We start from the raw sequence: 125,728 nt of genomic DNA on the forward strand, positions 1-125,728 counted from the left end.
AAGATGCCACTCTAAGAAGCGTTTTTCTCAGTCTGTTGAGATCTTGCTTCTAGGTGTATTCTCTGGTTCAAATAAGTTATCCCAGTAACAATTCAAAAAAAAATTTTTTTAATCATCTTTTTCTAAAAGAGAATTTTCAAATGCTCTTTCCCAGTATCCCTGGTGAGGAAGCAGGCACCATGTGATGATGTGACGGAGAGACCTCCAGCCTGGGCCTGCTGCAGGATGGGAGCCCTGTGGGGCTCAGTGAGTGGCCCCCGAGGCAGCCCTGGGTTGTGATGTGGGTGATGTTCCTGACACCTTGGCAGGCATCCAAGCCTGATCATCCACCCGCCTGCAGATTTTGTGGGACTGATAAATCCCTTCCTTGCAAAATAGCTGGAGTGACTTCTGTTCTTGACAACTGAAAACTCTAAATAATATTACAGTCATGTGAATCTAAAACTAAAAGGCCTTTCAAAGTGAGAGGCAACCAGGACTTACTGGGGTCAATAAGAATAGCTGTTCTGAACCCACTGATTTAGGCAGAAGCCCACATAGGGTTGGGATTAGGAAACAAAGGCAGTGGGTATTTTTGAGAAAGGGAAGGGGAACAATGACATCAATAGAAGGAAGGCATTTCTATTGGTGCAGGTAATAAAACATAGTGATATTAAGTCTGAACAGTATTGTTCCTTTTCAGTCCAGTTGTCATCAGTCTGGTAGTCAACTGCTTTCTTATCTTTGCAAATAGTTCTTTGGGACACAGTGTCGACTTAGGTCCAGACCAAAGGTTGTTTTGCCCTGTTTTTAACATTCCAAGGTTCGAGGTGTAAGATGTGCAAGGCAGTGCCTCTGGGTTGGTAGCAACGGCTCCATTTTAAAGTGGCTCTGTTTCTAATATTGTTTACAGCAAACAACTAATTATATGGATAAAAGTCCACCATACTCCTACACTTCAAACATTGTTTGCATCTAAATTAATACAGCTAAGTCATTTTGTTTCATTCTATTTTTAATTTATGCCTCATAAGCTTTAACTCATTAAGGGGACATTCTAAGAATCAGAGAGAAAACCTCATGATAGGAGGTATTTGATGAAAAGGGCGGCAGAAAGGTTTGTTATGGGGACAGCCATTGTAATACCTGTGGTTCCACCACCCTGCTAAACAACATTTTGATATATTTCCTTCCAGTCCTTTTCTAATTAATTATTTTGTTTTCTTCTTCTGAGTGGTTGAATTTTTTTTTTTACTACAATGAATAGTTTTATCCAAATAATTTATGTAGATACTTTAAAAATCTGAAACGTGTCAGTCCAGTTTCAACCAGAGAAGTAGAACTAGTAGGAGATATGTATTAATAGTTTTGTTGCAAGGAATTAGTTTACACAATTGTGAGACTGGCTTTGCAAGTCTGAAATCCATAGGTCAGGGGCTCAGGAAGGGTAAGCTGGAACTTTCCAGCACAAACTGAAGCTGCAGTCCACAGGCGGAATTTCTTCTCCTTCAGGGAAATCTCAGTTCTGCTCTTAAGGCCTTTCAGCTGATTGGAATCAGACCCACCCAGGTTGTCTGAGATGTCTCCTTTACTTAAGGTCAGCTGATTACAGCCTTGAATCATATCTACAAACTGCCTGCACAGCAACACCTAGATTAGTGTTTGATGGAATAACTGGGGATGATAGCCTAGCCAAACTGACATGCAAAACCGACCATCACAGCACTACCAAACTTATAAGGAAAAACAGCAGTCTGTCTGCTCCAAACCTCCACACTCTTGATGCCCCTTGCCAGAGGGGAATGGAAATCTCTCTTCAACACAATCAAGCATATCAGGTTCATTGGAACTCTGTTTCTGGAACCTTCCATCCATTCAAGTTCCCCATTCCATGCTGCTAATTTCTGAGCTTATGAACAGCTGTCATCCGGGGACCTCCCTTCACTGTCACCTTGGAAATTTCCCTTTTCTCGATCCGGTTTCCTGGATCCCATGTCTCCTATTTTCAGTATTTTCCTTAGAAAGAGTACGTGACAGGTAAAATGTTGAGACCTTACTTATCTGGCAATATCTTTATTCTGCCCTCATGCTTGATTGAGAGGTTATAGAATTCTAGATTGGAAATAATTTTCCATTTTTTAAAATAATGTTTGAAAGCATAGTTCCATTGTCTTCCATTTCCTGGAACTGCTGTTGAGAAGTCCAAAGCCGTTCTGATTCCCGAACCCCTGCGTTGTCCCCTCTCGTCACTCAGGACCTCCTACTGATTTTGTCTGCTTCAGATTTCACAATGCATCTTGCCACATCTGTCCTTGGGCTGGGTACTTGGTAAACTCTTTCAGTCTAGAGACTCATGTCCTCAGAATCCTGGACATTTACTTGTACAATTTATTTAATAATTTCTCCTGTCCATTTATCTTTTCTCTGTTTCTGAAACTCCTATTATTCATTTGTGAATTTCCTGGCTTTCTCTTTTATTTACTTTTTCTTCTCTTTCCCATGTTACGTTTGTCTTCTCATTCCACCTAATGAGAGATTCCCTACTTCAGCTTGTAATCCCTCTGTTGTAATTTTTATTTCCACTATCTGTTTTTCAATTTCCTAGGAACTTTCCCTATAGCTGCATGTAGACATAATATGGACATGGTAGCTTCTCTGAAGATACAAGTCATAGAGTTGTTTTCTAGTTGTTGTTGGTTTATTTTATTTATTTGTTTATTATTATTATTATTATTATTATTACTATTATTGCTTTCTTTTGCTCTCTGTATTGTCCCTGTTTCCTCTGAGTTCCTTTTTCTTTTGTTTTCGTCCCTGCCTTTCATGTTAGAAGTTTCCTCAAATGTCTACTAATTTGGGGCAGTCCATTAGGAGTCGTTCCTGGACTCCAAATTTAAGTCAGGACCCAAACATCTGGCCAGTTTGGAGCATGTAAGTGGAGCTTGTCCAGCTGTGGATCTGGGCCAGGGCCATCAGGGAGGAGTCTGACAGGTCCCGAGTGTCAGTGGCTATATGACTTCCAGTTAGACCGATCGTCTTCCCTAAGGAAGCATCTTCTACATTTTCAGTACAGGACCGCTCACTGCCTCACTGTGGCTTACGTTCCTGGGTCCAGAGCCTTCTTGGTGCCATGAATCCAGAGAGGAAAACTCACCACATTGATCCAGAAGCCCTCTGCGGGTTCTGTGCACACAGCTATGGTCATTGCGTTCACACAGTTTTGTGTGCTGCTGTGTTTTCACCCAAATTGTTGTAAGCATTTCCCATTTATTATTAAAAGCTCCTGAACTATCTCTTGGAAAACCTGTATCACATTCTGTGAGTGAGGTTATCTGTGCCTTAGTATTTTAAGTTCAAAACTCTGAGGTTCAGAGGTCAGCTTGGGTGGGTAGGTAGGGCTAGACCATGTAGGGTAGCAACCCTGGGGGGCAGGTGCATGTGTTTATTCCCACACCTGCGGCCTTGCACACCTGTGTTCCAGGCACTGGGCCAGGTGAAGGCAGAGAGAAGAGGTCCAAGACACATAGGCCTTGCCCTCAGGAAGGGCACCATGTGGGGGCAGGTGGTGAAAAGCCATGAGTCAGCGAGGCTAGAAGGATTCCAGCCTCCATGGAGAGGGAGGAAGTGGGTTTCTGGGCTGAGGCTTGCTGCTCCCCATGGTGGGAGTGGGAGAAGATGAGAATCCCCCCCAGAGGACAAAGGAAAAGCAGTTGGAGAAGGCAGGAGAGAACCAGGAGAGAGCCCAGAGGCCCGAGTTTCAGGGGAGAGGGCATGAGTTTGTCAAACCTAACTGAGGCATGTGGACATTTTTCATTCCTGTGCGTTTGTGTCCTGAATACCAAGCTGCTATTTGAAGGGCTAGATCAGGGCAGGCTTTGCCTCAGTTAAAAATTACTATGCACAGCCTGCTGGTTTCCCCTCGCCAAGGCAACAGGTGAAGGATCAACTCCATAGAACAAGTGAGAAGGGAATGGGAGGCAGTGAAATGGAGGCGTTTAGTCATAACTTGTATTCAAACCAACCAGTTATGGCTATGGCTCTGCCTCTTACCAGGTGGTAACCTTGAAAAATGTTCCCATTCTTCCCTGAAAGTGAATGTCCACCTCCGTCAAATGAGTTACCGACAGGGCTACCGGGAGTCAGAGAACACTGTCCTCCAAACCACCCCCCCCACCCCCACCCCCACACGCATGCACACACGCACGCGCACGCACACACACGCACACACAGGCCTTGTACTTGAAGTCATGGTGTGGACCTTCCCTTGGAGGGGCGCATGATGGGGGAAGGAACCTGGAGTGCCTGGACGGGGCAGACAGGTTGAGTCAGATGCCTTTTCCTTTCATTCTTATGGGAAAAATAAGGGAAGCTACGCAGGTAGAGGGCAGCAGAGGGGAAAGGGAGAGGCCAGGTAGGAAGAAAGCCTGAGCCCAGGTGCAAGAGAACACAACGGGTGGGGGCAAAGCCAGTGGGGACAGAAAGACAATCAGCTCCAGAGAAAGTCACTTCTGGGTGACACCATGTCAGGTAGTGATGAGCAGGGCTCGGGATGAGGGGGGGGACAAACAGACTGCAAGACAGAAAGTGAACCCCTAGGGCCCTGCCCTCCCCTCACTGCACCCCTCCAAGAGTGAATAATTCAGCCCCCAGGGAGCAGGACATGGCCTTGTCCAGCTGCCGGAAGCTCACCCCACAGGCCACCCTTACCCGTGTATCACCCTGGACTCCTGGCCCAAGGCTCCAGAATCATCCACAGCCTCTTGACAGCAAAGCAGACCAGCGTTTGGTGGAAAGAGGGATGTGTGCTCCCAGGCTGAGGTGTGCTTGTGGGAGGCCCAGTTTGGGGAGCCTGGGCCCACCTCCCGAGCACCTGGATTTGGGAACATAAGGAGATCCTGCTTCTCCACTGCTACACCTGGAGGAAGGGGCACAGTAAGGGAGGAAGAGCATACTGTGACACACCCTACAAATTGTAAAGTGATGACTGGACTAAGTGTCACAGGCTGGGAGAACTGGAAAGGCCCTTAGATAGCATTTCTTTGGTCTTCCATTAAATAGATAGGAAGACTGAGGTCCAGAAAGGAGTAGCAGCTGGCTCTGTGTGAGGCCACTGCAGACTTGCACAGAGTAGATGCTTCGCTGATGACAGAGGGGAAGGCCAGAGGAGGAAGTGGGGGTAATGAGAAGGCCTTCAGCCCCTAGCCCTTGAAGAACTTGAAGAAACAAAAGAATTTCACCTTGAACCCCAATCTTCGTCATCCCTCCCCAGCTGGCTCTGATCTGGGGCCATGATTCAGTATGGCTGACTCAGAAGGAGCCCTGGGTCCCTTGAACTGAGGTCTGCAGTCGGACCACTCTGAACTCACTCCAAGATCTTGACAAAATGGGTTCCCACGCATCCCAGGATGTGAACTCTTCCTTGCCAACACACTGGCTGTCTGATCTGCCTGCACAACCCCCCCCCCACACCACACCCAGACCCAACCCAGCTGTGCTCACTGCCCATACCCAACCCTCCCTGCACCCAGCACCTTTCCAGAAAACAGAATCCATCATAATAGTTTCAACAAACTACAGCCCACTTGGTAAAAATGTGTATATCAGAAAGCACACACATGCCATGTAAAACATGTCATGACAACAATCTACACTATACCTTATGTTTTAAGGTATATGACTCCATTTTTTTTTCCAAAATCTTACCTGCTGGCAAATAAAAGATGTATTTAAAACACACAAAGGCAAAAAAAAAAGTAGAAAGTAGAGTGACAGTTGCTTTAGGCTGAAGGGATGATATTTAAAGGGTATGGAGTTTCTTTTTGGGGGGCGATGAACGTGAAAATGTTCAAAAATTGATTGTAGTGCTCATTATACAACTCTGGGAATATACTGAAAACCATTGAATTGTACACTGCAAATGGGTAAATAGTGTGGTATGTGAATTATATCTCAATAAAGCTGCCCCACACACACACACATGCATGCACAAGCTAATGTCCTGTCGACCCTTCTGTTGTTTTTCTCAGCCAGTAGGTTACTCATGACAATGAAAGTTGTCCCTACACAGCCACTTGACCCAGGATTCCAATACAAATGTAGAGCAGCAGATTTTTAGAAAAAACAAAATAAAATAAATACTTGCACTTATCAAGAGTGGTTGCTATTCTCCTTAGGACAGTGGCTGCTGCCCGCCCCCAGGCATGGACTTTCTGATAAAGAGAGTTTGGAGGGAGGACGTTTTGCCTCACCGATGACCTCGAGCCCGGAATGACATCAGCCAGGGAAGGCCATGTCTCACAGGCAGCACTGAATCAAGGAGCTTCTACAAGGAAAAGCAGTGAACTTGTTTTCCTTCACAGAATCTCAGAACCAAGGTGACATTTATAAATTCCCGATTTAAAGCCAATCCCGTCGTTTTAAGTGGTCCACATTCCTCCCTGGAAGGAGCTCTGATTGGTGTGGCCTGGAAGACCTGTGGTCCTCTTTTTGGCAGCACTCCAGCTTTAGTCAGGCCTCCACACCTCCCGATCAGCCCATGTGTCTGGGGCATGGACCACCAGCTGTGGCCCAGGCAGGCGGTTATCGGCCCCATCCTACCCACTGGCCAGTCATTGGTTGAAGGATAGGTCTATGATTAGTCTGGGCCAACGAGAAGTGAGGAAGGGTTTGCTGAAGACTTCTGGGAGAGAAGCTTCTTCACTTTTCTGAAAGAACTTCTAGAAGCACATAGTTCTCCTTGGATGAGGCTGAATACGTTAGTTATCTATTGCTGCTTCACAAATTACCCCAAAACTTAGTGGCTTAAAACAGCAAATGTTGTTGCCTCACAGTTTCTGCAGGCCAGGAATCTAGGAGCAGCTTTGCATGGTGGCTGTAGCTCAGGATTTCTCATGAGGGGCAGCTGTCACCTGAGGTTTGGCCAAGACTGAAGATCAGCTTCCCAAGTCACCAGATTAAACCAGCCCTACTCCCAAACCTGCAGCCGCTGTTGTCAGGGGCCTCAGTCCTCAGGGGCCTCAGTCCTCCCTGGCTGTCGACTGGAGGCCTCATTCTCCCATCTCATGGGCCTCTCCCAGAACCGCTTGAATGTCCTTACAACATGGCAGCTGGCTTTCCCCCACACCAGTGAGCTGAGCGAGAGCAAGCAGAAAGCTGCATTCTGTTCTGTGCCCCTGGTCTCTGAAGTTACACACCGCCACTTCTGCTTTTTTCTATTTGTTAGTAGTTAGGCACTAAGTCCAGCCCACACTCAAGGAGAAGAAAATTTGGCTTCACTTTGTAAAGGCTCAAGGAATTCATTCATGGACATTTTAATCTGCACTGATGAAGCCTGCAGCCCCAGAGATTTCTGGCAGCCATCTTGTAATTACAAAGGGAAACCAGTTTTTATTATAGAAAGATGTAAAGAAACTCGGCCACTGGAAAGATGCTGGATTAAACCAGCCCGAAATCAGTTCTTCTGTGAGACTTTCCAGTAACATGAGCCAATGAATCCTCTTTAGAATTTCAGCCAGTTTAAGTCGGGATTTCTACTGCTTGGAATCAAATGTCTTCGGATCCCCTTGTAGGAATGAAGAAAACAGCAGTCACGTGGTCCAACATCATGGCACGTTTCAAGGACAACCCCACCTGTTCTGTGCACAGGGGATGGTGGGCTCTTACCTAAGGGACAATCAGCTGAGAAGTACCCTCGTTCTGAGGAAGAAACTCAGTTTAGAAGAAAGTCCGGGACACTCACACATCTGGCATTTTCTCATCTTTTTTCCCAGACAGAATGCTCATATGCTACATTTTTCAGATCAAAACCAAACCCCAGGAGACCCATTAGTGGGGGTCCCAGTAGTGAGACCAGGTCTGTGCACTTGGTCTTGATGGGTCCTACACCCTCTAAACTCCATAAGGTCGTTCCGGAGATGCCTCTCTTTGCCTTTGACCTCCAACTCAGACAGTTAAACACCTGTGTGAGGTGGGAAAACTAGACAATTTTAAGAGTGTGGCAAATATGTGATTGAGTTTTATATCCACTCCTCACCAGGTGGGGCCCCTGGCAGAGGTTTGGTTTCCTCATCTGCTCACAGAGAATTAGTACCCACCTCACCAGACTATTGCAGGAAGTAATAAAATCATACATGCATTTCTTATAAATATATATACATGCACAAATATATATCATGTAATTTTTTTCTCCCTTTCCCTATGTTCCTGTCAATGCCCAAACTGGAACTTTCACCTTCTTAAAAGTGATCAGAAGTTAGGGTCTGCTGTCACAAAGCCCTTTGCAATGGGACAGTGAATTCTCTGATGGGTGTGGCTGGACAAGTGAGCAGGCATGCTGAGCCGCTGAGCCTTTCTTGGGTCTCTTGGGAAGGCTGGCCAGTGCTGCAAAGCCCATGCGCGCTCTCCCTTGCCGGCCTCCTGTGCTCTGTAACTACCCTGCAGTTCTCAAGGTGAAGGTCATACATATCGGGATCTATCTAAAATGTGGCCTGTGATCGAGAAGGTGATACACTGACTGGGATCAGATTTGGATGGATAAACAAAAGATCCAAATCACCAGCCTACACATTCTCACTAAGGGAACCAGAACTGGGCAGGCCAGGGCTGGTGAGTCAGTTCCACAGAAAACCCAGGCTCCATCTTATATGTATTTCTTATTCATATTATACCGTGTTTCCCTGAAAATAAGACCGAGCCGGATAATCAGCTCTAATGCGTCTTTGGGAGCAAAAATTAATATAAGACCCGGTATTATATTATATTAGATTATATTTATTATATTATAAAGACCCAGTCTTATATTATAGTAAAATAAGACCGGGTCTTATACTGATTTTTGCTCCAAAAGACACATTACTGATGATTGTCTGGCTAGGTCTTATTTTCGGAGCAACACGGTATATACATATGTATATCAAGCATGCTAGCACTTGGCTTGCACACCCCCAACCATGTCCCCAAAATGCTGCTAAAGCCATAGCTGTGCTGCTGGCTGGAAGAAGGAAGAAGAGTTAAAGAAGATGAAAGGGGCCTCCCTGCTGACCCCGTTGAAGCAGCCTTACGCTAGGTCCCACACAACATAGAAGCATGATTGCACCTAGCTACATGGAGGCTGGGAAATGTAGTTTTTATTTGGTGGCAACATGCCCAACTAGCAGTCTTGGCCACAGTAAGTTAGGACAAGTAAGGAGAGAATGGGAAGGAAGCCTGGTTCTTCCATCGAAGAGTAAAGCTGAGAATCTCACCCTGTCCGACATCTGGGTCTATTGCTCAAATCACTGCAGAATTTGCAGCGGGTAGGGATTTGCCTGGAACCAAAGAAGCCCCCCAGCATCTGGCTCAGTGCCTGGCACAGAACAGATGACCACAGCTTCCATTTGGGGTCATTCTCTGTCTCAAATAAACCCCTCTTCTTTGAGAAAGACCCCAAAACACAGAGGTGGGTCCCGAGTAACTCTTCCCTCTGGCCACAGATGACACACAGTTCTATTTGAGTGTCAACTGACCCAGACTGGGACAAGTGCACTCCCGTCCAGAACTTTCTAAAGTTCATGTGAGGAAGAAGCAACAGTACTTCTCTGGTGGTCAGGCGGTGAGGGCAAGGCTGTGTCCTGTCTGCCCGGAAGGAGGAAGCCAATGGAGAGCCGGAAGCCGAAGGGGCTCAGAGACGAGCTCAGCACAGGTCACGGCTACGACCTTGTTTTTATTCCCAGAGCCCCAGAGGCCCAGCTACAACTCTGCTTTCTGGTAAACCCCGGTCTGCATCAGCCAATTCCAGCTGGGTTTCTGTCTCTTGCCATCAAGAACTGTGATTATTCCAGTTACCTGTCCCTCCCCAAAAGGGAAGAGCTTTCATTAGAGAATAGAATTCATCAGAATTCTTTCAGTAGCAAGTGGCAGAAATTCAGCTCAAATTAGCTTAAACAAAAATAAACACATAAATAAATAAAATTCATTGACATAAATTTGAAAAAAGTCAGGGCAGAAGCTGGTGAACTAATGGTGTTTCGAGGCCCGCGTGTTCTCTCTGCAACTCTTTCCCTGTCTCTTGATTCTTGTTTCTCCCACGTTGGCTGTGTCTTCCTGCAGCCACCTGCACATGGCAAGAAAGAAGCCAGGGCAGCTCCAGACTCAGTGGTGGCCTGCCACCACTCAGCCCTGCAGCCAAGGACTAGCAGCCCCTGTGATGGATGGGGCCTCCATCACAGGATGGGGGAAAGGCAGTCTCCAAATGCAGGGAGGTACTATGCAGACCACAGTCATAATAATACAGTCTTGCCTTGTGAAACAAGCAAAGGCTTTGGAGCCAGATGGACGTGGATTCAAGTTCTGGGTCATGCAATGCATCGTCATTGGCCTTGGGTGAGCTACTTGAGGCTTAATTTTTTCATCTTTAAAATGAGGGTATAATCATACCTGTTTTTCAGGATTGTGGCAAAGATTAAGTAAGATAATAAAGCACTTAGAAAATTCCTAACTTCACTTCATTTAATACCACTCTACCACCCTCTTGTGTATATACCACATATGAAAATTATGTGTTTCTTTTCCTGTTTCTTTTCATAGGCACAGCTAACTCCAGGCTGTGTTATACTGTCATTAAGTCTAACTGCAACGCCGTTCCTACCCTATTCCTTCCTCAGAGTGGGTTTCTTCTGTATTCTCATCTCATCTGACTCTTAAGAGTTTAAAGAATCTGGGTTGGGGGTTGGGAAGGACCCAGGGATGTTTGGAGAGAAACCAGCTCTGGAGACAAGCCTCAAGGTTGTGACATTTCTAATCGTAAGTAACAGAGTGTGATTCTTAAAACATTTTTATTATTATTAAATTAACACTAAGTTCCTTTTGCTATTCATTGTTCTTTTCTTTTCTTTCTTTTGGGAGGCGGTGGGAGGGCTGAGAGGGGTCATGTGGCCATTTAAAGGTCGGGAGACTTTCCTCCCTACCTATATCCAAGGTTTATAAAGACTGAGTGTTTGTATCCTGGAGGAAAGGGGACCCCGCTTTGGAAACTGTTTCTTGTAATGGATCCTGGGCTATTCCTTCTGGCCAGAGAGTGAAATGAAGGGAAATATGGGACAGAGTTGACAGAACTTTTGGGGAGGAAGTAAAACAGGGTGGGGGAGGGGAAAAGGTGGGACCTGGAAGCCAAGGGCCCCAAGCCTTCAGCAGAGGAGCGTTCCCAGTTTGGTGGCCCCTGCAAAAGGCAGCTCTGAGCGCTGGCTCCAGGCCCCAGCCATGAAGCCCTCCTATGAGAACTTACTTCACTGGGGCCAGACTTTCCCATGGGGTAAGAACAAGCCCCAGACCTCATCTTCACTCAGTTACCACGTGGGCCCCTTCCACCTTTGTCGAAGTAAGAAACACAGAGAAATTTTATAAGAGTTTGAGCCAAACTGATGACATATGCCAGGGAACATCTCAAATGCTCCAGAGAATGAGTTTTGCTGTTTCTTTTATGCATTTGGAATTAAGGAGGGAATGTAAGGACGATTACACGGAGGTGGGGAAAAGCAAAGTGGGGATTGGATTACAGGATGGTTATGTGTCCTATTGAGGGTGGTTTGATTCCGAGGGGTCTAAAAAGAGGTATTTCAAAGGTGTGTTAACCTAAATGCACAGAAACAGTGGACAGGACTTGTTTAAGGCAAAGATAAGCCTTTCACTGAAGAAGTTATATGCTTGGGGCGTGTCTACCCACCATGACCTGCCGAGTGAGGAATTTATGATCAGACCACCCTGGAGGTTACTTTCCATAGCCCCCTTTTCTTTGTCCTCAGTTTCCACCTTTCGGTCATAAATCAGTCTGAAGGATGCATTGATGACCAACCTTTTGGTTGGACAGAGTGGTCTTATAAGGCTCATTTTCAGGAAGTCTCAGTATTGACATCGTCTTGCTGAAACAGAGGGCCACTGGGGACGTGGCAATACTGTAACCATGGGGTCTGAGTTCAGTCCGAATTTTCCCAGAAAGGGAAGGGCAGGTAAATGGAAAGCAGTCAGGTCTTATGGCCTTCATTGCAAAAAAAAAAAAACCACTCTGGATCATTTCTATCCTGTGAACTATCATGACCTAAGTTTTGTCGTCTGTCTCATTTTTCTGTATTTGGCATGTAGAACATTTACATAATCCACAGAAAGCGTATTAATAGCTATCTTATACATCTTTAGTAACCATAAACAGTTAGACTATATAGAAAAACCCAAAGAATAACTATTTTTATGACCAATGTCATTAGCAGAGAGGTAAAGACAATCACACAATTGGTTTCTGAGCTAAACATTAATTCACAGGTATACAGGCCATGATGAGGCCTTGGGACAGCAGCTTCTTGTCCTTGAGGAGTCTTTGATGTCCATTGTAGACAGAAGCGAGTGTCAGAAACAGGGGTAGATGTCCATTTGTGATTAGGCGCCTGATAAAGTCTCTTCCAATGAGGTTGGAAAGGCTTTTATTTGATGTCCTTTCCAGTAAACAAAACTGAAGTCTTTGTCTCCTGGGAGTTCGCTGTGAAAGCAGTTACTTATTTGACATTTTCTCGAAGTGACTTTATCCAACCTTGGCCATAGTGTAAGACGTCTCCTGTCAATTACGTCAGCTCATAATTTCCTTCATCTAAGTTCAACTTAAATGCGCTGTGATGATGCCACGGAGCCGGGAAAACCAAGCGGCCACCCTGGTTTTCCCATAACCCCAACTGCTCGTTTAATTTACAACCATTGTTTACACACACATATCCCCCAGAAGTTTTTCATCACTAATTTTACAACGCTTCCCACGCAATTTAACATAAAAGACAGTCTTTTGAGGTGTTCTAGAGGCCCTTCTAGAATACCACCAAGTTATTCCTACATATATTGAGATTTTTAACCCCTAAAACTGCAATTTCTAGTGAAAGCTAAGAAGTAAGCCATTAGCATTCTTCAGCGTGGCAAATTTATGAAGACATTTATAACCTCTGGAAACATACTTCATCTACATCAAGGTCAATTATTAACATGGACTTATTTTTGTAAAAGCTAGGTAACCTAGAAACATGTCTGTTTTATTTAAACCAACAAAGTTGAGCTAGCTTTTATTTACTAAGGATTAAGCTTAGATCATGTGAACTTGAAAAGCATTTGAGTTCGTTTTTATATTTCTGAGAATTTTAGAATGCCCAAGACTTACAAGTGCTTTCCTTTAAATTAATTTTAATAATACCATCAAGAGGTAGAAAATTATCTTGCAATTACAACATATAGACATACACAGACAAATAGAGCACAGGTGGATCCAATTTTTGTTTAGAAGGAATTTACAATTTATATCTGTCCTTGACAAGTCAAGTTCCAAATGACCTTCCTCTTGTAATATAAGGACAGCCATTTTTAATACCTCAAAGAATTGGGTTGACACCTAAACTCGTAAGTTGATCCACTTATCTAAACACTTTATCTCTCTTTTTTTTCCTTGTAAATCCTTTTACGTAGTTTCATTTTAGCTTAGGAGAGATGGCCTTTTTAAGTTCTGAAACAGTCTCTAATAATTTTCTTTACATTCATTCTGCCTAATTTCATAGCCAGCTTTCTTAACTTTGAGGGCAAAAGATTAATTTAGAAGTATCAAAAGACCTTTATCTCAGCCATCTTCTTGCCTGAGTATTAATAGGAGGCTGTCATTACATGGGTCTTGTCAGCCTGGGAGACATGGTGTTCCATGATAATTTTGAGATCTGTGGAGTCTGAAAAAACTTCTAGAGAAAACCAGCCTTTACCTGCATGTCTGTAGATGAACCAAATGCCGTGGATGTCCCTATAGGACTGCTTCACGTCCTATAGGAAATTTTTCCTCAGTAATCCCACATTCTTAGTCACCTAAGAATATCTGAGCAAAGGCCAGCGAGAGCTTACCGGATACTGTTGGAACCTGGACACTTCTCAAGGCATGGGCCCCTCTCTCAAGCACCTTTCTCGGGGTAAACCCATTTCTGCCCTCCCTGGGGCTCCCACTGATTTCTCGGGGACTGGCTGCACTACCACTCTGGATGCCTCTCAATGCCCATCTCTGCTGCTGCACTTTGGGGGATCCGCCCAACTGTAGTCATCCCATTGATGATTCAGGTCACGGAAGCAAGTGTCCTTTCTCTTTTGGAACTAAAGAGAGTTCAGTCTCTCATTTAACCAGCAAACATTTTGTTCAGACTCTCCGTAAACAATCCAATTAAAAGCAGCAATGCAACCCCTTTTTGTTTTCCTTTTCCTGGGTTATCTGAACCCTAATCCACTTCAAGAATTTTCTAAGAACAGCTCGAATGGCCTGCTACATAAAGTGAGGAGGCCCAGAATTCTGAAAGAAAACTAATCCAAGTTCACCGATGTGAAGCAGGAAGCCAGTGGTGCACAATGGGCCCTTGTGTGTACCTAGCACGGGGTCTGAATCCACAGTGTGGTCCTGGGTGGGCCTCTTCAGAATCCTGCCAACTACACCAAGTAAATGGCAACGTAAGAAACAGAATTTTTATGAGTTTATTTCAGCCAAACTGATGACATATGCCATCTCAAATGTTCCGGAGGATAACAGGTTTGCAGCTTCTTTTGCGCATTTGAAATTAAGGAGGGAGCATAAGGACGATCACATGGAGGTGGGAGGAAGCAGGGCAGCGACTGGATTACAGGGTGGTTAAGATGATGTGCTCTCTTGAGGGTGGTTTCTCTTCTGAGGGGTCTAAAAAGAGGCATTTCAAAGGTATGTTAACATGTGAGATGCACAGAAACAATGGGCAGGGCTTGCTTAAGGCAAAAGATAAACCTAAAGAAATTATATGCCTCAGGCATGACTACCCAACATGACCTGCCCAGTTAGGAATTTATGTTCAGATCACCCTGTGAGGTTACTTTCCGTAGACCCCTTTTATCTTCCATACCCAAGTCCAGAAAAGCCCCTGAACCCCAACTTGAGGGGTGACTGAGTAGCCCAGAGCACTCCCCATCACCACCACTGTCCCCACCTGTCCCTTGAGACCCATCTGTGTCCCATCTCCCACCCCATCCCAGCAGCCTCAGTGACTCCTGCTTCCTGCCTCACCCTGAGACAACGGGCTGCTTTAGGACCTCTGTAAGCCCTGGCAATTATATTTTTGACAGCTTTACCCCACATCAGTGCAAACATACTAAAATATTAAAAATCTGCTGTAAAATTTTTGAAAGGATATTTATAATTTTGCTCTTGAAACCATTGGGCTAGGGGTACTGATTTAACTTACAATGAGGAATTCTTGTAAAATGAGAAAAACCTAGCCCACACATTCTTTCAAATGTAATGAAATTTTTATGAATACTAAATTTAACAATTAATGAGGTTGATATAATGTTACAGTTGACATTTTATTAAGAATTTATTGATTCGGTTCTGCAGTATTCTTATTTTAGAGCCAGTAATTCTTTTTTCAGTTGTCAAATGTTGATATGGGTCCCTATGGAGGCCCTCCAGCCACGGGCTTCTCCAGTGGGCAGCACATAAGTAACCTGGGCCAACAGGTCTTCCCTACCCTCCTCACAAAACATACAAGTCTGACAATTAAGTTCATGAACTTGTAGCAACAATGTTGCTAACCTTTTTTTAATATCAGAGGGATTATTCATTATGAATTTGCACCAACTGGACACACAGTTAACCAAGTTTACTATTTGGAAGTGCTGAAAAGGCTGCGTGAAAAAGTTAGACGACCTGAACTTTTTGCCAACAATTCATGGCTCTTGCATCACGACAATGCACCAGCTCACACACCTCACTCTGTGAGGGAGTTTTTAGCCAGTAAACAAATAACTGTATTGGAACACCCTCCCTACTCACCTGATCTGGCCGCCAATGACTTCTTTCTTTACCTGAAGATAAAGGAAATATTGAAAGGAAGACATTTTGATGACATTCAGGACATCAAGGGTAATAAGATGACATCTCTGATGGCCATTCCAGAAAGAGTTCCAAAATTGCTTTGAAGGGTGGACTAGGCGCTGGCATCGGTGCATAGTTTCCCAAGGGGAGTACTTGGAAGGTGACCGTAGTGATATTCAGCAATGAGGTACATAGCACTTTTTCTAGGTTGAGTTCGCAAAGTTAATTGTCTGACCTTGTATACCTCTGTACAGACACAAACACAGCAAAAACATCACTGTGGCTGGACTGTGGAGGCAGAGTCTAACTCCAGATGAGGAAGACGGTGGGGCCACTTAAAAGCAGGGATGGAAGCAATGTCATATGTCATCTCATCTCATGTCGTGTCCGAAAGGGCTTCCTTACTACAAGCAGTGGCTGGAGCTGCTAGGGGCACAGAGGCTGATACAAGCCAGCTTCCGAGGTTGGCATGGGCACTTCTTTCCTCTTGGGCAAGGTGGGTACTGGGGGCAGTAGGGGAAAAGACCACTTGCCCTGCTTTTCACAGTCAGCCACAGAGCATCTTCCTGAACCTATGGGGGGGGGGGGAGGGTACAACCTCTATCTTCCAGGCAGGTGGACCTCAGGGCTAGAGGGCTGTGAGAGGCTTCTCTGTGGCACCAGGGCATGAGGAGGAGAGGAGGACGTGGAATGGGTGACACAGAGACACAGACAGACATACCGTCAGACAGAAGAGTGGGGTGGTGGTGCTAAGAGAAGAGGAAGGGGGTAGGGAAAGCAAGTCGCTGAAAAGCAGCTGGAGTGAGGGCAGGAGAAAGGCGGGGAGAGAGCCAGTTTGTGTTCCAGTACATAGGGGAAGGGAAACTAGATTTCCCAGGGTTGTGGTGGCCCTTGGACAGCAGCAGCAGCTGGGTGTCAGGCCAGCCTGGGGTGGGGGTGGCGGGGACTAGCAGGGGCACTAGTTCCTCTGAGAGTCCTTGTGGTGGCACTTCAGCCTTCTGGAGGCAGCGGCAGGGGGTCTGGAGGGGCATCTGTGCTTGGCAGCAACCCCCACTCCCACCCGCATTACCCCAGCCTCCCTTGGAATCAGAGGGAGCGAGCGGGCTAGGCAGAGAACCGCCACTTCGTCCTTGCTCCGATCTGTCTGAGGTACCAGGTATCCACTGCATCCAGCTGTCTGCCTAGCCCAGAGCCTCAGCCAGAGCATGTGCCACTAGGTGGAGCCAAAGCCCACGGCAACAGCGTCAGGCTGGGTCTCCCCCGCTGCCTGGGGTTTAAGAGAATGGGAGGCAGCGTACGGGGTGAAGAGGGGCCCAGTCTGGCCCTACCGAGACGCCCGGGAAGGGGATGGGACAGTCAGCCTCAGCCCAGTGTGGACTTACTTGGCCTACAAGGTCTATTCTGTCTGCCCTAGCGGAAAGGCTAAATGGCCCCAGAGCGGACCCCAGCAGCCGAAAACCCCCATTTATCAGATGAGGAGCCTGAGGCCCTGCGAGGGGGTGAAGGGGAGCCAGGACAGGGCTGAGGCCAGAGCCCGCACCACGGCTCCTTCTCCTCACCACTCAAGGAACCCAGGCCTTGCCCAAGAGGGCGCATGTGAAGAAGAAGGTGCCGCCTCTAGAAAGGGTGATCCCGGGAGCGGACACTGCCGGGGTACACGCTTGGCCCCCGGTCCTACGACCCGCACAGCGACGGGGCTGACGTCCCCTCCTGCACCAGCAGAAGGGGCGCAGGGCGGGGTGGAGGTCGGAACTTGGGCAGAACAGCGCAGATGACCGCAATCCTAAAGCGTCCTCACGCCGCGGCTGCAGGTGGAGGTGGGCCCAGAAGCTCGGCATTGGACGTGAGGGTTGCTGGGGTTCTCGGATTGGCTAAGGCAGAGAGGGCGGGACCAAGAGCGGGGCTGAGAGCCGTGAAAACCTGGAAAAAGGAAGTATGGGGAGGAGGCGCAGACTTCGCGCGTCCCTTGGAAGCCAGGGCCTGAGCTAGAGGACCGGACATCTGGGGTAAGTATCAGCCCTTTTGTCCTAGGCACAGGTGAGCGGCGACAGATGAAGCCCCAAGCTCCCTCAGGTAGCCTTATCACTGCCAGAACTCAGTTTCCCCAGTCCGAGGGCCCGGTACAATGTGAATCCAGGACCCTGGCCTGCCCCGCCCGCTGTTCTCTTTGACCTCCCAGCAGAGGAACCAGGTAGGCTGTCCAGACTTTCTCCAGTCCTGCCCACCCCTTCTCACCAGTAGCCATACCCCCCTCTACCTTGATCTTTCCTTTCTCAAAACTCTCTTGCAGAGTCCACGTTGCATCACACTTAGCTTTGCACAGCCAGTGTTCAGCACAAAGCCCCCACCCAGTACTGCCTCAGTAGACCCCCCTCACCCTTCTGTGTGGTTGTCCTTTCACTTCTCATTGTCTGTAAAGGGGAAGGCAGGGCCACATGGCCACCTGGATGCTACCAGTGCAGCACTCATTCCACAGCCATGTATGGAGCACCTAACCTACTACGTGCCTGTCATTCAGGGTGTCAGGCGGGGTCTCTGGTCCCGCCCCCCACATAAGAACGCAGGACACAGTGAGGCCAAATAGGTACACCCATGGAGCCATAGGTAGGGGAATCACACCACTATAGTCTCGCTGGCGGCTGGGGTGGAGACACAGGAAGCAGGAGCCACACTGTCCGCAACCCTCCGTCCTAACTGCAATCTGCGCTTGCCAGCCACCATCTTCTTGCTAGAGTAGCCACAGCAGTTATACTAATGGCCAATGTCTCACTGGTTACAGCTGACAGCCAACTAGCCACAGCTGATGGCCATCCAATCACAGTTGATGGCCATTTACTACCTGAGCCAGCACCTTTCCACGTGAGGCCGAGAGCCTGGAAACTGCTCTCCTGGCTCTGTCCCCACACTCCACCCTTACTGGGTCTCGCCTCACAATCTACGCGACAAGCGTCTTCCGCGAGGGGCCCTGTGCGAGGAGCCTGGAAGTGAATGCAATATCCTGGACACAGCCAGTCTCTCTGAGCACAGCCAGGGTTTCTCTGGGCACAGCCAGACTTCTTGGGCTTCTTAGGGTACCACCGGTTTCCCCGGGCACAGCCAGGGCCTCTCAGGGCACTGCCACTCTCTCTGGGCACAGCCACTCTCTCTGGGCACAGCCAGACTTCCTGGACTCAGCCAGGGCTCTCAGGGCACTGCCACTCTCTCTGGGCACAGCCAGACTTCCTGGGTACAGCCAGGGCTCTCAGGGCACTGCCCCTCTCTCTGGGCCTCTCAGGGTACCCTGCTGGAACAACAGCAGCTCACAGTCGAGGTGTTTACATATTCTCGATGGCGGCCGGTCAAGGCACAAAAGTAAATGTCCCCCAGTTCCACCACATGGTGGTATGTTCCCAAGCAAACAGTCAAGCGGTCCATTAAATTAGGGGTGGAAGGCAATGCCCCATAGTCCATAGTCGTTTGCCAGGGCTCTCCTGGGGGTGAGGGACAACTTTGACCTCACCCTCATCTCCCATGGAGGACTCAGCAAGCCTTTCCTCCTGGGACTACAAGTCCTGCATCCGGGCTGCCTCAGCAAGCACTTCCCAGCCCACAGGGCCGTAAGGACCTTCGCTTTCTCTGGCCTCTGCTGGTTGGGGAACTGTCCACGTCTTCCCACCCCTCCACAGGGTCCAGCTCTCCGGCAGCTGCTCCTCCTGGTCTTCCTGAGACTGTGTTCATACACACAAACTACTCTACTGCCCTTCGGAGAGCTTTGGCCGGCACCGTACCCTGCTCGCTGCGCCATGTGTCAGGCAGGGTGTCAGGCAGGGTCTCAGCTCCCGCTCCCCACATAAGAACATAGGACATGGTGAGGCCAAAAAGGAACACCCACGGAGCCATAGATAGGGGAGTCATACCACTATAGTCTCGCTGGCGGCTGGGTTGGAGACACAGGAGGCAGGAACCTCATGATCCGCAATCCACACTCCACCGCTTGCAGGCTCAGCCACCATCTTCTTGCTAGCCCCCATTTTCTGTTAGCGTAGCCACTGCAGTTATATTTAGTGGCCAATGGCTCACTGGTTACAGCTGACGGCCAACTAGCCACAACTGATGGCCATCCAATCACAGTTGATGGCCATTTACTACCTGAGCCAGCACCTTTCTACATGAGGCCGAGAGCCTGGAAACTGCACTCCTGGCTCTGTCCCCACAGTGCCAGACCCAATAATGGGCATCAGCGACAGAGCTGGAAGCAAAACAGGCAACAGTCTCTGCTGTTACCAGTTTTAACACTAAATGGTAGGACAAAGGGAGAAAGACAGAAGTTGAGGAAACTGGCAAGTTATCCCCACGCTGGGAATGTGGATGGGCAATGTTTGGCTTAAACAGTAGGGTAAAGAGGTTTGCAGAAATTTGTTGGGGTTAAAGGTCATTACACCTGTAAAAACTGAAAATGGTCAATTATCATGAATGTCAAGAAAAATTGCCCCCTTGTTGCCTTTCCACTATAGCAGGGTGTTGCTTCAAGAAAACCAATATGCAAATGCCAACCCACAAGTGAGTTGTTTGGGCAGAAGAGAGCAAAATTAGTTGTTTGACTCTATCCAAAAATCAGCCCTAAGTTTTCCTTAAATGGCAAACTTCCTTTAAAACCTGAAGAAAGAAATTACCTTTGTGGACACAAGGTAACTGTGTGTCCTCAGGACACTGCAGCCAGGGTCCACTAGAGGGAAGCAGAGAGATGCTAGAAGAGCCTTGGTTAGTTCCCACCCGCCCCAGAGGGTGTGAGGAGCCCAGTAAAAACAATAGCAATAATAGTTCATATTTATTGAGTGATTACTCTAGGCCAGGAATCCTTCTAAGTGCTTTATTAAAAATTACCTAATTTGATCCTCCCACCAACCCTATGAGGTGGATACAATTGTGTATCCCCATTCCACAGGTGAGGAAACAGAGAGGTTGAGTAACTTGCCTAAGGTCACACAGCTAGTATAAAATAAATCCCGGATATGAATCCTGGAGTAGAGCTGTAGAGTCTGCATGGCTCACTGTATGCAATTCTGCTTCCTGTGAAGAAGGCAAGAAGGACAGAGAATGGAGGAGGCAGCTGAGGTCCCCACAGACATAACCCTGGTGGGCTCTCCAAGGCCAGTTCTGAAAGCAGGTAATCAAGGACCTTGGGTCATCTGTCAGGTAAGGTCAGAAAATCTGAGCTTCCTGCACATACACCCCACATACCTAGTAGGGATATGGCCATGGGCGAGTGGCACCCCATCACCACCTGCAACTGGACCCAGCCCTCTGGTGCCCCTGGGTGCCCACTGCCATGGTGTATCCTTCCAACCATTGTGGCCTTTCTGGCTTAAAAGTGTGGATTGGCTTCAACCACCCTCTCCCTTGACCACTAGGCAGCCCCCCAGCATCCGCCTCCTCACTGGGGCTAGTCAGGAGCAGCTACTGCTGCTGAGAGGTTGGGGTCCAATGAGGACCAAGAGGACATTGGTGGGGAATGTCCAGGGAAACTTTGAAAGGAGGTTCCGATCAGAGCCCAGTCTTGTCTTGGTTTTCTCTGGCACTCTGCAGGCACTCTGCCGATGGCACTGGGGACGAGGAGGACTTGCTGGGTGACTCTGAACAAGCGAGGGCCTCCCCTGCCCACAGTGCGTCTTCTGTAGATTAAGAGGTTGGAAACCAGGCATTCTTAACTCGGCACTGAAATTGTGTGCATGTGTGTGTTTCACTGTATGCAGTGTATGTGCGTGTCACTGTATGCAGTGAGTGTGTGTCACTGTATGCAGTGCATGTGTCCCACTGTGTGCAGAGTATGTCTCACTGTATGCAGCGCGTCTCACTGTATGCAGTGCGTGTGTCTCACTGCGCACAGTGCGTGTATGTCTCACTGTATGCAGTGTGCCTCTCACTGTGTGCAGTGTGTCTCTGTGTGCAGTGTGTCTCACTGTATGCAGTGTGCCGCTCACTGCATGCAGTGAGTGTGTCCCACTGTGTGCATTGTGTCTGCATACAGTGAGACACACTGTATACAATGAGACACACTGTGTGCAGCGACAGGCACACTGCATACAGTGAGACACACACACATACACTGCATACCCACTAGCACCTCTCTTCTAGTTGTGACAATAAAAACCTGTCTCAGGACTTTGCCAGTTTTACCCCTGGTTGTGAACCATTGTAAACGAGCTGCAGGAACCCCCTGCACTAGGGGAACTGAAAGTTCACCAGTGTGCCCCTCTGTAGAATGAAGGGAGAGCAAGGTTGCCTTCTGCATGGTGACTGTCCTCCCTCTCCTTCCTTAGCCCTGAACTTCTGGGATTGTGTAGGATCTGCTACCCACGAGAGGGAAGAACTTGAAAGGGCCATTTTTCACCCAAAGATCTATGAGGGGGGCCTTTAGGCACCCTTTCTGAAGCCAGCCAAGGCCAATGGCCTTTCTTCCCACCCACCTACTGTGGCCAGGCTGTGGAAGGTGCATGAAGGTAGCACACTGCCATGGGAGAGGAAATGGCAGGGCCTCCTGGGCCCAGCTCCCTGTGCTCCCTGCCAAGGCCGCCTACATCTGCCGACTCTCTGGGGCCCCTCAGCTCTGGACTAGGAAAGATGGCTCCCCTCCACCCCAGTGCCCGCAGACAGGCCCCAGCCATCGGCCTTACCTATGCCCCACTGAGAACTGGGAAGAGCGGGCAGGGACCTGACCAGCACTGATGGCAGATAACCCCACTCCCCAAGGCAATGCCTACATTTAGTGGTATGCTGAAAAGTGTTTAGCAACCAGCTCTCCGGGATGCAGTAAGGAGCCCTGATTTGTGGCATTTGCCCATTTCTGTGGTGTCAGTATTCCTACCATGGCAAGTTTAAGCCACCAGTGTGATGTCCATGAACGCTGAGTTGGTTCACACCATTATACGAGGGCATGACAATTAAGATCGCGAACTCATTCTAGAAAAAGTGCTACATACCTCATTGCTGAATATCACTATGGTCACCTTTGAAGTACTCCCCTTGGGAAGCTGTGCACCCATGCCAGCACCTAGTCCACCCCTCAAAGCAATTTTGGAACTCTTTTTCTGGAATGGCCATCAGAGCTGTCGTATTACCCTTGATGTCCTGAATGTCATCAAAATATCTTCCTTTCAGTATTTCCTTTAGCTTTGGGTAAAGAAAGAAGCCATTGGGGGCCAGACCAGGTGAGTAGGGAGGGTGTTCCAATACAGTTATTTGTTTACTGGCTAAAAACTCCCTCACAGACGGTGCCCTGTGAGCTGGTGCATTGTCGTGATGCAAGAGCCATGAATTGTTGGCGAAAAGTTCAGCTCATCTAACTTTCTCACGCAGCCTTTTCAGCACTTCCAAATAGTAAACTTGGTTAACTTGTTTGTCCAGTTGGTACAAATTCATAATGAATAATCCCTCTGATATCAAAAGAGGTTAGCAACATTGTTGCAACAAGTTCTTGAACTTCATTGTCAGACCAGTTCCCATAAATATAAATAACCTTATGAACATAGGTAACAGTAAAATAATTAGGAAGTGATGAGTTTTTAGTGTGCATTTCCTTTTTTAACAAAATGTAGTTAATTGTAAATTTATGTAATTTAATTGTTAACGATGGCTGCACTTAACACGAAGTTCACAGAATTCCTGCACATTTAACCACCTGTCCTGCATGTCCGTACAAGCCAGCTCCGGCCCCCCCTGGGAATTGAATGTGGTCCATGACCTCAGGACTACACTCTCTGAGGCCCATGCAGAGTGGGGTCATCTGTAGGGGACAGAAGGACAACACTGGGGCCATGGAGACCCTGAGGAGACCCTGACCTACCCAGAGGTTCCAGGAAGGCTTCCTGGAGGAGGTGGTATTACACAGACTGAGGGAAGAATAAAAGTATCCCAGAGAGCAGGTAGGGAGTGTGCAAGGCTGAAGGGAGTGCTGGGGAAAGACCATGAGAGGAGAAAGCACGTGGCGTGGACCAAAAACCAGACTGAGTCGCTCAGACTCTGTGGCTGAGGGGAAGGCTGGGTTCCAGTGCAGGTTACGCTGTCGATGCCTCTGTCTCTTGGGACAAGTGCTCTCCCTTCTGCAGGTATCTCCCTTCTGTCACATCGGGGCCTTGAACCAAACGGTCTCCAGGCCTGTTGGAGTTCCCGCCACCAGGTGTCTGTGGAGGGTCTTATGAGTCTAGTAGAGCCCACAGCAGACCTCCACATCTTCACCTCTCTTCCCCTCCGCCTTTCACCCAGTTCCCCCAGGTGATCCCTGAAACTCCTGGTTTGGCAGTAGAAAGTAGCTGTAATTACAGTCATTTATAGAACAGTGTGCTATCTCTCCTAATTACCAAGCCATGCAATTCCAATTACATGTCTAAGGAAACATCTTAGGAACCCCTCCCCAGAGCCAGCCTGTAAACTGCAGCCCCCAGGCCAAGCAGAATGTTGTGTGTTGGGGGAGGGGGAGCTGGCTGGGGCTGCTGGGCCTCCCAGCTCGCAGGAGAACAGCCAGGCAGGAGACCCTTGTTCTGAGACCTGCCCTGGAGAGGGCACAGGGTGAAGGGAGGCAGGGGAAGTGCCCCAAGAAGAGAGGCTTGCGCCCTGGGGAGGGGCTCTCTCTGGGGAGGCCGTGGGCCTCTATTTACATAGCAGGTGTGCTGGGCAGCCAAGGAAGGGGGCTGTTTAATGTTTAGGAAGTAATGCTGCCCCCCCACCTGACCCACACTAGATGCAGGTTCTCTGGCCTATCACCACTCACTGCAAAAATCCCCTCAGCCACAGCGCCTCCCCCACAGAGGGGCCACCCAGCCTGTCTCACACCTCCTGGGACACGAGCTTAGGACCCCAAGAAAAAGCCTATATTACCTTTGGAGGCTCCATTTATGACAAAGTTCTTCCTCAACCCAAGAGAAGCCTCCCTCTATGTAATCCCTACCCACAGGTCTCATCTCACCCTCTGGGGCTACTGTTCCCTCTGTCCTGGGGGCGCCAGTGGGGGGACCCTGCTGCTCACTGCTTGTCATGCAGGAGACCCTGCTCGCTGCGCCATTTGTCGTGCGGGGCGTCCGGAGGGGTCTCTGCTCCTCCTGCTCCCCATTGTGGGGCAGCCTGTGGGGTCTCTGCTCCCGCTCCCCATACAAGAACGCAGGATATGGTGAGGCCAAAAAGGAACACCCACGGAGCCATAGGCAGGGGAGTCATACCACTATGGTCTCACTGGAGGCTGGGTTCACTGGACGTGCGACCTGCTGTCCCTTTTGTCTGCAACCCACCGACGACTCTCTGTCACTCTCCTCCCCTCTCCTCCGTAGCGGCAGCAGTTATATTAGCGGCTAATTGGCTAACTGGCTACAGCTGACGGCCAATCAGCCACAGCTGACGGCCATCTACTACCCGAGCCAGCACTCCTCCACGTGAGGCCGAGAGCCTGTAAACTACTTTCCGGGGCTCTGTCCCCACACTGCTCCTCTCCCGGGCAGGCGTCAGGCCCCCGTACCGTGTCTGTTTCCTCAGCCCCCACAGTGTCTGAGAGGCCCCTGAGTGGCAGCTCCCAAGGCCTCTCCCTGCACAGGGGAGCCTGGCTCCAGCCCCCACATCCATTCTAGTCCCAGTAGGTAAAGGAGCTGTCCTCTTATCTCACAAGACTGCAGGCCTGTCACCACAGGGGACCAGGACTGAGCAAGCAAGGTCTGACCTGAATTCCAGGTCAGATGGGCTTGGCCAGGCACTGGTTTGGCCCACGAGTGCCACTTGTGTTGGCATGGCCCTGCAGGCAGGGGTCTGGGTGGCCTCAGGGACCAGCAGCTGAGGCCTCCCCAAGTTCCCACCCCTCCTCTGACACAGACCCACCACCTGCAAAGCTCTTTCGCAAATATGTTATTAGCTTGTTTAATCCTCCTAACAGCTGTGAGAGTTGGGTATCATTATCTATTTCACTACGGGCAAACTGAATGTTATGGTCCCATTACATAGCCATCAGGAGCCTGCTCAGAAGGGTTAGTGCCTGGGTGGGAAGAAGGATGAGGGCTGCTCCTTAAACCAGCTGGGCCAACCAGGACCAGAGCAGAATGGGGACCAAGTGTGGAGCTCCTGAAAGTGGGAGGAAGGTCAAAGAGAGGAAGAGGGAGTGTGGGCGTGCTTTTAGTGAGGACTTCCAGAGCTGGGGCTGCCAAACACCCAGGAGAGAGAGGTTACGAGGGGCCAGGAGAACAGGGATGGGCCGAGAGTTAGACGGAGAGAGGACTGCAAAGCTGAAGTCTGGGGGCGCCTCCCTGAGTCACCCTGCTCACTGTGCAGACGGGGAAACAGACCCATGCAGGGATAGAAACTTTCCCAAAGTCACTCCGCCCACCAGAGGCCAAGCTGGAACATGTTCTAGGGCTCGATGTCCACTGTCAGTATGTCCTGATGGGCAAGGAGGCCAGGCTGAGGCTGGGTCCCAGGGCACACTGGACTGACCAGTGGAGACCAGATGAAACTTCTAGCCCCTCTGGGTGGCCATCAGGGAGCAGTGCTGCCAAGGAGGGTAAGTTCCCCACTTTACGACTCCCTGAGCGTGCATCCCAAGGTCCAGGGATAGGTGCCAGGTGCGTGTGTGTGTGTGTGTGTGGGGGGGGTTACTGAAGGTGTGGGGAAGGGAGGGAAGAGGGTTTCCAGGGGCGGAAGGAGCACACAGGACTCCTGGGCCCTGTCCTGATGCCAGTTCCCTCTTCCCTCAGGGTCCAGTTTCCCCACCTGAGCACTGGAGGAAATAAGCCCTTACCCCATCCTTACATGCCCACCAGCTTAGAGGACATTTTGGAAATGTCCATCCAACCTCTGCTGGCTAGAAAAGAGATTGCATCCTAGGCTACAGCCCTGCACAGAAACTCCCTGGATGTCTTCACACTGAGTGTCCCTGATGGATTGGGATGGTCCTTTTGCCTAAGAGGATGGTCAGGCTGCGTGGGTGAGAGGGGCTGGATGTCTCCTGTTACCTTGCACCTCCCTTAGGTGAGAGGGGAGAGAATTTTCCCCAGGACTGCCAAGGGAGGGGCGTGGGGACATGAGCCCCTCCAAGCCCCAGGAAACATCCCAGTACAAGGAAGCTGGCCTCCGGAGGTGGGGGCTCCATGTCACCCCCAGAGCCCTAAGAGCCTGCCCACTGGTGAGGTTTCCTGCAACCAGTCTTCTAGAATCTGGTCCCAGTGGGTGTCCTTGCTCTGACTGGGAACTCACTGTCTCCACAGGCCTCCCTTCAAAGTCCCAGAAGGCCAACTTCTAGAGGCAGAAGTCCCAGGGCAAGATGCAGTGCAAGATCTGGGGCATTGAGGATATTGGGGGCCCCAGGCCAGAAAGACCCCCCAGCCCTGTCTCTCCCAATATTGGAAATGCCCAGTAGAGCAGGGCCCTCATGCAGGTGTGCTGTGTTCTGCTGTGGTAAGTCCTATCCTCCCTAGTCCTTAGCATGCGGCCTGAATGTACCCCCTGGGGGCCGAACCAGATGGTCTCCCAGGGGCCCCTTTCTTCACGCTCCTTGGGTTCCCATCGATGTCAGCATAAACCAAAGTCCAGGCACCGTCTTTGGGACAGTCTCCTGTAAGGGCCAGTTGTCCCAATTAACCCTTCAGTTCTCACAACTGCCTGGCTCTTTGTGCCGGAGAGCAGATGGGGGCAGAGGGCTGGGGAGTCAGAGCAGGCCCCCTGGGGACAAAGGGACAAGGAGATGGAGACACACGGTAGAACGGTAGAACGGCATCCTGAAGGGTTTGGGGCTTGTGCTGATGACTCACAGGAACCAACAGAGGGGGCATTTCCTCCCAGAAGTGAAACTAGACAGGGAAGCGAGGGAGCGAGGAATATTCCATCCTGTGCGTCCGTCCTCCCAGGTGTGTTTCCAGGTCAGCATTTCTGAGTCAGCATGGCCCCTCTCACTGCCTCCCTCTGACGTCTGAGTGTGGCTGTGTTCCAGTGCTCTCGGTCTTACAGTCTGAGTCCCCACCCTGTCCCATCCCCAGCACCACGCTGGTAAGGCTTCTTCTAGTGGCGTGTCTCCTCCCCCTGCTGGGGCTTTCATCCTGTGAAGGTAAAGCAGGCCTCCTGGGGCCGTCTCTGCTCCAGCCACCCCAGCCCTTCCTCAGTGCTGCCTCAGCCCCTTCTACCCGCCTGCTCACCACCGTTGCTGCGCCTCTGTTCCCTCTGCCTGGAATTCCCCTCTCACCTCCTTCTTGGCCTAGGCCTACTCATCAAGGTTCCAACCCACATCACCTCCTCCAGGAGGCCTTCCCTGACCTCCCAATTAAGTCAAATCCCCCATTACATGTGCCCCTGGCACCATGCATGCCCTTGTCAGAGTTGTATGCATTTTGTGGGTTTATTTGCATGCTTAGTCAAGAGTGCCTGCCTCCCCCACTAGACTGGAACAGGATCTAATTTGCCCACCATTGTCTCCAAAGCATATGGCATAGTACCTGGCACATAGTTAAGTGCACAATACACATGCACTGAAGGAAAGGATTCCCCAGCCAACTGGATGTCCCACTGTGAGTCTGCAGCCCCGCTCCTCCTGGCCCTGAACCCCGCCCCACCAGGCCCCGCTCCTCTCAGTGAGCCTCCTCCCTGTGAGTCGTCTTCTCTGCAGTCTCTGGAGCCTGCTAATGGCTGGGCTCTGCTGGGAAGTGCGCAGCCTGCCCCCACACTGCAAGGTCAAGGTCAGACTCAAGACGGCTATAAATGCCCTAGCAGGTGCCAGGGATTGCCTCAGTGGTACCAAGTGCTCTGACCTAGTGACTCAGAGGAAGCCAGGCCCCCAGAAACCAGTGCCAGACAGGAGGTGCCCTCCCTGAGTTGGTATCTGACTACTGTTTCACTCGGAGCTGGTGGTCCTCAGGGGCTGTCCAGGCTCCATCTGGAACCAGAGGCCCAGAGAGGATCAGGGCCCAGCCCACATTCACACAGCAAGATTGCCAGAGAGCCACCCCAAGAATCCAGGGAACGGGCTTCAGTTTAGGGTTCTCCCTGCGCTATAATAAGCGTGGCTATTTTTAGGAAGCTGATTAGCAAGTCAAATATGATTCCTGCTAATAATACCACCTTTATGCTTTTTAGTCTCTTCATCACCTTATTTGATCCTGCAACAGCCAGGTGGCCAAGCCGTGATGTAGGAGGTGCTGTCACTCAAGGGTGTGATCCAGAGAGAGGAAGTGACTCGTCTCCAGCACACCCCAGCTCAGCAACGCTCCAGAGGGACAATGTCCCAGAGGCTCCCCTCCCCGGGGCCTGGCTCCCAGCCCGTCACTCAGGTGGTGTGCTTTCCTCAAAGGCCCCCCACCCCACCAAGCTGAAGTCAGCCTCTGGCCCCTCATGCCCCCGACAGCCCCAAGCCTGCCGCTTGCAGCCCCTGAGCCCCAGGCGGCCTTGAGGCCTGGTATCTGCCGGTGTTTTCCCCTGCAAGTCTCCAGCACGTGCCAGGGCAGTTCTGGACACGGAGGCCTGGCCGCTTAGCTGTGTAGCCTGGGCGGCCCCTCCACTCGGGACCCAAGTTAGAATGGAAGGTAGCTTCATCCCAGGAGAGGCTTGGGCCAGGTCCAGCCTCCACCCTGCAGCCCCATCTCCTGCCCCCTGCCCCCTCCCTGGAGAAGCTTCTGGGATATCTGGTGGCACCAACAGAGCCAGACAGACACAAACATGAGGTCAGATCCTCGATTGCTTCCTGAGCTCTTCCCAGAGGAGGGAGTTACTTCCCATTAGGAAGCAGCTGGGCTGTTGTGTCAGGGACAGGGGCAGGGCGGGGCAGGGTATGACAGAGCTCCTGGTGCTCAGTGGGCGACTGAGGCACAGGCCTGAGTGCTGGGGCAGCATGAGCCCTTCACTTCTCAAAAGGACCTGCACCAAGCCCCACAGGCCCAGCGCCTGCCAAGGAGGGTGGTAGGGTAAGACCAGGGGGTACCTGGGCCACTTCCCAGGAGTCTGAACTCACAAAGACCTGTGCTGGGTCCTCCCCTCAGACCCTGGCTGGGGAGCTGGGAGGGCTTCTCAGAAAGGGGCCTGGGGGTGGTGCTCAAGGGCAGTGAGGAGGGAGAACAGCATTGCGTAGGCACAGCACGTGCAAGGGTGTTGGGGGAGGAGCTCCGCAGCTCCCTGCAGATCAGGGCCCTGGCCTGTCCCACCTCAGCTGGGTAGGCTGATCCACAGGGAGGAGCCGGGGCTGGTGGCCTGAATGGGCCTCCACATGTGCTAAGTGCCCTGGGCACTGCCTCCCATTCCAGCGCCTCTTCACTGACAGCCAGGTCAGGCGACTGCTCCCTGTTGGGCCATGGGGGGTGGGGGCAGCTTGCCAGGATGGAGGCAAGGGCTGTCCAATGAGGAAGGAGTAGGAGAGGCCACCCAGGGGGGTCCGCTTCCCAGAGGGTGACAGGTGCTCTGCCTCCTTTTACCTGGCAGGACGAGGTGGGCACCCCCTCACTGTGTCCCAGACCTGGTCCCCACCAACAGGGAGCCCCCACCCCAGACAAATCTGTGATGGCTGAAGGACAGTGGCCACACCTGGCAGAAGCAGCAGTGTTGCTGACACAGCAAGAAGGAGGCCATTGGTGAACAGAGAGGAGGTAGAAGCATCGCAGGAGCCGGTCCTGAGGGGGCGCCTGCACCACGGCTTGTGGCTGAGGGAGGAAGCCGGTCCTCTTGTCTTGGGTGTTCAGTCCGGCGCGTTCCTGATCACATAGTGGTACAGGCCCCATCAGCCTTCCCTGGAAACCCCTGTCAGCCCCCACCCCAGGGCCCAGGGCCCTCCTGTCTCGATGGAAACGGTCTCTGAATTTCCTCTCAAACCTGACAGCAGAGTCTGCTAACCATCCCCACCTCCCTTGGCCCTCCCCACCCCTAGGGTGGTAACAAGGGCACCCAGAAATGAGGAGGGCTTGTAGACGCCGATGGCCTTGCGGCAGATGTTCTGCCCCCACGAGGGAGGCACCCAGTAGCAGGGCAGGTGCAGGAACCGTGCCGTTGGCCTGTCACACAGCATCAGCACCCCGTGAGGGTTGGGAGCCTGAGGGTTAGGAAGCTGTAGCTTTTCAACCGAGTGAACGAGAAACATTGGCTAAACTAGAGTTGGTGCCCCACTTTCCTGGCACAAGCTCGGGCGGGCTGGCCACGGCCCATCCACAGAGTCAGACTAGGCAGTGTAATATCAGGGTCCCAGAGAGGGGTGGGCAGGTGGCAGCAGGCTCCCCTCCCCCATCCTGCATGAGGAAAGTGGGGTGCTGGGTAGGAAGGGAGGGGCTGGTGCTGTAGAGGAGGAGAGGGAGAGCTAACTAACTCCTCAGACTGTGAGCTCAGCAAGGCATGTCGCCTGTGTCACCAGCACCCAGTAGGGCTCAAGTGCCAGGATAGCAGGGTGGGGACATTCACCCTGGAACCAGGTCTTGGCAGTACCCCAAGGGCAGCATGGAACTTAGACCCAGGGAAGAAGGGCCCCTGCCCTGGGCCCCGCACTCTGGGGCAACCCTCTCTGGCCTCATCCCCTCCCACAGAGGGGCTAAAAGTTCATGAGCCAAGGCGACATGCCCACCCAGGCCCGTGCTTCTCCTCCAAATGCAGAACCCCAGAATTCCCTGCCCATAGGCCCAGAACCCAGTTCCTCAGTCGGCCTGGGCCTGTGGCTGGTGTGCACACCCCAGGCTACGGGGTGGCCAAGGGCAGCTGTTGCAAGGATGTGGATGAACCACGGACGATGGCCTAGGATGGCCACATACATTTCCCAAGGTTGGGGCTGGGGAAGGGGACACGTTCCAGCACCAGAATCCAGGAGGCCAAGAGTTCTAAATGCAACTGGCCTTCCAGGTTTTGTGAATGTGTATTTGTCAAAGTAAGAGGCTAGAACATATTCTATTTAGCAGTTTACTAGCTTGATCTATAACTTAAATATTTAGACATGTGCTACAAGGATCGGACAATTAAGATCGCGAACTCATCCTAGAGAAAGTGCTACATACCTCATTGGTGAATATCACTACGGTCACCTTCGAAGTACTCCCCTTGGGAAGCTATGCACCGACGCCAGCACCTCGTCCACCCTTCATAGCAATTTTGGAACCCTTTTTCTGGAATGGCCATCAGAGCTGTCATCATATTACCCTTGGTGTCCTGAATGTCATCAATGCCTTCCTTTCAATATTTCCTTGATCTTCGGGTAAAGAAAGTCATTGGGGGCCAGATCAGGTGAGTAGGGAGGGTGTTGCAATACAGTTATTTGTTTACTGGTTAAAAACTTCCTCACAGACAGTGTCCTGTGAGCTGGTACATTGCTGTGATGCAAGAGCCATGAATTGGCGAAACATTCAGGTTGTTTATGTCTAACTTTTTCACGCAGCCTTTTCAGCACTTCCAAATAGTAAACTTGGTTAACTGTTTGTCCAGTTGGTACAAATTCATAATGAATAATCCCTCTGATATCAAGAAAGGTTAGCAACATCGTTGCAACAAGTTCGGGAACTGAATTGTCACACCTCGCATGTGGGCCTCCATTTGTACTTCTACTGAGCCTCACAAATGTTAGGGGTGAGCCTCTCAGAAGCACCTGATACAGGGCCCCAACCCACAAGTGCTTTCTCATCTTTGCTCTGAAGTTTGTGGCTTCCTCCATGAGGCCCTGGAAGGGACATGAACCCCAAAACACCCAGACTGGACCATCAACTCCCTGAATCAGGGGACAAGTCCTAAAACTTCAGTCCCAAATTCCTTTCGGAGCTGGCAGTCCTGACACCAAACAGCTGATAGTGGGGGTGGTCCCGAGAGGTTGGGGACCTGAGGGAAAAGAAGTAATATTTTCTGAGCACCTCCTGTGAGCCAGGCTCTAAAAGTCTCCCCTGGTCCTCAGGAACCCTCTGGGGACAGTGTTATTGCTAGCACCCCTGATTTGCAGGTGAATTTATAGGACCTGCCCGAGATCACACAGGTGGCTTTGAAGCCTCATCTCTGAGCCCAGAGCCTGTGCTCTTTGCACTTGAGCAGTCAGAAAGAAGTGTGGGGCATTTGCGGCGGGCTGGGGACGAGCAGGGAGCAGGACTCGGCGGGTCACAGCTGGGGTGCCAGGTCCAGCCACCATGCGTGGACCCCATGCTCCGGCTGCCAGCCTTCTCGGTGGGGTGCCCTAGGGGCTGGGAAGCGACTGCAGACGAGTGTCCCCTGGGAGCCTCTCAGGCCCTGAGTGCCTGTCCCCACAGATGGAGGAGCTGTCACATCTGTGAGCGCTGAGACGTGCAGGAGAGGAAGAGCGCAGCGAGCCCCGTGGGGCGTTGGCAGCCCTGTGCCCCAGCCGATGCTGTCACTGAGCCGCCCCACAGCCAACTCACATCAGAGGTCTCACCGGACTCGCCACACAGGCTCGTGCTGCGTGAGTCACTGCGCTCCCTACAGCCACCGCTTTCCTACTTGTTCAGTGGGGACAACAGTGTCCTCTCCGTGAGGCTTTGTGAGGGTCACACCAGGTGCGGAATGACCAGTCTGGGCCTGGCACTTGCTCACACCTTGTGTGGGGGTCAGGGGAGAGGGAGAGCTATCAACACAAGTTAGTTCCTGAATTTAACAAAGGCAGTTTCTATTCAGGAAAGAAGAAGTTAGGTGGATTCCTGAGAAACTAGACCAGAGGGGAAGGTCCACCCCCACGCGAGTATCTAGCTCGAATGATTCAGTAGGTGAGGTCCACATATACCCAGAAAGGGAAGGAGTGACCAGACTCGAGCTATCAAAGCCAGCACCTGTCCCCTGAATTCTGGTCCCCGCCCCGGCCCCACCTCTGCCTCCACTCCAGACATCCGTTCCCCCGTGGACCTTGGCCCAGGCCCTGGAGAGGGCACTGAGCAGCTGGAGGCCCCAAGCAGGGCCATCGTGGGTCGGCTCAGGCACAGCCAGCTGAGCAGCGCCGAGAGCTCCTGCGTGGTCAGCTGGTCCCAGATAACACAGGCTTCCTGCCGCCCTTCTGCCCTGCCCACCCTCCTCCCACCTCTGTGTCTGCAGGGCTGCCCCTCCTGGAAGCCATTCTGTTTGGGGGCTTTCCGAGGGCACTGGGGTTTAGGCCTGAAGTCAGGGCCAGGGTGGGAGAGGGGCCCGCACCCTCATGTTTGGGAAATTTTTTCAAAAGACACCCCTGCCCTCGTGGATTTTCTTTATGGTCTTACCACAGTGGAAACAACCGTTATGTTATCTGTAAAAGATAACTTCTGTCCACTTCTGCCTTCGCCCCTCCCTTCACTCTGGCCTTGTTCCCCTCCAGTAGCCCCCTTTCCCTCCTCAGGACTCGAGCCAGAGTGGGGCAGGCGGAGGTCACCTCAGCCTGGTCCCAGAGAGGTTCCGGGGAACTTGGTGACGTTCATCCTGTCTCACCTGCGTCCCAACCTCCTGCTGCTGCCTCATAGCGTCAGAGCCACTGCTGCTGTCACCCTTCCCATCCTAAAGGAAGCCTCCCAGCAGCCCCTCACCCCCACCTCCAGCCTCTGCCCAGCAGCTCTTGAAAGCATCGCCTCCACTCACTGCCTCCATCACCGCCCACCTCCCCCTAACTTCTGAGATCTGACTACCGCCCAACACTCCACCAAGCTCTCTGTTGTTACTTCTCCTTTGGGGCACATGTGACGCAGCTCCTCAGCATTGTGCCTAGTGACCACTCACGCTCTCTTCCTAAAACGTGCCCTCTAGGCTCCCAATGCTCAGACCCAGGCTTCCACCCTCCTCCCTGACTGCCCCTCCCACTGGCCCTTCTTGGTTCTCGCTCCTCCTCCCGATGCCACCTTCAAATGAACCCCCACCCAGAGCTCTGTCCTGGGTCTTTTCCTCTGGCTGCCATCTTCCCAAGGAGACACACCTCTCCCACCGCCAGCTTTCCCTCGCCCTGCGTCCTCACGGCTCCAGCCCTCTGGTTCCTCTCCTGAGCTGCAGACCAGAGAGTCTTTGTGCCTTCTGGACACCACCTCCAAGGTGACCCTTGGGCACTTAGTTTGTCACCTTCCAAAAAACTGCCCTCCCTTTTCTTTCCCTCATCGTGGGCCCAGATGCTGAAACTAAGCACCACCTTTCACTCCCTCCCTCCTGATCTCACCAGTCTCAAGGAATTAAATGCCTTCTATGCTGTCAACACCCAAACATGCACCTTGCCACCCCTCTCTTCAGCTGGCTGCTCTTCCCTTAACATCTCACAAACACCTCAGATGCTCCAGCTCCTGCTCTTCGGCCTGAATGCCCTTCCCAAGTACCTGCAAGGGTCACCCCTCACCTTCCGGTCTTCACTCAGTCACCTTCCTGCTGAAGCTTACCCTGACCACCCCATTAGAAACTTCAGAGGCTCCATGACCAGGACCCCCAGTCATTCTTACCTTTAGTTTGTTTCTACAGTTCTAACAGGCTAGGTAATTTACATATCTATTGTGTTTATTATTTATTGTCTGTCTCCACCAGCTAGAATAGAAGCTCCTGAAGAGCAGAGATTTTTATCTGTCTTGGTGACTGAGGTGAGCCCAGTTCCTGGAACAGTGTGTGGCATCCAGCAGGCACTCAGTGATTTTGCTACCTGAGTGAATGAATGAATGAATGAATGAATGGATCTTGGGCTCCTCTCCTGTATAGCAGCCACTCCCCACTCCCCACCAGGGCTTGTTTCCACCTCCTTAAGAGCTGTCACTTCCACACCGGAGTCCTTCCTCATCCTTGGAAGCCACTGCTTTCCCTTCGGGCCCACATTACTTCTTGTCTGGGTTGTTGTAACAGCCCCCTGTTATCCCCTTGCCTCCAGCTGGCCTCTCTAGGATACCCGCCTCCAGCCACCACTCTGAGAGGCAGGAGAGCAAAAGTGATTGAGGTGTGGGTTCAGATGCATTTTCTCTGGCTCCTCCATTTACCAGCTGTGTGACTGTACTGGTTCCCTAACCTCTCTGTTTTCCATTCCCTCATTTGTAAATTCGGGATGATGAAAGCACCTCCCTCACGGGGTTTGGAGTTGTTGAGAGCTTTAATGAGACAACACACATAAAGCGTAGTATACATGTGGCTATGGCTTTACAGTTGCCAGATCCTGTGACGACACAAAGTGGATCAACGCCTGCTAAACACTGTCATTTGGTCCCAGTAGTTTTCAGTTTCTTCTTTGAGCCCAGGGCCCCTCCCGAGCTGGTCTCTATCTTACTCACCTGGCCTGTTCCTTCATTCCAGTCACTTAACTCCCCCGGGTACTGAGCACGGCACGCTGCTCTGACCTGGCCTGGGCATGAGCCACACTCTGCTTTTTGTGACTTGTTGTCAAGCTTTTTGACTTGACAAAAACCCCAGAGCTTTTTTGCACATTCATACATAGAAAGCTTCCACATTCTTTTTTACTGCTGTGGTGTAGCATTCCATACGGGGATATACCATAGACTAAGCCAGTCCCGTGTGGATGAGTACAGAGGGTGTTTCCAGTCTTGCTGTCACAGCAGTGTCACTGTAGGGCAGACACCCAGCAGTGGGGTGACCGGGTCAATGGTGTGTGCTGCTTCCCTCGGCCTAGCCAACCAGGTGTGCACCCCAGCAGTCAGGATCTGGACGCAGGGCTGGGTGACTCCAAATCCACGCCCCACCTGCCTCCCTCAGAAGTGGGGCCCGCGCCTGTGGAGGGGCCAGGGGAAGCCCTAAGGAGCCAGCCCAGGTTCCACCACTGCACAACGTCTCATGAGGGCTGCCTCCCACCAGCCCTTACAGAGGCAGAGCTGGGTCAGCTGCCATCAGCCACTGGCGGGGGTGGGGAGCTGCCTATGCCAGCTTGTGCAGGAGGCACAGATGTTCGGGGCTCAGGGGAGTCCCAGCTCCCCACCCCACGGCAGGCTTCAGGGAAGTTCTTGCTCCTTGCCTGAGCCCTCAGAGTGCTTTGTGAGCCGCTCTGCCTTCCCTGCCCTCCTTTGCCCACACATCCTCTGCTCTCCAGTCAGGCATACGGAAACACTCACAGTTCCCCTACCTCTGTGCCTCTGACCATGCAGTTTCTCTTGCCACCTTCTTCGCTCAGCTAACTCCTACAAAGACAGAATGCAAGAACCACTTTGGCCAGCTAAGGCAGTACCTGCTGTACCAACAGTACCTCATTGGTTTTAATGCCACCCTCCCTGGCTTCATCCCAAAGGTATGAACGATGTCCTGATGTCTGTCCTCACAGTGGCACAGGCCTGGCTGGCTGGGACAGCACAGTGGCTTATACTTGGGCAACTAAGCTGTCCCGGGGAGTTTCAGCCATACTGAGCCCCTGGTGTTGCCAAAATCCCCCACCCTCCACTGCCACAACACCAGGGCAGCCCCAAGGAAAAGCCAGTCCCTCAGACGCCCTTTGCTAAAGATCTAAAACTTGCGCCCCAAAGCCCCACGGGAGCTCCGTGATGGGGAAGTGAGGACTGTGGGAGACCATGGTGGCAGGAGGCATTCTGAGGACTCCGTCCTGGGCTTCCCCCATGAAACACCCTCTGTACCTATCCACACTCCAGTTTGACTCGCATTTCTTCCCAGCAGCTGCTGGGACAGGCCTGGGGGCTGCGAGGGAACAAGATCAGAAATAACGTCAGCCTGAGTGAGCTGAGCCCTGAGATGAGGAGATGAGGAGATGGGATGGGAGACATGGGAGACAGGAGGGCAGGGGTGGGCTTGAGAGATGTGTGGCTCCCAGGGCCATCGACCTGCCAGGGCCCCTAGAAGGAGCCTCCTGGGCAAGGGTGGGCAAGGGGAGAGACCAGGGCAGGCCTGAGGTCTCTCTGCCAGTGTCCAGAGCCCCTGAAGGATATACCCCAATCCTGGTGAGAACCAAAGACATGGAAGCAGCCCCAGACACCTCCCCCACAGGGCCACAAAAGCCCCTGAGGAGCCCAAAGGTGGTCCAAGGCCTTGAATTGGGACCATCTTTGGTAAATCTCTGGGCTCACGCCCCATGGTGAGATAAGTATCCCTCCAGGCTCAGCAGGGCCTGGGGCTGCCAGCCACGCCCCTGAGCACCCAGGTCAGTTTGCTCTGTCCTCTCTGCACCTCCACTGGTGCCAGCACCACTGTCTTTTCCAGTGCCCTGAGCACACTGGTCACAGGTAGACCAGGGCCCCTCTACTGTCCAGGAGGCCATGGCTGCATCGCATCCTGTCCCCACACACCAAAGCACCTGATATGGCCGGGGACTTACCCTGGGGCCCTGTGAATCACTGAGAGTGTGAGTAAGGGGGTGAGCACAAGTGGGATAAACTATGAGTACATTGAACAAACATTCCCCAAGCCTCCTTTTGTGGCCAGTCACCATTCGCTGGAAGCTCCAAGCTCTGAGAAATGAAAACAGGAAAGGCCATCGACATCGCTGGCCAGCCAGGCTCTTAGCTCACCCCCATCCACTGAGGATGGGCCCTGCCTCTTCCCTCGGACTGTGGGACCTGGCGGGAACAGCAGTGCAGGCTGAGGGAGTGGCTCATTGACTGGTATTGGGCTCATCTCCCCACACCCACCCCCTAAAGATCAAGATGGGTTTGACTATGAGTCGTCCCACCTTCACCAAACCGACTCCTAACCCCGGGTCTCAGGGGGCAAGTGAGGCAGAACTGAAACTGGAAGAAGAGAAATTGGTCAGCAGCCCCAGTTACCGCTACTGCTCACCCCTCCCCCACATATACCCTGCCCAGAGCCCCTTCCCCTCAGCATGGGAAGATCTTTGACGCTTGTCTTCCTGTTACCTGGACCCCCCTTTTAGCCTCCTGCTACCTCCCATTCATACTACCCCAGCCTCATGCGACCCCAGGCCTCACCCCATCACAATTAAAAGGACCCCAGGCTGGGGTCTGGAAATCAGGGCTCCAGCCTCCTAGAGTGACCTTTGGCAAAGCATTCCCCCTCTGAGCCTCAGTTTCCTCATCTGGCCTGGCTGCTGGCATGTGATCTGGAGATGAGGACGCAACACAAAGGAACAGGCTCTAATGGGTGGATTTCAGGCAAGGATGGGACTTTTCAGACGGCAACATTTAGCACCTTGACGCCCCCTCCCAGGGACATAGGTGCTGAGAAGGGGCAAGGGCAGGGACTGGGACCACAGCATAAATGGTGCCTCCTCTGAAAGCTGCCTTGCATTCCTGTCGGGTAGAACCCCCGTCAGCCATCCTTCCCTCCACTCATCACCAGCTGCCACTGTTGCCTGTCTGCGTCCCCTGACCCTGCCAGAGCAGCCTGAGTTTTAGTCTTAGCCCCAAGCACAGGCCTTGAACCAAGTAGGTACTCAACACAATGTGTGGTGAAAGAATAAAGGCTCAGAAAATAACAAGTGTTGGTGAAGAGGTGGAGGAATTGGAACCACATGCTCACTGGTGGAAATGTCAAACAATATGACCACTGTGGAAAGCAGTGTGGTAGTTCCTCCAGAATTAAATGTAAAATTTATTTGATTCCACAATTCCACTCCCAGGTAGGTAGATACCCAAAAGAATTGAAAAAACATGTCCACACAAAAATATGTGCACCATGTTTATACAGCATTATTCACAGGAGCCAAAACGTGAAAATAGCCCCAGTGTCCATGAACAGTGAGTGGGGAAACAAAATATGGCGTGTCCACATAATGGAGTATTATTCTGCAATAAACCTGGAAGAACTGACAGGCTCCAACATGGATGAACCTTGGAAACATTACGGTAAGTGAAAGAAAAGCAGACACAAAAGCCACTCATATTCAACGTTCAGAATGGGCAAATCCGTGGAGAAGAAAGTAAATTTGTGGGGGCAGAGGGAAGACAGCGTAACCACGAACAGGTACGGAGTTTCTTCTGGGGATAGAATGTTCTGTAATTAGATAGCGGTGACTGTACATATACTGAATAGCACTGGACTGTATACTTTAAAATGGTGATTTTTATCTCAATAAAGAAAGAAAAACTACCTCCCTCCTGGGAAGAGTTGGAAGGCCAAACCCGTCTTGCTGGTTGGTTTGCTTATTTTTCTGTTTTTCTGAAAACACCACCCTACACGGGCCATACTTTGTCCTGGGGAGGCCCCAGCCCTGCCTCCAGAGTCAGCCTGTAAGGAATATGTGGGAGGGGAGGGGCCCCCAAGGAAACCCAGTGGGCCTTGGAGAGGGGTGAAGCTTCCCTTTATATCCCCAGCTTCAGGGCAGGTGCCCCCATGACCAGGGGACTATCCCCTCCTTCAGTTTCTCCATCAGCAGTGTGTCTCACAGAGCCTGGGAACTGGGGTGCTCTCCCAAGCATTCTAGCAGTATATGGACCAACAGTTGGGAAACTCTTCCTTTGTTCCGACTCCAGTATCTGGCCTGGAGACAGTAGTGGGCTGAAGTTTCCACTGAATCAGCCTGATTCAGCCTTACTCAGCTTCAGGCCCCCATGGGGGTCCTCACCCCTAGGTGCTCGCTTCGTGGTGATGGGGCAGGATGTGGGCTCCCTCCAGCCCACAAAGCAGCTGCTCCCTGAGACAGTTCTGCAGGCGGCCCTCCCCAGGCTGGGCCTCTTGGAATGGGTGATCCCATCATCTTCCTCTGAGGTCTGAGCATGAGGCCCAAGTGGATGGTGTGTGAGGAGCCCCAGGCCCAACCGTTTTCATTTTGCCAGAGTCACCCTGCCATCTGCTCACCTCTGCTATGTACATATATCCCCCCCGCTGTAAACCATGAACCCAGCAAAGAAGAGGAGCTAACAGAGAAGCGCAAAATGAGTGAGTGTGATCAGATGCAACAGCCCCACACGCCCGTTTCTTGAGGACAGAGATTAGATGTATTTTTTTTACTGCAACATTTTGGTAAACTGATTCGGCCCACTGGGCTTCAGTTTTTTTAACTATAAAAGGAAAAGTACCAACCCCATAGGGCTGGTGAGGAAATTAACCAAAATAATCCATGTCAAACGCCTAGAACAGTCCCGCCTGCAGGGGAAACACGCAGTACAGGCTCCCTGTCACTGCTCAGGGCCTGGTCCGCACGGTCCTGCCCACTGAAGCAGAGCCAGGCTGATCAATGCCCCCTCCTCTGGCAAAGAAGGTGGAGATAAGTGACACCTTCCAGACAGAGCTCGGCTCCTGCTGGGTCAGCCTCAGTCCCTGGAGGGGCTTTAGCTTCTGCCCCAGCCGTGAGAGGTGCCCCTTTCCCAGGTGCCCAGCCCTGGCTCCTTTTGCCCATCTCAAGCCTCCTCCATGCAGAACCTACACTTAATAGGTGCTCAGTGAACAGCCTGATCTGGACAGAGAGCTAAGGGTGGGCTCTGGGACCACCGAGCCCAGATGTCAGGGCAGGGCAGATCCTTGGTGACTTGACTCCAGGGCTTCCCGCCTGCACAACCCCACCCCCCTGCCCCAGTGGGAATTACTGACCCTGGGAAACCAGGAAGGTTGGGCATTCCAGGAAATCCAAGCACCTGATGGGGCCTCATCCGGCCCATTGTCCTGAAAGGACAGAAACAGGCCTCTGTCACCATGACCTCCCCCAGGGACATAGAGCCCCCAGCTCTCTGTGGGTGGGGTACATGTTCAGTCAGACTTCCTCCCTGCAGCCACCTCACCCTGGGGCTTCCTGTGGTCTAGTTGTCCTCTGTCCCAGCTCCCAGGTGAGTCATAGGGCATTTCAGCAGGACCACAGGGAAGGGGCAGCAGATGGGACAGGGCTGGAGACCCTCGGCCAGTGCGTTACTAACTCCACGTCCTTCCACATGCTCATTTCTCTGCTCACCTCCAGGGAGTTTTTTCTCTCTCTCTGTAGGTCATGTTGGCCCAGTGACCTCACTGGATTTCCCAGAGATCAGGGTGGGTCCCAGCTAGGTCTTCAAGTTCCCAGTGCCCGAGAGGCAGGGACAGCCTAGACATCAGCTGTGGGTTTGCCCTGAGTCTGTGCACGCAGGACAAGAGAGTTTCGTGGCCCCTCTTCTCTGAGTATGTGGACAGGACTCGAGGATGGGTGCACGTGTCTACAGATATGCATGTCTGCATGTGTGTACGTGTGAGAAGGTCATGTGTGTGGTCCCATGTGCCTGCATGCCATGTGTACACATGCTTATTCTATGGAAATGAACGCAAGAGAACAATTCACCAACAGAATCAAGAGGGACATGGACAGACAGGGAGACCAACAGAGAAGGAATGAGACTGCGACACAGAGAGAACCCCGCAATTCCATCTTCCCTGGTGCGGGCTGCCAGGGCGTAGGGCTGTCCCGTCATTCCACATGTTTCTACTCATGCTTGTGGTGAGTCTCTAGAGGAGGTGAGTAAGCAGCAGGTGCAGCTCAGAAGACGAAAGTGTGACTTCCGCTGCCCCCACTTCTGCAGCTGGGACCCTGCTCAGCTCAGAGTAGGAAAACCATCACGGAGCAACAGTGTCACCTGCACACTCACTCTTGCCACCAGGAAGGCCCTCCACAGCCTGGGCCCCTAAACCTCATTCTTTGCTCCGACCAGGATGTGCCCCCAACAGTGATCGCCCAACCTCTGGGTGAGGGGATGGGTCCCAGCTGGGCTGGGATTTAGAGGTTCTGGACCCACCTCTGCCAGAAGCTCTGTGTTGCCTTGAGGACTTTCTCTCTCTGGGCCTCAGTGGGGAGCCCTGCCTGCCTGCCTGCCCTGCCCCTCCACCCCCACACAACTCTGATGAGCAGACAGGAAGCCCCGAAGTTCAGATGTGCAAGCAGGGCTTCCCACAGGCCAGAGCTATGGGAGGCCAAACCGGGACCCCTGGCCCTGAGAGCTCCCCCTGGGCTCTACACATGGTGTGGATAGAATGGCCACAGCCTGACAGTTGGGGCAGATCTGAGTGGGGCAGCCCCTCCCTGTGAGGCAGCACAGGGACGTGTGGAGGGCCCCTGTGTGGGGTGGGAGCCAGCAGACCGGCTGCCTTCAGCCTGTGCCTGGCCCTACCACTCCATCTTGTTCAACCAGCCTTCCAAACTGCTCACCCTCTCCCACGTGCTGTGGTCTGTCACAACCCGTGGTTTGGCATGTGCTGGCTCCACTGCCTGGAACTCCTTCACCCTCCCTCCCTGTCTGGCTAGCATCACGCCAAGAATGGGGTAGTGGAAAGAAAATGGAGTTTGCGGGTCCAGGGGATCCGGGCCCAGTCTGCTTGGGAAAGCAGGGCAGTAAGCTGACCCTCAGCAGGCCTGACAGCAGGAGAGCTGAGCTCAGGGTCCCCAGGGACCAGGAGGGGACAGAGGGCTTGGAGTCGGCGGTCAGTGGCGGGGGCGGACCATGCAGACAGTCTGGGCTGCGGAGGAGCTGGCGGCACAGGGCCCGGCTTGGCGAGGGCAGCTGTGGAGGAGGCTGGCGCTGCAGACTATTTTAGGCTCCTGCTGGATGGGAGAGACAGGAATGCTGTGGGCTACAGCCCTTGCGCACTGAGGAAAAACGAAGGTGGCCTTGGTTCCCTCTGGAGCTCAAGGTGTCCAGAGCCTCCTCGTTTGTCACTAGGCACCAGGGGCTGGGGCGAGGATGTGAACGGGAAGCAGCCCCAGTTCCGTCAGTTATGCAAAGGCCCATGAGGGCATTTCCATCTCATTTGCACACTGCCCTGCTTCCTCAACAGGAGGAACAGAAAGTTCCCTTTCAGAGGACCCTCAGGGAAGCAGTGCGTTCACCTGAGTCCACCTGCAGCTGCCCTTCCTGGGTATCGGGAGAGCCCCAAGAGGGTGACACCACCTCGAAAACCAGCAAGCACCGTGGGGGAATCTTAGCACCGTGCAGGGGCTACCGCTTAGGCTCAGGGTAGCAAATACGGTCCAGTTGACCCGTTGGTGGGGACTCCCTGGAGAGCAGTGTTGATGAGGATTTATCCATTCATTCCACAAATAATTACTGAGTCCCGACTCTGTGCCAGGCACTATTTAGGTTCATTTTGCTCAGCCTGAAAAAGCTGTCTGTCTGACTTCTGAGACTTTAACCAGGTAAGGTCCAGTGTTCCGGCCTTGGCCCCCCTTCCAGAAAGTCTCCTCACCAACAGGGCGAGTGCCTCCTGGGTGTGGTCCTGTGTTCTTTCCTTCCCCCCCTGGGAATGTGGGCTTTGTTTTTGTTTTTCTCCCAAGGCCTCTTCCTCCCAAAGTTAACCAATAACAACATGAAAGTGTTTCCTGAGCCTCAAGTTAGCCTTCCCAGCCCCATTCCACCAGACCACATCCGCAGACCTCCTGGCTGGGATGACCCAGCCCAGATTCTCCACTTGTTTTTCCAGACAATGAGGCTGAAAGCGGGTTCTGCAGGCAGCCGGAAGTGTCTGGGGATGGCGGGAGGGGTGAGTTTGGAGTGAGGCCGGCAGGGATGGGGTGTGAGATGAACTGGATTTCAGACGCCATCATTCTTATTGTCATCATCGCTGCCATCACCCACCTGCTGCTCAAAACTCTTCAATGGCTCCCTAGAACCTACAGGATAAAAAGATGTAGGGCCTCAGTTCCCAGGAGCTGGCACAGACAGACGTGTTCAAATTGCACTTCCAGATACTCTCCCCTCTTTCATCGTATTCATTCATTCAACGAGAATGTGTTGCAGGCACTGTTCTCTGTGCTGGACCTGCAGCTGTGACCAAACTGAAGAGCATCTCTGCCGTTCTCCAGCTCACACTGCCCCAGCCGGCCGAGCCCCAGCACCCCTCCCGGCCTTGGCACTGCTGTTCCCTCTGCTATGCTCAGTGAATTCCCCACCTGGGGATTTCTACCCACCCTGCAAAGCCCACCAAAGCTTTCCCTGACTTACCCTGAGGTACCCTCGCACCTAGGATCCCCACACAGATGGTCGCCATCCAGCCCCACACCTGCCCCCCACCAGGCTGTGAGGGTCTTGAGGGCAAGGGCCATGCTTGCCCTTGCCGGAACCCCAGGGCCTGAATCCAAGTGCCTCAGCCCTAAAGCTCCATCTGCCTCCAGCTCAGGACTGAGCCAGAGAGACATAGGGGGTGGGTGGCAGCGTCCAGGACCCCTTTGAAGACTCGAGGTCATCTGGAACCTTCCGTGGGATCATCCTACTCCTGGCATTCCAGGGGAAAGACTCACAGGAGCAATGGCGCAGTGTTTCCAGCAAAGGTGGGTGGAGGAGTGAGGGGGACAAGACAGAGAAGTTGGGGTGTGCAGCGCTGTCATTGCTGGGTCAGGACATCAGGTCTACATGTGGAGGGAGCTGTTGGAAGGTTTCACACAGTAGGGGAGAGAGAGAAGGCAGTGGCTTTCCCCAGGGAAGCTAGGATGGCAGGACATGGGCCTAGCCGAGGTAAACCTCACCGGCCGTTTCGATTTGTGAGGGGCAGGGAGACCTAAAGGAGGCCCCCAGTCCCTGACGACTTGCCCAGGAGAGCTGAGCTTTAGTTTTTCACAGTCTTGCTCCTTTTCCACACTCACTCCTCCCTGGGGAGGATGCATAAGCCAGAGGGCAGAAGGCTGGGCCTGGCCCCTGGCCCCAGCCTGGCCTCCAAGAAACCGGTGTTGGTGCCGTATTGTCTAGATCTCCATGTCCCCAGGGCCCAGCCTAAAGGTCCTGCACCCAACACTGCCCAAAGCCTGCTGTGCTGCTTGTCCATCAGGGGAAAGCCAGAGGGAGAGACGCTTGTGCCTGGCCTGCTCTCCTCACCAGCTCATGTACATGGATTTACATGGGCTCATTTCATGCCTCCACGCACACGGCTTCTTGCCCATCTGCCCCTCTCGTGCCTCCATAGAGACAAAGGAGTGTGTACCATCCCTCAAGTCCTCTGCTGTAGGGCCATGGGGCACCAAGAGCATCCTCTCAGGAAAGAGGGGGCCTGCTGGGGTCCAGAGAAGGCAGGGACCTCATAGGAGGTAGCCCAGCAATCTATGTGGGCCAAGGGCTTGAGCCCACATTTTCTCCACTAACTGCTCTTAGAACTCACTTCTTCTGCCCCTTCTCTTTTGAGGGGCTGGCTGCAGAGGGTGGGGGGAGCCCGGGAAGCCCTGTGCTGCTGCTCTGCTACTTGGCTATGAGCTGGGAAAACAGACAAGTGTGGCCAAGACATGGACTCTGAGCTCCTTCCAAGACAAAGCCAGTTGGTCTTAGAACCCAGAACAGTGTGCAAGTGGGGCCCACCCAGAAGCCCTGGTCTAGCGCCTTCCTCTTTCACATACATGAGGAGAACAAGGCTTAGCAAAGGTGAGGTCTGCCCAGGATGATGAAAGGTGGTGGTGGCCCAGAGGCTCTGCCCCCAGCCCAGAGCTCTGTCCCCAAAACTCCCAGAGTCCTGGCCTGGCACCTGCTGCCACCGTAGTCACCCTAGGAAGGCTGGATGTGGGAAAGAACCAGGCAGAATCTTCAGCATGGGGCTGGCCCAGGGGAATGCAGTGGGTGGGGGCTGCTCCCGCATTCTGGGATCTGCCAGAGCTGCTCAGGAGCTGGGCTCAGACTCAGAGAGGGGGGCTGTCCCAAGTTCCACTCTCCAGCAGTCACTGCTGAGGAAAATCTCCCAGCAAACCTCAAAAGGCATGGGTCCCTGCTGCGAGAAGGGGAGAAGGGCAGGCAAGAAGGGAAGGGGAAGGGGAGAAGATGGGGGGAGGTTTCTGGGGACATCTGGGTTCCTCTCCACATCTCCCCACTGGCCCCACCCTTTATCTCTAGTCCTGCCCACCCATCTCCCCGGAACAGCCTCTAACTGCCCTCCCCACCTCCCACCCCAGCTTCAGGGGTCCCTTTTCACACATCCTTCTGGGTTCTAAAATCTATTTGCTTTATATTTGAGAGAATGCAAGAGTTTCTAAGGCACACATCCCACCCCAGACCTGTCACAGCCTTGGGGTTGAAAGGCCAAACTCCAGGCTAGCACACAAACCCTGCCGCTGTCCTCTGTCCTGCCTGCTGGGACCCGCCTGGGGTACGGCACCCCCTCCCACGGCCCTCTAGACTCCTGTACACACTTCTATCACCACAGGTCTATCCCATGGGGTCTTATTTGATTAGCTCTCCCCACAGAATGGGCCCCTTGAAGGCAGGGAGGCATAAGGCTGTTCCTAGCATGGCCACACCAGGCCAAGCCTCCAGGGAAGTATGGGAGGTGGAGGCTGGGAAGGGGAAGGCCAGCCGGAGGTGAGGAGAGGAGGTGAGGAGAGGAGGTGGAGTGCAAGAGCTGTCTGGGCTCCCGGGTCAATGTCTGGGCAGGCAGCTATGGGTTCAGACCCCACTCCTGCCTCACGAGCAGGGAGCCCAGCTGAGCATGTCTTCCTCTCTAAGGCTCTAAGGACAGGGCCAGTGAGAGGATGTGTGATACTCACACGGGCAGGAAGTAGAATCATAAAGAGGAGCCCGCACCCTCATCCCCTGATCAGAATGGCTTTGAAGGGAAGGAACAGGCACAGGTAAATAAATAGCTTGTTTATTAGTAATATATTACATCATTAAAGTGCATTGAGAAGAGATGCAGGGGCCAAAGCTGGAAGGCCGTTGGCTCCAGGCCCTGCCCTGGGCTGGCCAGACATGCCAGAGAAGGCCCAGCTTTCTGCTGAAATCCATGGACAGGGTTGGGGCAGAGCCACCCACCTGGAGAGCTTGGCCCAGGCAGTCCCCACTGGAATTCACAGTTTAGCATAAGTTATAACATGTCCTGAGCTGAAGGTGGGAGGCTAGGAGCATGGAAGCACAGCCCCTGGGGAAGGGGGCTGGAGGAGGGGAGAGCACCCCCATCCCCCAACCCTCAATGCCAAGGGCAGAGTCCTGGAACCTCCCCCTGAGGACCCAACTCCTTCTAAATGAATGTGTGAAACTAGGGCTCAGTTTTCTCCTTCATTTTCCCCTGTCTCCCTCACCCCACCCCCTCCCATTACCACCCCCCCACACACACAGGGGGCTTGGACAATGTCCCCCTCAGCCTGAGCTCCCGGGGCAGAGCCAGCTCATGCCATCTCCTTGAACTCATGCCACCATGTCCCTGGACTCTTATCCCATCCCCGGGAGCCTCAGACTGGGACCCCCTACAACCCATGTCTTCCCAGCGCCTCCCACCCCACCCCACCCCACCCCACCCCCAGCATGTAGTTTTGGTATTTTCATACAGATGCAGTCGGAAATAGCTATACATGAAATAAGCCTAACATAAAAATAGAGCTTTTTCCGTCCTCCCGTCCGGAAAGCAAACATCCTTCAATAAACATGCAAGGGGGCTGCCTTAGTGGGTCCCAGGGCTGGTGAGGGGCCCGCAGACGGCAGCCCTGGGCCTCCAGGAACACCAGCCAGCCCCAGCCATGGCAGGAGGGAGGGTGAGGGGCAATCTGGATACAGAGAACCCAGAAAAGACTCAGACCTGAGCCTGAAGGTCCGGAAACGGTGCCAGCTCTCCTTTCCCACCCCACTTGGGCCCACAGGCTCTTGGCCTGCATTTAGTCAAGTTTGAGGAGGCATTTTTTAAAAATAAGTCTACAGACGATAGTCTTGGGTCATTGATGCCCGTTTCACAGTCGATGCCTTCATTCTCCAGCCTCCGCTGCCCTCGCCCCACCCGGGCCCAACAGCTGCCTGCTCCTGGCCACCTCCGGGCCTGGTGTCCCCCATGGGGCTGTGCAGTCCCGCTGGGGGCAGCAGCGGGCACAGAACTCCCGGGCCGGCGGCTCTGAGGGGGACTTTCCCAGTGGCCTGGGGCTGCAGAGCCCGCAGCATGCCCAGCCCCAGGGGCCCTAATGGACCAGCAGGCCCAGAGTGAGTGTGGGCAGGACCCCCAGCCAGAGGGAGGCCGCGTGGGCGTGGCCGTGGCTGTGGCCCAGCAGGTGCTCGGCCTTGGCCTCGTCCTCGGACAGCAGCTGCCAGTGCTGAGCCTTGCGGAGGTAGGAGCCCTCCTGGGCCTCGCAGTAGTAGTGGCCGTAGTGGCCGTCTGTGAGGTTCTCGATGAACAGGATGCAGTTGGGGCTCTGGTGGCCGGGCTCACACCTCTGCTCCACCTTCTGCCCGTGGCGCCACCAGTAGGTGGCGTGGCGGGACTCCATGGGGCAGCTCAGGTAGTAGCGAGAGTTCCGGGCCAGGGAGACCTTCTGCACAGGGGCCTCCTCTGGTGGGGATGGAAAGGCAACCGTGAGGGGGGCCTCGGGCTCCCAGGCAGGCTGTGTCCGCCCCCACTCACCAGGCCTCCAAGGCCAGGGCTTCCAGTGAACATGGGGAAATGAGGGCCCAGCCTCCTTACTCTCTCCTGCCTCCCCCACCCTACCCCCCTCACAACCACCCGCACACCAAGGGGCTCCCTCCACAGGACCGTCCTGCCCCATCGGCCTGGGGCCCTAGGACCAGACCATATTTCCCCCAGATAGGGCGATGGGGGCATGGCTGTACAACCCTCATCGAACTAGGGCCTCGGGCAGGGCCAGACCCCGTACCTGGCTTTGGGCTGGGACACTGTTTGTGTGGATCGGTTAGGTTAATGGACTGCAGCACTTGCCTAGAGTTGGGAGGACAGAAGCTAAGTACACCAGATGAAAGACCCAGCCCTTCCCTGCCCTCATCCCCCTCCCAGCATCCACCAGAGCGGCCCAGCACCCAGCACCCAGCACCGATGCCTCCTGCAGCCCGTCCACACCACCCCAATTCCTGTGTCCACCTTCTCCCAGGGACAAGGGACCCTGGCAACAACATACCTTGGGGAGCTGTAGATGGAAACACAGTGGCCCTGGTCCCAGCCACAGTAGGGATCTCGGGCCATAAGGCAGCCGTGGCAGCCCCCAACATAGACGTCACACAGATCCAGGGGCACCTGGCTCAACTCCCACTGGGAGCTCACATACAGTTTCCGCTGGACGGAGAGAAGAACTAGGTCAGGCAGGGCCCCCACCCCCAACACTACGTTCTAGCCCCCAGGCCCTGGCCACTGCCTAGAGGCTCTAAAAAGGACAGGCAAATCACATGCAAAGGAGGCCTGTCCTCAGCTGGCCATCACTGGGTAGCGCCATAGGGCAGGGGTGGGGTGGGGAGGCTCACCCGCTCAGTGTCCAGTGACAGGGCTTGGATGGTGGCCGCACGGCGGAAGGGTTGGATCTCTATGATGTTGAAAATGAGGCTGCGTTCCACGTCCCTTGACTCTACCACCTTGTGGATGGTGCCCCTGTCTGTGGATGGTAGGCAGAGGGTTAGCGGGCAGGATCCCACCTTGGAGCCAGGCAGCCTCCCTTGAGGCTGGACCAACCAGGGAGGACATGGGTCGGGGAGGGCTGGGAAGTCCTGGTTCAGGCGAGGGACACAGGACTGGGAGAGGTGGGGCAAGGAGAGGGTGCCTGGGAGGGACGTGGGCACCGGAGGGCAGCCAGGAAGTTTCCAGACTGGCCCAGGGATCCACGCGGCTCCGCGGAAGCTGGATTGTGAAGCACGGAAGGAGCAGGGCCCAAATGCTGCACCAAACCCACTCCTCCTTCAGTCCTCCACAGCCCCGCTTGTGGGTGGGGTCTCCCCCACTTCGTAGATAAGGAAATGAGGCTCAGAAAGGCTAAGCAACCTGCCCAAGGTCACACAGTTGGTGATTGCCACCCAGAGCTATCAGAAGCCCACCCCTCCCTCAGCTTCTTCCATAACCCCCCTGGCTCCAGGACTCTGCAGGAATATGCTTTCTTTAAATAAACTTATTTTGTAGTAATTTCAGATTTACAGAAAAATGCAAAGACAGCACAGAGAGTTCCCGTACATCCTTCACCCAGTTTCCCCTAATGGTACCATCTTATGTAACTGGCACATTTGTCACAACTGAGCAGACTTTATTGGGATTGCATGGGTTTTTCCACTAGTGTCCGTTGTCTGATCCAAGATCCAACCCAGGACTCCACATTGCAATTAGTCTCTGGGGATTTTTAATTTTTTATAAAATGTTAGATCTGAAAAGAACCTTAGATTCCACACAGGGATTCCCAAAGTCACACATGAGGTTGCCTGCTTCCAAGGTCAATGCTCCCTCCATTCACACCTACTGGGAACTGACGGGCACCCTGGCCCTGTCTTCCAACCCCACCTCACCCACTGTCCCAGTTGCTATAACAGCTTACCTCCCTTTCCCTTCTCCCCAGTTCCCCAGAGTACCACTTGCCCCAAAAACCCAGTCAGATGATGGTCTGGTCGCCTGCCTAGGACGTTGCCTTTGATTCCATGACAGCCCCCCAGGCTCTGGGACGGGCTGCTGCTTCTCTGGCCTGACAAGCTGCCTGCCCATCACTGCCCTTCACCTCCTTCCATACAGTCTGCTGACGGCCTCCCACAGCTTATCTCAGCTGTGAGAGCCTCCATTCTCTGCAGGGGCTCAGAAAGCTCTGTTTCTTATCTGGCCCCAATTCTTCCTGCTGCAGGCTCCCAAATGGTATCTCTCCAAAGGCCCCCAGGGAGAAGAGACAACTGCCCTCATTCAAATGTGCTCGCCTCCAAGGTCTGCAGGAAGGGGGCCCACGGTGCCCTGTCCTAACTCCTGCTCCCAGTTCCCCTTCATGTGGGCCCCCTCTCCTGCATCCCAGTGCCCTGCTGTCCCCTGGCTGACTGCAACAGCTAGGCCAGCCACTGCTGGGGCAGAGCAAGGACAGGGGCCCATGGGTGTGGCCAGGATGAATAGAGGATGAAGGGGTACGGCTTTGGGATCCAGAAACCAGGCCCTGCTCTGTGGGAACCGATGAGGCCGCAGTGGCCCTGAGATAACCTCAAGGTGCAGCAATAGCAGGAAGCCCCATGGCGGAAGGGTGGGTACCTGAGGCCCAGGCTGCGTGACCCCAGGGGTGCTAGGCATCTAAGGGAGACACTGCCCTTTCCGATGGCACCACTGCCCGATGTCAAGAAAAACCTATGTCTCGCCCACACTGGCCTCCACACCTGCTCCCAGGAACCCCATTTTGCCCATAGCTGGCACCACAAAACTGCCACAAACCCAGTTCAGGGCTGGCTCCTCCATGGCCAGTGGCTTCCTGGAATGCAGGGGAATCTCCCAGGGCATTCCGCCAGCTTCTGGGGCCAGCAAGAACCTGCTCCCCCAGAGGAGTCCCCTCCAGGGAAGAGGAGGTGCCCTTAGTCCTCTGCAAGACTGCAAAATCTCTGTTGTCTGGAAGTCAGCAATTTAGTCATCGGACTAAATTCTTTGCATCCCATGTCAAACGTTCCCTCTCACCGGCATAATCCCGCAGGCAGGGAGAGGGTCCGGTTCCTCATCCACAGGCTCCCCAGTGCCAGATCCTCCTGACTCACACATCTCTTCCTACCCCTTCATCAGTCAGACGCCTGGACCAAAGCTGCACCTGGCTTTGCTCAGACTTACCACATTTCTGCCTCAGTCCTGGGACCTGCTCCTCTCCATCCTAGGATGCCTTCCCCTCCTCCCTCTGCCCCCACCTCCTCCAGAAAGCCCTCCCTGCCTGACTCTTCTACAACTACACAAACTAACCTCAGACAGCTCTTAGTCACTCAATTCTTCCTTCCAGGGATAATATCCAACCAGATGTTAATTACATTCTTCTTCTTCATACATTTCATATCCGTTTTTACAAAGCAGGCCAAGGGGGTCACGGGGTAGCGCCTCACCTGTGGTTAGGTAAAGCACGTGGAAAGTCTCCCCGTGGCTGGAGTTCATGCGATGGACAACTACTTTCTGGTAGTGGGACTTCGAGTGAAACAGGGGTGTCTTCTGAGGTCCCGTGGGCTCCACCCTCTGCGCCACCTCAGGGTGACTGTCGGCCACCTGGAAGGTCTCCGTGGGTATCGGCTGCCGGTCTGGGAGGCACTGGCAAGGAGAGCAGGCCCAGATCAGTGGGTAGCTAGGAAGTAGGGTGAGGGGAAGGCTAGGGCGTGGGCTCACCTTGCCAGGCCGAGGGTTGGGAAGGCCTGTGTGGTAGCCCTTGAGTGAAGAAGTACGGAAGACCTTGTCAATGTCGCCGAGGGAATACACACAGACAGCTGAGTAGTTCCTGGGGGTCACAGAAACCACTTCAGTGGGGGGCCCAGGACCCACCCACCTCCACTCCCCCAGGCCAGCCCAGCACCACACACGGCACAACCACCGCCTTCCAACAAGCTCCCCGGCCTGTGAGCTCCATGAAGGCAGGGGCTATCCTGGGGGCCAAGCCCAGTGCCTAAAATAAGAGTTGTCAGATACCACTGAGGGCAAGGAAGTTTGACCTCATTTCTTCCTGCTGCAATCTGCAGCCTGCGCTCTGTCACGGGATCACTGAGTTCGGAGGCCAGCCCTGGGCAGGAGGACCACCCACGTGCATCCCTGTGGCAATTCTCCCGCTCCTCTGGGCACAGCTGCAGGATGCTGGTGCCCCAGGAGGCCAGACCCGTCCCCTCTCCAGCCCAGCTGGACTCACCCACACAGGACCACAGAGCAGGGTCTTGGCTTCCTCACCCTGTCCCCCTCCTCTCCGCACACACCCCCAGTACTTTCACCTGCCTTGTTTTCAATCAGTGAGAGTGATTAGAGGTGTGAATTATCAGGCGCAGGCAGTGCCTGAGCCAGTGTGACAACACTCCACACCCAGTGTCCCAGAGGCCTCGGGGGCACTTTTCCCAAGCCCAGCACCCACTCTGGGCACAAAGCTGGTGGACACACAGGCATGGGCACTGCTATGAGCGCGCACGTAGTACATGCACGCACAGCTGTGTGCACAGACTCCCAGACACACCAGCATACACATCCCCCCCGAGCACGACTGTCCCCCGCCCAGGCCCAGCCACAGCCCTGACCCTTGAGCCTGGAGCCCCTGCTCATGCCACATCAGCCATCCCCTCAGCAGGACACAAGCCGCCAATCCCTACTGGATACGTAAGTAATGGCAGCCCCAGCCCAGGACGAGGGTCGCTCACCAGGGGTTGGAGAAAACGCCATAGACCCTCGTGTCCCTCCACCGGCCATTGGGGTCGGGGAGCAGGAAGACGTCCTGCAGCCTGTTGAAGTTCCTGTTGGTGGTGGGGTCACTGCACACCAGCATGGCCTTCAGGAAGGTGTTCCACTTGGAGACGGACAGCGAACTCTCACCACCCTGGTCCCCCTGGAAGGGTGGGGAGCAGAGGAGGCCCCTCAGCACCCACAGGCACCTGCTGCCAGGAATGCCACCACCCAGGCTTCAGAAGAGGAAAGGAAGCTCTGAAAGGAGCGGGTCCTGTGAGGGGCCCAGGCAGGGGCATCCTGTGACTGAGGCCGGGCTCCCTCCAGAAGGCCTGGGGCGAAGGGTCGGGACCCGCAGGCGGTCCTCACAGAGCACGTGGGCCGACACACATGTGCCCGCTCATGCTCACACATGCATACTCAACACGCACACACCCTGGCACCGCCACGGCGGTGAAACGCACAGGCCAACACTTTCATACTCACAAACACCCAGACACACTCTCCCATGATAACACACACACGTGCACGCACCCAAACACCATCCCATTCGCAGATGCACGCTCACTCCTGTGCACACACTGACTCCCACAGTCCTACACCCAGTTCACGCGCACGTCTCACACACGTGGCACACAGGCCTGCACGCCTCACCCTGCACAGCTGGGCCACGCAGGGCCGCACACACAGGCCCGCACGCCTCACCCTGCACAGCTGGGCCACACGGGACACGTTGAGAGGCGCCTCGGGATTCTTGTCGGGGTTGTCCTCCCGGAAGAAGTAGTAGATCTTGTCATCGTAGCCCTGGTCCTGGTGCACAATGGTGGCCTTAATGAACTGCGGGTCTGGCAGGGGCACATTGAAATTGGGATGAGGCTGGGGAGCCTACTCAGGGTGAACCCCCAAGTCTGCACAAACAAACCCAGGGCAAATCAAACCTGTAATAAACTCAGAAGGTCAGGCCTAACACCCCAAGGGACCTGTGACTGCACCCCCACCCACACCTGTGCTGCTCTCCCCCTACAAAGATGTCATGGCCCCAGGAGCAATGACTTCATGCCTGGGACTGGTGGAAGGTCTCTGGGGACCTTTATGTCCCTGTTGCCTAATTGGCAGAGCCCTAATGAGGAGGGAGGCGGTGTAGCGCCCATGGCTCCAGGGGACCCCACTCTGGGTCTGGGGCTTCCTCGGTTTGGTTCCCAGAGTGTGTTGGGCCCATCCTGCCTCTGCTGTTCCCCTGCTCCCTGCCAGGCCAACCTTCTCAGCTCTGGCTGCTCAGGCCTGTCCCCGTCTCCCACTTTCCTGACTGGCCGATGCCCCCAGCAGCCCTTGGAGCCTCTCAGGGACCATGAGGCTGCCGCTGCTGCCCTGGGCACCCACAGCCTCCGGCCCGACCCCACCCAGCTGGAGCCTGACTCACTCTGCATGACGGTGTCACTGGTGTACAGCTCGATCTCACCCTGGATGCGGCGGAAACGAGGGATCTTCCCGTTGTATTCCTGCTTCCGGATTGTGGAGTACACCTCTTCCCCTGGGCACAGTGGGAGGGGCCTGGGTAAGGCAGATAGCTCCTGGAAGCCCCTCCCTGGGCCTGGGCTGCTGGCCATGGAGCTGAACCCCCTCCGCCAGCCCAGGGCAGCAGCCCCCGGCGGCCCTTCCTGCCCCAGCTATAGCCCTACCATCAAACAGAACCAGGGAGTTCTCATCCGGGCTGAAGGGGGCATAGCCTCTCCTCTCACCAAGCGACTCCACAGTGCCATTCACCTGTGGGACAGCAAGAGGGTCAGATAGCCTCCCATGGGTGCCAACTTCCCAGCCAGGGGCCACATCCCCCAGCCTTTGAGATCCCCCCACCTCCATCCCACCTGGGGGTGCAGAAGCCCACCCAGACCGGGCACACGGGAGGGGCCTTCTCACCAGGGTCCAGCAGCTGGGGCGCCGGGCATTGGTGCCGCAGATCAGCAGGCCCTGGCCCTGCTTCTCCAGGAGCGTGATGTAGTTCTCACAGTCCTGCCCAGAAGGGGAAGAAGGCCTCAGGAGGCTGAGCATGGAGGCAGCCTCCAAGGAGAGCCCAGAAGGGGTGCTGCTGATCCAACCCCCCAGGAACAGAAGGACTGTGTCTCCCCTCAGACTGGGAACCCCAAGGCAGGGCCACGCCTCCTTCCTCAGACTCTCAGGTACTCCCATCCCTTTTCCAAGGAGCCCAGCCTCCCCTCTGCAATCCCTCTCCCCACTCACCCGCTTGTCCACACAGGACCCCTTTGTGGAGCCAATATTCACCTGGGGGGAAGGAGGGAAGGGGAAGCATTAGTCCACTCTGCTGGCGGCCAGATGCCCCATACGTGCTTTCTATGCAACCTCAGGACAACCTCATTTTATATTATACGTGAGTGACTAGGGCTCTGAGAGGGTGAGTGATTCACCCAAGATCACACAGGCTGCTCTGCTACCCAGACCAAGCGCAGAGCTCAGGGCCCAGCCTGGAGATCTCAGAAGACCGGGGCCATGGGGCTCTAGAGCCCAGCTTCCTGAGCGGACCGCCCCCGTCAGCACTACCCACCTGGCCATCTGGATGATCTTTAGGGAGCCCCCCCCAGGGACCATTTACGGGATACAATGAGGGGTGGATCAGTTTAGGAAAGATGCCAGCACCCTCCCCCAGGTTCCCTGAGTTCCCTCACCACGGCCAGAGGGGAGACAAGGAGAGATATAGAGGGAAGGGGGGTGCACCCCAGGCTCACCGTCTGCACAGAGGTGTTCTGGCCCTCGCGGAAGCTGAACAGATAGACCTTGCCACGTCCACCCACCCAGACAAAATCGCTGCCTGGCTCATGGAAAAGCACAGTGTGAGGCTCTGCCAAGCCAAAGTCCACCTGGTCCTTTCCTGTGCGACCTGAGGAGGCAATTGGCAGAAACTTGAAGCTGGGTCCTGGGCACGAAGATTGTGCCCCCACTCTCAGGCACACCCGTACCTGCCTGGCAACCAGAGCTGGGGCCTGGGCTGGGGCCAGCGCCAGGACTCAGAGCTGTGGACAGAAGTGAAGGGTCCCCTGGTAGAGTACAGCAAACAGCTGTCCGCGCCTCAAAGCCATGTCCCCTGCCCTACAGTATGTGTCACCTCAGGGTGGGGGCATGATTTAGGGACCCCAGAGGAGAACAGCACCCCCCCAGCACACACACACACATACACACACACACGGCTGTTCTAAAGGGCTGGGCTCACGCAGGAGGGACCAGGGTCTACGGCCCTGCTCTGTCAGGCTCTTTGCTGCCCAGGACAGAGCAAGCGGCCACCTCCATCCCCTGCAGGTAGCAAGCCCTCTAAGCACCCCACTTAGAGTCCAGGTTCTTAGGAACTACTTTGCTCAGGACCCCATCGTCTCCTTCAGGAAGCCCCCTCCCGCCCCTCCTGGCCCACCCCAGCTCCTCAGTGAGCAGGTCAGCTTAAATCAGAGCTGGAAAGTAATCTACAGGGCCACTCTCTCCCATTTCACAGATGGGAGAACAAAGGTCCAGAGAGGGGGCAGTACAAGGTCACACAGTCAGCAGCAGGCCCTGAACCAGAGCCCAAGCTCCTGCCCGCAACTGGACTCCTGCCTGGCCCACTCTGGTCAGTTCCATGGAGGTGCCAGCTTGCACCCCCCACCAGCAACTCCAGGACACAGGCTCTTCACAGAGCACAGTCTGGGCCTTGAAACAGAAAGGCTGACCCGGACAATTTTGCCCAAAAAGGAAACTGTCTGCAGCCACCGCCTCCAGAGAGAAGATACCTCATCTCCGGTGACATTGCTGAGCTTGTCCTGGTGGCAGAACTCAATTACAGGCACGGCCAGTCTGTGGCTGTGCCCCCAGCAATCACCCACAGCAGCTCCATCTTCCTCCCTCTGACCAGCCTGGGCCGCACCCAGGAACTCAGCCTGACCTCTGTTTACTCAGCTGCAGCAAACTCAGGGCCAACCAGCTTAGCAGTGACACCCAGGCAGGACACACTCCAGCCCAGACAGAAAAGAACTGCCATTTCCTCAGTCTGCCCCAAATCCCTCTTGCTGCCATTTGAGCCATTCCTACTGATTCTGCATTTAGCAGGGCAAGGAGCACGACACACTGTGCAACCCGCACCTTCTTTCCCTTTCCTTAAGATAATCCCTGAATGGCCAAGTCACCCCGGAAGTGGGGTATCACAGTCTTCACCTCAGCTGTGGCCTTCTTCACTGCAGAGGAAGAAACTGAGGGCCCCTGGGGGACATGCCAGCCCAAGGTCACACTAAGAGGCAGGACAGACTGCCTCGTCCAGAGTGAGTACTGGTTCTCAGGAGCGTTCAGGGAGCCGCCAGCACGGTGAGCCCCAGAATAAGTGCTGAGCTCATTGCCCGGTTTACCTGGCTCTCCTCGGGTACTCCACGAGCAGCCCAAGTACTCTCCCTGCACCCCGAGGCTCACCGCCCTTCACCCCCAGCTGTGCAGGGCAGGGGCCCAGCTCTGTGCTGGGTGCTGGCGGTAGGGGTGATGGTCAAGGCTGCGGCCCCAGTTCCCCCTCCTTTCCAGCTGGGGTAAAATTAGAGTGCTGGGGTCAGCAGGCTGAAGACACAGGCCTTCTTGACTCAGCTCCCACAGCTCCCCTTTCACCTACAGCCCGGGCTCCAGGCAGCAGTACCAGCCCCCTCCCACTCCGTCAGGCAGCCGGGGGCCAGGAAAAGCTGTGCACCTGGAGATGCTGGCTGGGCAAGGGATCTGAACCCTCCCCCGAGGCCAAAGGGCAGGAGCCCCAGCCCTCAGGCATACTGGCCACCTCCACTGGTCACCTCACCAGCACGCCAGCAAGAGGCCACCACCAGTGCAGAGTCCCTGGGAAGGAGCCCAGAGGGGGCTGACGGAGCCCCTGTCTAGGAGTCGCAGTCCTGCCTGGGGAGTCAAGCCTACGGGAGAGGCAGTGGCCTGGCCTGAGAACAAGGTGTGAGGGGGACACCATCCTACCCCCGAATCCAGTCAGCAGGGTGCGACAGCCACATGGAAGGAAGCCTCCACAACGCTCAGTACAACTGCATCGGGGCAGCCCCAGGGCTGCTCACAAGTAATTTCTGAGGGGGCAGGGAGGGTGGGGCTGCTACACCAAGGCCAGGACAGTCCTACACAGAACTGCAAGCCTGAGGCCCACGCCCCTCAAATCCTGGCTGCAGGTGCCTGGGTGCGGGGGAGGCAGGGATGCTGGCCCCATTTTGCAGAAGAACAAATAGGAGCCAGCATTGCCTCCCCTGACCCCCAGGTCCTGCTCCTCGGGGCTGTGCGCCTGGTGGTGTGGATGAGGGGTAGCAGCAGCCCAGCCCCAGGACCTGGCCTTGGCCCATTCCCCACCCCAGCCCCAGCCCTGCTCCCACAGCCTCAAAGAGCCTGATTGTGCAGGGAAGTGTCTGAGCGGCAGCTCGATGAATACATGAAAGGAAGCTTTGTTCAGGTCAGCAGGAGTGGGGGGCTGGGGGCTCTGGGGCAGGACGGCTGCCTGGGGCATCACCAAGCCTCAGGGCCAGAATCTGTGGCCCCAAAACAGAAAGAGCCAGGCCAGGAGGGGGTGACCGTCACGGCTCTGCCCATGCAGGGGCTGAGCAAGGCCAGAGGCTGCCCCTAAAAAGGCCCTGCCAAGGGAGCAAGTGCGACATCCCTAAATGCGTGTTTTTGCTTCCTTATGAGTCCAAAGAGATGGGGGAGACAGATCAAAGCTAGATAGGTCAGGAACAGGCAGCCAGAGAATTCCAGGTAGGGCAAAGAGCCCCAGCAAAGGTGGGAAAGCTAACTGTGTGCTGGGACAGAGCCCTAACTACAGGTCGGGAAGGTAGGCTGAGGCCCTGTATGAGGGGGAGGGGAGGTGCTGCCACCCAAGGATCCACTGTCCTGCTGCCCATCCTCTGCAGTGCTGCCCCTCCTCCCTAGGAGCAGGGCCAGCACCCGCACCTCCCTGCTCCCTGCCTGCCCAGCCCCCTCTGCTCCCATCCTGGATTTCTAAAAGGAGCACCGTCTGGCACCGTGTCTCCCCCTCACTCCCCAGCCTGACGCATTAGTGGCTGACTAAGTGGTAGCTAAAAGCTCCCAGAATAACCAGGGGTTCAGGCAGCGGAGGGGGCTAGGGGCACACGGGCAGGCATGGCCCCAGAGGCGGCCTGGCACGAGACCGCTCCCCCCAGCCCCATGGAATTCTGAGCCAATCCTCGCTCCTTCTGGACCAAGGAAGAGCACACTCAGGCTGCCCAGAACCCCGCAGGCCTCCATGGCCCTCTGAGGCGCCGCCCTCCTCACAGCATCAGGCCCAGCTCTGCTGGGATGAGGGTCAGGAACATGGCGGTGTGGGAGGGTCACCCTCAGGCACAGCCCCCCAGTTGGGCTCCACGGGACTCGGATCCTGTTGGAACCAACCAAAGCTGATTCCTTTCGTGCCCCTCACCCTCCCACCACTGTCCAGAGGACAAGTGCCCAAGGCCAGTCTGGACTTCCACAGGGAGGTTCTCCAAAGCAGGCCGCCTGGTAGGACTCCGGTCCTCCTCATAGTCTCTGGATGCTGTCTCTGTCGGGTCACTGCTGTCCCCACATTCTCATTGCTTATGAAAGAGGGCAGCCCAAGGGGAGGGTGGAGTGGGCTGGAATTGGTGGGTGGGTTGTTGTTGTCCCCGAAGGGAGCAACAAAGGACTGGCCCCCGTGGCCTGGTCAGGGCAGGGACAGGCTTCCAACCTGACCCACTGACCCAACAGGCCTTGAATGCTAACCCCTAGGAGTCCTTTGACAGTGGGCATTGAGGCGGGCTCTGAGAATGGCAGGCATCTGGATAGCCAGCATTCCCAGCAGGGAACGCCTGAGTCAGGCGGTCAGAGAGGCCGGGCACAGGCAGGCGCCTTCTCCCACAGCAGCACCCCACCCTGAACCACCAGGCCCACCTCACACGCTCGCCTACCACACAGCTGGCAGACTGAAGAGGGAAGGCCCATGTGGGGTCCAGGAATCAGTAGCCTCTCTACCCTTTGGAACCCACACCCACGGGTCAAGGTGGAAGGGAGGGGATCTGAACAGTCATTGAACTACGGGGGCATGGCGGCCAAAGAGGCTGTGCCCCTAGCCCAAGGCACACAGCAAAGGAGACGGGGGCAGGGCCAGGCCACAGCTCAAGGTTTCTGGTACCCAAGCACCCAGCTCCAGCCCTCTGGGACCACAGCCTACACTTCTTTGAGGGCCTCTAGGTTTGTAAAATGTTGTATATCACCTCTCCACTTCCCTGTGTCACCTGCTCTCTACCCTCCCGCTCCCTACTAGGTGATAAGTCACTAACCTGATAACTGATGGGAATCACCTACCCACCTACCTTCCGGGTGGGGCCCTCATCTGCAAGGGTCTCACATCCAAAGGACTGACTAATGGTACAACTCAACGCTGTGTCAAAGGGAAACCTTTCCACTGGGGTGGAGGCAAAGGAACAAATGCATCAATACAGGCTCAACGATGTGAGAAGCCACGACTCATACCCAGAAGCCCAGTTTCCAGGTGGCACCGGCCTGTACTAAGGAGGGGCTGCTGGGGTGCCAATGACATGCGGCAGGACAGGGTTCCAGGTAGCTGCCTGGCAGGGGCAGAGCCACGCGCTGGGCACATGGTGGGCCCTTGATACAGTACTTAGCTCAAGGGGAGTGAGAGGTCTGCCTCTCTTTATCACTCAGGGAACAGGCAGCTGTGTGCTGGGCTGAGGGGCGTTTGCTCCCGCCCACCAAGGTCAGCTGTGGGTGGGGAGCATAGCTCACGAGTAGCCTCAGCCCTGACTCCAAGAAGCCTTGTGCTTCGTTTGGCAGCTGGGCAGCTGGCTGGTTAGCTGTGACCGTGACCACGGGCTGCGCCTTCCGGAGCTGTTTCCTACTCTGTGGATTGGAGGGGCTGGTACTTGCTAAGGTGTAGGTTTTATGACCCACCGGTACTTGCTAAGGTGTAGGTTTTATGACCCACCATCGTTCTAGGAACAAATCACAAAACCATCAGGGTTAAGGTCATGAGTCATTGTTAGAAAGGGATTGGGAGTGCCAGCCAAGTCAGGGATGGCTTTTTGGAGGTGGAAGCAGCAGAAGAAGCCACATCCTCATCTGCCTCCATGAACTCACCCAACAAATCTCCTAACCACCCTGTAAAGAAGGCAGGACAAGGGTCTGCACCCCCATTATATAGACAGGAAAACTAAGGCCCTTCCAAGCCAACAAGGGTTGTGTGCTCTCTGCACTGAGCCACTGTGCTCAAAGGCCCAGAAGGCTTGGCTGGTGGGGAGACCAGCAAAGGCTCGGAGGAAAGGGGCAGCTGGAGAGCAAGCTGTGGGGAACTGAACCACGCCAGGGCTCAGGGAGGGAAGGCTGGCACAGAGGCCCAGCTGGCGCAGACAGGAGGCTCTAGGCCCAGGGAAGGCAGGAAACCCAGGATGAACACCATGGCAGGTCCACCTTCCACCCATTCCTCAACCCAGCAGGTTCTAAAACCCCCAGAGTGAGGCCAAGGTCGGCTGGTGGTTCCTTGAAAGGACAGGATGGACAGAGATGGCAGGCCTGCCTTGGGCCCAGAGCCAGGGTAGAGGTGGGGGAGAGGACAGAAGACGCCAGACCACCCCAGGTGCAGGGAGAGAGGCAGGATGGGAAGACTGGTGAGGAACAGAAGGTTCCGCAGCTCAGCCTTAGCCTGGGCTGCGGGGGCGGGGGGAGGGCAGTACAAGGGCAGCACGGGAGCTGGCAGGGGCCGGGCTGCCAGGGCTGCATCTCAGCAGAAGTCAGAGCTGCCGAGGGCGAGGAGGACAACGCCGACACTGGCACCCTACCCCCTACTGGTTCCATGGCACTTGCCGTATGCCGGGCACGATTCTCAGTGATTTGTGGGTATATTAACTCACTTAATCATCACTGCACTCTTGTGAGGTGGGGTCTCTCATTGTCCTCACTTTACAGATGAGGGCAGCGAGATGCAGAGAAGGGGAGTTACTTGCCCAGGACCACACAGCTTTGAAGGGGTGGAGTGAAGGCTGACAGGCAGGTTAGGTTCTCTGGAATCTGCTTGTAATGCTCCATAGATGGACCCTTAGAAGCTTCCAGGCCGCCCCTCCCACACAATTACAGCCTGAGCCCTGACCTCTATCCATGATGCCCTAAGGAGTGTGTGTGAGGAAGCGTGGGTGTGCAGGCCCCACGCGGGGCGCGGCGCAGCCCTGAGTACCAAGCAGCATGACTAACCAGGAAGAGAAGTCTTACGAGGTCTGCCCAGAAATAGAACCGCTCTGTGGTCTGGGGCAGGCCGCAGTGACGGACGGGCAGGAGATGCTGAAAGCCCTTCTTTAACATCCACCCCACAAGGTTCCTACCCAGCCAGCACTGGACCAAAACATTCAGACATTGACCTCCTGGATGTGGGGGAAAGGGAACCCTCGCGCACTGTTGGTGGGATTGCAAACTGGTGCAGCCACTATGGAAAACATTATGGAGGTTCCTCAAAACATTAAAAATAGAACTACCATGTGACCGAGCAATCCCACTTCTAGGTATTTATCCGAAAAAACCCAAATCACTAATTCAAAAAGATATATGCACCCCTATGTTTATTGCAGCACTATTTACAACAATAAAGCTATGGAAGCAACCTAAGCATTCACTGATAGCCAAATGGATAAAGAAGAGGTGGTACATATATACAATGGATTACTCTGCCATAAAAAAAAAAGAAATCTTACCATTTGCAAAAACATGGATGGACCTAGAGGGTATTATCCTAAGTGAAATAAGTCAGACAGAGAAAGATAAATACCATACAATTTCATTTTTATGTGGAATCTAAAAAACAAAAGAAATGAACAAATACAACAGAAAGAAACTCCAACGAACAAACTAATGGTTGTCAGATGGTAGGGAGGTTGGGGGGATGGGAAGGGTGAAAAAGGTGAAGGGATTAAGAAGTACAAACTGGCAGTTACAAAACAGTCGCGGGGATGTGAAGTACAGCACAGGAAGTACAGTCAGTAATATGGTGCTAACAATGTGCGGTGTAGGTGGGCACTACACTTCTCGGGGGGATCGCTTCGTACATTATATAAATGTCTACGCTGTACACCTGAAACTAATATAATATTGAATGTCAACTATAATTGAAAACATTTTAAAATTTAAAAAATTAAAAAAACACACACAACACTTGCCTCCATCCCTGGCTTGTCAGCTCAAGACCCCACTGTGGCTCCCAACTGCCCGTGCCGGCAGAGCCCCGCTCCTCTAGCTGGCAGTCGAGGCCCACGCACATCTGCTCACCCCTGCCGCGCTCCTTCCAGTCTCCACACCTGTGCTCGTGTCCTTCCTTCCCCTCATTGCCCTCTCCGCTTCTGTCTGTGCTTGTGGTCTTACCTGTCCAGCTCTAGTCTCAGTCCTCCTGGCTCCAGGAAGTTCTAGACCACTCTACCCCTCACTGCTCCATGCCCCCTCTGACCTTGTGCTTGCTACACCACCTGGCATACACTATCTTCTTTCAGTTCACAATGTCTTGTGTGGAGACCTGAAGGTGAGGTCGGGTCTCTTCTCACGCCATGGTCCCAGGCCAAGCCGAGGACAGGGCTGGGCAAGCGACGGCCGATGAGATAGCAGGGAGGGGCAAGCCAAACCCCCCTGTCCAATGAGGAGTCACCTTAGGACAGGGTGCTGAGCTCATCATGTGACCTCCTTTCCTCACCCAGGCCCAACAGACAAACAAGAGCAGCTGTCTGTGCCACCTGCCCCCACCCTACTCTCGGGCGCCCGGCCCCAGCCTGGCTCTTCACCCTCTCCCTGGAGATCTCCCCAGTTGGATGACCCCACACTGACCTTTCCTCCTCTTATCCCATCACAGTGCTTGGCTGTACCTACTGGTCCTTCCTCACCTCCCCAGGTGCCTCTCTAGTCCTAGGCGGCAGGTCCACCTCTCTGGACACCTGCGTGCTCCTCGGGGGCGGTGCCGGCACAGAGGCGGGGCTAGCTGCCTCCTGTGAGGGCTGCCCTGGGGGTGCTAGAAGCAGGTGGCACAGGAGGCACACGGGATCAGCCTAATCCCAGACTGCCACGAGGGTTAAACCCAGATTAGCCCAAGCCATGGACAGATCAACCTGCCCCCGAGACCCCGAGGCCCAGCTGCCCTGAGGAAAAAGCTAGAAGAGAAGTGTGGAGCTGGCCCAAATCTAAGGTCCTAAAGGGAGGAAGGTCATGGCCAGCGAGGCTCCTGGGAATAGACAGGTCGAGGCAGGAAGAGTCTGGGCTCAGCTGAGCTGTCCAAGGAGGATAGGGGCAGAGCATGACGACAGACACTGGAGGGAGGGCAGGCACTGAGGCCAGGAGCAGGCTCGGGCAGACACAGCTCCGGCCCCGCTGTGCCTGTCTTACTGGGAGACCGGGGGCCAGTCCTTGTTTCCCCATCTGTGGCACTTGTGGTTGGACCAGCTGATCTCTGACATTTTTTTTCTGATGTCCTAAACTCTGTCCCATCAGGCTATGTGGGTTGAAGTTATCCAAGAAGTTTCCTGGAGGAAGTGCGACCGCACTGGCAGAAAAGAGGCTGAATGGGAAGCAGGGAGGAATGGCGAGCAGAGTAGGACAACGGCCCTGAAAAGGGGAACATGGGGAGCTGGCGAGTGGTGAGGGAAGCAGTGTGGGTGACAAGGTGGAAGGGGGAGCCAGCCCACCTTATCTGGGGAAAGCAGTCCACCTCATGTCTCTGTCGCAGCATGTCCTAGGAGGAACGCTCAACATGGTGACGCAGAGGGATAGGGGTGTCACAGAGACCAGGGCACAGTCCTGGAGACAAAGCAGGGCCAGAGCCAAGGGTGGGGGAGTAAAGGGCTTGGAGGCTGACGGTTGGGGGTGCGGGTGGTGGGAAGGTCGGATCTCCTGGTCCCTCAGGGCCTGGGCTGGCTAGGAAAGGGGGCCACTCAGATTCTCTGAGCGGGGCACCAACAAGGGGACACAGTCCTCTATGCTCTAGGAAGACCCCTTCCTCCTCCACCCTGAAAGAGAGGAGGCTTCCGAGGCAGCCAGGCCATGCCCAAAAAAGGAAACTAAGAGGGGAAGTTTTCTAGCCCCAGAGCTGCCAACCAGAGCAGGGAAGTGGGTCAGTCGCCTGTGACATAGCCAGAGGCCCTGCAGTGGCTAAAATGAGTGACATGAGGTTAGGGGGAAACAGGAAGTCAGCTGGGGATCCAGCTATCTACCTGAGGGCCCGCACTCCCACCACTGCTCCCTGCAGGCGGCTGGACCCAGGGAAAGTGGGCGGAGCCTCTGCTTCCATCTGCCCATTAAGGGCAGGGGCCTCCTCCTAGGAAGCCCAGCTCTCCCTCCTCCTCCCAGTCTGGAGAGTGATCTGCCCCCACGAAGGAGGTGAAGGTTCCTGGAAGGGGAACCTGGTCAGAGGAAGGCTTCTGCCCGCCTCCCTCCAGCAGGGCCCGCTGGAGCTGTGGGAGCTCCACTCTCGCATAGAATCTCTGAGGAACAGGCTTCCTCACCTGGAGAACCCCCACGGTCAGGAGTCAGGCGCTGCTGCAAGCCCTGGTCTCCCAGACCCAGCTCTAGCTTCCCATCAGGGAGCTGGGACACTGGCCTTCTCTGACAGCCATGATCCTTCCTCCCAATGCTGGGTTGGTTGTGGAAGGTCAGGTAGGTGGCTGAGTTCAAATGTCTCCTCCTACAAGAAACCTTCCTGGAACCTGGAGGCTAAGGCTGACTCAATGCCTCCCTCTTGGGGTTCCCCACTCACTGCCGCCGCCTCCTCTCCCTGGTCCTAATTGCACGTTTTTGGGTCTGAAATCCTGTCAAATCAGGTGCTTCTTCCTGTTCCCTCCTCTCCCTCCTGCTGCTCTTGCCATCCTGGCTTACCACCTCTTCCAGGAAGCCCTTCCTGACTGGGTTAAGAATCTGCTCAATGCCCCCAGCTGCCCTCTCTTATAGGATCTGCCACATCTCACTGTAACAGCAGGTTGACCTGCTGGTATCCCCATCTACACTGAAAAGTCTACGGACTTGTCTAGTGTCTCATCCCTGGACCCCCAAGCACAGCCCCAGGACCAGTACAAGGTTGGCCCCAGCAAATGTCAAAAATGCTGAATTACTATGTCCACTCATAAGGCCACAAACTAATAAGCCACTTCCTCCTGCTGATTCTCAGCCTTCGGCTCATGAAAGACCAAGATAGAAAAGAACACGAAACTCAAAGATTTCCCCTAACTTCCCAGGTCTCCAGTTTCTCCTCACAGCTAAGATTTGAATGGTCCCCCACACCCGCTGCCAATGCCAGAGAGGTAGCAATCCCAGTGGATTCGTACTGTGATAAGTATAAACGCCTCCCTCCAGCCCATTTAGACATTTGAGGAAACTAAGGCTCAAAAAAAGGAAGCCCTTGTCCAGATCACACAGAAACTCAGGCCAGCGCTGGGACCAGAAACAGGCTCCCAGCCTGCCATCTTTCCGCCAGACCATGGCCATCCTGGGTCCGTGCCAGCACCCACCCAGCCCAGCCAGCTCTCAGAACCTTCACTGTCCAGGACAGAGGGGCCAGGAGCTTGGCAAGAAGCTGCCGGTGACGTCACCGAGCATCTCTCTCATCCCTCCCAGCTGAGGACACCCCCCTCTCCTCCTGGGAATTGCCGCCCCTGTTCTGCGAGGGGGTTCACCTTGAAGGTGAGGAGCACATCCAAGTCCCCATGGGGCAAGGATTCCACTGGAAATGCTGATGCTGAGGGAGCCCCAGCAGTGACCTCATCCCCTGGAGGAGGTGACAACACCCCGGCCTTGGGGAGCAGCTCCATAAGGGCTCCCCCAGCAGCCTCCAAGTCAACAATAACATCCGGGTATCTAATTGGACCAGGGAGAAGAGGAACAGGCTGGGCAGGTGGAGACTAAAGACAGGGCTGTTTCTCATGGGGACAGGCTGACTCACCTCTGACCTTGGGGGTCAGGACGTCCCTGAGCTTCTCTATCTCCTCCAACCAAGGATGGAATGGGAACTGTGCACAGCTTCCAGGCGTGCCAACCTCCTGCTTCACCAGTAACCCACTCCTCTCCCACCCCTGCTTGCGGGGGGTCAGGCCGTTACATCCTTGACTGGCCCATGTGTCAGTGACAGCCCTCAGAGGACAATCTCCAGAGCCCTTCAAGCTCTGGCAAGCTCTGATAGCCAGAGACAGGTGCGGACCTCAAGGGCACCCAGCAGGTCAGTGCTGGCACATCCTTCTACGCTCACAGCTGCTCTGGGCCAGGACTCAACAGGCTGGAGAAGCCTCAACCTCCCCAGACAAGCGCAGGCTGGGATCTTCCCAGGACTCCCTGATCTAATGTTTCCCTAGGGCGTAGGGATCCCAGAAGCAGAAAACAAGTGACGAAGAAGAACCTTCCATACCTATTTCAGTGCCCACACCTGTCTTAGCTTAAAACTAAAAGCCCGACCTGGGCCTCATTAGAGAAGTGATTCCAGAAGTACCCCTATCCTTGATCTAGTTGTTCCTGAAGGCTACCTGCACTGCCCCCACCCACTGGTGACAGGGACCTAGGCCTATACTAACTACAGCAAGGCCAGGAGGGTGGTCCCCTCACCCCACTCTTGGGTTTGCCCTGCCAAGCCCATTCCTACCCGATTGCCATGTGTCACCCCACAGGAAATACAAGGCAGCTGTCAGCCAGGCATACCATCACCAGCTGGTGGTCCTGGGGGACAGGCGGATGGCAGGGGCTGTCTAGCCCAGGGAGTGTCTGGCACTAGTGAAGAAGACTACAGACTGCCCTTGGACAAGACAGGCGAGCGGCTGGTGGACCCCAGCAGGAGTCATTAGTCTTCCAAGCAGAGGGCACAGCCAGCATGGAGGCAGGAGTAAACTGCATGCAGATGAAAGAGAGGTGGAGCTGGGCCACGAGCTTTGAAAAGTGGGTACAAGAACGGCAAGCAGCTTTAAACAGCCTCAGCGTGGAGACTAAGTGCCAGGGAGGTACACATTAAGTGCTAGAAATGGGTGTGCACTGAGCAGGTCGGGGAGGGGTCTTGGGAAGACTTGTGGGGCGGGGGCAAGCAGAACCAAATGCAAGGGGTCTGGTGCAGGGGGAGACTCTAGAACACTCAGATATGGCCATTTGTCCTCTTCAGAGGTCCCAATGCTGTGCTGTCCAGGACAGCCAAGGGAGGGGTGGAGGCAAGGCAAACACGCTGTGAAGGTGGAAGCCTGGGCCGGAGGCATGCACCAGTAGGCCCTCCACTCCCACCAGGAACGCCAGGGGCTGGGGAACAGAGTCGGCTCCCAAGTCCTCCTTCAAGGCCAAGAAACTGCCGAAATCCTTCTCCCCTCCCTCACCCAGTACCAGCACTGGTCCTCTGCCAGAACTGAGTCCTGTCTGCACTGTGAGCTCACATACTGCCCAGTGACCTTGGGAGAGTCACATTCCATCCAGTGCAGCTGCAGTTCGGGGGCCACTGGTTTTGTGTGGGTTCTCTCTCTCTCTCCCTCTCCCTCTCTGCTAAGAATACCTGCCCCAGATATGCTCAGGCTCTGACAATCCCTGCAAACCGCCTCAGGCATCAAAGGGCTCCTGCAGGGACAGACAAGTCCCCCCAACCCCCACTGCGAGTCCACCACCACCACCACCACAGGGGGCTGCAGCACCGCCAAATTTTGGGAAAGAAACCAGTCGTCCTGGGGGCGGCAAGCATTTGTGTGCAACGTAGGGGAGGAGAGCTGAGTCCCTCGCCGAAGAAAGCCTCAAACCCCACCTTGCCGGCTTTCTGACCCATTGTACAGGGATTTAAACTGAGGTGACCCTGGGGGAGACTTCGGTCCTTCACAGATGCACATCGGCCTAAAAGCTGCACCCCCGCCCCAGATCCCCCGGCCACAGAGGGGGGGGCGTCCCAACCGCCGCGCCCCACCCAACGGGCACTGCCCCCCACGCTGGCGCCGATTCCTGGTGAAAACTGCCACGTGCGGACGGGGGGAGGGGGCAGCGGCCGGTACCGGCATTGCAGAGGCAGCGCCCAGGTGCCCCAAGCCTCCGCACCGTACCAAGTCCCAGCTCGCCACAGGGTGCCCACCCCCTTACCCGGCCCGTGCTCTGGGCTGGGGCGGGGGCGGGGGCAGGCAGCGGGGTCTTTGTTCCCGCAGCCCGAGCGCAGCAGCGGCGGCAAGAGGTCCGCGCCCCCCTCTCCGGCCCAGGCTGCGCCCCGAGCTACAACGGAGCCCACAGCTCAGGAAGGGGGTTGTGGGTAGGGGTCCCGGCCGGAGACAGGGTCCTGTACGGAGGAACCTGGCGCCGGAGGACCGAGAGCGCCTCTGGGTGGAGAGAGGGGCCCGCTCCTTTCCCTGCACCCCGGCTCTGCGGATCCCGGCTGCGGGCGGACTTGAAGCGACTTAGCCGGGGCTCCGGCCGCGCCGCTCGCTCCCCGCAGCGTTCCAGCCGCTCCGGCGTGCCAGGGTGCACGCTCACACTCACCCAGACCCGCACGCGTCTTGCAAGGACAGCCGGGGACCCCCAGAGCCGCTCGCACGCACTCCCTCCGGTGCCTCACACTCCGCACCCGCTCCGCGCGGCGTCAGATCCCGCGCCCCGCCAGCTGCGCGGCGCCACCTACCTTTCCAGACAGTGGAGATGCGAGGTCCGTTCCTCGGGTGGCCTTGGGTGGTGGCGGCCACCCCGAGCAGCAGCAGTAGCAGCCGCAGCAGGAGCCCAGAACGAGCCAGCGGGCTGGGGACGCGGGCGCGCGGGATGCCGAGGGCGGCGCATCCAGGCGGAGGCGGTGTCATCCCGCAGCCCCGGAGCGACAGCAGCGAGCAGCAGAGACTGAGCCAGCACCGACCGCGGGGTTGATACCAGCACGAAGAGGCGGAGTCAAACGCCTGACCCCACCCCGCCCCTCCCCCGCCCCTCGCAGCCTCTCGCCTCCTGGCTGCCCAAGGGGGGCGCAGTGCCCGCCGCAAGGGGAACCTTCGCCATCCCCTCCCGGGCAATTCCACGGGGGAACCCGGGCGGACAGGCACAAGGCCGCCTGGTGGTCTTCTGTCATCCGCGGCGGTCCCGGTCCCCTCTCAGAGCCTCAGACCCACTCCACCCAGCCCATGAGGGTTGGCCTAGGAGTCCGGGAGGACCCCTCAGAGGGTGCCTACAAGTCTACCGTTAAGCAACCTCACTAATGGCCAGCTCAGTGGTTTGGACCATGGAGGCTGTGGTTCTCCGAGGACAGGCTGGCCTGAGTGGTGACCACTCCCAGCTTATAAGCAAGAGCAAGATGTTTTCTCTCAAGGGAGAGGTGGGGCAGAGGGTAGGCTGTGGGGCGCACTGGGAGCCCCGTCATTGCTCTGCTGTGGGAACACTGATAATTTTTCATCTTGGCCTGGCTCCCTCCCCTCCCTTCTCTCTTCTCCCCCTTCCCCAGCCTTCTGGGCTGCCTCCCCCCAGCCAGCTGGTGTGTGCTCAGAAAATCCAAACTCATTTCCACGTGAGTGGAGGGGGATATAATTAAGAAGGCCCCTTCCCCAAGCAGAAAGAGGGATGCCTCCTGCGTGCCCAGGACTCACTGTGCCGAGGCCGGGTCAGACCAGCTTTAGGAGGTCTCTGCCCACCAGGTGCACAGGGCTGAGCTCCTGCAGGCAACCTGGTGACCCTGTGTGACCCCGTGTGGGATCTAGGTCCAGTCCCTCTGGTCACCTGAGCAGCCAGGCAGCTCTCCCATCAGCTCTGCCCGAGGGCCAGCCCCTCCGCCGTGGCTTGTGCCTAAGGGAGCTGTGGATGGGAAATCCACTTATCTGGTGCTTATGGGATGCCTCCCCCGAGGTGGACTGCACTGAGACGGGGGAGGAGGTGGCAGAGATGCACGTGGGCATCCAGAACCCACACACCTCGGTGGACTTGATTCACACACTGCAGACACCAGCTAAGATAGGGGGCCGTCTGCCTGGCCCTCCACCCTGATCCACAGCCAGAAAGATATTGTTACCAGGAAGTTTTGCTTTATCATTCCAAGTTTTGTTTCCAGCTACCCTCTCCTTCTTGCCTATGAGTCCCAAGATACCCCAACAGGCCCAAAGGTGAAATCAAGATGCCTCCAGAGACAGTGCAGGACTAGGCTCCTGGCAGACACTGTGGGGCTGGAGCTCCATGGTGTCCAGAGGTACACTGCCCCAAAACAGGAGGCTACGGACAGCCCAAGAGCCCCTCCCAGGCCTGCACCCACACCGTGGCCCTGAAACCAGCAGCATGTCCTGACCCAGGCTAGCCTCCAAGATTGACAGTTTCCAGCGCAGGGCCTCCTCTGCTGAACTGTAGTGTCTGCCCTCTGCAAAGGTAAGCACATTAAGAAATCGCCTGCCCTGGCCTTTAAGAATTGAGAATTCAGAATTAATGATAATACTGTCTGTGTGTACAGCAACTCATAGCACAGAACCCACTTCTGCCTCCATTCCCTCCCTCAGTGAGAGCATAACCCCATATTAGAGACGGACACTGAGGCCCAGGGAGGAAGCGGGATCTGCTCTTGGTCAGCTGGTGGAGCCAAGCTGGGAGCGTGTGTTTTCTGACTCCGATGGTAACAGCTAACGCTGAGGTTACTATGTGCTGTGCACGTTTCATAGCTTCATTTTCACTTAGTTCACCCGCACAATCTTAAGAGGGAGGTGCTACTATTTGGCTCCTTTTGCAAATAAGAAAACCAAGGTACAGAGAGGGAATGTGATGTCCCCAAGGTCACAGCTCATTAGAGAAGGGCTGGGATTAAAGCTCAGGCAGTGTCTCTGGGGCCTACACTTTACCTTCTACATCACAATGCTCTCAATGCAATGCACCCTTTTGCTGTTGCCTCCTGTAGGCTGGTGTCTGGATCAGAATGATCCCCGGAAAGACTCCGACAGGGCCCAGGTTACCAGGTGTTGGGCAGGAGGACAGGCCAGGGGCTAGGCTCAGCAACAGGGTAGCATGTGGAAACCGGGGCAGATGCCAGGGGTGAGGGGCTAGTGCTAAAGACCATCGCACCTCATGTCCCAGGGTGGGCCTCTGGCTGGACTCCTCCAGGCCCAGCTCAGCACCTGCTTCACCACCAACAGGCACCCCCGAGCCAGCCAATCTAGGGGCAAAGGGCCAGGGCCAGATGGCAGCCCACACTCCTAGCTTGCTACAGGCAGCCAGGAGAGGTAAGGACCAGGCGCACGATTTGGGCAGTTGCTTCACAGAGAGAGAGACAGCTAGACTATGAGCACAGGGGGAGTGGTACCCCTCTATGGAGTGGGCAGAGCACAGGACCAGTGTTTGGGTGTGGACTCCCTGGCTGAGGCGGCACAGGGAGATCAAATAAGAACGGTGTCGGTGGTGACAGGACACTGCCTCATTGGAGGACAGGGCACAATCCCCACTCACAGACAATGACAGGAAGTGGACCAGTAGAGGAAGCAACAGATGTAGACGCTCACAGGTCTGAGGGGAACACACAATCCTGTCCGCCCCTTCCCCACAACTCCACATATGGGGGAGTGCAGCAAGGAGATGAGAGAAATGATGTGGGGGCTCCTATGGAGAAAAATACCTTGAGAGGCTCTTCCCTGTAGGGCAGCTAAGGCACAGCCAAATGCAAGGCGCCTTGGAGAATCTGAGAAATGGACACACACAGCCCCGAGGCAGCAGCAGAGGCCCTGGGAGCCCTCCCCAGCCTTCCAAGCAAAGGCTTCCAGGGCCCTCTTCAGAGACTTCCTCCACTCCCCAAGCCCCTCTGACTCCTGCTCAGCCCTGATTCCATGGCTGCACTTGGTCTTCAAAGGAGTGACCCACCCCTAACAAGAGGCCTGTGGGAGGGGGAAGGATGGAGGTAAGGAGCCCAAGCCCACACAGCCCTTCCTGCTACATCCATCCCTGCTGTGAGGCCCCAGAGCTTAGTGGCCACCAAGGCCTTCTGGCTACTGCCAACAGCAACTAACACTGCCCCCCCGCCACTGCAGTGGCAGAGACCGGGAGTTCCGGAGACTAGTGAAGCGGGTGGGTGTGGCTGCAGAGCTCTGGGAGGGCACAGCCCTGTCTAAGGGCAGCTGCTACTCAGCTCCAGCCCACGAGGGCCATGAAAAGTATACCCAGTGTGACAGGCAGTTGACTTTTCAAGAGAAGCTGAAAATTGAGCTTTTGTTGAAATTCCCAGTTTTAAAATACAGGCAAATAACCAAAAGTAAGCTGCCTGTGGGTGTACGGGCCACATCTGGGAGTCCCACCTCACCACGTGCTCACTGGACTGTCTCACAGGCACACGCATGGCCACTGCGCCCTTCGCTACCACTGCACTTGGATGTCACGTCAGGGCACAGGCACACAGAGGAAACCCTGTGGACAAAGAAGGGGCCACAGACTGAAGCTGACGAGCTCAGGGAAGCCAGCATGACAGGCCCTACAAACTCAGAGACCGAACGTAACCACACAGGATGGTCTGAACATAAAATTCCTAAAAGTGAGTCATGGCCGATAGTCACATCCTTGGCCGGCAGCTTCCTTGACAAAGGTCAATCTTCACCTTATATGAGCCTGTCTGTTGTCTTTTCACATCTAAGATAATATACCTTTGAAATGTCAGTTGTCCCCTTTTCCCAGACCCGTCAGAGTACAACCTCCCACTACACCGGAGCCCCAGACTGCAGAACCCCTCATTGTTATCTTGTTCCCCAATACCACCTCTATGTGCTGTAAATGTTATTAACTATCCTGTACCCACCAATGTAAAAGAAGTATGTGTCTCCATTTGACTTTTTATCCAATCCCAGAGATTTCTCCGCTTTGCTTTCTCCCACCTCCTTAATCTACCACCCATGGATTTCATGTAACCCTCCTCCTTTGATTTTAATGTATAAAATAAACTGCAAAACTGCCATTCCCCAGAGCGTTTTCTTAAATCAGTTGATTTTGCTTCCCAGCAATTGTCGTCAGTTTGGCTCAAATGCATAAAAACTCTCGACAGGTTTGGACGTTTCTTACGTTGACACCTCCTTGGCCTGCACAGCCCTGGTACTGCACTTCACCCTTCATGCAGTGCACTGCCCACCCCTAAACCTCTGAGGAGGTTCCCCTCAAGTGCCTGCCCTCGCCATCTATCCACACCTGCCTCTTCCTTCTAGGCCAGCTCCGAGTCACCACCAACCCTAAACAGAAAACTTCTCAGAATTTCTACCCCCCTCTTAGCCCTGAGGTCAACACTTCCCAGCAGCACCCCATTCCTGCATCTCTCTGCTGTCTGCCCTGGTCATTCTAGATGTATTATTTCATTGGCCCTACCCTAAAATTGCTAAGATTGGAGCTTGGCCAGCCAAGGTGGGAGACAAAAAGTAAAAATCCACAGGAGGATATTCAGTGATAGACAGAAGATTGGCAGAGAAGAGACAGCCCTTTTCACCTTCCATCAGGGCACTTAGCTCACCTAAAAACAAGACAGGTCCACCCATGGCTTCCAGGGGCAGTCCAGCATCCTCAGCCCCAAAACTCGGCCCACCTGGCACTGAGCTCGTGGCAGAAGCGCCACCTGGTGGCCACTCCATGCAGCGCAGCGTCTTAGCAGAGTGTAGCTGTACCATATAGGCATATATACTCCCAAGCCGTTCTGTAGACACTTCTCCCTCTGCACCCCCACCCCACCCCCAAATCCATCTCTGAGCCTTCATTCTCAGTGCCCAAGGCCTGAGGCAGAACAGGATCTTGTGGGACTCACGTGGAACCCATCTAGACTAACCAAGTCTCCTGACTAGTTATGGCTGGGAGGCCAGAAATGCAGTCCCAGCTTGGCGGCTGACCCAAGTGAAGCAAGGCCCTGCCCCAGCCCGGGCCTCCACTTTGTGTTTACAAATTGAGAAAGAGGAGCTAAAACAGTCCTTCCGATCTATCTCCTCTACCTAGACCAGAAACAGACAAAGCTTTCTCCTTCTATCTCCTGCATTTCCTTGTTTGGAGGTTGAAATAAATATGCTTTTAAAACTATCTCCGCAAAACAGAAGGTGTCCCAGGGCTCTCCAGCGCTGATGTAATCCTTGGGCCTGCTGGGGCCGGAGTGAGAAATGCATGCAGTCTCCCACAAATATCTTTCTTTCATGGATAGTGATACAAGAAGCCCAATTCTTGATATTAGAAGTCTCAGAGGTCATTCAGTCCAACCTGGGAGCCTGTTACAACAGCTTTATGGCGGTCATGCAGCCTCTGCTTACATACTCCCACTGACAATGAGCTCTCCCCATGGGAGCCTTACCCATCTTGTTTAGCACTGACACAAAGCCTCCCCCCACCAGAGGAAGACCTCACCCCCACCCCCACACACACACCCCACTGTCCCGGTGGTCCTCCAAGGCCACAGACCATATCTAATCCCGCTTCCTGGAATGGAGCCCTTCATGGATTTCATGCCCTTCTAAATGTACTTTTTCAGGGTAAATAACCCGTTTCAACTAGGGCCCTCATGGGGCTTTGCTTGGTCTCACTACTCCTGGTTGATTCCTAGGACCTCAGTCAGTCACTTAACAAACTTCTACTGAGGCCCTCCAAGGTGCCAGGCATTCGGCTTTGCAGCCACCTCCTTCCAGGCCTGGTGCCAGCTCAGAATGTAACACCCAGAGGAGAGGCTGAGCAGTAAAGGGCTGGAATGACAGGCCTTGCTCCTAATGACAACCCCTCAGATGCACTGCCTCACTGAGCTGAGATGCCAGGCTGTTAAATCCTGATCTCTTAGCCCAGGGTCATCCTTGGGCCAACTGCCACCCATCAGTAGTGGCTTTCTGGGATGCTGGTTGAGAAAGATGGTGAGTTTGAATCTGAGCCCAGGAGAAGAAATGAGACCCCATCCGGCATGAGAGCAACTGGTTTTCTGATCCCACCACAGGACCTTTGATTGTCCGTTCCTGGCCCTCGTTAGGGCGGCCTCATTGTCAGGATCCTGTTGGTCTTCTAGAACATTCACCAGTCCAACTCTGACTGCCCTGGCATCTTTGGTGTAAAAATGATCAATATCCACTTATGTAAGTTGAGGGAAATTTCAAACAGGACCCAACTGAGGCTCCAAGAGGTCAGGCTGTGTATGGAAGTGATCTAAACTTCAGTCACATGTAGCAGCCTGATTCCCCACCAAGACCCAAGCTGCCACTTCCAAGCAGGATGAGTGGAGAGCAGACCCTCCAGGCCCTGAATGGCTCCCAGGCCTGCCTGCCAGCCCCAGGCCCCAGGTGGGGGCCCCGATGGGACTGTGCTGATACAATCCCCACCCCCACCCCCCAAGTCCTGGAAAGGTCAGTTTCCCGGCAGTCACATCCTGTTAACGGGCAGCACTCACTGTAAATGGAAATAATAGTATCTACTTCTCAGGATCCACGGAGATGGCGTATGTGAGCACCTGGCTTGAGTGGCACAGAGAGGGTGCCTGATAAATGAGCACTGCATACCGACCGCACTGCTGCTAGCCACTTTGCCAAGGTAGAGCAGGGCAGTGCCTGGGACTCTGCAAAAGGCATTTCAAGCACAGAGAAGCTCAATCCTGTTACGAGGAACAGCAGAGCCACAGGAGCCAGATAAGGCTGGGCCCTGGGAAGCAAGGGGCACAGTCAAGCTGACCTAACCCCAGCCCAGGGCTAGAAGGGGCTTGGAGAGGCTGGATAAGCAGAGGGAGGCCTAAATAACACCCCCCACGCCCCAACACCCTCACCAAACATTTACTGCCAAGGCCTGTGGCAGGGGCACGAAGAGGCCACCTCAGAGCAGAGCTCTGAGAGCTTGGTGTGGGGCCCAGGCCAGACGAGGCTGAGGCAAGCAGCAGAACCCGGGCCCATGTGCCTAACAAGCTGTGCCAGCCCAGCCAAATTTGAGTTATATCAAGAGAAGGGATCTGTTCAGAAAACTCACCAGTCTCTACATATTTGCATATTCTATTTCGGGGTCTCTTCCTTTTTCCCCCTTAGCTTCCTAGGCAAGTTCTCGTGATCAATTTCAACCTCACCTCTGCTTAACCACGAAAGCTCCCTCAGTCCCCTCTCTTCCAGCTACCATCTCCCTCCAACCGCCCTCTCACCAGCGAGCTTCTCCAGTTCTCAGCACTCCCTGCCCCCACCTATTCAGGCCTCAACCCCTACAGTTGGGCTCTGGTTCCACAGTAGCATCTCTCCAAGGTCACCATGGCTCAAGTCAGCAAGTCCAAGGTCAAACCTTCTATTACTAGGTTTCTCTGTGGCATCTCACACCACTGACCATGTCCTCTGTCCAGTTCCTTCCACTCCGTCAGCTTAGATGACTCCTGCTCTTGCCTTCCCGGAGGCAGCAGATCCCACCCCCTTTCGTTTTCCATGTCCATCACTCACCATTTCCTATAAAGCCTAACTCCTTAGTGGGCGTCCCTTTTCCTTTCCCTTTCCCTGAAAAGTTGAACTCCCTTCCCATATGACATGGGCCCAGTCTTCAATATAAAACTTCCTGATTGTTATCTCCAGCCTAGAAACATCCAACTGTCTACAAGGCATCCCCGCATGGCTGTCCATAGCACTTCAAGCTGAATGTGTCCAAAACTGGTGCTGCATTCCAAATTCCAAGCCGTCCCTTGCTCTTGCTGCACCATCTACCCACTCACATCTTGCCTGCCTCCTCCCTTTCCCTCTCCCCCCATATCTAGTCTGTATTTCACATCTCACATCCCACCCTCCTCCCGGCTCCCCTGCTGCAGCTCCAGCCCAGGGTCCAACCATGTCCCATCTGGAGGCAGCGAGCATCCTAGCTGGCCTCCCTGCCTCACCTCCCACAGATCCAGCCTCCACACAGCTGTCAGATTGTCTCACACATGCGTCTGGGCCCCCACTGCCAAGCCTAAAGCCATCACGGGGTGCTCTTTGCCCTCAAAGCCCAAGCTCCTCAGCCTGATCAGACCCTGTACCCCTCACCCCCATGCACACTCAGAAGCCATGGGCAGCAATGGGAAGGGGACCGGCTTTGGCCTAAGACGGACCTGAGTTTCTAAGGCCTACTTGTTCATGCCTAACCATGAGACTGCGGACAGATGATTTCATCTCTCCACCTCAGCATCCCCATCTGATAAATGGAGCTAATAGTACACAGCTTTCCCCAGATGTGACATCGCTGATCCCCGGTCTCTCTCCTCCCACACGGCCAGGTCAGCCCACCATCAGTCCCAGGGGATCATAGCTTCTTCACTGGTCCCCGTCCCTCAGGCTTGGCCCACTCATCTATTCACACAGCAGCCAGTGACCTTTCTGAAGTGAAACCCTGACTCTCTCCCTCACTTAAATTCTCCTGTGGCTCCCCATTGTCCTCAGGATAAGTCCAAACTCTCCATGGCTTCTAATGATCCAGCCTCTGTCTACCTGGCGCCCAGCCTGACCCCAGGGCTGTCTGCACACCCAGCCCAGCCAGCACATACACCTTCCTGCCCAATCCCTGCTGACGCTTTAGGCCTCAGCTTAGACACCACTTTCTCCAAGCTCTCCCTCACACACACACACACACACACACCCCAACCCGTTAGCCCCGCTCCGTCTGAGCCCCACGCCCACTGGGTGTGCCTGGCCGGTCTCAGCAGGGAGCATACACATCGGTTTGTCTGCCTGAACAATGACATGGTTCTGTGAGAGCAGGGACCCGACATGTTTACCTGGCACAGAGCATAGGCTCAATGTTTGTTGAGAGAGTGAAGGAGACAATGGTGAGGAAGGAGTCCTTGGCCCCTGGAAAGCCCCAGGCTCAGTGGGGCACGTAGCAGACTCAACATATATTATTTACAACCTGGTCACAGGAAGCAAAGTCAACTTGCTAAGACCCTGGAGGAAAGAGCTGACAAAGAAGGGAAAGGGAAATCGTAGGAACGGCTCAATTCTGGGAAGCAGTGTAACTGTTATTTGGGGGTCAGTTCCAGGGACAGGGCAGGGTTACCCAAATGTTCCAAGTGCAATGGGGTGGGAGAGCTCAGGAGCCCGTCTTTGAAGGCAGTCCCTGGGGCCGGGTGGGAGTTGCCCCGGAATGGAAACCGGCTCTAGGCCGGCGGTACCATGGGCACAAGATCTGTGTCAGCCCACTGACCAAGGCAGCTCCGGGAAGATGGAACCGGCCTGTTCCCACCACCACCGAGCCAGGGACTCAGGCTTCAAAGACAGGGCTTCCGGTCCTTGCCCCAACCATACGGAGGCAGCTGGGCTGCAGGGAGCTGCCGAGGCCTGGCCCCGAGAAGCCTGGTGGGTTCAGTCTGAGTCTTCTCAGCCAGTGCAAACACCTCTCGACGTTAATTCTGGGATTGACAGGGAAATGTGGAGACTTCTCATTTTCTGGAGGAAGGAAAGAACACTGTGCGGTTCAGGCCATTTCTGGAATAGTGGTTCCTCCTGAGCATCTCCCTTTAGGAGTATCACTGATACGCTGGAGGTCATCCAGAGAGAAGCCCAGGGTGTGCTGGGGACCAAAACCAGACAACAGGTCCAGGGGCAAGCACCTCACACTCACCTCCTTAACTGAAGCTGTGCTAGTGGGACAAAGGGAGCCGGCTTGCTCTGTGTGCTCCCTCGGCCAGCAAGGGGCTGGCCAACAAAGGGCAGAGTGGCAGTCCTCAGAAGTGGCCAACCTTTGGTCCCAGTTGACAAGCAGAGGCCAAATGACCATGACTGCAGATGCTGGAATGGAACATCTGCCCAAAACACAGCACAGGGCAGACCTCTGAGCACCTCTCTACTGAAACCATCTGAAGGGAAGGATTTTTCTCCTGACAGAATATTCAAGGCACAGGAAACCCACTTGCTCAACTTGGACACGTCTGCACCGCGGCAGGGAGCGCCGTGCCAAGGCGAACGAGAGCTCGGGCAGATGGAGGAGCAGCTTGGGGTTGCTGCCCTCTCTTCAATATGAAAGCTGAGCCCTGTTCCTGTTGGTGTTGTTTAGGATTGTTATTTAACTGCTCTTGTATTTTACGCCTTCAGGACAGAGACGAGGGCCGTGCCTCCTGGCACAGCTCTGAGGCTTCAGTTCTGGTATCTAAATGACGGAATAAGCTTCCAAGAACGCAGGTGAGACTGGGCTGGGGGAGGGACGAGGAGCCTTTTGGAAGCCTTCGGGGAGGGAACATGTGGAAGGGAAGTACCCCTACCTGCTCCTCTGAAAGTCCATCTGAAGCCGCTTCTGGCCATAATTGGGACCCAGCAGTCTTGCTCCAGCTTTGGGCATGTCCTGAGGATGCCACACCCCAAAGCACCAAGGGCTCTGGGGACTATCACTGGAAACTTCTCCCGCAAGAGAACGTGTGTCTAAAATTCTCCCCCCAGGCCCAGAAGCACACCCAGCTGTGCTCTGAGGTCACAGCACCAAGCAAGACCCACACACCATGCTCGCCCCATTGCCTCCACCACGCGGGTCAGCCAGAAAAGCCAAGCACTGAACCAAGCGACGTCGACCAATCAGGTGTATTGGGAGAGGAGATGGGGCGCCTTCGGGCGCCTCCTGGGGCAGCCGCCTTGGCAGTCTGCTGGGCTTTCGGGAGCAGCAGGGAGTTCATGGGGCTCCCCCGGCAAAGATGAGCTCCAGGGCCGCTTGGATGTCCCCCCCAGTGGCCTGCAGGGCCCGCAGGCTCAGCTCATCGTCCTGAATGCCCATGTCACGCAGCTGCTGCAGCTGGGGCTGCCACTGGCTCTGCAGAAAGACAGGACCAGGCAGAAGCTGTTAGTTGAGATCCTACCAAGACTCGCTTAGCTCTGTCCTTTCCGGGGAGAAAAAAAGGCGGGTTCCTACAGCAAAGCCACAGATGTGAAGCTCCACAGAACACAGGGCTTCCAGGAAGACTACAAGAAGGCGGGAGATTTAGAGACCACATTAAAAGTTTATCCAATAAAAACAGGAAATTTTTAACATAAGGATAAAAAAGAAAGCACATATTACTCAACGTCTAAAGTTCAAAACATTAAGTTACTTTCTTTCTCCTGCTATATGTACAGACATACAGACACAAAAGGGGCGAGAGGGATAAATTTTCATGTTAGTTTTGTTTTTTAGCATAAGAAATAGTGGAAAGTCTTCCCTTCATCCACTCTCATCTTCACCCCAGATAACCGACTTCATTCCGAGGAGACACACACGTACTCCTATCTTTACCTTTTCCTTATTCCCGTCTATAGCCACCCCTCTCTTCTTTTTTCAGCATGCTCAGTGCATCCTGGAGATCTAGCTATGCCAGGACATAAAGACATTTTTAATAACCACGTAATATTCCAACAAGGGGAAGTCCTCAAATGTACCATAACTGGGCTATTTTCAATCTTTAGCTGTTGGAACAACGCTGCAGGAACTGACTGTACAAATGTCACTTTCTTCACACATATACATCTCCAGGATAAATTCCGAGAAGTGGGACTGAGGAATTACATGGCTTAGGGGCCATCTGTACTTCCTTTCCATGAATAGTCTGTTCATGGCCTGTGATCATATTTCTATGGCGTTGTTGGTCCTAAGTTACTAGAACCTCTACATCAGGGAAGTTTTTCCCGTGGTCTGATATGTTACAGATTTTTTCCCAGTTTGTTGTTAGCATGCAGACTTTGCCTGATTTTTTCTGTTTGGTTTAGTTTGGTTTGGTAAGCATAAATTTTCACTTTTATGAACTCAAAATGCATTGCTCGTTATATAATGGCTCCTGGATTTTGACTTTCAGTTATAAAAGGCTTTCTCAACTGGCAGGGTTTAAAGAACTTAACCCACATTTTCTCTTAGAACATTCAAAGCTTCATTAATACCTCTACCTCAGGAAGGAGGTAAGTGCACAACTTAGGGAGTCATGTGTTCACACTGTGGGAGGGGAAGGCGGTGGGAAGGAGGCAAATGCACAGAGACAAGCGGAAAGGGTGAGGCTGGGGAGGGCTGGAAAAACCACACGAACCAATTGGGACTCAGTTTGCAGGCCAGGTGGAGCGAGGGAAAGCTCCTGAGCGGCACAGCAGGGGGAACAGGCAGGCTCCTAGCTAGGGACATAGAGGAGCGGAAAAGACAAGCCGCCCACGGGTCCTGCTCCCGTCCCCTCACTGTCCACCTGGGCCACATACGGTACACAGAGCCACACGGCCTGACCCCCATCTTTCCCACGCACTGGCTTACTGACCCTGAACAAGCTCCAGAAACAACTGCCCCTCAGGCTCCCTGTGAGGAGCAAAGGACACAGGGAAACATAAAGCTGTGCGCAGAGACGCTCTGAAACCTGATCCCTGGGCCTTCCACTTAGCTGCTAAGGTGACCAGATGTGCCACTCTCCCTGCTTATAACCTCCCGTAGCTCCCTACTGATTGCTGGATCAAGTCTAATCTCCTCACCCAGGCACGCCAGGCCCTCACTCTCAGGCACCTGCCCCCCTTTTCTCTGGCTCCATCTCGGGAACTCGGTGACGGTCAGTGTAAACACCCCGTCCTCAGAAGGGGTTTTGCCTGACCTAGACCCTCCCCTCAAGCCTGGACAGGGCTTTTTGCTCTGCCGCTCCCCCAGTTCAGTGACTGCCGGACGCCCCTCTGTGGCAGGAATGAGGTGGCTTGTCTCTACCTCAGGCCCCAGACCCAGGCCCGGTATATACATACTCAGTCAGCGCTCACGGGATGAATGAACTGACCCAAGCTGCCACAGGTACCCAAGCCAGGCAGTCAGTGGAGTCAGGCCATGGTCACGGCGTGCAGGAGTGGAAGCCACAGGGACAGCTGCCCTTGGGGGGGGGGGGGGACATCCTGCTGTACCAGGATTGAACATGCCAAGTGGGAAGGCTCTCAGAGAGCAGAAAAAGGCTCCGTATCCCGAGTAACCAGGGAAGCCGCACGGATACCAGAAGTGGGCATGACTGACCTGCAGGCTGGGCTGTCCAGAGGCCTGCAGGGCATGCTGCAGGGCTTGGCTGAAGAGATCATTGGTGATGGGCGTCCCTGACTGGATGCCGGAGGACATCGGTGAGGTCCCTGAGGAATGGCCCTGGAGACAAGCCAGTGGTCAGGGCCACCGCAGAGCCGCCTCAGTCTCCCAGCACATACCCACTGCTGTCACATCACCCCACGGTGCTCCCGGGGGCCCCACTACTGCCTCCCACAGGGGCCTGCGTGAGTCAACCACACAGAGGTACCTAAACGCTCGCTATGTGGGCAGGAAAGGCCCCATTCTCTTCTGCACCAGGGAAGTGGAATCGAGCCCCCCACCTAGACGAGGACCCCAGCACTGGGGGCCACCGCCTCGGAAGCTAGTGACCATCACGAGGAATACTTAAGCTGGTGAGGGCTGGGCCCTGGGGATGAGGACGCGCACGTTATGTGATGGGGGGTTCTCCTGAACTACTAGGGCCAGGAATCAATCAGGACAGTGCTGCACCCCGCACTTCTGAGCCCTGGAGGCAAGTAAGAGGCGGGCACCCCAGCCCCGCCACAGTGAGAGACCCACCAGGGCCCAGGCAGAGTTCAGCTCAAACCAGATCTAGCACTGTGGTCGGCAAGGGCAAACCCAGTCCACCGCTGGGGAGCTTCTCCCATGGGGGCCCAGAACCACCTTCCCACCCTGTCTCCATACCTGGGTGCCAGGGGTGGGGGTGTGAGAGCTGCTCTCAGGAGTGCTGGCCAGGGCCAGGGCGGTGGCCAGTTCGCTCTGGGTGATGGGCCTGGGTCCAGCAGCTCCACTGTACCCCAGGGAGGCTGGGCGGGAGCTGGGTGTGCTGCTAGAGGGCGTGGACCTGGTGCTCTGGAGAAGGGAGGCCCCAGAATCAGGGAAGCGGCCTTTGATGGACCCAGATGACCTCACCCCCACCCAGGTACAGTTCTTGCCAGGTCCAGATAGCGATAGTGTGACACGGCCTGTGACCGCCTCCCAGCTTGGGCACGCCAGGGCCCCGGGTGGGGCTCATCCCTGGCACCGTGTCCCCAAAGGGCAGGCAGCCAGGCCGCTTACTGGGTGAAAGTCATCCTCCTCATCAGAGAGCCCCTCAAACAGGAAGCCACCTGGAGGAGGGAGAACAGATTTCAGGAGGAAGAACGGAAAGGCACAGGCGGAGCTCCAGAATCTCAGCTCACTCTCCAAATTCATATTTTCATCTCTCCCCTTGGAAAATTACAGGACAGATGCACTCACTCCCTGACTCAAACTGAGTTTCAGAGGAACACACTCTGCCAGCGCTATACATAGCTGCTGAGCAAAGCATTTCCTGGGCCATGCTGGGTCCTGAGGGCCCTGCATTACGCTCTCTTGGGACTCACCTGGCATGTCCCGGTACGAGCTGGAGGGCATGCTTCGGGAAGAGGAGTCAGCCCCCGGCAGTGGAGTGCTGCCTGCCACCGAGTGCAGAACCAGGACAATGGCATTGACTAGGGCTGGGTGAGCAGGTACCAACCTGGGACAGGGGCAGGAAGAAACCCAAGGGTGAACAAGAAGGAAAGGGCACCCTCACCATGACAGGAGTCTGGGTGCCCTCGCAACTATCAAGCCACCACGACTGCCCTAAAAATCCCTCAGTGCTCAACACCTCCCTCCAGTGGGCTTTGTCTTCTTGCTGTTCGGCCCCCAGCAACATTGGCCAGGCCATCAGTTCTTGGATCTACTGCTGATGCCTGACCTTCCCCTCTGGGATCTATTGAGGATGCCTCACCTTCCCCTTGGCATGATGGGAGGCTCAGAGGTCAGTCTGGTCTGGCCTCCGTCACTATTTGGGGACCACCTCTGACAGGTCCCTTCTTGGGGGGCAAACTGTTTTCTTCACACGCAAAATAAGAGCTATAACCTCTAATTAGAGCTGTCCCTTCCAGCTCTAATCCCCAGGGATCTATGCACCTGCTTCCTTCCCCAGCTTCACATCTTTCCAAGGCTCCTTCACAGCTACTGAACGAGAGCTGAGCTGAGCAGGGCATGCAAAGCCACCTCCCTCAGGCCCTGCTTCACCGCCACAGCTCCGCGTGGCGTTCCCTTGGGCTTGTCGTTCCCCTACAGCACTCTGCTTTCTCACCTCCTGACATATTTAGAAGGTAGACTTGGGGAAGGCAGGACTTTGGCTCCAAGAGCAGAATCCAGGGCAATAGTTCGGCTTCTGGCCCGACCACAGGAGGAGAGATAGGGGACCCTTTAATAAGATGGGCACACTTACGTATCAAGCATGTTGGGATCAGCGAAGACAGAGAAGAGGTCCTTGTCCTGGAGAACCCCTACGGAGAACAGAGCTCACCTTAGACTAGAAATCTAGCCACATCCAGAAGAGAGAAGAGCTACGCTTTAGACCTCAGAGCAACCGGCTCAACAGGGACACAGGACCACAAAGCAGCCCTTGTGAAAAGCAGAGGAAACAAAGCACCAAGCAGCGCAACCACGTGCTCTCCATTTTGTCCCCTGCTCACCATTTCCCCATGCAAGGCAGTCACATACTGTGTACCAGCATGCCAGCCTTTCCCTCTAGCTCTGGGTTCTTCCCTTCTCCCTCAAAGTGTGCAGGAAATCTTCCCTGCCTGTTGTGGTTTGGGCTAAGCGCGGCCCGCACTGGACACCCTCCGTCTCATTAATGATGCTAGTTAGGCCATGAGTTTTCAGCTCTTGGAGGGCTGGGTGCGTGGGACACATCTTGGTTCTCCCCTCCCCTACAATTCTTCGAAAGGTGGTCAGTTTCTTCAGGATCGCCTTCTTCTGGATTCTCCTTCTCCAATGATTACTATTTCCTCCAGGTCAGTCCTGCACTTACCGAGAGCAATGGGGTCACTGCTGAGGCCTGGGGTGGCCACAATGATCTGATCCAAAGATTCCTTATTGCTGAGCATCTTAAAGACCTGCAGGAGAAATGAGGAGGGCTGAACATCCAAGCAGCTCAATCCACTCAGAAAGTACCCACATTCTGCTCAAGTACGTCCCCCCTCTAAGTGCCTGCACATACAGCTCCACAGTGGGACAACAGCCCCAGGAAACAGATGAACCTCTTTCTTCACTGAGGTCAGGGCTTACTGGAGGGGAAACAAACAATTTAAAAAAAAAAAGCAATATCACAGTAAACCTTCAATCTCTGGTCCTTTCCCCGTTTACAGTTCTAATGCGTCCAAAATAAAAGCTCTCATTACAAGCCAATAACAAAGGTTTCTCTAGGTCCCAAAAGTCCTTTTCAATCCCCATACAATTACCATTTCGTATTCATATACCAGGGGTGCCAAACAAAAGTATACACATTTTAAGAGATGGTCAACGTTGCTCAAGCAGTAGTTCACCATAATCAGAAGTGTCTGGATGCTGACAGTAACCACTTTGAGCACCTCTTGTAATTGCAGAAGTCAAACGTATCTGGTATTCATCTTCTGTCATTGATATATATCGAGTATTACAATTTTAATAGTTTCTTCCTTTCTTAAAATGTGTATACATTTTGTTGGCACCCTCTGTATACTGGGAAGTTCACAGATGTGTTAATTTTGCTTATCAACTCTCCTATAGAAAGACATCAGTGCATTTCCCAGTGAGGAAATCCAGGTAAGGAGCAGTGGGCAGGCAGGCAGTTCTCAGCCAAATTTAAAGAATGAAGCCCAGCAGAAACACTATATGGACCCTTTGACTGTAATAATATTCACTCTGTGAGGTCAATATCAGGAGAGGTTGTATCATTATCGTTAGAGGAAAATCAACAATACCTAGCTGATACAGCCTCTTTGGGGGGAGACAAGGCTCTACGGAGATCCACAGGCATGACAAAAGCTCCCTGAGGAACTCTTGGTAGCCATGGCAACGGGCTCCCAGCTCCTACTCTACACCACCCTGCCGCGTTCACACTCACTCTTGCAGGCCTGGCCAGAATCTTGGGCAGGGGCCACAGCACACACTCACCGCCTCCCTGTAGGAGGAGCTGCTGTGCAGGGCAGTGTGCAGGACCCGGAACTCCCTCAGGGCAGCCACTTTGTCCACAGGTTCTGCAGACAAGACACTCAGTTACCTCGGAGCCCTGCCCCTCGTACAGACGCAGAATATCATTTCCGCATGTGTCCAGGGGCAGCTTGGTCTGCAGGGTCCCCTCCCTCATCACCCTAAGAAAGTGAGCACCCATTCAGAAAAATCCCTTCATGATACAGATGTGAAAACTGCACTCTTAAGCATCCTCAGTAGATAATCAAAGTCAAGTTCCAGCAGAGGGGAATCTTACCACATGCAAGAGACTGCTCGGATCAATCTCCCATTGCAGGAATTCTTGACTTCTTACATTTGAAAAGAAGGAATACACAACCAACTCAGTAGATTTTTATGCAGTAATTTAAAATACTAAGTGCTGCAAGCCGTCTGAAAAATATGGAGCTACATTGCCAAAGTATGTTAAGAGAAGCAGAACACAATGTTGTATGCGCGTTCTCTAGTGAAACTACACAAAACGTGTCAGCGTGCATGTGGCCCAGGGCTGGACAGGACAAGGGAAAGAACAGCACTTGGTAGGGCGACAGGATCTGGGGTAACTGCTTGTCTTTGATATTTTCTTTCAGGCTTCCTTAATATTATTTTGAATTATTTAAAAAAAAAATACAAGGGACCAATAAAAACACACACTGTACTTTTAGGGTTCTTAACAAACTTTCGTCACATGCTTGGTAGCAAGTATTTTAATGAGACTCAAAGTTTCTTTTTCATCTTTGGACACTGATTCATACATATGGGAGAGTTTAGCAGTTGTCTTAGTTTGACTTGGTTGCTTTACTACTTAGGACATCAGCCCATTTCATAGGTGAAGAAATGTGGGTAAAAGAAGGGGGAGGGCTGGCCCGGTGGCTCAGGCGGTTAGAGCTCTGTGCTCCTAACTCCGAAGGCTGCCGGTTCGATTCCCACATGGGCCAGTGGGCTCTCAACCACAAGGTTGCCAGTTCAATTCCTCGAATCCCGCAAGGGATGGTGGGCAGCGCCCCCTGCAACTAAGCAACTAAAATTGAGCATGGGCACCTTGAGCTGAGCTGCCGCTGGGCTCCCAGATGGCTCAGTTGGTTGGAGTGCGTCCTCTCAACCACAAGGTTGCCGGTTTGACTCCCGCAAGGAATGGTGGGCTGTGCCCCCTGCAACTAGAAACTGGAACTGGACCTGGAGCTGAGCTGCGCCCTCCACAACTAAGACTGAAATGACAACAACTTGACTTGGAAAAAAGTCCTGGAAGTACACATTGTTCCCCCAATAAAGTCCTGTTCTCCTTCCTCAATAAAATCTTTTTAAAAAAAAAAGAAAGAAAAGGGGGAGTAAGCAGGAAGTTCCCCTGGGTCACCCCCACCGCAGACAGCTACTTGTGATTATGCCGATGTCGTACTGCCACCTCCAGGAGCACCATTCCCAAAGCACAGTGAACGGCACCCCTGTGGTTCCATATGGAACCACATCCTTACCTGCAGTTCTCACTGTGAGGGTGGTCTCTTGAAAAATATTTATGTTAAGCAAGTTACCAAATTTATTCAGTCAACAAACATGTACTAAGCATTTACTCCGTGCCTGGTTTGGGGCAAGGTACAGGAACGTACAAAATGATTCCCTGGGGGCCGGCCCGGTGGCTCAGGCGGTTAGAGCTCCGTGCTCCTAACTCCAAAGGCTGCGGTTCGATTCCCACATGGGCCAGTGCGCTCTCAACCACAAGGTTGCCAGTTCAACTCCTCTGAATCCCACAAGGGATGGTGGGCAGCGCCCCCTGCAACTAAGATTGAACACGGCACCTTGAGCTGAGCTGCCTCCCAGATGGCTCAGTTGGTTGGAGCGCATCCTCTCAACCACAAGGTTGCCAGTTCGATTCCTCGAGTCCCGCAAGGGATGGTGGGCAGCGCCCCGTGCAACTAAGATTGAACATGGCACCTTGAGCTGAGCTGCCACTGAGCTCCCGGATGGCTCAGTTGGTTGGAGCGCGTCCTCTCAACCACAAGGTTGCCGGTTTGACTCCCGCAAGGGATGGTGGGCTGTGCCCCCTGCAACTAGCAACGGCAACTGGTCCTGGAGCTGAGCTGTGCCCTCCACAACTAAGACTGAAAGGACAACAACTTGAAGCTAAACAGCACCCTCCACAATTAAGATTGAAAGGACAACAACTTGACTTGGGAAAAAGAAAAGTCCTGGAAGTACACACTGTACCCCAATAAAGTCCTGTTCTCCTTCCCCAATAAAATCTTTAAAAAAATAAATGATTCCCTGACATCAAGGAACTCTTAGGACAGCAGGAGAAACAAGACTAGATCAAATACAAACCATAGGATTTCAAAATACCCTCCTGAGGACCTCAGCAGAGGCGTGGACCCCAGCTAGAGCGACAGGAACAGGAGGCAGATAGCCATTACTGAAAGGGACGGTTAGGACACAGAGCTGTCTCCCGGGGAGACCATTTGAGACGGTATTTAAGGGAGAATAGACGTTTACTAGGGAGAGAAGCTTATGAGAGAACATATGTATAAGCATAGAATAAAATGAGGTGCTTGAAAGGAACAGCAAGTGTTTTCTGTGGCTGGAGCTTGGGGTACACACCCCTGCTCAAATTGCAGGCTTTGGGAAACCTGAAGGGATTTGTAATGCTCCACGGAGAACCACCAAGGGATCCAGGTGGGAAGGGAAATCGACAGATTCTCCTCTTACAGGCGCTAATCTAGTGTGGTCAAGAAATATGCCTCCTGGGCGACCAGTTGGCTCAATTGGTTAGAGCTCAGTGCTCATAACACCAAAGTCGCCAGTTCGATTCCCACATGGGCCACTGAGCTGCACCCTCCACAACTAGATTGAAAACAATGACTTGACTTGGAGCTGATAGGTCCTGGAAAAACACACTATTCCTCAATATTCTCCAATAAAAAAATTTAAAAGAAATGTGCTTCCTTTGGAAGGGCACTCAAGGACAAAATATCTCAAAGTTTATTTTTACCTCCCAATAAAACATACATTTGTTTCAAAAATAAATGTCCAGGAAGAAAAGGGGAAGAAAAGGATTCTTAGCCGATCATCAGCTAAGAGTTATTGTTGTGTCTATAACGTCTCTGAGCTCATCTCACCCTTTGGAAGTGGGAGGCAGCCAGCCCAGGGAAAAAAACATGGGCTCTTGAGCCAGGAAAACCTGGATTCATATCCCAGCCCTTGCGTTCATTTTCTAAGTAGGTGGTAGGTGACCTTGAATAAATACCTTTCTAAACCCTCTTTTCCTTCATCTATAAAATGCTAATGTTGTTACCTATCCTGCAGGGCCACTCTCATGACTAAATGAGATATCAAGGAGAAACAATCTGGCTGCAAGAAGCCACAAATGTTACTTTCCTTCTGTCAGTGCCCTCCAGCCAAAGACCAGAGGGGCTCACTTGCAGTTGCATAAGTTGGCTTTCCTGCTCCTTAGAGGAGAATGCACACCACAGATTTAGCAGGACAGCTCAATAAGAGGATGTTAGAAAGGATTTATTATAGGATTTGGGCTTTGGCTGGGTGATTTGGGGGGAAGTTTAAGGAAGTGGGGTTTTGCTTTGGATTGGATGCTGTCAGGAAGTGGAGGTGATTTTATGATTGGGTATCTTAATAATTCTATCTAGAAGGAAGGAAAACTAGAGCAAGGCAAAGGTGTTATTGGAAAGAAGCAGCACTCATAATAGCCAGGAGAGAGGAATACTTGGTCTTTCTTGTGGTTTGGACAATGTTCAGGGTTTTTTTTCTGTTTGGAAATGAGCGGGCTCTGGTTTTTGTCTTGATTCATTATGGTCTCTGAGTGGCCTTGTAGATGGTGATGTGTGAAACTGTGTAAGTTCCAAGGCCGAGCTGAGAGCCAAGCCAACCCCTGGATATCGGGGTTTCTCTTTCTCACTTCTCATCAGAGTACAAAAGATCTTTTTGTCCTTTATGTTTAGAATTGAAAAGAGGATAAATTGCAAGCTGATAATCAGTCATAGCAATCATGAACATTATAAAAATGTCAAACTGCCAGTTCGACAAAGCTAATCTTTTTTATGTAGCCTAGCTTTATCCTTGGGGAGGCTTTTAAAACACAGATGCAAAATTTACATTATGAATTCCAAACAGCACCTTTTACCAATAAATCCAAAAGGCATTAGAGGCTTTGTATGTTTTCTCCAAGAGCTACTTTAATCCTGTTCGAATACTTTCAAGCTCCAGGAGAATAAATCACCAGTAGAGCAGGAGGAATGAGTTGACTGAACAAGTCACCACCTGAGGCAGTTCGCCGGAAGATTTGTAAACAAGAACTACAGCATTAGAGGACTGCAAGGAGTTTGCAGCTTTTTTTTCCTAATTAGAATAACAAAAAGATACAAAGTTCACTGAGAAATAAACTGTTAACCTAAAGGAGTTTAAGTGGATACACACGTCCCACCCCATTAAAACAGTGGATAATGAACTTAAAAAGTAGAGGGGGAAAAATCCCCATCCCTTAGTGGTGTTGGCAGTGAGAAGATCAAAATTTCATTCTGTTTATCAATGTGGTCTAACCCAGCGAGTAATAAAGATATCCTCTATTACCATTTCAGTAAATCACCCCCTAGTCTCATCCACCCATGCCTGTGCCTCACACACCCACAGACCCGTCCCTTACAGCTACTACAGAAGCTCTGCCTGTCTGACTCCGGGCCAAGCCTCACTCACCTGGTTTCTGGTCGGGCTCAGGCCAGGACTTGCGTAGAACATAGACTGTGGATCCAGGCTGAATGCCATAGAAGTCCAGGGTCTGGTCATCTTTTAGCTTCCGGCCACAGTAGATCAGATCTAAAAAGAAAGAACTGTCCATTTATATTTTGCTCCTCAAAACAATTTAGATGGTTTCTGTCCCCTAGGAACCTTATTTTGATTGGACAGCTGGAGAATAATACACGTAAGGGTGAAATTCAGGGAATCAATAATGCGGTTATACTTAGCTAGTTTGCAGTTTGACTCACTGCACAGCTCACTATCTAGCCACTTGTAATTAGACTTAAGTTTGTTTGCAGTTTGATCCACCCTGATATTCAGTTTTCTCTTTGTTTCTCCCCTCACTGACTAACTGAAGAACTCTGATCCCTTTCTCAAGGCTACCCATACCTCGGTAATTAACAACATCCTAACCTGAAAAGAGCAATTTCTTAATCCTCAGACGCCCAGACACCGGAATCCAATTTACAACTAACTCCCTTGCAGTTTTTTACTGGTGACACATACTGTGTTTCCCTGAAAATAAGCCCCAGTTAAGATCGTCAGCCAGATGGACGCATCTAGTATGTTCGTAATGACGATGTTCCAGAAGAAGATGACATGACTGTATTTGAATAAATGTAGATTGTTGTACAAGACATCCCCTAAAAATACGTCCTAATGCATCTTTTGGAGCAATAATTAATATAAGACCCAGTCTTATTTTCGGGGAAATACGGTCGTCCCAGGCCATGGTGGCCAAGTCCAAGTCTAGAGATGACATCGTCTTCAACAGACCAGACCCCAGGAAGGATGTCAGCCCCCAGACCTGCCTAACCAAGAAAAAGCTAACCTGTAGTTAGGGGCAGCTGTCCACTCTGAGACTCTGGACTCTGCCCCCGCAACCCCACCACCACCACATACACCGGTATTTCTCTCCTTACAACCCACAGCTGCTGTCATCTTTGGACATTGCCATGGGCATTTTTTCTCTGCCCTAACTTTAATAAAAATGTCCTTTGCCCTCCTACTTTGTAGCGTCTGTGAATGCTTTCACCTTTGCGAACGACCAGGGGTTAATTCCACGCCAGAACAATACATGCTTTAAAAAGCACTCTTATTTAATAAATACATTTTAATAACAACTGTTAGCAAGTACTAACTCATACAATACAGAATCTATGTACAAGAAAGCTCTAGACCTTAGTATTGTGAAGACTGATCAATTTAAAGGAAAGGGAAAATACAACAAGAAAGGATGAACTCAGTGTTTTTATGACTGAAAACGCACTTTTTGCCAGTTGGATACCTTAGCTATCGTAAATTACCTTTATAATATAATTTGTTATATTTAATTCTTTCTTCCTCCACCTAGAATGCCCTTGCCACCTTCCTTTCCTTTTCTCCTGCCTTCCCTCTAACCAACCAACCAAAAATCCGTTTAATCATCCCTAAGGCCCACCTCAAAATGCGATATACTTGGGGCGCTTTCCTAGACCAGCTCCTCCTTCCCTATCCCACCCCAAATTCTTGCTCTTTCAGAAAAAGAAATCAACAACATCACAATTAAGAAACTTTGTGATAAAGCAGTTCAATGTAATGCACAACTGAAATGGCAACCAATAGTTTTATACGATTTGTGATTCTTTTCACCAACAACACTCACTTCCCTGGAATGTTAACATTAGGGCAACAAATCCCAAATTCTTAAGTTACCCTTGTAATTCCAGATGTATCCTCCCCCAAAAGAGATCAGAGCAGCAGCCCATCTCCAGGGCACACAGACTCACCAATGAGCTCCGGGTCCGGAACTGATTCCTGGAGTTTGCCAGCAATGAGCTGCTTCAGAAATGAAATACTATAGCCCCCCAGTGAGGATTCTCCCAGCTCTGTCTCTGGCAAATGAAGAATAGACTTTGGGGCAAGTGGCTGGTCCGCCAGTTTCACCGCCAGGTGCCAATCTGAGAGAGACATCCTCTCTCTTTCGCGCTCTCTCTTTCTCCCTGTAAAGCAACAGAGCCTTAGTGGTTAAAAGATAGATCACCACCCTACTCCACCCCCACCCCACCAAGGGGCTGAATGATTTCAGTGTGACTCTTCAGGAAAAGCACAGGATGCAGCATCAGGCCAGAACTACAATCTGGGGTCCTCTCTTTACTCATCCAATGATGGACAGGAAGGAACTTCAGCTCTTTAGGCCTCAGTTTCCCCATCTTTAAAGTAGACATAAATATGGTGATAACTGTTAGTGCCAGGTAGGTACTGTTGAATGACTATGATGTACACCTGAAACTAATATAATATGTATGTTAGCTACATTTTAATAAAAATCAGAAAAAAAATAGACATAAAAATACCATCCCAGCTAATAGGAATGTTGTGAGGTTCAAATGAGATTATCCACCCCTCTCCCTTCTGTACACTCTCCATTTCTGATTTTCTTCTTCAACTCTTGCCTGAACTATTACAAAAGCTTTATAACAAGTTTCCTGACTCTTGCCTTTCCCTATCAAACAGCTATGCTGCCACCCAACTCACCATTTTAAAACACAGATTGATCAAGTCACTTCTCTGCTTAGAACTCCTCCAATAACTCGAAGCCACCTCTATGAAAAAGTCTAAACTCCACAACCTGGCTCACAAATACATTCACGCCTGTTCCCTCTGCCAGCCTTCCTGCCAAAGAACTCTGTCCCACCCTCCCCAATACTTAAACCTGCCCCACTAAGCCTCCATTCAAAACAAAGCTCCCCCAGTTTACACTTCTGCTCATCTAACTCTGCTTGTAATTCCTCTTTACTCATTGGCCTCCTGGCAAAATTTAGCAAACTCCTACCAAAACCAACCCAAATACCACTTCCTCTGGTCCCTCCCTTTGTTGTTCCCACATTCCTTCAGGGCAAAGGATTACAAATAACTATTGACTTTCCAATCTCACCCCATCCCATTCTTGGAAGCTCTTGAAAGCACAGACTAGAATTTTTTGCCTTTATTCCCAGTGGGTGCCCAAAAAATGAATCAGAAATTCTGAGGGTGGAAGAATCTTGTAAGACAAGACAAGCCCTTGTTATAATCACGCCCTTGCTTCCAAAGAGGCTTCTCGTAGGGAAGAAGATAGACAAGGTTGTGAGGTTGAGAGGCTGCCCAATGGACCCTCGCCATCCTCAAGGTAACGCCCACGCCCAGGTTCATGACAGGGGGAAGGAATACGTCTTTTAATACACCACATCTCATTTAATCCTCACAATCGTTCCCTAAGGCCGGCGCGAGCGTGCACACATTACAGCCTGGGAACCGAGACTCTGAAAAGTGAAGTCACTGGCCCAGGGTCACACACAGCTCGTAGTGGGGAGGGACACTACCTCTTTGGCGACGACCCCACCACTCCCATGGGACCAGCTAAGTAGTGGACACGAGTCGAGCCCGCAAAGCCCGGGGCCCAGCGCCCTCACCCGTCCCGCGGAAGGAACCCGGCCGCAGAGCCGCCGGTGTAAACACTCACTCCGGTCCTCTTGCCGGAAACCGGAAGCTCCGCTCTGCATTCTGGGAGTTGCAGTTCCCGCAGTCCCCCGCCCCTGATAAGTAGTCGGCCAGCAAGTGGCGCTAGCCGCAAGCTTCCGGTTCCTGGGAGGGCGTGGTTTGTGGGCTATTTGAAATTCCGCGCGCTCCGGGCTCCTGGTGCCTTCGCGGTGGAGTCCTGTTTCCTGTAGGTGTTGCATGGCTCGAGTCGCGAGGAGGAGGCCTGTTTGGCCGTGTACGGCCCTGTGACTTCCGCGCCGTCCTGGGGAGCGTGGAGAGTCGGTCGGTCACGCCGGGTGGGAACGCGGGCTGCCGGCCTTTGGCAGATCGCGGACCCTGTCCCTCCCGGCTCCTACCCTTCTGTCCTGGAGGGCCCTTTCCCTAGCGGCTTCTTCAGACATGCCCCAATGTTCCCTGCAGTCCTCACCATAAAAGCGGGTGCCTTCGGGTGAAGTCAGCGTCTTGTCGCCTCGCCCCAGACTTCTCGCGGAGAACCAACCTATGGGCAGATCAGGAACCAAAGGATGGCTCCCTCCGAAAGTGGCTTCATTGAGGGGAGTTGTAAGTCGGGTGGTTTATGTAACAGTCGTTCAGAGAATCAGTTTGGGGAGGGGGGTTTCCGCTGAAACTGCATATCTATTTTAGCTGCCTGGTTAGAACTGGATATGTTTGCAAAGAAGTTAGGATTCGCTAAAATGTTGACAGGGGCTACTTCTGATTGAACTCGACTCACAGAATTAATTCAAGGAAAGAAAGACAAAACAGGTGAATATGAGAAAATAATGAGGTAGATCGCTGCAGCTAAAGGCTGATCCTGTGTGTGCAAAATTAAAAGTGTAATTCGGGAACATCTCAATGTCCGACCTGGGACTGAGCAGCACCTAAGCAGGATAGCTTGACTGAGGAGAGCAAGTAAACTGCAGGTCTCAGAGGGCCTAACACTGGATGTCAGTCACCCCTCTGCTGTTATACTATGTGGAGAGTTTCACAACTGCTGGCACTCCTTCAGGCTCAAGTCCAGGTAACTCATGGCTGTCCTCAAAGTGTACCCTCCCTTTCAGAAATCCTTCCTAACTATCCAGCCCTCTTTAAGTTCCCGGCTTTCCTATCTACTAAGGTATTTGCAACCTGAACCACATCGTTTAGTGTTTTGTTCAACTGTTCAATATTGTGTCTTAACTGCCTCCAGGAAAAAGCAGGGACCCTGTCTTCATTTCGTTTTCCTCGAAGTGGATCTGAAATACTAGGTGCTCATGATTTCTTGTTTTGGTTGATTTTATTATATTCTCTGTAGGAGAACGGGCAATGACTATCTTGTACTCCACTTCATCTTCAGCAGTTCACCAAGACCAGGCACATAGTGGTAGGTGAGCAATAAATGTGTTGAATGACTAATTCAGGTCAAAGCTCTCTACCAAGTGTGGCTGTCTTACTGTATAGCTTGTTGCTCCCAGGAGAGTAGGTAAGCCTAACTTCTGAATCATTACAATGTTCAGAAACATTGTAATGATAAATTACTAAATGAGCGCATGAAGGAAGGAATAACTCAGTATCAAATAGGTTCTTTGAGCACCAAGTTACCAAGTAGGTGCTGTGCTCAGAGCAAGGGTCAGATTCTATAGAAAACTAGACACCTGGACACAAGACAAAGATGGATGACCAGAGAGGTGGTAAGAAGAAAAGTGTCCAGGCCCTGTTCTTTAGCCAGTCCACATTTGGACACATTGATATGAGACAGTGGTGGACAGCTATGCACGAAACCTTCAAGAGATTATTCAGGCCAATAAGTAACCACTGGAAAACAAATTATAAGAATGCACATTTGCATTTTTTAAATAACTTTTTTCTGTTTATAAAATATGTGGATATCTGGGTCTAACAAGATAGAAATGAAAATCACCTGTAAATACTCCTGCTACAAACAAATGTATAAAATAATACATGTATTAAAAATCACATAGCAGTGGTCACAGGAAAAATGAGAACCCCTCAGATGCCAGAAATGAAGGGATAATTGGAAAAAAGCAGTGATCTTGAAAGCTGATGAAAACCTCTCCAGAGAGATTAGTGGTCCTGGAAACCTTGCGTGGAGATTTTTGTCTTAACACCAAAAGCATTGGGCCCCTCAGAAATTGAAACTGACTATTCAAAACGAATCAATTGAAAATGTTTACCTTTCATGGTCATTTTGAAGAGTCAGAAGTTGCACGGGGCCAGATCTGGTGAATAAAGTGGATCAGGACACACTGTAATGTTTTTATTTGACAGAAATTGCTGTACCAGAAGCGATGTGTGACATGCAGCCTTTCAGTTGTGATCAAAAACTACGGTGACTGCTGCTGCCGAGGGCCATCCAACGGAAAGGCAGGGAGCTTTGATATGGGAAGCGGCACGTGGAACCTAAGTAACCTCGTGTGACAAGTTTCAACTTCTTTGGTGCGGTCAGTAGGGTCTGAGCTACAGTTGAGAGAAGGTGTGTTTTAAAGTGTACCATACATCATCCTCCATCATGACAACACTCCGTGTCACACATTGCTTCTGGTACACGGCAATTTCTGTCAAATAAAAATATACTGTGTGTCCTCATCCACCTTATTCACCGGATCTGGCACCATACGACTTCTGGCTCTTCCCCAAAGTCAAAATGATTCCGGGCATTGAGGCAGCCACAGCAGCACAGGTAAGGACACTCACGAAAGAGGACTTCCAGAACTGCTTCAGAAAGTGGCAAGAACAATGGGATAAGTGTGTTCCAAGCGAGGGGTCGTATTTTGAGGGGGATTAATGGCAATGTGTCTTTTACTGTAATAAATTTTTTTTCACACCTCGTATAACCCTATACATTTCCTTACTATCTGGCATGACAAGTGTTTCAGGATCATCTTTTTACATTTCCCACCTCAGACACAAGAATGAGCCATTTCTTCAAGAAGCTCACATGGTTTTTAGTGGGAAATTGTATTTCACGACCACAGTCTGGGCACTAAAGATGCTTGCTGATGAATGTTACTGGACTGATCATTAATTCTAAGGTGCTTTAGTGGACAAACTAGGGAGAGATCTAGATCTATATCAAGACATATTTTTATCTAGATCTATATCCATAGAGACAGAAATAGAGATAATTTATACTGCTACTTCAAATTCAAGACTACAGGGGTTTATGTAAACTTTGATATTTACATGTTTATTTCCTTTCTTCCACACTGAGAATCTTAGTTCTCAAGAACATAGGCAATGACGGAATTTGAAAATTCCACAAGTACTCATTTACTTTATTCCACGTTAACTACTCAACATTCTCCAGAATCACAATACTAATACTACTATCACCAGTATAACAATTGAGAAGAATTTAAATATTTTTCATATATTCTTCTCATTCTACCCCCTCTACTTTCCATTTTTAACAGATATATTACACATTTTCTGAATCTATACCCTTTACTTTCTTCTTTTTAACCCTTTGAATTCTCCAAAGAATCCTGTGTTAATGCTCACCACTAGTTTTTTTATAATCGAAACCAATTCTCTACTAGATTTCTCAGAAAGGGCTAGAATATTTCCTAAAAATATTCCATATTAATAGCAGTTTGTGGTCTTTACACTTGAAAATCAGTTTTCTAAATATAAAATCCTTCGCTCAGATTTTCTTTCCTTGAGATTTTTTCATTTTCTTCTGATGATCAAAACCTATTTTACCCCTTACAAGTTACTTGTTTTTTTTTTTGCCTAGTTACCAAAAAAAAAATTTTTTTAAATGAGGTCCAGTAATTTTACCAGATTTTTCCTTGGTGTTGTTTGTTCTAATTCAGTAGTCTCAGGCATGTAGTGTGCTCTTTCAAAATACAGGTTCAGGGGCCGGCCCAGTGGCTCAGGCGGTTAGAGCTCCATGCTCCTAACTCCAAAGGCTGTCAGTTCGATTCCCACATGGGCCAGTGGGCTCTCAACCACAAGGCTGCCAGTTCAACTCCTCGAGTCCCGCAAGGGATGGTGGGCTGTGCCCCCTGCAACTAGCAACGGCAACTGGACCTGAAGCTGAGCTGTGCCCTCCACAACTAAGACTGAAAGGACAACAACTTGAAGCTAAACAGCACCCTCCACAATTAAGATTGAAAGGACAACAACTTGACTTGGAAAAAAAGGCCTGGAAGTACACACTGTTCCCCAATAAAGTCCTGTTCCCCTTCCCCAATAAAATCTTTTTTTAAAAAAAAAAATACAGGTTCAATTGTTTTTTATTTCAGGAAAGCTTGTGTTCTCTTGCTTTGGTTTGCTTCTTAAGGGTACTCTTGTTAGCCATATGTTGGATCTCAATTGTCTCTTTTTAATGTTTGTCACTTTTTCTCAAATCTCTTCTCTCTTCATTTCTTTTTTATCTTTTAGATGTTCCTCCTGTACAACAACATGTGTGGACCTAAAGGTTTTATGCTAAGTTAAATAAGTCAGACCGAGAAAGACAAATACCGTATGATCTCACGTATATGTAGAATCTAAAGAACAAAATAAACAAAACAGAAACAGACTAACAGATACAGAGAAACTGATGGTTACTAGAGGGAAGGGATTAAGAAATACAATTGGTAGTCACAAAATAGTCCCGCGGTGTACAGTACAGTATGGAGAATATAGTCAACAATATTCCAAAAACTATCGTATCAGATTGTCACGTCCCACGCGATGAGAGTTCTGGGGAGCGAGGAGGGCGGCGCAGGGTTAAGAAAAGACAGTAGCCATGAATAGAGTTTAAGCCGGGCCAAGGGACCAGCAGCCTCAAGGTCTGGGCTGTGGCACCTAATCAGGCCTGCACAATAGCTTTTATTGGTTCGGTGGGGAAGTAAAGGAGATAAAGCTTGTTAATCTCAAGATCTGTGAATCCTATACATCATAATAGGAAACCGATTAGAGTCAATCACCCTTGCCTGCAGGCAGCTGGTCTCAACTTCCTCCCAAGGGACAAAACCTATATGCATATGAATAGATGGGAGAGCACCTCATTGAATCACTTCCCTTGCAGGTTTTGGGAAGGAATGCAGCCACAGAGGCTGAGGCTTTCCTTAGCCTGAGGAAGGTGGGGGGCTGTGCCCACCCCCGTGAATCCCAGGGGTTCTCCTGTTGGTCCCCACGTGACTGCATCTGGCTTCAGTTGTTCCTTCCGTGAGGAATCTTACTCATCATTGACTGTCCAGTCATCTTTCTGGGACCAAACAGGGAGGCATAAGGTGCAAACACAAAGTCCCTGAAAGGGTCCATCTTACAGACTCTCCTTTCTTTGGTGGCAGGTAGAAGGAAACAAAACGGTTAAGCTGTTGCGTGGCGACATCAGATGAGTACTAGACTCACCGGGGGGGGGGGGTCACTTAATAAATTATATAAATGTCTAATTAATAGGCTGTACTGAAATATATAAAATAATACTGAATGTCAACTATTAAAAAAATAATCATGGGGATATAAACTACAACATAGGGAATATTCATAGTCAAAACTATGTATGTTGTCAGATGGATAATAGACTTAGTGGGGTTATCACTATGTGAGGTATATAAATGTCTAATCACTATGTTGTTTTGTACACCTGAAACTAATTTTTAAAAAGTTTTTAAAGAAAAAAATGTTCTTCCTTTTCACCTTATATTTCTCTTCTACCATTATCTGTTGTATTGATTCCTTTTTTTGGTTTAGACTTCATTTTGTATATTATTCTTTTTGTAATTTTCTATCCTGAGTTCTGTCACCTCATTTCTGAGTTTTCCTAGTTCTAATTGATGTTGTGCTTTCAAGTCTTACACCATTTTCTTAAAATCTTTTCATTCATTTGAAATAAATGCTTATAGTTTTATCTGTTTCTTGCTCATGTCTTATTCTTATGCTTTTATTGTCTATAGGAATGTAATTCTCCTTATTCTCTTTTTTCTCATAATAACCTTATATGAGGTTTGACTTTGGTTTTTTTTCTATTGTTCATTTTTGCATGGAATTACTTTTCCTGAACTTTTAAAAGGAGGTGTGGAGGATTTCAAGAAGATGGTAAAGTAGGAAGAGCCAGGAATTTGTCTCTACCTACACAATTGCACTGGCCAAATTTGTCTGACATAACTGTTATAAACTCTGAAGTGTATTAAAGGCTAGCAAGTTCAACAAGGAGGGTTGGGTGGCAAATTTCAGTTTATATGAGTAAAGTTCAGCTTAGCACAGTAGAACTTACCCACCCCCCACCCATGGCCCCTTGGCAGGCAGCTGTGCATGTATTCCAGGAGCAGCTTGCTGGAGCCAGGGTGGGCTAAAAGGACACTGTGCTACAAGTATTGGGGATCTGTGTTCTGATCACTGATTATTTCTTCTGATCACACAAGTACAGACAAGGAGGACAGCCACTGTTTTTGTACCACTCCCATTGTTGCCAGTCCTTCAGCTTCTGGCTGAAGTGACTGACTTTCAGAGGATTTTAAAAGCCAGCACCCTGGGGCTGGCCCAGTGGCTCAGGCAGTTGGAGCTCCGTGCTCCTAACGCCAAAGGCTGCCGGTTCGATTCCCACATGCGCCAGTTGGCTCTCAACCACAAGGTTGCCGGTTCGACTCCTTGACTCTTGCAAGGGATGGTGGGCTGCGCCCCTTGCAACTAAGATTGAGAGGACAACAACTTGACTTGGAAAAAATCCTGGAAGTACACACTGTTCCCCAATCAATTCCTGTTCCCCTTCCCCCATTAAATAAATAAATAAATGCCAGCACCCTTTCCCTCCCTCCTCTATTTTTTCTTTTTTTCCCCTCTTGGGAGCCAGACATTAAAGACTATGATATTCAAAAGCAACTGCATATATAAGGAAAATAGAAAGTGATCATGTATGCCCAGGAAAAGGCACAAGATTGGAAAACAACTGAAAAGATCTTAATCTTGCACTTCAGGTTAAGCATTGGCAAAGAAACAACCTACGAGAATAAAATATAACAATAACAATAAAACAGCAAATAGTAGGGAAGGGGGAGAATCTGATTTGAAGAGATACCACATTATTAGATTCAAACTTCCAATTTTCAACAAAGAAAATCATGAGGCATATAAAAACAGGAATGTATGGCCCATTCAAAGGAAAAAAATAAATCAACAGAAACTCCCTGAAAAAAGACCAGGTGGCCAATCTACTAGACAAAGACTTTAAAAACAACTGTCAAAGATGTTCAAAGAACAGAGGAATATGTAAAGAAAATCAAGAAAACAATATATGATGAAAATAGAAGTACCAATAAAGATATAGAAAACCTGAAAAAGAAACCCAAGAGAAATTCTGGAGCTCAAAAGTACAATAACTGAAAAAAAAAAAAAAAAAAAGTCACTACAGGGATTCAAAAGCAGATTTGAAGGTGCAAAAGATCAACAAACTTGAAAATAGGAAAATGAAAGATCTTAATCCTACACTTCAGGTTAAACATTGTCAAAGGACAACCTATCACATCCAAGGAACAAAAAGAAAAAAGATTGAAGCAAACAGAGCCTAAGGGACCTGTGGGACACCATTAAGAGAAACAATATACACATTGTGGGAGACCCAGAGGAGAAGAGAGAAAGGGGCCGAGAGAATACTTGAAGAAACAACAGCTGAAAACGGCCCAAATTTGATGAAATACATGAATATAAACATCCAAGAAGCTCAGCTAAGTCCAAATGAGATTATTTCAAAGAGACCCACAAGATGATGTGTTATAATCAAATTTTCAAAACTGAAAGATAAAGGAATTTTCAAAACAGTAAGAGAGAAACAAATCATCACAAACTAGAGATACTCAATATGATTATCAGCAGATTTCTCATCAGAAACTTTGGAGGCCAGAAGACAGTAGGCCAATATATTCAAAGTGCTAAAAGAAAAAAAGCTGTCAACCAAGAATCCCATATTCAGTAAAACTGTCCTTCAAAAGTGAGGAAGAAATTAAGACATTCCAAGAGAGTTTGTTACCCCTAGACCCACCCTTCAGGAAATGCTAAGATCTCAGTAAAGCTTAATACATGGGCAATTATAAAAGCTAGTATTATAGTAACAGTAGTTGTAACTCCACTTTTTGTTTTCCACATAATTTAAGAGACTTAATTTTTATAAATCATTAGGTTAAAAACTAGTAGTATTATAACTTTGGTTTGTAACTTACCTGTTGTTATCTACATGATTTAAGAGACTAATGCATTTTAAAGATTTATATTTTGGAGCACAGAAGATATAAAAATGTAAACTTATGACGTCAACAAAGGAGTGGGGGAGGGCTATAAAGGAGCAGAGTTTTTGTATGTTATTGAAGTTAAGCTGCTATAAATTCAAGTTAACCACAAAGAAAATAGCTACAGAATATTTTTAAAGGAAATTAGAAAGAACTTAAATGTTTCACTACAAAAAATCAACTAAACAGAAAACAATAAAGCAGTAACTGAGGGGGGAAAAAAGTTATAAGGGATATAAAAACATAAAATGACAGGCCCCTCATATCAGTAATTACTTTAAATGTACGTGGATTAAACTCTCCAATCAAAAGACAGAAATTGGTAGAATCCAACCATATACTATGTACAAGAGATCCATTTTAGGTCCAAAGACACAAATAGATTTAAAGTGAAAGGATAGAAAAACAATGCATGCAAATAGAAACCAAAAGGGAACAGGTATGGCTATACTAATATCAGACAAAATAGACTTTAAATTTAAAAAGTTTACAAGAGACAAAAGAAGAACATTATAAATTAATAAAAGGGCCAACCAACAAGAATATATGATTATTGTTGTAAACATTTACGTATCTAATGACAGACTATCAAAATATAAGAAAAGTTGACAAAATCAAAGGGAGAAATAGACAGCTCTAGTTGGAGACTTCAATATCTGACTCTCACATCCATACAAAATATGAGTAAGGAAATAGAGGACTTAACATAATAAACCAACAAATTTGGTTAATAAATACAAAAACACAATAAACCAACTAATAGGTATACACAGAACACTCTACCCAATAACAACAATATAGATATTTTTCTCAAATGCATATGGGATATTTTCCCAGGATAAACTATGTTAGGCCACAAATTCTCAGATTTTTAAAAATTAGTATCATACAAAGTATCTTCTCTGACCACAATGGGATGAAGTTAGAAATCAATTAACAAGCAAAACTGGAAAATGCACAAAATTGTGGAAATTAAACAACTTTCAAACGAGTGGATGAAAGAAAAAAATCACAAGAGAAATTAGGAAATACTTAGAGACAAATGAAACAAAAACACAACATACCAGAACTTATGGGCTGCAGCAAAAGTGATGCTAAAGGGAAATTTTAGAGCTACAAATTTTTACATTAAAAAAAAAAATCTCTTTGGGCAAGGGCAACAGAAGCAAAAATAAACAAATGGGAATACATCAAACCAAAAAGCTTTTGCACAGTGAAGGAAACCATCAACAAAATGAAAAGGCAACCTACTGAATGGGAGAAGATATTTGCCAATGATATATTTGATAAAAATACGCAAAATATATACAGAATTCATACAAGAGAACATCAGAAAAATCCAATTAAAAAATGGGCAGAGGACCTGAACGGACACTTCTCCAAAGAAGACATACAGATGGCCAACAGACCATGAAAAGATGCTCAACATCACTAATCATCAGGGAAATGCAATCAAAACCACAATGAGATATCACCTCACACCTGTCCGATGGCTATTATTGAAAGACAACAAATAAGTGATGACAAGGACATGGAGAAAAGGAGACCCTCATGCATTGTAGGTGGGATTATAAAATGGTGCAGACATTATAAAAAGCAGTATGGAGGTTCCTCAAAAAATTAACAATAGAACTACCATACAACCCAGTAATTCCACTTCTGGGTATCTGGGGGAAAAAAATTAAACTACTAATGCAAAAAGATATATTCACTCCTCCATTCACTGCAGCTTTAGTTACAATACCCAAGATATGGAAGCAACCCAACTGTCCATCGACAGATGGATAAAGATGATGTGGTACATATATACAATGGGATATTGCTCAGCCATTAAAAAAACAATGAAATTTTGCCACTTGTGACAACATAGATGGACCTAGAGGGTATTGTGCTAAGTGAAATAAGACAAAGAAAAATCCTGTATTATTTCACTTATATGTGGAATCTGAAAAACAAACGAACAAACAAAACCGAAACAGACTCAGAACAAACTGATGGTTGCCAGAGGGGAGGAAAGTGGGGGATGGGTGAAAAAGGTAAAGGGAATTAAGAGGTACAAAGTTCCATTTATAAAATAAATAAGTCACAGAGTTGTAATGCACAGCATAGGGAATATAGTCAATAATATCACTTTGTTATTATGTGATAGATGGTGACTAGACTTATCACAATGATCATTTTGTTATATAATGTCAAATCACTATGTTGCACACCTGAAACTAATATAATATTGTATGTCAACTATAATTTAAAAAATATAAAATCAAAAACCTAACTAAAGTTAACTAAGAAACTAGAAAAAAAAATTAAACCCAAAGCTAGCAGAAGGGAGATAAATAAAATAGAGTAGAGAAAAACAATAGAAAAAACTCAATAAATCCAAAAGTTGGTTCCTTGAAAAGATCAAGAAAATTGACAAACCTTTAGCTAGATGAGCTAAGAAAAGAGAGAGAAGACTGAAATTACTAATATCAAATGAAAGTGGGGATATTACTACCAGTTCTACAGAAATAAAATGGATTCTAAGTGACTATTTTGAACAATTGTATTCCAAATTGGATAACCTAGATGAAATGGACAAATTCCTAGAAATACAAAACCTACCAAGACTAGAGCACAGAAATAGAATATCTGAATAGACCTATAACTAGTAAGGTGATTTCGTTAGTAATCAAAAATCTACCAACAAAGAAAAGTCCTACACCTGATGGTTTCACTGGTGAATTCTATCAAATATTTAAAAACTAGTACCAATCCTTTTCAAACTTTTCCAAAAAATCGAAGAGGAGGGAACACTTCCTAACTCATTTTACAAGGGCAGGATTACCCTAATACCAAAGCCAGACAAAGACACCACAAGAAAAGAAAACTACAAACCAACATCCCTTATGAACATTGATGAAAAAACCCTGAACAAAATACTAACAGAATCAGCAACTTATTAAAAGGATTATACACTAGATCAAGTGGGATTTGTTCCTGGAAAGCAAGGATGGTACAACATGAAAATCAGTCAATATAATACACCTTATGAACAAAATGGAGGGGAAAAACACTGGAGTGTCTCAATGTACAAAATAAATTGACAATATTCAACACTCTTTCAAGATAAAAAACAAATTAGCAATAGAAGGAAACGACCTCAACATAATAAAGGGGGCCTTCTTAATTATATCCCCCTCTACTGTAGACTTGGAAATGAGTTTGGATTTTCTGAGCACACACCAGCTGGCTGGGGGGAGGCAGCCCAGAAGGCTGGGGAAGGGGGAGAAGAGAGAAGGGAGGGGAGGGAGCCAGGCCAAGATGAAAAATTATCAGTGTTCCCACAGCAGAGCAATGACGGGATTCCCAGTGCGCCCCACAGTTCACCCACCCTCTGCCCCACCTTTCCAAAGCATCTTGTTCCTGCTTAGAGGCTGGCAGTGTGGTCCATTAAGAGCCTGTCCTCGGAGAACCACAGCCTCCATGGTCCAAACCACTGAGCTGGCCATTAGTGAGGTTGCTTAACGGTAGACTTGTAGGCACCCTCTGAGGGGTCCTCCCGGACTCCTAGGCCAACCCTCATGGGCTGGGTGGAGTGGGTCTGAGGCTCTGAGAGGGGACCGGGACCGCCGCGGATGACAGAAGACCACCAGGCGGCCTTGTGCCTGTGCCTCACCACCCCCTCTCCGGGTTCTGCCGTGGAATTGCCCGGCAGAAGTTTTCTTCCAGCGGGCACAGCGCCTGCGGTGCACGAGGCGTGAGCAGACAGGATGCCAGGGGTGGGGTCAGGCGTTTGACTCCGCCTCTTCGTGCTGGTATCAACCCCGCGGTCGGTGCTGGCTCAGTCTCTGCCGCTCGCCGCTGTCGCTCCGGGGCTGCGGGATGACACCGCCTCCGCCTGGATGCGCCGCCCTCGGCATCCCGCGCGCCCGCGTCCCCAGCCCGCTGGCTCGTTCTGGGCTCCTGCTGCGGCTGCTACTGCTGCTGCTCGGGGTGGCCGCCACCACCCAAGGCCACCCGAGGAACGGACCTCGCATCTCCACTGTCTGGAAAGGTAGGTGGCGCCGCGCAGCTGGCGGGGCGCGGGATCCGACGCCGCGCCGAGCGGGTGCGGAGTGTGAGGCACCGGAGGGCGTGCGTGCGAGCGGCTCTGGGGGTCCCCGGCTGTCCTTGCAAGACGCGTGCGGGTCTGGGTGAGTGTGAGCGTGCACCCTGGCACGCCGGAGCGGCTGGAACGCTGCGGGGAGCGAGCGGCGCGGCCGGAGCCCCGGCTAAGTCTCTCCTCGCAGGGGCCAGCTTGTATGGGGACATGCCAGGTGAGTCCCAAGAGAGCGTAATGCAGGTCCCTCAGGACCCAGCATGGCCCAGGAAATGCTTTGCTCAGCAGCTATGTATAGCGCTGGCAGAGTGTGTTCCTCTGAAACTCAGTTTGAGTCAGGGAGTGAGTGCATCTGTCCTGTAATTTTCCAAGGGGAGAGATGAAAATATGAATTTGGAGAGTGAGCTGGGATTCTAGAGCTCCGCCTGTGCCTTTCCGTTCTTCCTCCTGAAATCTGTTCTCCCTCCTCCAGGTGGCTTCCTGTTTGAGGGGCTCTCTGATGAGGAGGATGACTTTCACCCAGTAAGCGGCCTGGCTGCCTGCCCTTTGGGGACACGGTGCCAGGGATGAGCCCCTCCTGGTGAAAAGCAGCTGCCAGTTATGATGATGACGGGTGATGGATCCCACTGGCCCACTGTGTTAACGTTTTTCCGTTAAAGAGAATCACCTATGGGGTCACACCATCCAAACCGCAGTCCAGCAGAGCAACCGTGCCATCTGGATTCAGGTTTTCACCAATAAAGAACCGGTGGATTTTGAAATGAGCAAGGATGTGCTTAATTTGTTCGGTGGTCCCTGTCATAAAAGGTGCGACTCTTTCTGGTCTCTGTTCTTCAAGTTTCCTTTTGATTGATTTCATGTCATCTTTGATGTACTTCTTGTAGGCTTCTTTTGTGAACCTGGTTTCCTGCAAATGATGGTTCATGACCACGTCAACACCAGTGACTACTGTGCTTTCGGGACCTTCGCCCTCCGGGCCTTCAGCGAAGGCATTGCCACCAATGAGCGAGTCACCAATGTCACCAACCTCTGTCCTACTGACCCTCTTCCCCTCCACTTCCAGACACAGCCCGTCCACAATCTCCTGGATTTTGCAAATATGGGAGAACATCTCATGGCTGATGAGCTCCCTGTAGAGCAGGGGTGTCCAAACTTTTTTCAATGTTTTTCACCGAGGGCCATATGCGGTAAAATACACAAACAGCCGGGCCACTCTCTCGAGGTAAAGTACATATTGCCTCACCTGGTTTATTTAAGTAAACTAAATGTATTTTTGGAATTTGCTGTGGGCCAATTAAAAATGGATTGTGGGCCGCAGTTGGCCCGCGGGCTGCAGTTTAGACACCCCTGCTGTAGAGGATCATGACGGCTGAAAGGAGACAAGGAGGGCGGTGCTGGCTGAGCAGGAGCCGGAGCTGGGAGCAAGCGCCATCCAGCTTGAGTGGAACTAAGGGGGCGGGGGGGAGCAGGCAGAAAAACCATAGTTTTTGAGTTTGTTAAGAAAAGCAAACTGCCACATGCAATGCCTCATTTGGATGTGTCTTGAATCTTGGGAGCTTGACTACCCTATGTCTCCTACAAATGGACCTTGAGATTCTAGCAGGGGGAGTGCAGCTACTCCTATACCCTCGACAGAAGAATGGTTCTCTCCTCTGTCAGGGAAGTTCGTCCTTCTGTAGGGATGCACATGGAGTGGTGAGGGAGGAAGGGGGTGCCTCTCCTAACCAGCCAAATCAACCCTGGGATCAATGGCGTGACAGATGTGGCAGCAAAATCACCCTCACACCCCACAGCACCAAGTTTTGTTATAAACATTGTCCTTGGGTTTTTGGTTTTGATCCCCAGTTGTTCTATCTGTTTTTGAATGGGGATCCAGAGAGACTAAAAACCCTGTTACCCATTATGCTAAGTGACATAAGCCAGTCACACCCAAAAATATAAGAATCCATTTATGTGAAGTACCTAGAGTATTTAAAATAATAGAGACAGAAAGTATAATGGCAGTTGCCAGAGGTTGCCCAGATCGAAACCTAGACCATTAATAGCAGTCATTCCCCACCACTTCCTCCAAAGGTAACCATTGTGTTGACTTCCAACACCATAGGTTGGTTTTTGCCTGATTTTGAACTTCGAAATGCAATCAGACCATACATAGTCTTCTGTGTCTCGCTTCTTTCTCTCAACATTATATTAATAAGATTCTTCCAGATTATTTTAAACAGCAATAGTGCCTTCATTTTAATTGCTCTATATTATAGCATGGTATGGATATAACACAATGTATTTATTCTATATTCATGTGCATTTGGGTTTCCCAGTTCAAACTATCAGGAATAATGCTGCAATGAATATTCTTATATTTCATGAGCATATATATACTTTCTGTTGTATACATAGCTAGGAGTAAAACTGCCAGGATATAAAATAAGTGTATATTCAGCTTAGTACATATTGCCAAACTGACTTCCCCAGTAGCTGTAGCAATTTATACTCCAGCAGAAATGCATGAGTCCTACTTTCTCTACATCCTTGTCAATACTTGGTACTGTCAATCCCTTTGATTTTGTTTTTCTGATAGGTATGGAGTAGTATCTCATTTTAGTTTTAATTTACATATTCCTTATGACTAATGAGCATGAGTATCTTTTCATATCAACATTTGAATATTCTCTTTTATGAAGTATCTTCTCATGTAAGACTCAAGTTTGTGCCTCATAGACTCTTCTACTGTAGGATTGGAAGAGCAGCGAGGCTCACAGCAAGGGATCCTGAAGATAAAAAAAGAATTTTGCATCAGCTTAAACCCAGCTTTATCAACATCAAGGAATGATACAGTGGGATGCCAGCATAAGACACCGAACTCTGTGAAGCCTCAAACCAATACCCCAGAAGTAGGTGATGGGTTGGCTACAAGGCAACATGGGGTCTTCAAAGGAAACCCATTGGCTGGTTGCTCATAGACTTATAAGTTGTCCGATATCTTGGAAACACCAGGACTTCAAGGTCTAGTTCTCAGCCACACAGACTCAGAAAAGAGCTTTTGCAAACACGAGTCAGCAATTAATGTAAAAATCAGAATGCTGATATATTAGTTCATACTATGAACCAGAATTGCCAAGCATTCCAGTCTCCGATGAGAACAATCTCCCTATAAGAAAACAACTTGGGGGCCCGCCGAGTGGCTCAGGTGGTTGGAGCGCTGTGCTCCTAATGCCACCAGTTTGATTCCCACATGGGCCAGTGAGCTGCGCCCTTTATAGCTAAGATTGTGAACAACAGCTCTCCCTGGAGCTGAGCTGCCCTGAGCAGCTAGAGGTTGGCATGAGCTGCCACGGCTGCTGTGTGTGCTGCCGACCAACGACTAGTGACCGACTGCCTCAGCTGGGGGGAGCGCAAGGCTCATAATACCACATGGGCCAGGGAGCTGTGTCTTACACAGATAGACTGAGAAACAGTGGCTTGAACTGGAGTCGGGGGTGGGGGGGAAGAAAGGGGGGGAAAAGGCAATGATCCCATAAGAAATAATGTCAAAGAATGGACTCCCTTCATAGTCACAGTCAGCAAACCTGTTTTCCCAGACCTACCTTAATTCACTACTTGATACATGCACGCATGTCGGAGGAAGGGTTGATGGGGAGATTGGAGTGTCCCGGAAGGAAAGGAAGTTTATGACATTAGATGATAGCCATCATGGGGTTGGAGATGGTGCTTATACCATCATGAGTCATCCTTTGAGGCTGGGAACACCACAGTCCCGAATAAAACCTAAGTTCTAGTAGCAAAGGGGGAGGGGTGGCTGTTACGTATGTAGATTTCACAACCTGTCTTTATGGGAGGATGAAGAAAGGACCGGCTTTCACACCGCTCAGCCTCACCGAGACATGTGTGTAGTGCCCTCTAGTGGACTATGGTGGCACTTCAGTCAGGCCGATCTGAATCCTCTACCACTCTGATCCAAACCACCATCATTTCAGGCAAGAATTATCCCAATTGGTCTCCCTCCTTCCACCCCTGTCCACCAGAATGATCTTTTAAAACCTTCATCAGATTGTGTCACTTCTCTGCTCAAAACTCAGGAGGCGGAGGCCGGATGGCTCAGTTGGCTGGAGGCCGAGCTCTGAACAATAGGGTTGCTGGTTCGATTCCCACATGAGATCGTGGGCTATGCTCCCTGCAACTAAAGGTTGAAAATGGTCACTGCACTTGGAGCTGAGCTGCGCCACAACTACATAGATTGACTTGGAGCTGATGGGCACTGGAGAAACACACCGTTCCCCAGTATTCCCCAGGAAAATTTATTTTAAAAACAACAACTCAGGAGTAACTTTCCTTCTCACTCAGAGTTAAAGCCAAAGTCCTCATTCCCCCCACTCCCCCACCGGTCTACCCTTCCCTCACTCCGGTGTAGCCGCACCAGGCTGCTTGCTCTTCCTCTGCAAGTAGGACACAGCAAGCACGCCCCGCCTTGCATTTGCTATCTCTTCTACCTTGAACAAATGGCTTACTCCTTCACAACTATACTCAAATGTCACCTAATGTCACCTCATCACCTGGTCACCCAAAAAAAAGAAGAAAACAGCCTTCCTCCTACAATTCAACTGGATTTTTTTTTTTTTTTTTTTGCGAAAAAATTTTGTATTTAGAATTAGCCCGCTGGACTCAGTTTAGATGATCCCATTTTGTTGGCAACATCCAAAGCATCATAGTCAGGAGCCAACCGAACATATGCCTGCGTCTCTCCATCGGGCCTGATCAGGGTGTTGACCTTGGACGCGTCAATGTCACAGAGCTTCTTTCCAGCCTGTCTGATCCAGTGCTTGTTGGCCTTGACATCCACAATGAACACAAGTAGATTGTTGGCTTCTATCTTCCTCATGCTGACTCGGGCATTAGGGGGAATTTGATGATGACAGTAATCAAGCTCGTTTCTCCTGGGGGCGCTCTTCCCAGGATATTTAGGCTGCCTTCGGAGCCGCAGTGTCTTGGGCCTCGGGAAGGTGGGTGACGTCCGGATCTTCTTTTTTGTGCGGCTGTCCTTTCAGCACAGCTTGCTTTGCCTTCAGAGCCTTTGCTTTGGCTTAGGCTTTGGGAGGGGCAGGGGCTTCCTTCTTCGCTTTCGGCGCCCCTTCATGAAAAGCTGGGTTCATTTTTTTGCCATAGCATTTAACACCATCTGACATGTTGCTTATTTACTTGTTATATACCCTCGTATGTTATGTGTGTATTACCTGTGTCCTCCTACTAGAATATATATTTCAAAATGGCAAGAAACTTGTCTGTTTTGTTCAGTTGTATTCCCAGCTAGAGCAGTGCTTAGCATGTAGTAGGCGCTCAGAATTTTTCTGAATAAATAAACGTAGCAAGATCTGAGCAACGAGTAGGCATTATATGGCCTTTGTTGTTTCATTCTTCGATATCAAAATTTGATGTCACAAAACGATCAACTCCACAAATGTACATAAAAATAATAAAATTCCAATTATAATCCCCACAGATTTTTTTTTTTTAAGATTTTATTGGGGAAAGGGGAACAGGACTTTATTGGGGAACAGTGTATACTTCCAGGACTTCTTTTTTCCAAGTTAAGTTGTTGTCCTTTCAGTCTTAGTTGTGGAGGGCGCAGCTCAGCTCCAGGGCCAGTTGCTGTTACTAGTTGCAGGGGCACAGCCCACCATCCCTTGCGGGAGTCGAACCAGCAACCTTGTGGTTGAGAGGATGCACTCCAACCAACTGAGCCATCTGGAAGCTCAGTGGCAGCTCAGCTCAAGGTGCCTTGTTCAATCTTAGTTGCAGGGGGCGCAGCCCACCATCCCTTGTGGGACTCAAGGAATTGAACCGGCAACCTTGTGGTTGAGAGCCCACTGGCCCATGTGGGAATCGAACCAGCAGCCCTCAGAGTTAGGAGCACGGAGCTCCAACCGCCTGAGCCACCAGGCCGGCCCCCACAGATTTCTTTTTAATTGGATTAAATTATCTTAAAATTCATTTGGAAAAAATAAAGTACCTGTGAATAGCCAATAAATGTAGGAAGAATACATTAAGGGCTTCCAGATATCAGAAGACACTATAAAACTACCATAATGAAATCCATATGATATTGGCATAGGCATAGACAGATGAACCAGTGTAACAGACTAGAAAATCCAGGAAGAGGTATCTCTTTGCAAGAATATAACACATAAAAGGTGAAATTTTAATTCTGTGGGAAAGGGATGATTATATAATAAATGGTGCTGGTATTATTTACCAGGAAAAATTGGACCCCCATTTGATACTATTTACAAAATGAGTGCCAAGTAGATTCAATGCTGAAATGTAGTTGATACTTTCAGAACCCTAACATAAGTTCAAATACTGTTAATTTTGCCCTCATGCCTCAGTGAAGATGTATGACTGATTCCATCCCAGTCAGAATTGATAGTGCACGTTCTTAGTCCCTTTCCTTTAAAAAATCCCGTTTCCTGGCTGGGCCCAAGCCGAGCAAGGAGGAGTCCATGTGGGGAGATGGGGATCCGTGGTGGTTGAGTGAGGTGTGGGAGCCCAAGCACAGCTGGGTTTCCCCAGGGGTATGGGGGTGGGGCAGCAGCCGCCCAGCTGACAATATCAGAGTTCAAGTCAGGTGAGGAGGGAGTTGATGACAGGGCAGCACAGTGGTGACACAGAGGACACCAGGGGACTGATCGAAGAAGTAAATACAGTATTTTGATGATAATAGGATAATGGAAGTCAAGTTTCTCAGTATCAAAAATGTAAGGACAAATAGAGTAATGGAGAAACTGGAAAATCCCTATGGTGTTGGACTGGAATAGGAATGGTTTTCACTTGATATAAATAGGTAAGGATATATGTGTAAGTGTATGTGTGTATAAAACATGTGTTCCCTAGACCTGTCCTCTGAGAGCAGCTAGAAGCAGCGACATCCTAAAGCAGGGAGCCCACTTAGCACCCAGATCTTAGATTCTGAGAGCTTAGAAGCCTGGCGGAGACCGTCGTAATCAAATTAATCAAGTAACCAAAGTTAACATCACAATTCATGCAACAAATTGAATTATGCCCCACCTGGTAGGATGCAAGGGAAAGAACACAGAACCACTTCCGTGATATTCCTGCTAAAGTTCGTAACTTGAATCTAGAGGTGAGGACACATCAGACAAACCCAGATAAAGGGACATTCGACAAAATAAGTGGCCTGTTATCAAAAGTGGTCATGAAGCTCAAGGCAAGACTGAGGAAATGTTCCAGACTAAAAGAAACTAAAGAGGGATGAAAACCAAAGCAAGGTGTACTCCTGGGTTAGATTCTTTTGCAAGGACGTTGTTGAGACAATTGGTAAAACTCAAATGGGTTCTGTGGGTTAGATTGTAGAGAAGTGTCATTGTCAGCATCCTGGTTTTGATGCTTGTGTTGTACTCATCATGGAAGAGAAAGTTGTATTTGTAGGAAATACACACAGTAAAGTATTTGTGTGATTGACAGGGCATATGATGTGTGACAATTAAGTTTGCAAACTTGTTGCAACAATGTTGCTAACTTTTTTTATATCAGAGGGATTATTCATTATGAATTTGTACCAGCTGGACAAACAGTTAACTAACTTCACTATTTGGAAGTGCTGAAAAGGCTGCATGAAAGTTAGACAACCTGAACTTTTCACCAATTCATGGATCTTGCATCACGACAACGCACCAGCTCACATGGCACTGTCTGTGAGGGAGTTTTTAGCCAGTAAACAAATAACTGTATTGGAACACCCTCCCTACTCACCTGATCTGGCCCCCAATGACTTCTTTCTTCACCCGAAAATAAAGGAAATATTGAAAGGAAGACATTTTGATGACATTCAGGACGTCAGGGATAATATGATGACAGCTCTGATGGCAATCCCAGAAAAGAGTTCCAAAATTGCTTTCAAGGGTGGACTAGGCACTGGCGTCGGTGCAGAGCTTCTCAAGGGGAGGACTTCAAGGGTGACCGTAGTGATACTCAGCAATGAGGAATGTAGCACCTTTTCTAGGATGAGTTCGTGAACTTAATTGCCCGACCTTCATATGCTGGCAACATACTCTTAAATGGCTCAGGACAAAAAAGTTCTTTGCACTAGTCTTGTGATTCTTCTGTAAGTTTGGAATTATTTCAAAATAAAAAGAAAGGAAAAATATCTTGTTTTGACTACTGATCCAGTGGGGGAGGAAGAAACATGAAACAAAATTGCACAGGTACAATTTAAATTTACATTTTTGTGTACACATATACATACCTCAATACAAAATAATTGTCAACTTATAGAAAGAACGAAAGCGTGTATTTCTAGAAAGAAAGGAGTAGTGGGCATGGAAAGCCCATTTCTGATCACCCATCCCACTGATCCATGCTATCCATTCCGGCATAATTCCACACACTTGTGGCATAGCACTCCTGTCACAGTGATTCAGTGCATGTCCTAAGGAGTACTGCCTCTGCGCAGCTGTGCTTTGGTAGCCTGTCCCAGTGCTGTCCCAGGCCAGCGTCTGCTTGCATCGGGTACAGTACAGGATATGACCAGTAATGCCGTGGTCATGGGCCTACTCCCACAACTCCTTTGCTGTAAAGTGGCCCCTGGTCTGCTACAGTTCTGTGGGACCCAGGATAGTGGATCAAATAGTCCATAAGCCCGCAGTGAGTGGTGCTGGCTGACCCCTCGGGCAGGAAAGGCAACCCATCCCTGGGATATGTGTCAGTTCCTGAAAGGGAACTGCTGGCCCTTCTGGGATGGAAGGGATCCCCTGTGCTCGGGGCCAGCCTCAGTCAAAGCTGTCAGCCTTGGAGCAGTCTCCCTCGGTGTCTCCTACACGGCCTGGAGAACCTGAACAGGCCAGGTGGTGTGCTTGCCTTAGCGCATCAACTTTTTCCATGGTTCTAGGATGCATCCTAGTCATGAGTTCCCACCAACTCTCCTGACTCTTGCCAGGATATTGAATTCTGTAACTCAAGAGAGGGATCTCAGGTCAATAGACTCTTCCCTTTCTAATTTTATGTTCCTTCCCCCTTCATCGAGTACCCCTAGAATTCCGTACCATGTGTACCCTCAGTACATGCTGGCTGGGCCTTGCCACTCCTATGGGGTACAGTCCCTTTCCTCCTTCAGCAAGCCCAGCACTTCCCTGGCTGGGTTATGCTGCAGCTAACCTAGTATAGGCCGAGCAGCTAGGAGGGGAGCTTGGCACATCCTGAGGGGTCACCTGTTCTTTGTGAGGGAGACGGGTTTGCATTTTCTCCCAGAAGAGACGGAGTGCTGGCTCTTCCCACGGAGGAGTGGGCCACTTCTGAAGGCCCAGAAAGGTCAGAGGAATTAGTGGCATCAAAATCTTCAGGGGTATCCACGCTGAAATCTGTTCCACGTGTCAGGGTCCCAGGTGTTTCCAACCAGGATCCTAACTTTAGCATAAGACATCTGCCTCACTTGGGCATTTAACTGTCTTTGAAGTCAGTCACTCAGACTAGAAAACCCTTGACTTCTCCACCCCCTCCCACTGTAGGAGACGTGGGCTCCTTGTATGAACCACAGAGGCCCTCTAATTTTCATGTCTGGCTTTCAGTTGCTTGTTACTGACCCTAAGTTGTTCATTATCCTGTAGCACATCCATGGAGCTTAGCAAGGAGCTCCAGTTCCATCATCCTTATAGCTACGATTCCCTCCATGTACCTCAAGCATCTGACACATTGTCCATCTGTCTAGAACATTCTATTCTATTGGTCCACTCTCCCAATTCACTACTGGTTGTCTGTGTTCTGACCTACCTCTAGTATTGGAGCCCTTGCTGTCAAATGGGTGGTGATCCTGTCCCCAAAACCCCATCTTATCAGCTGTTTTCTCGTTCACTTCTGGTACCAACTGTCAAAGGTCAAGTTCTCAAGAAAAAGAGTTTAGGATGCACAGTGCTTAGTAGAGACCCACACCTGTGAAAGGAAGGGAGCAAAAGCAGGGTGGGGCAGAGGGAAAGTCCACCTGTGCCAAGAGCACCAGCAAGTCTCAGCCAGTCGTCAGGTCACTGGGGTGAGAAGTCCCATCGCAGTTGTCCAGCATCGAGGCTATGTGGCTGGACCTCACATCCCTACTTTGGTCAGTCACCAGATGCAGGCTGTTCCAGCAAGGATATGACCTCAGGCAAGATGGCTCTGAAGGCTCTGAAGCAGCTGACAGCTGGGGACTAACTGCTGACCAGTCTCCCTGCAGCTGGGCAGCTGGGCCTTCCTTGAAGGGGAGTCTGGGCAACACATCCCCATTATGTCCCCCAGCAACATGAAAGTCTGTAAGTCCTGAGTGTACAGCTGGTGAACTCACCCAGGCAGCCACCTCCAGCTCAAGAAATAGACATATCAGCAGCGCCCCTTTTAGCCACCTTCTCAGTCAGTGTCTCTCCCCCAAGGTGACTATCCTTTTATCACCATAGACTCATTTACCTGCTTTTTTTTTTTTAGTTCTAACTGTAGTCAAATACACATAACGTAACATTTAACTGTAGTTAAATTCACATAACGTAACATTTACCATCCTAACCACTTCAGTGCACCTTTCTGCAGTGTGCAGAACATCACGCTATTGTGCAATCCAGCTCCAGAACTCAGCTCGTCTTGCAAAACTGACCCTCCACACCCATTAAAGAACATTTCTCCATTGCCCTTCCCCAGCCCTTGGCAACCACACTGTGAATTTGACTGCTCTAGGTACCTCATATAAATGGACTCATGGTACTTGTCTTTTTGTGACTGGCTTGTTTCACTCAGCATAACATCCTCAAGGTTCCATGTTGTAGCATATGTCACAGTTTCCTCCCATTGTATGTGTATACCTTACTTTGTTTATCTATTCATCTGTCAGTAGATACTTGGGTTGCTTCCATCTTTTGGCTGTTGTGGATATGAGTGTACTTGTTTACCTGCTCTTGAACTTTATACAAATGGAATAAATTATACCATGTGTATTCTTTTCTGGCTAGTTTCTTTCCTTCAATTATGTTTGTGAAATTCATCCATCTTATTGCATATAGCAATAGTTTATTCTTTCTCATTGATACATAGCCTTCCATTGTATGATCACACTCCAATTTGCTTATTTATTCTATCATTGATGGACACTTAAAGTTGTTTACTGGTTTTACCTATTATGAAGAGTGCTACTATGAATATCTTGTTTGTGCCTTCTAGTATTCACATGTACGCATTTCTGAGGGTATATACCCATGACTTAAAGAGCGGAGTTACATATATTTAGTTTTACTAGGTACTGCCACATAGTTTTCCAATTGGCTATACCAATTTATCCTCTTCGGAGCACTGAATGAGTGTTCCAGTTGTTTCAACATTCTCAACAACACTTGATATCATCAGCCATTTTAATTTTAGCCATTCTGTTTGGTATCTCATTGTGGTTTTACTTTGTATTTCCCTGATGACTAATGAGGTTGAAAACTTTTCATGTTTATCAGTCAATTGCATATCCTCTTTTGTGAAGTGCTTGTTCATATCTCTTGCCCTTTTCTTAATTGAATTGTCTGTTTCTCTTTTTTTCTTGTTGAATTTTAGCATTATAGTATGTGTACATGTTTTCCAAAGAGTTTAATTCTGTACTGCAGATCACATGGGCTTGCTCTAGAACCCAAAAGACCCTTCTATGGCTTGCCACAAATTACACATCCCGACCTCTCCCATCTCCCACCCCAACACACACAAGCGTGTTCTTGGTAAGTGTCCACTGTTGAATATATGTATCACAAATATAAATTATATTTATATAATGTATAATATAATATAAATATATAATTATTTCCTGAACCATTTGAGAGTTAATTGCAAATATGATGTCCTTTGACCCCTAAATATTTGAATATGTTTCCTAAAACAAGGACATTCTCTTACATAACAATAGCACAATTATAAAATCCAAAAAAAATAGCACTTATACAATAATACTATCTAGCCTACGGATCTCATTCAGGTATTATCAACTGTCTCAATAATGTTCTTTATAACAAAGAAAAAATGTTTTTTTTCCAGTTCCACATATTGCATTTAGTTGACAAGTCTCAAGTTTCCTTAAATCTGGAATAATTCCTGTCTTTCTTTGCTTCCTTTACCTTGTCACTTGAAGAGTACAGGCCAGATGTTTTATACAAAGTCCTTCAATTTAGGTGTATCTGTTTTTTCCTCCTGATTAAATTTAGACTATGCAATTTTGGCAGGAATAGCACAAAAATGATGCTTTGTTCTTCCCAGTTCATTAAATCAGGAGGCACAAGACATCTATTTGTTCCATTACTGGTGATGTTAACTAATTTTGATTCCTCAGTTAAGGTGGTGTCTGCCAGGTTTTCCATTGTAAAGTTATTCTTTGTTCATTTGTAATTAATAAGTATCATGTGGGGAGATATTTTATACTATATCCTATTTCTCATAAAACTTTCACCCACTAGTTTTAGTATCCATTGATGCTAAAGTTATTCTTTTCATGATCCAATGATTTTTAAAAATCCAAATATAGAGACTAGAGTGAACACAAGTCTTTTGAGAAGTCAAATCCTCAGATTCCCTCCTCCTGTTACCTGTTTTTTGTGTGTCTTTGCGGCATAGCCTTGGGGCAAAGGATACTGAAACCCATTTCTCTTTCTTCTTCTTGGGCCTGAAGGATGACAATATTTGCTACCCTGCCTTGCAGTGAATCTGGGCCTGTGAGACTAGTTCTAGCTCAAGAGCTATGAACAAAAGGGATATGTGCCCTTCTGGGCCAAAGCATTTATTGTTAGTGTATGACTCTCCAGCTCTCTCTTCCCTTGCTGCAGCAATTGGAGGAAATGGAGGCCATGGCTTTAGATGGTGAAGCCACGAGATGGAAACAGCCTGGATCCCTGCGTCACCACATGGAGAACAGCTGCCCTGAAGGGTAGCCCATCTTGTACTGGACAGGTGTATGCACAAGAAATATAAGCCTTTGCTGTCCTAAGCGACAGATACTTCAAGTTTAACATGATTTAGCTTATCCTGATGAAATTTTTCTGGAAATATTCTTCACATATTAAAAATATGCATTTTATGCATAATTTTATGTGTGTATATAGATATATTATGCAATATTCTGTATCTTCCTTTTCTTACCTAACAACATCTTTGAGATTTTTTCTACATCAGAATATGTAACTCATTCTTCTTAAGATTTGAAAAGTGCTCTATTGTATAGTGTACTTTAATACATTTAGAAGGTACATTTCTTTAATTTAAATTTCTTTCTCTTTTTTGTTTTTTTATTGGGGAAGGGAAGAACAGGACTTTATTGGGGGACAGTGTGTACTCCCAGGAGTTTTTCCAAGTCAAGTTGTTCTTTCAATCTTAGTTGTGGAGGGCACAGCTCAGCTTCAGGTCTAATTGCCGTTATCAGCTGCAGGGGGCGCAGCCCACCATCCCTTGTGGGAGTCGAACCAGCAGCCTTCAGCATTAGGAGCACGGAGCTGCAACCGCCTGAGCCACCGGGGTTGGCCCCTAATTTAAATTTCTTGAATAGGTACTACATACATATAGTCCAAAATTAAAATAGTTCAGAAAAGTGTATGTGAAAAATTCTCCCTTCCATGGTTTCCCTGAGCCAGCATACTTTCCACCAAAGGTAATCAATATTTCCTGTTCTACACGTATATTTCTAGAGATATGTTATAAATAGGATGTTTAAATGAACCTTGCTTAGTCTCAGCTTTGGCTGAGACCTCAAAACAGTAAAGTCATATTCTAAGTTAGACGCAAATCCACCAACACAAGATTTGCAGCAAGAGATTGTAGAAAAACAGTTTTTCTCTTAGTTCACCACCCATCTTCAGCCTATGAACGGTGCTGGAGAGTTTGTAAAAGATAGGAGATTCAAGGTTTTTAGAGAGAGTTATTGGTGTCCTGAGTCATTGCCGCCATCCCTGACTTCACCATACAGCGTGTATGCCCTCACCTCACACTGATGCAAGCAGCTTTACTGGGATCGTGCAGCAGTACATAATATCTGTTCCTTGCAGCTGGAGAGCCGCTGTGCTGATGTCTGAATGTTGAAAATCTCTCTGAGAGAGCTTTAGAAACATAACTGCAATACTTTCCCTTAGTGCAGCACAATGTCCTTGTTGTGCAATGAGGAGGTTGTGTAAGGCCTCCGTGTTTTGGCTTACTCCCTGTCTTGTAGTGACTCCTTGCAATAACAAGCCTAACGCATGGGTGGTCTTTGTTAAGCTTGCAGTCATTTCTCCAACCCATAAACTAGAAGAACTCTGCAACCTTCTGTGTCCCTTGCAAGACACGTGTGAAGTTGCCTGAAGGCAAAATTTACTTTTCGAATTCTCTTTCAGTGTTCTGTGTTCGCAAATTAAATTCACACCTACGACCACAGCCATTATGGCAAGGTTTGCTCACATATATGTGAGGAATAAAAGGATTTCGGGTTTGTAATGTTACCATAAAAGGATCTTTGAGTAAAGTCCTGAATTATTCTAAACACAGACATTAGCTTCAGCCTCAGTTGGGAACACGTGTACTGGCTGACTCAGATTTTTCACTACTCTGAGCATACATGCACTTACTTGTCTGCGAATGACCTTGAAAGCATCCCAAACACTGATTTTGGGGTTACAAATAAATTTTAGCGAGTAGATGAATTAGCAAATATGGAATCCATGAATAATTAGGATCAACTGTATCACTCTTTTGTTGAAGGATATTTGTTTTATGTCAGTTGCTATAATGAATTAAGCTGCTGTGAACGTTCTAAATAAAAAAATGGATGAATGAACGAATGAATGAACGTGGCAACAGTTGCCATGAGTAGAAACTTACCGCCAATCTGCAGGGAGTAGCCAGCAGGCCTTTATTCCACAAATCAAGTACCACTCATTAGCAGTTCCGCAGAACAGGGTTCAGGCCTGGGTAGTCCAGGATTCTCATTATGGATCCTGGTAGTTAGTGGATCTGAGACTACTTCCGTTAGAAACTAATATGAAATGTCTAAAAGAATGCTTTGGTGTACCTTTGTGGCCATTGCTGCATAGATTAAGCATTTTTTCAGATGAACCATACCGATGATTCTTCCACTGGGCTGTCAATTCTGTAAAAGTTTGATCACACAAACTGGTCCCTGCCTTACACCCTTCAGTTGGATTTTTGTGTAAGCAAAAGTGTCCTACTGTAGGCATGACAATAAACGGTATTGGCGGCTCAGCATTATTCGGTGTGTGACAGTAGTTAACAGTCATGAAGAGTTTATTGCTTATTGAAGTCACTGGTGTTATTTAAGGGAATTATATGACCTGAAGGGAAGTGAGGACAACCCAGCAAGTTGATCTGGCTGGATGTTAGCTAATCATGGAGAGGTATTTGTTGTATACAGAGTTCACTAAAAGCAAGAGAAGAGTGTCAACAACAGAAACAGAACAGGCCCATAATGAAAAGAGCCTTGGCATGTTAAAAGTATTTGATCTTGGGCTGGGCCGGTGGCTCAGGCGGTTAGAGCTCCGTGCTCCTAACTCCGAAGGCTGCCGGTTCAATTCCCACATGGGCCAGTGGGCTCTCAACCACAAGGTTGCCAGTTCAACTCCTCGAGTCCCGCAAGGGACGGTGGGCAGCGCCCCCTGCAACTAAAATTGAACATGGCACCTTTAGCTGAGCTGCCGCTGAACTCCCGGATGGCTCAGTTGGTTGGAGCGTGTCCTCTCAACCACAAGGTTGCCAGTTCGACTCCCACAAGGGATGGTGAGCTGTGCCCCCTGCAACTAGCAATGGCAACTGGACCTGGAGCTGAGCTGCGCCCTCCACAACTAAGACTGAAAGGACAACAACTTGATTTGGAAAAAAGTCCTGGAAGCACACACTGTTCCCCAATAAAGTCCTGTTCCCCTTCCCCAATAAAATCTTTAAAAAATAAAAAATAAACTCAAATGGTTACAAATCAAATATTTACGTTGATGGGAGAAATATAACATGGTAGTTAGGAGCATGAATTGCAGACAGCCCTGGATTCAAATCTCAGCTCTGCTACCTGTAACATATAACTCAATCTTGGGCAAGTGACTTAACTCCTACAAGTATTAGTTTTCTCACCTGTAAAATGGGGGTTATTGTGAAGATTAAATGATAATGTAAGTGAAGTGCTTAGTGCATAACTATCAGTTAATAAGTACTGTGGATTTTCCCTTAATGTATAATTTTTTCTAATTATCAAAGAAACCAAAAATCAAACTTGAGTTTAACGTTAGGACATGTATCATAACTATCTTTATTGTTAAGATGGGAAATTGTTTTTCAAAAGATTAAATCATCATTCAATGTTTTTCAAACTGATTTTATTTTACATACTTTTCTGTAACTTGTTAGTTTCTCTTTAAATCTTACCATTGACATCTTCCTATGTCAGTAGAAATGTATTGACTTCATTCTTTTTAATGGCTATAACCATTTTTCTTTGGGTAACTATTCATTTTTAATAAGGAGAGAGCCCTCAAATCTTGTGACTAATTCATTTTAATTTTGTATCAAATGACTAGTGTTAGATTGTACTGGGTCAGGGCTGATGTGTATTGTAGGTGCAGGAAATGCAGCCATTGCACATGCCGTAATTAATGTTAAAGCAAACCACACGGAGGCTTCATGCCTTTTGGGAGTGAGAAGGAAAGGAGTGGTAGAAAACATACACTAATGTAAATACCATTCTCCTAGCACTTGAATTCCAGAAGTGAAACTGGAGGGCTGAACTGTCCATATTAGGAAATGGCTGGTTGCTTGATGACCACAGTGTTAAGCTAAGTATTTTGTCCTTTTATTTGGCGGGGGTGTGGGGTGGGAAGGGAGGGAATTGGTCAGGAGGGTATTATTATTAGATCCGTTAACTTTATAACCACTCTATTTTCTTCCAACATAATTTCAGGGAAGTTACAAGCATTACAAAAATCAAACTTTCACTTAACTGGAAAAACTGAAAACCTAGCTCAGTGTTTAACGATGAAGTTTCTGAATCAGATTGCCAAATGAGGTTATGTGTTATTCCCTGAAATTGCAGCAGGGTTAAAAACCTGTGTTAAGATTGGTTTGAATCGAAGGATTCAACATGTGCTCTTGCAATAAAGTGGTAAATGAAGGCCTGGGGTATAGACAACCTTTCAACCTCTCTGGCACTGAACATATTATTTCACCTTAATAAAATACCAGGAATTATACCATACTTCGTTTCCTTTAGTTAAGAATCAGGGCTAAAATAGCATTAAGCTTGCAAGAGGAACACAGTCGTGTGGCACGTGCTAGTACATGGGGGCATAAAGAAACGATGAGCCAGGAGCCCCAAAACCCACATCTAACAAAAGAAAGTGTGCCCCACCCTGTATTTGGGAAACTTCTTTTCCACTTAAGTTCCCTCACGATACCTTGCATTCCCTGAGCTCAAGTTTCCAAAATACTCGCCTAGTGTCCTCCATCACTTCTCTATACTTTGCTCCTGAAATTGACAGGTTTTTTTTTTGTTGCTTTTTTCCTTAACTCAGAGAGGACAACCTTAACAATAGAAAATGCATATTACCACCATTGATAACATTCAGTGCTGGAGCTAGGAAATAAAGATTTCTGATGGGTGTAAGCCCCGGGGCATGTGTGGGTGTCTACAGACAAAAAGCAATGGGTTGGCCCTGGGATTCTTCCAGACAACAAGCTCACTGCCAAGCAGACTTCAGCTCAGGCACCCTCTCCTGAGTCTCG

At 50.9% G+C, this 125,728-nt stretch overlaps 3 protein-coding genes, 2 long non-coding RNA genes and 1 pseudogene across 10 annotated transcripts; 2 read left to right on the forward strand and 4 right to left on the reverse strand.

Annotated features, from left to right (window-relative positions):
• Positions 1-20,578: 20,578 nt before the first annotated feature.
• LOC141570636 (uncharacterized) lies at positions 20,579-35,396 on the reverse strand. 2 transcript variants are annotated; one of them, XR_012494869.1, is made up of 3 exons: positions 31,813-35,396; positions 30,365-30,531; positions 20,579-20,902 (listed from the first exon to the last, which is right to left on the reverse strand). It is a non-coding gene; the product is annotated as an uncharacterized LOC141570636 (long non-coding RNA). The 2 variants fall into 2 exon arrangements; XR_012494868.1 differs by lacking the exon at positions 20,579-20,902 and adding an exon at positions 20,911-21,504.
• Positions 35,397-47,130: 11,734 nt separating this feature from the next.
• Positions 47,131-70,456, reverse strand: SEMA7A (semaphorin 7A (JohnMiltonHagen blood group)). 2 transcript variants are annotated; one of them, XM_074328274.1, is made up of 14 exons: positions 70,209-70,456; positions 56,335-56,486; positions 55,832-55,873; positions 55,511-55,603; positions 55,273-55,357; positions 55,014-55,124; positions 54,248-54,438; positions 53,572-53,756; positions 52,565-52,673; positions 52,291-52,489; positions 49,729-49,856; positions 49,389-49,543; positions 49,131-49,192; positions 47,131-48,808 (listed from the first exon to the last, which is right to left on the reverse strand). In XM_074328274.1, the coding sequence occupies exons 1-14, from the start codon at positions 70,378-70,380 to the stop codon at positions 48,441-48,443; spliced, it is 2,052 nt and encodes a 683-aa protein (XP_074184375.1). In that variant the 5' UTR covers positions 70,381-70,456; the 3' UTR covers positions 47,131-48,440. The 2 variants fall into 2 exon arrangements, with proteins under 2 accessions (XP_074184375.1, XP_074184377.1); XM_074328276.1 differs by having other exon boundaries at positions 54,299-54,438; positions 70,209-70,454.
• A 10,544-nt stretch (positions 70,457-81,000) lies between these two features.
• On the reverse strand, positions 81,001-95,737 carry LOC109449614 (ubiquitin-like protein 7). 3 transcript variants are annotated; one of them, XM_074328280.1, is made up of 12 exons: positions 95,629-95,687; positions 94,335-94,389; positions 93,967-94,179; positions 92,156-92,275; positions 87,407-87,489; positions 86,283-86,367; positions 85,698-85,755; positions 84,817-84,950; positions 84,512-84,561; positions 84,137-84,304; positions 83,429-83,551; positions 81,001-81,244 (listed from the first exon to the last, which is right to left on the reverse strand). In XM_074328280.1, exons 2-12 carry the CDS (start codon positions 94,387-94,389, stop codon positions 81,107-81,109), a joined length of 1,227 nt encoding a protein of 408 aa, XP_074184381.1. In that variant the 5' UTR covers positions 95,629-95,687; the 3' UTR covers positions 81,001-81,106. The 3 variants fall into 3 exon arrangements, with proteins under 3 accessions (XP_074184381.1, XP_019591576.2, XP_074184382.1); XM_019736017.2 differs by lacking the exon at positions 94,335-94,389 and having other exon boundaries at positions 95,629-95,737; XM_074328281.1 differs by lacking the exons at positions 94,335-94,389; positions 95,629-95,687 and adding an exon at positions 95,539-95,557.
• A 67-nt stretch (positions 95,738-95,804) lies between these two features.
• On the forward strand, positions 95,805-99,909 carry LOC141570638 (uncharacterized). Of its 2 annotated transcripts, none has more exons than XR_012494872.1 (3): positions 95,805-96,716; positions 96,990-97,058; positions 97,964-99,909. It is a non-coding gene; the product is annotated as an uncharacterized LOC141570638 (long non-coding RNA). The 2 variants fall into 2 exon arrangements; XR_012494871.1 differs by having other exon boundaries at positions 95,818-96,256.
• A 7,749-nt stretch (positions 99,910-107,658) lies between these two features.
• On the forward strand, positions 107,659-108,753 carry LOC141570637 (semaphorin-7A-like). The gene is made up of 2 exons (XM_074328283.1): positions 107,659-107,944; positions 108,462-108,753. The coding sequence occupies exons 1-2, from the start codon at positions 107,773-107,775 to the stop codon at positions 108,557-108,559; spliced, it is 270 nt and encodes an 89-aa protein (XP_074184384.1). The 5' UTR covers positions 107,659-107,772; the 3' UTR covers positions 108,560-108,753.
• On the reverse strand, positions 108,657-112,865 carry LOC109457796 (translationally-controlled tumor protein; annotated as a pseudogene).
• Positions 112,866-125,728: the final 12,863 nt, after the last annotated feature.

The sequence above is a fragment of the Rhinolophus sinicus genome, linkage group LG03, assembly GCF_036562045.2.
Source record: "Rhinolophus sinicus isolate RSC01 linkage group LG03, ASM3656204v1, whole genome shotgun sequence".
In the NCBI taxonomy this organism is placed as follows: Eukaryota; Metazoa; Chordata; class Mammalia; order Chiroptera; family Rhinolophidae; genus Rhinolophus; species Rhinolophus sinicus.

Bases quoted from the DNA above. Each gene is read 5' to 3' on its own strand.
- LOC109449614 (XM_074328280.1), bottom strand. From the start codon at position 94,389: ATGGGGAAACTGAGGCCTAAAGAGCTGAAGTTCCTTCCTGTCCATCAT. The intron at 92,276-93,966 runs GTGAGTCTGTGT...CTTTCTTTTTAG, and splicing joins TCCGGACCCGGAGCTCATTG to ATCTGATCTACTGTGGCCGG. The intron at 81,245-83,428 runs GTCAGTCATGCC...GTCTTTCTGCAG, and splicing joins CTGGACAGCCCAGCCTGCAG to AGCCAGTGGCAGCCCCAGCT.
- LOC141570637 (XM_074328283.1), top strand. From the start codon at position 107,773: ATGACACCGCCTCCGCCTGGATGCGCCGCCCTCGGCATCCCGCGCGCC. The intron at 107,945-108,461 runs GTAGGTGGCGCC...TCCCTCCTCCAG, and splicing joins CATCTCCACTGTCTGGAAAG to GTGGCTTCCTGTTTGAGGGG.
- SEMA7A (XM_074328274.1), bottom strand. From the start codon at position 70,380: ATGACACCGCCTCCGCCTGGATGCGCCGCCCTCGGCATCCCGCGCGCC. The intron at 55,125-55,272 runs GTAGGGCTATAG...CACTGTGCCCAG, and splicing joins CTCCCTGGTTCTGTTTGATG to GGGAAGAGGTGTACTCCACA. The intron at 49,544-49,728 runs GTGAGCCTCCCC...CTCTCCGTCCAG, and splicing joins TGTCACTGGACACTGAGCGG to CGGAAACTGTATGTGAGCTC.